Source organism: Anomalospiza imberbis, chromosome 1 (assembly GCF_031753505.1).
Source record: "Anomalospiza imberbis isolate Cuckoo-Finch-1a 21T00152 chromosome 1, ASM3175350v1, whole genome shotgun sequence".
Classification (NCBI taxonomy): domain Eukaryota; kingdom Metazoa; phylum Chordata; class Aves; order Passeriformes; family Viduidae; genus Anomalospiza; species Anomalospiza imberbis.
Genome location: NC_089681.1, coordinates 128,550,314 through 128,694,492, shown reverse-complemented (window position 1 = coordinate 128,694,492; position 144,179 = coordinate 128,550,314). Strand labels below are relative to the sequence as shown.

General features: G+C 37.1%; 2 protein-coding genes across 5 annotated transcripts; one reads left to right on the top strand and one right to left on the bottom strand.

Annotated features, from left to right (window-relative positions):
* Positions 1–38,701: 38,701 nt before the first annotated feature.
* On the bottom strand, positions 38,702–62,909 carry HEPACAM2 (HEPACAM family member 2). 2 transcript variants are annotated; one of them, XM_068210918.1, is made up of 10 exons: positions 62,373–62,908; positions 56,635–56,985; positions 55,260–55,544; positions 48,972–49,268; positions 45,995–46,120; positions 45,889–45,913; positions 45,729–45,766; positions 44,353–44,426; positions 42,095–42,207; positions 38,702–38,909 (listed from the first exon to the last, which is right to left on the bottom strand). In XM_068210918.1, exons 1-10 carry the CDS (start codon positions 62,440–62,442, stop codon positions 38,900–38,902), a joined length of 1,389 nt encoding a protein of 462 aa, XP_068067019.1. In that variant the 5' UTR covers positions 62,443–62,908; the 3' UTR covers positions 38,702–38,899. The 2 variants fall into 2 exon arrangements, with proteins under 2 accessions (XP_068067019.1, XP_068067027.1); XM_068210926.1 differs by lacking the exon at positions 38,702–38,909 and having other exon boundaries at positions 42,091–42,207; positions 62,373–62,909.
* Positions 62,910–64,965: 2,056 nt separating this feature from the next.
* On the top strand, positions 64,966–143,701 carry VPS50 (VPS50 subunit of EARP/GARPII complex). 3 transcript variants are annotated; one of them, XM_068211019.1, is made up of 29 exons: positions 64,966–65,134; positions 67,480–67,548; positions 74,776–74,898; positions 75,483–75,554; positions 78,609–78,662; positions 81,732–81,802; positions 82,211–82,328; positions 82,428–82,463; positions 84,874–84,956; positions 86,410–86,452; positions 89,182–89,280; positions 91,877–92,017; positions 95,113–95,248; positions 99,873–99,970; positions 100,650–100,744; positions 101,379–101,477; positions 104,679–104,769; positions 106,294–106,470; positions 110,213–110,331; positions 111,986–112,092; positions 119,399–119,520; positions 120,480–120,536; positions 122,486–122,566; positions 134,503–134,651; positions 135,736–135,832; positions 135,980–136,138; positions 138,345–138,466; positions 141,356–141,545; positions 142,961–143,701. In XM_068211019.1, exons 1-29 carry the CDS (start codon positions 65,102–65,104, stop codon positions 143,078–143,080), a joined length of 2,961 nt encoding a protein of 986 aa, XP_068067120.1. In that variant the 5' UTR covers positions 64,966–65,101; the 3' UTR covers positions 143,081–143,701. The 3 variants fall into 3 exon arrangements, with proteins under 3 accessions (XP_068067120.1, XP_068067130.1, XP_068067111.1); XM_068211029.1 differs by lacking the exon at positions 120,480–120,536 and having other exon boundaries at positions 64,967–65,134; XM_068211010.1 differs by lacking the exons at positions 64,966–65,134; positions 120,480–120,536 and adding an exon at positions 66,000–66,116.
* Positions 143,702–144,179: the final 478 nt, after the last annotated feature.

Here is a 144,179-nt window from a genome sequence, read left to right as displayed (position 1 = left end):
TTTTAAACCATGGTCACCTTCCTCCACTCTTCTGTAAAACTGCTTTCTCCACCAATCTAAATTGAACTACAGTGTATTTTATGAGTGACAAAGCACATTTCTTCTGGTAGACCTGAAAATGAAAATTAAAATTGTCTGTGACTAATTTTTAATGTGGTTTGCATTTTTCATCTATTTGTGACAAAAATACAGAAGGCTGACTTAACAAATATTAGCAATTTGATTTAATGTCAAAGCAATAGCAACACAAATACATTAAAATGCATTTTTGCAAATAAGCACACTTACACAAAAAAGCACAGGAAGCTTTTCAGTTTCTTTCTCTTAAGATCCTTTCTGTGCTTAGATCAATTTTTCCTGTGATGTATGACTGTGGACTGGAAGACAGCTGTGAAGACTTTCTGGTCCAGCACAGAGTTGTGTGTAGCACAGTGCAACACCAATGGAAAGCTATTACTATCTAGTGAGCATACAGCAGTAAAATGGAATATGTGTTTCAGTCCAAGCGTCCACATCACAAACCCACACATTTGCTGGCAATCCTCTCTGTGTTAAAATCCAAAAACAGGCATGGAATTTTAGCTGGTTTTACTCCTCAGAGATAGCCCAACCTTTCAGGTGTGAGGGATGTTAAAAACATAACACAGAAAAGTTTACTGACTCGTTTAGTCTATGTACATATAGACAGTAGCAGAGCTGAGTAAATACTGCAAGGAGTACTTGTGCAGAGCTCTTTACATTCTGAATACCTCTTTATTCGTGCTGCTACCCAGGCACTTTTGAGGGTTTTGTCTGTTTGTTTCTCTTCTGGATAGGAGGAGTGGGGTTCAAAGGGCTAATTATCACAAAGCAAAACTGCAAAACATGAGGTGAACCTCCTTCTAGTGAGCAGCAGTAATGAATTTCAACTATCATGCAGAAATTGATGGTATTTATCATGCCTAACTTCAGCCATTTCAGAGCTGTACCTGGCTGTAGCAAGGCATCTAGAGTCCTTTTACAGGCACCTGGAGTCCTTCTACAGTCAACACACAACCATGAGTAGCCCCTGAAGGTAGTTTATCCAGCCCACCTTACACCATTACCTTAGGGGGCTTCTTTCTCTCCGCTCACCAGAGAGAAAATGTTAAGGATGAACTTGGACTAGACACAACTCCTAGGTGGCTAATATCAATGTGGTGAACCACAAACACCTGGAAAAATGTATTCCATCAAGAGCATTCCAGTTAATAATCCGATGTTAATAGTTTGATGTAATTCAAACCTAAAGCAGCATTCTGGGGTCAAGGTGATCAGTTTGGTAGTTTGACAAACAGGAGCAGATTTAGACAGGAAATAAGGACAATAGCCCCTGTTCTGTGGGGAGTGACAGCAAGCTTGTCATTTGGCAGTTCCTGACCAAGTGCACATGTAAAACGATGCCTTCATTATCTAAATCAATAATTAGACCAGAAAATCCCACTCTCAGAGAGATTTAAAACATAGCATCATCTATTGTGTTCTTAAAAAAAATTCTTTTTTAGAGCTGATATTCTACTTGTCTCTATCATTTTCTGTAACATTACTGGGCAACATTTTGTGTAACATTACTTGAACCATCAGATCCTATAAGAGGGAGAGATACTGGGAGGATGGAGGGGTACTCCAGGAACCAAAAGTTCCTGCTACAACACTTCTACAAAATGCTTTTACCAATCTTTCCCTCTTTGTTTTTTTTTCTGCACCTATACTAGGAGCATGTTTTGTAGCTTCATTACAAGACAACAACATTATTATTCAGGTATGGAGCATGTAGTGTCCCTCCTACATGAACATAAATTATTTTTAACCCACAGGCTGACTTTTCAGTGCCTAGCTCTAAAAAGTTTCTTTTTTTATCCTGTCACTGAGGTAGTTGTAGAAGTCACTTGGCACAAGCACATGTATCTCCTTGTTCAAATTGCTGAAGAGCAGCTCCAAGTAAAGAATGAATTTTTATTATCTCTCCTCTCTTTTGAGAGAATAAACAAGGGAAAGGACAGGAATCTTTTCAATTGTATACAACATAAACTTATGTCCCATATCTCCTAAGCAGCACTATAGAGCTGTACAATTTGAAGAGTGAATGAATCCTATACAATTTTTAAGAGAGTTCTTTTTCAGCATACTACCACACTATAAAGCCCTGATCTGTACTTCCTCCAGCTTTTTATTCTAAATAAACTACTCTACCATTCTAGTTTTCACTTTGCTTCTTACACTTCACTTCTAAATGCTCTTCCTACCCCTAACTAGATAATATTTAACATTTTGAGATTTTTCTTCATTTCCCCCCCTTATTTCCTCAGTTATTTGGGTTTTCAACACATCTTTTAGAAGTGTTGAAGTGTCTCTTGGAAGTGTTAGGAGGGCCCTAAAAAGAAGGAGGAATTCAAGCTGAAGGTACTCCTTGAAGAAGAGAGAGTAATGTTTGCAGCCATTTCATGAATGAACTACATACATGTGGAGGACATTGAAAAAGTTTGAAGCTAATGAAGGATGTGGATCTAGATCAAAGGGAAGTAGGACATTTTTTGTGTTTTTTGGAAGATACAATGAAGCCAAGTGGTGGGCACAGAAATGAGATTTCTCAGTGTGAATCCTGTGCAAATTATTAGGAAACGAAGTTTATTTTAGTTTATTTTAAGAAGGCAGGTGATGTTGGACAAGCCAGCAGGAGTCTTCTGGGAGACCTGAAACTGAGTCCTGAGATCACAATCCTTACTACTGGGCAAGAGCATGAGAAAACATGGTAGGTGTTGCAAACTCAGATTTTTTGGTGGCCCTGGAAGCAATATTAATGATGTATTGGAGAGACACACCACCTACTCTGACTGAGCAAGCTGGAGATAACTGGGTGAAAAAGAAAAAGCCTCTGGAAGGTCTTGTCTCCAAACAATATATATTTTAAGTAAAAATAAATCAGCATATATTGGATTTTATTTGATTATTTTCAATGGTTTCCCTTAATATTTATTTTACAAGGCATAACCCCCTGCCAGCACTAGAATGGTGTATATTACATGAATTACGTCTGCACCCTCCTAGTTCACCTTTGTGTTGTGCTGGTTTAGTACCCTCACATTTCTGACTAATGTGAATCTGCGAGCCTGTAAAGTACCAGTAAAATGTAACAAAACTCTGGTGAACTGCTTAGAATCTGACATTAGGTGTACAGAGAATTGCTTTCATAGCAGTTTGTTTGCAAGCAGAAGAGAGATTCCATTTGGTCCATGTCACCTTACCAATAAATGCTATCTTGGCATCCTGAATCCTCAGAATAACTAAAGATTTCTCCATTTGTAAAATGTCAGCATAATCATCCCAAGCAGAAAAAAAAAAAAAAAAAAAAAAAAGCAGAACTAATCAAGGTACATAAAGCTGGGGGAAGCAGAGGAAAGATCAGATTTTTAGGAAAAAACCTGAATTCTTTGAAGTCTGCATTTGAGAAGAGGAGGCCATTGACAGACATGTAATTACAGACAGAAAACTGATAGATGTGTGATTACAGACAGATGGTTAGCTCAGCAGGAGTTTCTGACAGCTGGGCTCCAGCACTTCTTCTTGTAAGTCTTTATGACCTGATCTTTCTTCAGCACATAAATATTCATGTACTTACATTTTTATGTATGATTCAGGTGTAAACCAAATAATGGTTCTACAAGGTGCTGAACAGTTTTGCCTTTAAAATTAACCATGAAAACTTATGCCAGGTGATTAAATTTAAGCAGACCTACTGGCTTTATTAGTTTTTGTGAATCTTTCTAATGGATTCACTGCCCTGTGTCTCAGCAGTAAATTTTATTTATTCTAACTTTGGCCAAGTGAGGTGTCTATTTTAAGAGTCTTCAAAGCACTCTTTGACTTCCTAGAGAGGAATGACAACCTTCAGAAGGAAATTCCTTGTGCCCCAGTAAGATGTCTCAAGCATATGGGAACAATCATGTCTGTTAAATAGTTTGGATTAATTTTTAGATCAGTTAATGTTAAAAAAAAAACAACATTTGCCTAAATCACATTCTCTGGGATGTTAAAAAACTAAAAAAGAGAAACTCTTCTTGTTTCCAACAAACTTCTCCAAACCAAAAGCAGTATGATGACTAACTGTAGCTGAGGCTCTTAGAGCACTTCTGTATTCATCAGTTTGGGTGCATCATTGAATTATGCACAAAATCATAGACAGGCACCAGACTTTCATTTCTAGGCAAAGGACCTCAAAACAGGAGGGAAGTAGCAGTTTGCTTTAACCAGGTTTCCAAGCTACATAATCCCTGGTGATCATCTCGGGCCAAGCTAAAACAATCCCATGAGACAGAAGTCTGCTCTTCCCTTTCCTTTTTCTCAGCCTTAGGTCCTTTAAACCTCGCTGTTCATTCTTTCACTCTTCATACCAATTACCTCATCATAGGCAGGGTGATAGATTTCTTTGATTTATTTTATAAGAGTTGCAAAATCTGAGGCATCTTAGACAGTGATATATGAGACAGATACTTCTCTCATCATTACTTAAACTTTTTACAAGTAGATCAAACACTGTCTCATTTTTCATCTCAGTAGTATGAATGCCTTGATAGTTGTAAATGAGTTATTCTGTATACAAAGCTATGAGGTCCATCAGACATCACTTGTCTGATGCTTTAGCTTTAAAAAAACAATTTTAGGCTATTCTTCCTGATTTTTTTCCCCTAAGGTAATTTCATATTTCCTAAAGAAACATAAAGCAGAAACACGAAACAGTTCAAGTCAAATGTCTGTAGATGGCCTTCTAGTTTTGGACCTCTTCTCACATGCATTTAGCAATTAGTCCATTGTGTTCAGCTCCCAGTCAAGTCATGCAGTGTTACATTGTGCTGTGGTTTCTATAGACAGCTCAATAGCAAAACTAACAGTGTGAATTTGGAAGCAGTAGTCACTTTTGCAGAGCTGTCAAAACCACACACTGACAACAAATATTTCCATATCTTTAATTAAAATGTCTCTCTGTCTTCTCTGCATTTGGTACATGCTAGATCTTCTGCACTTGTCTTGCAAGCTCTGCTGAACGTAGTTTTGCCAGAGAGAAGTAAGCCAGGAATAATCTATGCCACTCAATCCTTGCAGTAAGAACATGGTCCTAATTTTAAATGAAGAAGTGAATAGACATGAGTGATAGGTATTGTTTGCTCTCATTTAATTTTGACAAGCTTTGTTGCCACTCATTTATAAGATCTGCCTTAAAACTCAATGTATCATATGATAAGGCCCAGAAAAAATACCTTCAGTCTTCCTAATTGCTAGTTGCATACAGTTCTAGCACACAGATCTAGAACAAAACTCACAAAACAAAAGTATTGGCATTATTTCAACTTTCCCAAACAAGTCAGCAATTGTTCCAACTTCTGAGATACAAAGTTACACACTAATACTTTAGACCTGGGAAACTGTTACTCTACTGGAGACAGTGAAGTCCTCTCCTGCAAGAACCTGTAGTCAACACTGTGTCCTGAAGGCATCCAAAGAGAGTCTGTTGTATTCTCCTTTAGACTCATTGATGATGACCCTCTAAAACTGTGCTCTGTGTTACATGCCATAGAACAGGCTCCAAATGCAGCCCATGGAAATCTTTACTCACCAGCCAGGTAAATGTGTGTTTCTTGGAATAAAGCAAGATTGAAAAATCCATGTTCTAGTCTCCGGTATTGATTTTATGGCTCCCAACCATGCTATTCTTGTATTCCTTATTCCTACATCATAAAGTGCAGATATTCAATTTTCTTTTTTCTTAGAAAAGATGGTTTCTCATCTGTGCATAAAGCAAAAGCAGCAGCACTCTATCCTGCTAGATGTGTTTCAGCAGGAATGAAGCTAAAACACCATGAGAAAGAACAGTGATATTTGAGATCAGCAAGGACTGCAATTTTTAAAAAAAAGCTTATAACTGTATGCAAAAAGTTTACCTGAGAAGGTCAGTTGAAAAGAGGGGGTTCCTCATGGGCAATTCCTATCTTTATACATGAAAATGGTTTTGATTCTGTTTAACCGCACTGATTGTGACAATATAGCAAAGCAAATTCTGACTGAGCCTGGCTGGTAGTTTGTTTGATGCAATGTAATTCTCAATTTCAGGAGTGCTACTTTCTCACAACAATGTAGTGATCTTACATCTCCGTTGCAGTGATAGTGCTTGCTGAAAAAAAATCTACCTTTGTCACTTAATTAGCAGGTATTTCTTTAGTAATCACAACAAAAGGCTACCAGAAAATAACCATGAAGTTCACTTTTTTTGAAAGACAAGTTTGGCTTTGTTTTTCTCTATTCAGTTTCAGTTTCATGCTTCTGGCCTGGTGTATTACAAATACAAGTAGAAGTGCTATCCATTTGCAGTTAGCTGCTTAATTCAAAGGCTCCTCCTGGTGTTCTTCACAGCAGAATCCTCCCTGAGCTTGACTGCCAATTCAAGAGTGGAATTTGTAGTGCAGGACATCCAACTGACACCTGGCTCAATTTTTCCCGAATCATTAGACATTTTAGTAGTAGAAAAGAAATAAATCTGTTAACCCAAAGATAATTTTAGGACTTCTTCTGAATTGTCAGAAGATTTTCTGAAGGCATCACTAATTTCTATTATCTCATAGAAACCCTTCAAGTAAATATGAAAGGCACTGATTGTTCAGTTTCATTCCCTAATAATTTCCAAGTACCAAACTACTGTAAAATTAGCATGTGATCATTTTATAATCACATTATACTGTGGAGTTGCCACATCCAATGTTTCTGGTCAGTTTTTCTCCAGTGTAAGTTTCCTCATGTAATAGTGCACAATTTGTAAAGAGGTATGGAAGGAGATTTGATTTCAGCTTAATTGGGACTATACAAGTTAGCCAGGTGCAGATCTACTGCAAAATGGAACCAGTGCCATAAAATGGAAAGAATTGACCTCTCTAAGAATTATTTACATCATAATACCTTTTGCCTTTGCATATCCTTGTATTTTTTATTTCAATCCTCCAAAAACAGCTTAGTTTAGTAAATATTTAAGATTTTTGAGAAACTGGATATCTTAAACTGCTTCAAACTGACCTGGAACCTGTATATTTAAGTACTGGAGACTGCCAAAATGCCTAATACACTCTAATTAATTTGTAAACATCTGGTTCTCTGGAACCAGGGATTTGTTTTTCTTTCTCAAGTGTTGTTGGCCTATGTTTCTCCTTTACATTACATTCATATAGCAAAGCTGTAAGTATATCAGTATATCCTGTAGTCAATAATTTTATTCACGTGTAAAAGATGGTTCTGTAAAGCAAGATGATGAAGGATGGACATTTTTTGGCATGTTCTGCTATAAGATCTAAAGGGTTCAGTGTTATCCCCTTTGCAGATACCTATGAACATTCTTGTTATATAGGAGCCCAATCCTATAAAATAAGCTCTTGTGAGGAACTAGGCACCAGAAGATGTGTATCCATTTTAAAATGCAGAAAACAAACTTTGGGTTGATTCATTCAAATGCCTCTTCTGGATCAAGGAACAACACTTATAAGTTATACTTTATTTTTTTACATTTGTTTTACAGCATTACAGGACAGCCTGTTACAAATTAATTCTACTTGGTTAAGATGAATAAAGCTACTGAGGAATATTTAAAAACTGTGAAATTATCTGCCAGTAGATTGGGGTACGTATTTATTAATGGGACCAAATATTTTCTTAAGAAACTACTTGTCCTATTTCTTCAATATTTAGAATTATTTCAGGATTTTTCTTATTTTAGGTTCTAAAGGTGCATCATCCAACCCTGATTTGCTTATTTGGCTGAGAACAGTCATTACCATCAATTTGTAACTCCAATAAAAAAATACTGGCATCCTATATAATCTGAGGTGCTCCTGATTTTATTGAATTTAATTTCATTCCTTTTCTGCTATGTCTTCATTCAAAAGGTATTTTTTAATCTCATTTTAAGCATGAACATTCTACTAAATTAAAGTAAATAAACCATAATCTTTTGTCTTTTAGCAATATTCTTCTGTAGGCTCCACAGATAACATATTAAGTGTTCATTTGTTTCCTTAACTTTGATCAACTCAGTCTTACTAGTGGTATATCTATAATCCAGTAAGTCACAGAGTTGGGTTTTTTTTTGACAAAGTCTGAAAATAGTCCAATTCTGCTAACAGAATCCAATTCTGCTAACAGAATTTCAATATTTGGGCTTTGATTGTATGGTTTGTAGACGTAAATGAATTTTATTGAAAGATTTAAAATTTTCAGGTTTTTTTTCTTCCTACTAATTTACACTGTTGGTAGAAAAAGAAGTTATTTTGAGTTTAAATTTCTGGTTGAACCCAGAAATCCTTATGACTTTAGTTTATAAACCAGAAATCCTCACGGCTTTCTTTTATCCTACATGAAAAGTAAAAACAATGTATTATAATGCCCCCTGCAGGAACATTGGCAATTGCCATCTCTTTTAGCCATCATCTTTGCAGGGAAGGGATCGGAGAAATCTCCTGTTTTAGTTCATTCCACTACTGACTGCTGCATTAGTCAATTAGAACAAGATATCCTGTCCAGAACAGAAAACATAAGGAGATAGGATTCAGATACCTAGTTCCCTATTTCAGAAAGAGAGCACACTGTTCTTCTCTTTAGGGCAGGTCAGAAAACATACCCTGTAAGTATCTACAAGCAGACATCAAATGTGTTCATTGCCTGTGCAAACTTGGATCTTTACACTGATTTCAGTCTTCTACTTCTCACAGATGTTACTAAGATTGGTATTTTGAGTTAATGTGCAGTTTAGATAAAACTCGTTCTCTCCAAACATATCTTTTTGTTGGCCCCATGGCTCGTGCTGGACTCATCGATTTCTCACTGTAATGGAATGGGAGAGCTGGGGTAAGTGTAAGGGGGTGTGCTCCTTACACAGAGTAAAACATGTCTCAGGAAGGTTTGAGCTGGTGAAGATGGATTGACCAAATGTTTTACATGTTCTACAAATGGCACAGTTTTAGGAAAATATACAGCCCATTTGGAGTCACAGGAAGATGAAAACAAATTAAGAAATCCAAATCAATCAAACAAACAAACAAACAATACCCAAAATGAAAAACCCACCAACAACTAAAAAACTCACAGCCAAATGGAAAAAACCCCAAAATAAGGGTAAAGACTAACCAGACAATTCACTATTTTTAAAAACAACACTGCAGGAGACAGCAATCAAAAGCAGCCTCACCTCAGCCCAGTGTCTCTTAATTGACCAGGTCACTGATCTTCTCCCCAGGAGCAGTGGAATTTGATCCTATGCATTACTCAACAAGAAGGATGTGATTTTCTTTGGAGGAGTACTTGTGGGTCATAGAATTTCTTTTTCTGCAAGATCTTCGCATGTCATAAATAGAGACTAAAGAAAGACAGAGAGTGTTGAAACTGGAGTTTGTCTTTCTTTTATAGTATCTGCATGTGCAGTCTCTCATTCACTGTGAGGCAGCAGAATGGTGTCTCAGACTGTAGCCTACATCCTCAGCAGTCACCATCTGCTAGTAGAGACAACCACTCTCCTTTCTGTGTCCTTTTTGTGAAATTTGTCATGATTGATAATGATAAGAAGGAGATGGTACTACAAATCAGAGATGTAGAATAGATCCTGATCAGTGCTGATTTAAAGCAGCAGAGGACTTGATGTAGTGCTTCTTACCTTGTGAGACACCAGGACATACTTGCCTCCTTGATGAAAACAAAATATTTAAATTCCCTGAATATTCTACTACTATGTGATTCAGAATGACATAGCTGGATGAGGTAACCAAATTCCTAAAATGGATTTAACCCAACCCAGCTGTCTCATTTAAGGATGATTTAAAGCCAATGAAAAATAAAAATTCCACTTTAAAAAACTTAAAACAAAAGAATAACTCAATGAATATGCACACCAGATTTTTGGAAACTAGTTGAAGTTGCTGATCTAAAAGCATCTGAATGAGCACTGAGTTTGGAGTTTATCTCTGCTGTAACCCTAGTACAACCTCTCAGTCTCTGGAATTACAGTGGCCTCAACAAGGCTGAGGGTGTTTAGACAAACTTATGCCATGTATTTAAGGAGTTTGGGAGACAAACTGGACAAACACCTCACATGTCCCTCTAAAAATAATAGTTAAAATCTATTATATAACACTGATAACTCATTCAAACAGAGAGAAATTAACCCTGGCCATCAAAGGTATTATCAGCTGCTTAAGTATTGTTGCTTTTCCTTTGATCTGTTTTTAGAAAATAATAGATGATTGAATTTTTCAGATATTTCTCAACATATGGGACATTTACTATTTAAATTCTGAAGAGAGTGAGGAAGAGATGGTCAATGTAATCTTGAAGCATTTAAAAATTTAACACTGAAGCACCTGTGTTTTCTGGCTGGACAACAGTGTATCAGCCAAAATAGCTGGTTTAACAATTCTCCCTGTGGTAAGCTAGCTTCCCATAATTCATTTCATAATTGGGAAAAAATGCAGATTTTCTGACATCATCTCAGTGCAGTGTTGGACATATTGTACTGCAGAGAATCCAAAAATAACCACTTATTTTTACTCTCCATGATCTGACAAGAATCAATTGACCCAGACTGAATATGGTGGCAATATGTTTTAATCTGGGCTTTTTGGCTCAAAATCTAGACACAAATAATAAATGTATATTTGAATGTAAATTAAATTGTATCTATGAACTTGTATTCTTTCTTTCTTCTTTCACGCTTTTAAAAACAAATCAAAGAACCAGAGCTAGATGTTTCAGAGGCCAGAATCTGAAAACTAGATGTTGGACTCTGTGGAAAAGGAGAAAGGTGTCAGCTCCCATTTTGTGGTTCGGAGTTATATTTAAATGTTATCGGTGTTTTGGGTTTTTTTTTCCTCTACAGTCTCAATCTCAGTGGTAATGGACTTGTATCCTATTACTTGTTTATTACTAATTTTAAACCACAGGCCCAATCCCTCAACTGGGCTCACAATTCATCTGTGTCATATATGAGTAAAATCTATGAATTTCAACACTCATATCTCCTTCTGCAACTGAGTGGGTTGTTACAGAAAGAACTGCTTTTGGACGGGAAATTATATACCCACAAGAAACTGAAAGCAAATCTAGGACAGTAATTACTGCAAAGAGTGCAGCAAAACTCTGATTCTGACCTTGGCCATCCTGATGCAAATCCTGAATATGATGCTCTCAAATTTCTCTGAATAGATAGGCAGAAGAATATAATTTGACTTTTTTTTCTACAGAGGCCCATTCTGAGAGTGCTCTTGTGTTTTTCATCATGTGAGAGCTTTCTGCTGAGAAACTAGCAGGTGGCACTCAGCCTGACGTTTCTGCCTTATTTTGCTTTACCTGATCTGATTTCAGAGAGATTAGGGAAAGAGATGCAAATGGACCCAGGTCTATGAAGGGAATAGAGAGGATGCAGCAAATGAAAAGGGGGCAGGGATGGTGCCCATTCAATTCCACCTGGCTGCCTGTCTCCAGGGTGACCGTCATTATCAGAGAACACAACAGAGTCCTATTTTTAACTTGAGTGAAAAAAAAAAATTGCACTCAAGTTCATATTGAAAATCAATTTAATAACAAACTCCTGTCTTGGAGACAATGTCTAAGATTCTGCAAGATCAACTTGTTAAGAATGGCCCAAGTATTTTAAAAGTAAATAAAAGCTCAGTTTCTATTGACATGAATCTTTCCAGACTCCTTCACTATCCCTCGTCTAGCATAATTTAGAATAGAGTGGGAAGGAGATATGGAGACAGAAATAAAAAGGAAGGGAAGTGAAAATGGACACAGAAAAGGAGAAGATGAAAGTAAAGAGATGGAGAGAATAACCGCAAAATTCTTCTAAAAGATCTTAAAAATTGCATGTCACTTCCAATTCTTCAAACACAACCCATGACGGAGAAGCAATGTAAACTTTCTCATGATCTAGCCTTCAGTTTCTTCACATATTGCATAATAGGGAACATTCACAAAGGGATTATAAAGACTAACAAGTGAATAATGACTATTATATGCATGCTACAGACCTGAATGATATGTGCTACACCTGGATTTAGGTATAGCAGTAGGAATGTTATACACAGTTAGATTACCATAAACTTCAATCCCTTTATTAGAAGCTTACTTGGTTTTGCAATTCAGCTTCAATGTACAAAAAGCTTCCAAAGTTTTAAAGTTTCATCATCTCTGTAACTAAGTACTTGCAGTTGAAAAGTCATAATTCTGAGGCAATATTTTAATTTTTATTGACACTACATCATGTGGCCTAGCTGATATTTAATGGGAACAGAACTACAGTAAGATTTGTCAGCACTGTAGGCAAAACTAACAACACCACTTACAGCTAAGTTATTCGGATGCTTCATAAGACTGCTACTAGTGGTGCACCATTTTATTAAAATATGACTTCTGGAATGAAACTATCCATATCCTCTGTTTCAGTCTGGTCAGTCCGTGTTGTGGCAGAAACATTTCAGGTGTTTCCAAGAAATAGTTCACCAGCAGTATATTATCTTTGCATTATAAATACCAAAAAGAGACTTCATGAACAGATCCAAGTGTCATATTTTGCACCTGGGATGTGTGAGGAACATAAATTTTAGAGTCTAGAAAAAACATACCAAATTATGCCTATTTGTAAGAACTTGAAAATCTTGGAGTCTGTTTGTTTAAGTTTTGAAATAATCTGTCTCACCTGATCATGCTTGAAATCATGCCCCTGATAATGATCATGGGCATCTTCTACCTGGATGCTAATTAGACCACAGCTGCAGACAATAACCAAATTCAAGCTTTCACTGCTGTAGCTGGGTGCCAAGGCAAGCAGCCTCCCAGGGTTCTGCCTATACTGTTCAGGAGTGACCACAGTGGGAAAAAAATATTCATGGCTTATAGGAGTAGCCTTTGAAGGGAATTATAAGACCAGGACTGGGAATCAGGAAGGTTAGAAGCATAATGAAATACTCAGACCAGCTGAGCAAGTAGAGGCTGACAGCTGGGACTCACACCAGGAATGATGGGGAAAGATGATGGACTGAGGAAGAGAGGAGGGATGGGCTAGTTATTGAGATGAGGAACACTGTGCAGAATCAGGCAGAGTGTAGGCACATGGGGTACTGGTGTGTTCACACTTCCCTATGACATCTGGAGCTGAGCTGAACATCTCTCCCTTGTCTCTAAACACAGTGGAGCTTAGTGGGAAAAGGCATGTATCATCCCATCTTGTGTCTGCTCCATGTTAACTTGTCCATTTTAGCAATTGCTCTGTTGTTTGCCAGGCCCGAAGTCAGTTTTGTGTTTGACAAAGGTTCACTCTTGCCTGAGGTGACCATGAATTGTTTAGACCAGTGTGATTTTCTGTAGGAGAGAAATGGTAGACGTTTATGCAGAATCACAGAGTGGGTAAGGTTGGAAAGGACCACAGTGGTCATGTGGTCCAACCTCCCTGCTCACACAGAGCTGAGCAATATTTGGGTTTTAGATAGCTTGCCATTTCATGCAATTGCACAGCACCAAAAAGACAAAGACACATAGTAGTTCTGTAATAGTGTGAGGAGGTAGCTATTGTCAATGGTGACTGAGAATACAAATTACTCTGAAGATCATCCACTGAAGTAGGATGCTTAATGTCTCAGTGGTTGATCAGTTGTTTAAAATACTCATATGTGCCACCAGGTTCCTATCTTTTTCATCCTCTATAATCATACTGACCTTTGAAGCCAAAAATGTGACAAGAGATTACGTCACAACTGTGGCTCAGCTCACCATTTGACTATGTGCTTCACGTTCAGTTTACTATAATATAGAACAGACTTGCCTAAAAATGGCCTGGAAAAGATGCAAGCCCCTATGAAGCATAGGTAGACTGAAAAACCTGTATCAGGGTACCAAGCTCAAAGTCCTGCTAAACTGAATGGTCTCTAAACATGAGCTGTATATGCACCGAGTATCTGCTCCTAAATGCTGTTCTAGGAGATTTGTGTATTAACAGACATGTTGGCTGAATGCTGGTTCAAAGCCAAATTAAAATACCATATTTTTAAGAAACCAGCTAACGTAGAAAAAACTCATGTAGCTTACTCTCTGTTTGAAACCACATAGCCCTGCCCAGAAAACTCAACTGCAGGTCTTGACAGCTTTGTCAGAAATCTGATTGCATATTTCTGACAGCAAACAGCAACAGGAAAGCTCTTGTGAATGAAAGCTAATAAAAAATAATCCCAACTCAATTCTAATATGTACAACTCCACAGCAGCTACAATAGACATGTATTTGCTTTCAGTTCAATTTTCCCATGAGAATAAAATATGGATCATTTTCACTTATTTGGCTACATCTAGAAGAATGATGTCCACAGAACTGCAGGGATATGGGATTCACTATAGCTAACTAAAGAATGATTCCTTAAATTCAACTACCAACTGTTATGATGTGGGATTTTTAGAGACAGTTTTCTCAATTCTCCTTTGCATTGTCAAATGAAACAACAATTAACAGTGTTAGAGAGACCTGGCTACAGACATATTTTTCAGCTTCTTTCCTAAAGTGTAATGTAAAAGGAAGGCTTTTTTCTTCAGCAGTGCAATTAATTTTTATGTTAAACTAGCATTACAACACACAGACAAAACACTGATTTTATGACAGCAAAAGAAAATTGTTTAAGAGGTATGGAAATATGCACATTTTCAAATATGATCATATACAAAAATAATTAAATTTGCTGTAATAAATATTAACATGTAGCATCAAATTACATTGTGAGTAAACTAGTAATATATGTGTCTCAAAGAAATTTTAATAAAGTAGAGTGTTTAGTATAACTTCCCTCTAATAGAGTAATGATTTTTAAAGTCAAGTCATTTATAGAAATCAACATAATTAACTGGCATAAAGTCAACAAAATCCTTACACTAGGCCTATACTTGGAAGGAAGAAATGCTAATGGTGACATAATTTATTTTTATTTCAGAGAAATAGCTGCCTCTTGATGCTTTTGAACATGTGTAAGACAAATCCAAGACCTTTAACAGAAATTGTTATGGTTTCTAACTTTTGTTCCAGGCAAGCTAGGACTAGAGACACAGAGCCAGCTCTGTATTTGGCCTAACTCCACTCAAAAATTTTGGCCGAACATAAATTTGTCACATTGATTTCATGTAAAGGTGCTCATGTTTCTTTCAGAATAAAATGTAATATGGGAAGTCTGTAAAACCATATTCAGAACTGAAGGCTCTGAATTACTGTTCTTTCTATGACTTCCATATAAATGACTAAGTTTGCATTTTCTAGGGTTGTTACAGTAGTGTATTTATTGATAATAACTATTTATTTATTTTTCATATTTACTAGAACAAACAATTTTTTTTTATGGATACCATACAAACACCAGAGAAGGTATCCTACTTTAAAGACTGCCTGGTTGGATTCAAGAGACAGGAGAAAAAGAACAAACCAGCCATAATAGCAAACAAATACATCTTGACAATGTCAATTTTGACAGTGTGTCCCTCAGGTTTGATACTTTAAACCTTTTAGTTTATTGCAGATATAGAAAAGGTTCTGGAAACAGGTCTTGGCAGACTTACAGTGCAGAAAATAAAAGTTCTGTGACCCAGCTGAGGAACAAAGCCTGTGAAGATTACACGTAGGAAACACCAGGGAGAAAAGCATGGAAAATAGATTGGAGAGCAGCAGATAACTGAAAATAACAGGCTGGCATGTTTGATGAACCATATGGATTGATGTGATAACATAAAAAGAGGCAAAATAACCCTAATACTGCAGACTTGGTAAGCCAGGCCAACAAGTTTGTTTGCAGCAGTTATTTCCAAGATTCATATTGGAAGGATGATAAATATTTGTGAGAAATATTTTGAATTGCCATGGTTAAAGAAAATGAGCAATTTCTTAAAAGATTCACAGTTGGTATGAGCTTTGAACATAAGTATCTCTGATTGACCTATATTTTATACTAAACACTATAAGCTGTCCAGTCATTGGAGTAAGGGAACTGTGATCTCTGTACAAGTTCTCTATTTTTTTCATTACATCTGCTGAGAATTTGATATTTTCCACATATGACTAAGATTTCAGCAATGTACACAGTTATGCAATGTACACAACTGTGAAAAAGCATGTGCAAAAGCCCTTTATTTCTAGTTGCTTAAATACTTCTACAATGGCAAAATGAAAATCTTTTAACTCAGTCCACAGAAGGCATAAGCTGTGGTAACCACACCTGCAGAACTTCAGTTTAAGGTGTTGCATTTTATATTTACAGCTCCGATAATGTCTTGTGTGAGGACCTGAATGTTTAACTAGTTTCTGTAGGAATAAACTGGAAGGTACAGATGAGTTAGAGGTGAGTGGAGGCTTTAGTTGCTTGGCACTGACCATAAGGAATGCAAGTGGAGGTTTTGGCAAATTCCCCTGGCTCGGGATGATTTCTGAATACCCCATCTGAGACAGTAGCTGGTGAGTTAGCCAAGTTGCACAAGGACAGCTTAGGTCTAAATTTCTCTTTACAGGTATGAGGAAAAAAAAAACCACCCACGAGAACCCTTGCAACATGTCTTAACATGGAGCAGAATTGAAGTAGTTTCCATGCTTTGTTCAAGAGCCTTAGTGCCAGACTGCAGCTGGCATAAGCATATTTCAGTGCCTACCCTTACCTTGAGCTAGTCCATCTCTTTGCAGCATGTCAATGCTGCAGCTGTGGGATCCTCACTTCTTAAATGCAAGACTTGTTTCCCTATTCCCCAAATACTGTCACATATTTGGAGCAGCTCTGTGATGAAGGGGGCTTTGACTCCCAGTTTTCCTCCTGCAGTACCTTGTAAGCAGAGGGACACAATAAAATGAACACAATCGTCACATACAAAGGAGATAAGACACATCTGTGTTATGATGTTGCATGGCATCCACATGCTTCCTGAACATTTGCAATAGTAGAGATGAGAGTTGTGTTGAAGTCATAGGCAGAGGCAAAAAAATAAGTATGTTTCTGCAGTTACATGTGAGCTGAAATAGGTGTATGGTTTTCACTTCACTTTGAGCAAGACTTACTCAGTACAGCTGCAGTGAAAGGATGTGTGCAAGCTGTGTAAAATTCCAGTAGGAATGCTGCAAAGAAAATAACTCCCTGTGTTTGTGGAGGATCTCATGTGGCAACAGTCTAAGCCTGCCTTTCTCTCAAATGGAGAGTATCCAAAAGTTAAACCGCCTGCTGGGGCCTATATTCAAGATAAAGCACTCAGCCTACCAGCCAAGAGACATGATTGATTCCTAGTTTTAGGACCCAAAAATGTTAAATGTTCTCTCTCTCTGTCTCTCTTTCTCTCTCTCTCTCTCTCTCTATTTGTTATGCTCTTTGTGAATATTTATCTTTTTAACCTAGATACCTTTAGGACTAATGACATCAACATGGTTTGTTATACTGAAGTGCCTGTTCTACCTGTTGGTATATGAGACTATTTTCCCCATATATGTTCAGAAATAAACTGTAAGGAGAAGAAAAAAGGAAAAATACTAGAAAAAAATACTTGTACAGAAGATGGAACACACAATTCTGAGTTAGCTTCTTTTCACGTGCAAACAAATACTTTTCAGGCAGTGTGACTAACATTTAAACACTTGGGCCATTACATCCCTATTAAAGATTGCCACAGTAAACTTTTTGGTTTTAGGAATATTAAAAATTTCTGCTTCCTAACCAGGCATTTTTTTAATCTTCATTACCCTATGTTTTTGGGGCAGGTGGGGAGATATATTATTCTTTTGTTTTTTGTTGAATAGTCAACATCCTGTTCCAGGAACAATTGAAATAACAAAGACTTTCTGGCTCTCTAGAAGTCCTTAGGTTATTATTATTGCTTTTGGATAATGGTCACCCTCTGTTTAGATTTGCTGAATGCATTTATCCTGGCTGACAGGCCTTGTGATACCTTTAGAGTTGACTGTAGGGCTCTGTGTGTGTGGGAGCACTAATTCTAACAGAACACCTTGTTTGCATGGTCTATTCCTACACCAGGACGTGCTGTTTTCTCTCTTTTGTTTAAGTAAGCATCACAGTGACCCATTAGACCAAACGACCTTACACTGCTGATAACAAACTGCTGAAGGAGTATTGACCACAAATACCAACCCTGGCATTTGTCACTCTCTCTTTGTGGAGCTTTGCAGAGGACATTCCACTTCCTGCTACTCCAGTATCAGATCTGCACTGATGTGACTGAGTGGAGCTGTGACTGACTCACTCACAGGCCAAGGACGACCTTGCCAAAGCCAGTGCTCACCACAGATTTGTGTTTTTCTTGTTGTAAGCAAGAACTGGATGAGAGTGGAGGATTTAGAAGCTGATCACAGCAGAATGATGACTACAATACATGCTTTGACTCCCCTGAGAGGGCTGTCTCTTCGCTAGCTGCTAGGAAGCCCTAGACACTGTCCAGGTACCTAAGAATCTGAAGCTGGAGAATTTAAAACCCAACCTCCACAACACAAGGGAGGTGAAGTATTGGGATCTCCAGCCTAACAGCTGATTTTTGTGGGTGAACTCCTGAAAAACGACTACTGGTTTTTACTGTGTATGATCCTCTTGTGTCATTAAGTTCTATATAAAACAATTTTAAAGGTGTTTTGTGCAGTTGGAGCTACCACTGCTTACCCATTACTAAAAGAACACTACAGTAATAGCAGTATCCCTGTAGGCAGGGTGACTGAAGAAGAAACCACTTAAGGTTGACCCCTGAGTAAGCAAGAGTGGAACATTTTGAATCTTGCATTTTGTTGAAGCACAATGAAGTGTATATGTGTGTGGATGGTTTGGTTTATTTTTTTCTCGAAGGAAGAAATAAAAATAGGTATCCAACATATCTACACAAAGGCTCATTTCATATAATTTCTCTAAGCACAGTATTTGCTAGAGGCTATTTTTTAAAATGGTGTAAATTAACTTTCACCATTTGTTTACTCCTACAACCAAGACTGGTCATAAGGATTGCTTCTAAAGACATTTAATGTGAAACCATCTACAAACAGCTAGTAAAACAATGCATATCCTCTATAGCTCCCAGATTACAGCTCAGTTACATCACAAGGAAAATATATATAGAAGAAGAAGACATGACATCACCTTCTGACTATGAAACCAAAAATAATCAGATGTAAAAGGTTAAATTAGCTGAAAAATTACTTCTTAGAATGAAGAAGAAGAAGAAAAATATGCATTGGTGGTAGCTAAACAGGGAGGAAACTACTAAGGGAAATTGAGAAATCTGCCTGAAGAACAAACAATCCACTATCTTCTTAGAATACCTGGTTTAGCTGAAGACAAGAGAGAGGACAGTGGTGAAGGAGTGAAAAGCAAAGGCCTTTGGCCTCCTTTATATTAGTGATACACTGATTAGACAGTGTTCCAATGACCTCTAGTGATCTTAACCTTGACAAGACAATGAGTTTCTCAGTTTAACTGCAGGAAAGATAAAGCTCTGACATCAAAATGCTCTCAGTATAAGAATGAAGGCATGCTTATTGGCAAATAAAGTTTGGTCAAACAAGCTGCAAACCTGTTATTTAAAGTTTATTACATATTACTTAACAGCATTTTTTTTTCTATAGAGCTGAATTTGTCAGCTTTTTGTGGGTTTGCTTGGTGCTAAAGCTATGCGACAAACTTTTATTATGGGGTAGGGACCATAGAGAATAAGAAAAATAATTTCTGGAACATAAGTGGAAGGCAAATGGTAATAAGGGTCAGATAATTCCCATGTTGGTTTGACTTAACTAAATACTTGATTAGTAACCCCTTGCCTATATTCTAGAAATGTTTGGTAAAGATAAGCAGTCTTTTGTATTGTTGATGCATTAATGTATTACCAAGGCACAGCTTTGTCAATTGTGCCTTGAGAGATACAGCTGTACCTCTTCAGCTTGCTTTAAGGTACAGCAGAGTATGTGTATGTCCATGCAGACCCCCGTACTAGGCTCAAGTCTGCTCCTATTAGTTCTCCAACCTTAAAATTGGTCAGTTCAAATGAGTTGGTTGCCTTACTGGCAGATGAACTTCCCAATGATCAGCTCTTTTTAAGAAACTGCAGCAAGCTGTATTCATATATACAATCCTCAATGAGGTAGTAAGAAATTGAATGGTGTGTAGAAGAAAAGAGCAAAAAAGATTTGCAAAAGTATGTTTGGCTATGTTAAGTTCAACACATATACTTTCAAGGCCCTGTAAAATATGTAACAAATTAGGGACTGCACAGAGAGAGTAGCACTAACATAGAGTAAGCCACTTACCACTATCACTTCCAACAAACATGAACAGAACTCTGGTAGCAGGGAATGAATATTTCAGCACTGAGTACAAAGACCAGAAGAAAACATCTAAATATGATGCATACACTGATATACCCTTAATTCACTTCAGCTCCTGATGCATGCCTAGTCCAGAATTCACAGCATGATTCACCATTTTTGTATATCTTCTAAATTTGCCAATCCCTCTTAAGAGAGGGCCAACACCTATCCACTTCAGAAATGTTAGTTTTAAAAACTTTTATAAAACATCACTAGTTCTCCAGGATCAAGGATACTGTTCCTGAATTTTCAGGAGGACTTGTTATGTGATCTGGTATTTAAATTAATATTCAGTTGGACATATATGTGAGGCAGATAAAATAGTTTGAAAGAGAGGAGGGGAATTAAACTCCATCTTATTAATACAGTGGTGTGAAGAAAAGTAAGTATGAAATTGTTAATACAACATTTTATGAAAGTCCTTGCAGATTTTATTCAAGCTGTGTCCCTGTCCAGCCAGTGAAAATGCTATAACCTCCCATCCAAACATGCTGCTCTAACCCTTACTAATTCCTACATTTTTCCCATTCCTCTGCTGCAGTGTTAGTTTCCTTACTAAAGTGTGGGTACCTAACTTGAGGTCCAGCTGCTACTGTTTGTGAGCCAATGCATAGGACAGTGCATATTTTTAAAACACTGAGGCTGCTGTTTCCCTGTAGAAAGTAAAAGTGTTTCCTGATAATGCACAACCAGCTGGCTGAACAGTTTTTGCATATGTACAGTCAAGGTCTATTCCTCATTTCACATGTTCACCACTGGTTAGTGTCCCAAAAGAAAACTTACCATCACTTATTTGATTAATTCAGAATTCCAAGAAACCCTTCAATTGTTCATGTTCATCAGATCTTAAAAGAAAATAAGAATAAAATATATATTACTATCTGGTTGAAATGGATTTATTAAAGATACTTTATGCAGGACTTAAATAGATGCTTTTAAAGCAACATAAAATTTGAAAATATAACTTTCTATGTTACTACAGATAAACCATGTATAAATATATAAGGAAGAAAAAGTGTGGTGAACTATGGTATAAATATTCTAGCTATTGCTTAAGCTAAGCTTTAATGTCTTAAAAAGACATTTATGTTGTGGTATGTTTCCTGGACTGAATATCTATGTTATATAAATGCCACCGAAGTGCTCCCTTCCCCCTTCCATTTACAATCTTTTCAGTTTAGATCAGTTGTCATCCACCAGACCACGAAAAGTCACTTCTGATATTTTTTCCTCAGTGTTTTCTCTATCTGAAGCAATCAGTAAAAGAAAATTTAAAAAAATATAAAAGAAGAAATCAATGAAACTTTATCAAGCATTAAATGGTGTTTTAACAAAACAGGGGGATTTGCTGAAGTAATGTTTCAGTAAGGAAGGAAATACCATTGACTTTATTACAGCTGCCTAATGTTTTCCACGAACTGCAGAAAATAATTCATTGTATCTTAGTGACCTACAATAACAGCTGACTGCTTGCACTTGATGGAAATGTGATTTGTGCCTACTAAAAATTAACTATTTAACTTCTTCAAATTCTTTTCTCTGCTAGCACATTCGTTTCCTTTGCATTCTCTTTTGAACTGCTTTGTGAGATGTGAACTCCGGTAAACAAAACCACCAATTGCTAGGCAATGTTACTCCATGAAAGAAGAAAAAGAGGGTCAGACTGCATGCTTCTGTGAGCTGTAAAACCCATGCTGGGCTCTAAAATACTGCACTTAGATGAGGCCCCTTAATTTTAACAGGCATTTTATCTCAAAGGTTCAATAATGTAGTAAATATAAAGGAACATTTTTGGCAGTTGCACATGTGTCCACAAATGCTTACACATAGAGAAGATGAAAAACCAGTTAAGTTTCAGGGCAGGAATAGATAAAGTGACAAGGTGAAAAACTAATAATTTGTCTGAGTAGTGTGGAGGAAAATGAGCAGGGATGAGGCAGAAGGAATGGGAACAAAATCTTTGTCTACTGAGACTTGTCAAAAGATTTACTCCCACTGCTGTTGCTGCCTCCAAGAAACAGGAGATGGATCCAAGCTGTCCTGCTGCAACTGATTGTGCTGTAAATCCAACAAATTTCATATTCACCATGTAATACCATCCCTTCATTACACAATTTACAGACTATGTTCTGTCCATGCTACCTAATCCTACCAAGATATTGTACACACATCAATGAAGATAATACTATATGTATACACAGTATCTATCCTTATATTGGGAAACTGTATATGTAGGTACATCACATATACAATATCTATGAATATTTACATCTACATTGCATGTATATGCAACTGCTTATGAATACCTGTGCAGTTTACCGGGGAAGGAGAATTTGTAGAGGGATAACAATAAAATTTTACTGTAATGGAAGGTTACATGGGATCCTTCACATTCATTCAGAAGAAATAAGAATGTTCACCTTCAAATATGAACAGTACGGTATGCCTCAATAATTTTTTATGAAAAATAGAGATGAAAAAGAGATATATCCCCTTTGATTTTTATTATATATAGTTGAAATGCACTGCCTGTTTTTTCTAGTCTTTCTATTGCAATGGAGGAAAACTAGCATGAAACCAGGATTGCTTCCACTGAAGTAAAAATAATGCAAGGAGACCCTGAAGTTTTCATTCTACCATTTAATGCTAGTAGGATTTTTTTTTTTTTTTTATTCTTTCAAATGTGTGAATGGAAAGACTGCTTCGTATTATTGAAAATAAAAAAACACTGTAAGCAAGGAAGTGTCAAGATACTACCATAAGTGAAGATCAGCTCCTTTGAACAGGTTGAAATACTGTATTACTAAATTTCTATCTAGGTCTAGGTTACCATTCTGTATGCTAGTCAGAAAATGTCATAGTGAACATTACAGTGGCTCTCATTAGCAAGAAAACTGTTTTCTAACTCATTCATGGCATGATGTCAAGGTTCTACTCACTGAAACATGAATATCAGTTCCTCACAGGTTTATGTTTAAAATATTAAGTAGGTCTGCTTATGAGTTAAGCTCTCTTATTATCAGAAATCAAGAGAATATATCTGCGATCTAATCTTACCTTTCTCTGTAACATCCATAATATCTCCATAAGTTCTCCATTTCCCTCCTGCTGCTTAAAGTACTCTGGACCATGTGTCTAATGCCTCTGTGCATAAGAAGATGCAACTGGGCTCAAAAAAGAGCTGAAATACCAAAATGAGAGGGAACCTATGACTGTCAAGCCTCAACAAGCTTATATAATGAAAGGTCTGACTCTTCTGTCACTAATGAGTAATTAAAAAATGTTCCCTGACATGATTTACTGCTCAGTTTTAATTTTTTTTTATCCTTCTTGTCAAAGGGAAATGACTGGGCAACCAATTGGCACTAGCTTCAAACAGACTTAATGCCCTCTCAAGTAATTTTATACTGAGCTTATTTTTACCTAGTGAAAAGAAGCTTATGTTCATATAGATCTATATTTTTCTTCTACAGGCATTAAAATCAAGAGAAAGTGTGTAACATGAATCTTGATAAACAGGTTCACAGTATTGGCAATATGCTTAAATATAGTGAAAATCAAATTCTACAGAAGGAGAAAACTGATGACTGAGAGGTGTGTCATAACAGACCTTTCTGACTAATATACCCCATAATTAGCTTCTGTGTTTCTTACAAAGGTGGACATGTCTGAGGGATTTTGTCCTAACTGACCTAATAGAAAACATCTATATGAAGCAAAAAGATGTTTGAACAATTTTACAAAAAATACTGCAAGGCTTTCTGACTCAGCAGGTATTCCAGTAGCATCAACTGTCAACATAATTGTTCTTAAATACAATTCAAAAGTGGAACTAAATGTCCACTTTCTCAAGCTACAGCTATTCTTAAATACAATGTGGGGAGTTGAGATTATCCTTCAATGAATTTACCCTTGTACACACCAAAGCAAGTGCAAATTAGGGCTATAAAATTAATTTCTGTAGTGTTGCAGATAGTTAAAAGTAATTTAGTCAATAGTTGCAATTCAGTATCAGCTTGGTGAGTGTTTCAGTATTTGATAGATCCACATTTGCTTACTGCAGCTTCTTACCAGAAGCTGTGTTTCTCTAGTGCAGTCAGAGGCATGTAATCCAGCTAAGGCAATTTCTTGTATTGTGGGCGTGTAGCAAAACACACCTCCAGTGTTCGGCTTGGCACATCTTTAGAGAGCTGCCAGCTTTCCAGGTAAGTGTAGAAGTCTAGAGGGTAGCAAAGAAACCACAGTGGAATGCTACAATGAAAGCATTAAGATTGGAAATACTACAAAATATAAAACATTAATAACTATTCTACAAAAAGCTACTCAGTAAATAACTTATGGAATTAAGCTGTATTTTTAATTTTTACTACACTAACTGATCTCTCTGGAAATATAATTTTCTCTGTTACTTGTTAAATATACACAAACAACAGGACAGCTTACTTTTGCTTGCAAGGTGGACCTTCCTTCCTTCCTTCCTTCCTTCCTTCCTTCCTTCCTTCCTTCCTTCCTTCCTTCCTTCCTTCCTTCCTTCCTTCCTTCCTTCCTTCCTTCCTTCCTTCCTTCCTTCCTTCCTTCCTTCCTTCCTTCCTTCCTTCCTCCCTTCCTCCCTTCCTCCCTTCCTCCCTTCCTCCCTCCCTCCCTCCCTCCCTCCCTTCCTCCCTTCCTTCCTTCCTTCCTTCCTTCCTTCCTTCCTTCCTTCCTTCCTTCCTTCCTTCCTTCCTTCCTTCCTTCCTTCCTTCCTTCCTTCCTTCCTTCCTTCCTTCCTTCCTTCCTTCCTTCCTTCCTTCCTTCCTTCCTTCCTTCCTTCCTTCCTTCCTTCCTTCCTTCCTTCCTCCCTCCCTCCCTCCCTCCCTCCCTCCCTCCCTCCCTCCCGTAGATCTAAATCCATGCCTAGGTCACCACTAATTGCTGGAGAAAGTGGTACAAGTCATATATGCAAAATATCTGCTGCTGAGCCAATACTGTACTTTTCAGGGGCCTTAGCTAGAAGAAACTTGAAATTGACACTTGATACAGAAATTGTGAGATGTTAAAAAGTAGTTTTTAGTGGCATTTGTCAGGTTTACCAGGGTGCTCTGTCCTTTCAGACCCCTATCAGTCCATACACTTGGTCCTCCACAATAAGTACAGGCAATTGGGACATTTTTCTTTCACATGCTAAAAGGACTCTGTGTATGTATCTTGCTGGGAGATGGTGCAGGCAAGAGGTTCCTGGAACGGTGAGACAGATCTTCTGTAAACTGCTTTTGCTTCAGTTCCACAGCTGCAAGAGCAGCAGGCGCTGGAGTCAGATGAGTCCAGAGAAGAGACTATGCTAAAGGCTGGCCAAGAAACCAAGCCACAGGCAGAGACACTGGTACATAAAATGCATTCCAGCGGTTGGCATCTGGGCCCTGCAGCTGCCAAGCACACCCAGTGTGTGGCCATGGATGTTGGCTTCAGTACTAGAACATTTTGAGGGGGAGGCCAACAACCAGTAACCAGAGAAGACAGTGCCAAGAGAAGACAGTGCCAAATTACTACAGAAATTAAATTCATGTGCCAATTTGCTTGCTATTTCAAAAGACAAAATTTTATCTCATAAGTATTGTTTTGAACATAGCCACAGAACAGTTAACAAAAATATGCTGATATTTGCTAGTGGGGGGAGGGGGTAAAATACTCATGTAAGTGAAATGATGCTCCTTGGGGCGCTGGTTAACAAAACAAAACCATACCCATTATACTATTCCTTAATTAATGCACGAGTTTCCTTAGAGACCACAGCTCTGTTGGGGGACACAAGTCTGGTGTATTTCTTCCCCAGAGACAGTGTAAGGAGAGTTATATAAAACAAAGATAGAAGTGAAATGAAAGCTATACCACAAGGCTGAGCATGTTTCAACTCCAAAGACAGGCTCTGTGCACTAAAAATATGAGTAGAGTAGATCAGAGTGTCATGTAAAACCAAAAAGGTTGTATTAAACCTTTCGAACATAATAGAATTTAACACACGGCTTAGAGTATAGTATATCTGATGGCATGCATGCTGCACAGTCCCAAGCTGTATCAGGCTGTGTATCCAGCTCTTCAGTGGAGACTATGTCACAACAGATGATTACATTTCATAATTTGTTAAGAGTTAAAAGGGGGTCAAATGTATCTTTGCCTCTCTCCTGGGAGAGCTCCTTTTAAAAATAAAAGCCCTTAGGTTCTCAAAATACTTGAGCTGTGGTAGCAAAAACTTCACGTAGGCTAATTTACCAATCAGATCACACGTTAATTAGCAAAAGGGATTACTGTTTTAAACACAGCATTCACGTTGCTTTGAACAAGGCTTGATCACATTGCTAGTGCGTGATTCTTCAGTCCCTGTCTCCCCAAACCCAAAAGCAATGCTGGAGTGCAGTGTGTCTCTGAAGGAGAGCTCTCTAAAACTGTGAGACTAAGATCCCCTCTCAATGACTCACAGACCTCCCACCAAATCTCACTTCGCAGCATCTGCAAATTCAGTTAAGAATCTGAATGTCAATCAATGGTTTTCTCTGGCTCAGTAATCATTCACAATAATGATTTTGTTATTGAAACTCCAGCACCAGTTCTGTTGAAGATTTACAGGCCAGAATGGAATCCAGCTCTCTGGCCTTTAATTATCCTAGCTCTATAGTACTAAAAAACCTAGAAAAAAAAGTATCAAAAGCCACTGAATTAGGCAGATATAAGTTTACAAGCTCTTGGGACACATTAATTTAGAAAGACAACGTGGCAAATTGAAATTAAAAACCACTAAGTTTCAGTCATATATGGGCTTGAATAAATAGAAACAAAACAAGAAATCTCAAATTGCACAATCAGTAATCTACTGTCATAATTTTTTTCTGAGACCTTAGCTTTTAAATGCCTATTTCATTTTGACTATAAATTAGTGGTGAAATCTTCAGAAATTAAAATGGGCAATATGTAATAGTCATCCTAGTTAACATGAATGTTTTCTTAATTCTGTTGAAGTCTGCAAAATGAGAAACAACTACCTTAAATCTTAGTTTAACTTAATAACTATTTTGCCTCTGAATAAAGCTGTTGCATTTTAAGTGTTTGATTTTAATTTCTTAGTTATAACTGAGAATTAACTTACCAAATTACCATGTTCATGTCAATATAAGAAAATATTGTATGTGTATCACAGGAGAGCCTGTGAATTCAAATGGTAATGAGATCTTTTCTTTTCTGTTTCTGTGTTACTGGACTAGATTGTGCCATACTGAGGCTTCTTAACAGTTTGATGTCTGTGGAACAGATGGCTGAGCAGAATGAGTTACTGATGCAGATGCAGAGTTGACACAGAACCATCTCCAGGCTGTGATAATAGGGATGGATGGCTCTGGGAGGGAAAGTTCACACAACGGTGTATCTTACCAGCACACTGTAGATCCTAAGTCTTTGACATTTCAGCTTGATCTCAAAAAAGATTATTTCTCTTTGCTATTATGCTTATTTTATTTCTTTTGCTACTAATCTTTTCGTGGCAACTGCAGACTGAAGAAATTTAACCATAAAGATTAGTTGTTACAATATAAAAACCCTACTTGCAAGACTAGCAATAAACAGCTTCACTAGGCAGGCCTTTAAAACACCCTCCCTTCAAAAAAACTGTTATTCCTGCTATATCTTTGCCTTCTTCTTGGCCTTTTGGGAGAGCAGGTCCATATACTAAGATTTAACTCACAAATGATCATCACCATTATCTTGAAATCTATACACTGATGCCAATAGGAGTTTTATGAAGGATCTGAGCTGTTTTTTCTGTTTCTGTTCTTGGCAGTCTACTGGGCAGTCTATCAAGAGGTGGTAACTCATGTCTGAGGTATGTTTTGTAACTCTTCCTAGTTTTGTTTCATTGGAGCACACACATCCCATTGTATGTGTAAACTGGATGCGTCTTGTCTGCTTGTACTAAACCAGTCAGTTTGTGTTCTTTTCTCATTTCCCTTAGTTACAAGACTTACACACAGGAGTTATCACTGGAGAGTGGAAAGTTAGCACAAAACCAGGTCTCCCTTTTCCCCTCCTTCCTCATTTCTCATTGTTCATTCATAACTGTTACTATATTATTTGCTATTGTAACTTTCTCCTTTAGTCTTCATGTGTTGTGAAGCCAGACCTCTCCCGATGCAACCATAGCTGCACTGAAGCTGGTGCTCAGCAAGAAGTGGTGGAGCCCTGAACTACTCTCAGGGAACACAGCTGCTGAATAGGAAAAAGAATGGTTTTTATTCTCAGCTCTTAAGCAACAGCGAGAAACAAGCAAGGGCCTACAAAGGGGAAGTCAAAAGTAATTTTGTGACAGGTTACATAAAGTGAAGATTTGTGATTCCACTAGGCAAAGGGAAACCAGAAAAGGCTTTCTGCAGCAGACTCCTCAAATAAGCAATATGGATTTGTTACAACCAACACTCCTTTCACGGAAGGGTGGGTTGATGCTTCTAGCTGGAATCAGCCCAGTGAGAAACTGCTTGTGGTGTGCTGGCTCTCCTCATTCTCTTTGGACCAGGTAAGTCCCTCCAGCTGAGCCCAGCCACCCTCATCGCTCAGGATGCATTAACTCTTGCCACACTGACACCTGGATCGAGCCCCGTGTGAGGCCTCCCAACACGGGTGCTTGTGCTTGGACAAAATCCATGGCATTGCAGCTCTGTCGGCCTCTGGCCCTCCTGTTCAGCATTTGCCCAAAGGATGGCAGCCATGGAGAGGGACATCTGCCACGGCCCTGGCACAGGTGACACACAGGCCCTCGCCCAGACCCCTCTCGGTACCCCCGCTAGTTACTCGCACATGGCTTCGCGATGCTGTCGGGCAGGGGAGGGCCCTGTCCCGCCCAGGATGGATTTCGCTCGCGGTTGCCCTTGCGCAGCTTCTGCAGCGATTTCCGCACGGCCGTGGGACTCCCCCGTGGGGATGGCGTTTTCCACGCCTCACGCAGGGCCAGGCGCTCTCTTGCTGCAGCGACCAAAGAGCGCCTTTCCTCTCCAGAGGCCATTGTGATTACAGACTGTGACAGTCTCGCCGTCAGCCCCCTCAGCCACATACTCGAGCATATCCTGGGTAAAGCACGTTACTCTGCGCCGGGGCTCCTTTGTACGGGCCGCGCTGGCCGCGCCGCCTCCGCCCCGCCGTGCGCCGCCTCCGCCCCGCCGTGGCGCGGGGCAGCAGCGCCCCCTGCCGGCCCGCGCCGCCCGGCGGCCCCGCGGCGCTGCTCCTGCGGGAAACGCGGCGCTCGCTTCCCATCCAAGTCCTCCTGCCCTGTTTTCTCCCTCCACGGCTGTATTAGGTTCCTTGAGCCCCTGAATCTTTCGGGTCCGGTACACATTTGTGTGAGGAAAAAGCCCCGAGAACCCATAAATAAGCGGAAGTACATTTGTTCTATAGAAAAACTTGGGCCACACAATTTTGGTTTGAAATGGAAGTGTGAAGTGTGAGTACTAGAAACACTGCTCATTGCACCAGGCAGAGGTGAGGGGAGGACTAGGCAGCAGCAGTGTGTAAAATTTTCACATACAAATACTAAACTATTGTTACAGCTGTAGTATGAATATATATGAATATGTTTCATTTCACAGACGGAAATATTGGCATAAAATTGCTTCCCTTATGTCACACGGAGACTAAATGCCAGACCTGGGATTTCAGTTCAGGCATTACCAGATAACACATGAGGTGCATATTGCTACCCACCTAAAGTTTATGAAAAGAGGGTTGTGTAGATAGTCATTGTAAAGAAATATCCATAAAAATATTAATATGCGTTGCTCAAATCTCATACTCTTGCAGAGATAGGCTCAGATCTTGAAGTGGATAGCTGGAGTTTTACAGGTTCTGGTAACAAGCCTGTCACAGTCTGTAATCAGAACAGCTTCTGAAAAGACATGCTCTTGCCACATACTTGGACATTGAATTAACTAACATTTTCATAGGCACATTCTTTGCACAAATTTCATCTCTGCCTCTAAGAGACTATCCTGTGGTGTTGAACAGCTAGGAGACGTCATTTGTGGATGCTTTCCCTAGGAATATCCAGCCTAACCCAGTCTATCACTTTTACTGATACCTTTTTTTTTATTATTGTGGTATAGTTTGACTCTTTCCTGTGGTGTGTTTTTGGCCTCAGTCCATGGCCACCTTGGCCATGGAGAATATTTTTCTACCTTCCTTTTTATCCATTTCTTTGCAGAAGCCCTTTATCTGTTAGAAGACACTGTATGCTCCTCCATTTTCTATTTTCTTGAAAATCTCTTTCTTCTGTCTTACCTCATGAGTCCTATTGTCCCTGCTGTGGCTGCAGTCTTGAGAATCTTCAGCCCAAGAAGTATTCCCTTCCCTTCCCTTCCCTTCCCTTCCCTTCCCTTCCCTTCCCTTCCCTTCCCTTCCCTTCCCTTCCCTTCCCTTCCCTTCCCTTCCCTTCCCTTCCCTTCCCTTCCCTTCCCTTCCCTTCCCTTCCCTTCCCTTCCCTTCCCTTCCCTTCCCTTCCCTTCCCTTCCCTTCCCTTCCCTTCCCTTCCCTTCCCTTCCCTTCCCTTCCCTTCCCTTCCCTTCCCTTCCCTTCCCTTCCCTTCCCTTCCCTTCCCTTCCCTTTCTTCTTCTTTCCCTTGAGCATCACAGCTCTGCATATCTGCCTCTTGTTTCATCACTTTCTGGTATCTATTTTTCAGCTCATTTTCCTTCTTGCCTAGTCTAGACCCTGCCACAGTTCCTATCATAAATCTTAGCAGCCATGCTCCAATCTGTTTCCCCTAAGTTCTCCTTAGTGAAAATTTCCCTTTCTGTTACTGCTTGTAAAGCCCCTGCATTGTTCTTTACTTCTAACTCTTGTTAGACTGGGAAGATTTCCCAGTACTTTTAACTTCCTTCCCCTCAATGTACTCTTCTAAGAGAGGATTTCTCAGTCCCTGTTCCTACGCAGGAGTTCACAGTCCCTAAATGCTGCTTGGGCAGGATGGGGACCCTGACTGCTCCACCAGCACAGTGGAGGGAGCTGCTGACAGAGCACCAGAGTGGTTTGGGAAAGTCACACAGCTCCTTGGGCCTCCCTGTGTCTGCTCCTTCCTGCAGACCTGCCTTTGGTTCCTGATACCAGGTTGTATCAGGTTGTCTCCTCCAGGTTTCTAGACTCAGGACTGACAGTGCAGGGCTGAGCTCTTGGCACCCATCTGGCCCATCACAACCCAGATCTGCGACTTCTGGGGTTGTCACCTGTGTACAGACCCTGCTGTTAAATCCTGGGGGGTACATGCCCACCTAGCCTTCATAGGAATGGCAGTATTTTCTGGCCTTGCAACCTGACAAAATTTTCCCTTACATATACCCTTTTTCTTCTAGCAGAGTGAAGCCTTATTTGAACATGCTGCAAAAAAAAAAAATCCTGAGCATGCTGGGAAAAGCTGGTAGAGTTGTTTAACATAGGCAATAAAATATATTTTTTTCCTTGGCTTTAATTACCACAAAACACATCTGAGGTAGATGTTTGGTGTGGGACAACTTAGTTTTCAAAAAAAAAAAAAAAAAAAAGATAAAAAAATTCACAAGACATGTAAAAATGTCTTACAAAGTAGTGGAAAATAGGAAATTCTTGTAAAAAGCAATTCTGCCAGTCTTTTTGTGATATATAATTAAATACAGTTCCACACTGTGCAATTGTGATTGTTATTAAACATCTGCATTTACTATTGGACTACTGCTAAAAATACAGTTTTATAACAAGTAAATTACTGTACACAAATAATAAAATCTCTATTTCTGTAAACTAAGATAGGCATAGAGTGCAGTTTTTAGCATGTACTACACTGTGCCAGATCCCAAGGGTTATTGGTAAACACACAAGTATTGCAGGCAAAACAGTCTTGACTTGGAGAGTTTGACTTAGTTTATTGCCAATTGCAACCTTTAACTACTGATTGGGGTATTAAGAAACCAAGAAGACAAATAACTAAACAAATACGGGGAAATGCCTTTCTTTCCACCGTTCCTCCTTCCCATCACAGCTGCTACACTCTCAAACTTGTTGCATTTCCTTGGGCTCCCCTCAATGGCAGAGGCTGGAGGGAGACAGGGTGCTCACCCCAATGCTGAAGCTGCCTGAAAGAGAAAATATTTTTTAGGCCTGTTCTAAACTTTTTTTCCCTCATTTATGCATTTTCAGAAATGAGGAAAAAAAGTTTAAAACAGGCCTAAAAAATATTTTCAGGCTGTATCTTTCAGACATCCTTGAAAAGAGTTTCCAATGGAATCTAGTTTTTTTCAGCTGTTTAGAATAGAGGTCCAGAATATTTGAATGTACTTGGAATTTTCTGTATTTTTACATACAACTTATGGATGGGACTAAGCATGTCAGACTTAAAAAACTTGAGAAATGATTGAAAGCCAAATTTTGAATTTAATATTATTTGATAAGTCAGCATACAAAAAATCAGCTTGCTGTAGTTAAAGAAGAAAGTGTCACCCTAAGGAAAACATATGAAAGATGCCCAACACAATTTTTGTTTTCTCCCAGATAAGCATTAGTTTTGATTTTGCAAAATATCCTTACTCCATTATTTTTAAAATTAAAACAAATTATATAGAAGCTACTTGTTAGCCCTACAATATAAAAGTTGTAGCTTGATGAAGATATCAGTGTTGACATTGGACAGTACTTTCCTGAATAAGAACATATGTTATATTTGGTTGGGGTATGCTATTGTGATGAGCTACTCCAGTTCAGAAGCTCTGCCCTAATAATCGTACATTTAATTGTATCTGAGTCACGACATCCTCTGTGACCAGCAGTTTGTACTTTGCCCTGGAACACAGCACATAGCCTGAGGAGATACATACATATTATCTTTTTAGGTGGAGCAGGATTTCCAACATGCTGGTATTTGCATTTCATGTTTAACTGAACTGTGATGGAGATTTATACTTGAAAGGACTCCTTATATGTCTAAGCCTTTATTTATCTTCTTTGCTCCTGTCTGTTGTATATTTACCACAGATTCTAATCAAGAAACGATCCTCCACTTTTTTTCCTTATTATTTAATGACACAGCACAGCTGCCACTTTCCATTCAAGGCTGCATCAGTTTCATTTCTTACAACGGGATCCTTTTAAATCTGTCTATGAAATGTTTGGAAACTTTTGCCACAGTTCTGTCTCTCTACGAAAACCTTGTGGTGTCCACAGAAAGGCAGTGACAGAGCTGGGCTCCTTTGGAAGAGCTGGGCTCATTTCATACACTTAGGCACCTTTATGAAGAGCTACTTGTTAAGAAAAGCAGTTCTGTACAAACTGACATGGACTTTTATATTGTCAGCCAGTGTTAAGACTGGGTAATGAACAATGAAGTTTTAAAGAGATGCTTAAGAACAGCGTTCTGAAGATTTTTGTGTGTGAGTAGAGAATATACTCAAAAATACATCATGACTGACTGCTCAAGAGCATTAAAAAAGACTTGGCTGGATGCAAAAGTATTTTCGATACAGCCATTTATATACCTAGAAAATAGCTTCTATTAATCAGGAAGCTTCTTGCAGGACACAGCACAGAGGAAACACTCCCCCTTCAAATGGACATGATCAATTTGCACATCTGTCAGAAAGTTAATGTTTACTAGTATTGTCTCACTTCTCTTTCTCCTTCTCAGTGTCGCAAGCACAGTTCCCAGAAACTCCTGCCATGTCCTGTGGAAGCCACTGACTGCCCTCTAGCTCTCAGAAAGATGTATGATATGCATTGATAGGCCCATAGTGGTGACAGATATCCAAAGGAATTGTGCTAACACTGAAGAAAGTCTGTAGAAAATATCTGATTATATTTTATCTGAGTAAGGCAAAAAGTAATAAAAAAGATTAAAGCCACTTTAAAAAGTGTTTTAACCCGAGATCATGAAACAATGGAGTGTCTCCTTTTCAAGGCTCAGCTTTCTACAAGTAAAGCATGGAGGTACATGCACAGTATTGTGCTTGTATTTTGCTATCTTCTCTTCCTTAGCTGGCCATGCTTATTTAAATAGGTGTTTAATGGAAGCATACATTCCCTTTACAATAACAGGACTTCATTGTGTTGTAACTGCTAGTGTCATTTTTGCTGAGATCTACCTACTGATCATCTCCCTCCCTGCTCACAGGGAGCTCACAGAATCACAGCATGTCTGAGGCTGGAAAGCACCTCTAGAGATCATCTGGTCCAACTCCTGCTCAAAGTGGGGTCTTAGGAAATTCTCATTCCCTATGTATCATACCAATTAATCCTCGTAATATAAAATGGTATTAACTTTCTTTAAAATATATGCATAGTTTACATTGGACACTGAACAGTCATGCTTAAGCAAACAAACTAAAGAACCCCAGCAAACTAAAGAACCCCAGCTTATTGTAAGGAGAAGGACAACCTGGTTCACAAGATAAGGACTCTGCTTCTTGGAATTTTAATCACTGTCCATGAAGAATAAAAGATACATCTGGGCAACCAAGATAATGCCAGCATTCTAGCCTCTCTAACATGTGTTTGAAACCCTCCCACTGTCTGTCACTATAGATAAGTAAGTAAGTATAGAAAGACTGACTCTGGGTGTATCTGATCAATAGAGAAGCAGGTGGATGATGACATCATAGAAATGTAGTTGCTTTGCAAAGTTTTTCTATGATTAGTAAATATTAGTGTGTGTTTGTTAGGCAGCAGTAAGTGAAATGTGCACCTGAATGCCTGCCCTGCTTTTATTCATGTGCATGAATAAAAGAACTACACTTGTAATTCTATGCTTTGCATCCTAGTTTGTCTCCTTATATGGCACGGTCCAGTGCAATATTTAGTACAAAGGTCAACTACAGCAGATTGGCCAGGACTGCATCCATCTCCATATGGGGAGATATGATAAACCCCATATGGGTTTATCATATCTCCAAGGATGGAGACTCCACAGCTTCTCTGGGCAGAAGTCTGTGACCACCTTGACAGTGTAAAAGGTTTTTCTTATATTATGAGCATTGGTAACAGCTCCTTGAGGCATTTCTTCTTCAGGTCCCAGCTCTCTCAACTCACCATTGTATGTCAGATGATCCTCATCATCATTGTGGGTCTTTGCTGGATTGCTCTGGTGTGTCCATGTCTTGTGCTGGAGAGCCCAGCACTGATTGGACTCAGCACTCCAAGCTTGGCTTCAGCAGTGCTGAGGGGCAGGGTCATCTCCCTCAGCCTGCTAGCAGTGCTTCTTCTAATGCTGCCAAGGGTACTGCTGTCCTCCTTGATCTTGCTGTAGTCTTAAAAGCACTGTGGAATATAGCCTGATGGTCTGTAAGAAGGGGTTAATATTTCAAAGCCATAATGAAGTGTGAGTTGGAGCATTCCCATACGAGCAGTGGTGAAAGCTGATATCCTTCAGTGTTCTTATGAATTGCTTCTAAGATATGTATTAAGGAAGACTAAGTACTACACACCACCTTGTGATATGTGCCTGATATGACAAGTGCCTGAAGGTTACTGTTGTTACTGCTCCTACAATTCAGACTTCCAGAGTTATGGCTTATCTTCCCTACCTTTGATCTCAGGTCCACAGCCTCACTTCATCACAGAAAGCCATTCTTGACCCTCATCAGCAGGCAAATGAAATGGCAAAAGCCTGTACCAACAGGAATGGAGGAAAAAAACAAGACAGGATTAAAAAAGTTCCTCCCTGTCCCATTTCTGCCTTCTCATTATCCCCATCTCATATTTCAACTGCCCAGTGTATACATCATCTAGTTCGATGGACACACACTCCATTGATTTTGATAAAATTTGGAATAGATTTTACATCAATAATTAAAAGCTTATCCATCTCTTTTGAAATCTGTGGTACCAGTGAGAAAGAGGCAAGAATACAATATGCAAGGTTTTCTTTGTCATCCATTAAGCTTCTGTGACATTTCAGAATTGTTTTTTCCTTGTAGTTTATTGTTTTTATACCTCCACCAAATGGATTTCCCCACCATAAGTAGCTCAATGCACTGTGTAAATTCTGGAACAACTGTTTGAATAGGAATTTATGCCAGTGTATTTTTGGTTAACAGTCAGTAATACACAAGACACAATGAAACAAAAACATGAGATGAGAACAATATAGTATAAGCAGAAGGTGACTTGCATGTGTTTGCCCTCTGTCTGTTTCAATAACATATTCCTATTTGCAGAGCTGGTTCTGCTGCCATAACTAAAAGAATTATTTATGCCACTTTTTTTTTTTTATAGTAAAATAAATTTCCCTTCCAGCTGAATTTTTCTCTGTAAATTTTTGTTTTTAGTGGAGAGTAGGAATGTGGCCACGATTTGCATACAGGGCCTCTAGGGGACATTCTACTTGCAACAGGCAGGTTTTTCTTTCTTAATTACAAACTTAATGATGGGTGTCCTTTCCAGTGAAAATGCATGGACCCACAGAGCTTTTAGGCATTATGTGATGCATAAACAAAATTGTTTTATTGAATTTACAGTTATTTTTACAGGCACTTTTCAGAAGTTCAAAAGACTGTTAAGGTGGACTTTTGTATTGGACTACTGAAGTCATCTCACATTATTGACAAATGGTTTAATCCAAAACAGTTTTCCCCTCTGTTATTGAGACATGAGCACAGATTCTGAAACAAAATGTTTTGGGACCTTTAAAATGCACTTAGGCATGGGCTTAAGTGAGTTTAAAAGAATGTAGAATGGAACCCATGTTGACCTGACTTTTTCTTTTTTTCTCACAAAAGCTCAAAAATGTAAACAACTAGCAGTTTTGAATACAGAGGTGGAGAAACGACTTTCTCTTAATTTATCTGCATTTCCTGCCCTGTGGCCTGCAGTGATATCCAATGTGGTAAGATGGAATGGTCCTAAGCACTTCACTAATCAGCACACTCCCTTCAGAGCAATTAAAATCATTGCGCCAGCAAGAAGAGGAGGACAAAAGAGGGTGAAAATCAGACTTTTTAAATTCCAAAGAGCTGTCCTGATTTGAAACACACATGAAGTCAGTTTTGACTGAACAATGGAGGAATTTATGGGGAACTCTTTAAGCTTCTCAGTCTTTCAGAGTTCTGCCCAAATGTTTCCACTTAGAGCCTCTGCCTGATGCCTTCATGTCAGACAGCTATTTCTTAGGGAGCAAATCTGGTGACTACATTATTTTTGAGAACATGTCACTACTACTTGCATATTTGAGCTTCACGTGCTGCCTCAGTGAGATGCCAGATCCTGTTTTCCTCACATGCAATGTTGCAGTTATTTTTTCTCTTTTTTTTCAGCCTCACAAGATCAGAATGCTGAACTGAAAACCACGCTATTTCTTCCTTGTCTTTGAAAGATGGAGATAGGAAGAATGTTTAGTAAATATGGATTAAGGTACTTTAATTAAGTGCAAATTATTTTTCATAATACAGAGTGCTTTAAACAATATCATACAGCCTGTCTTAAATGGTAGGCACACTGTCTGCTTTCTCATTACTCGCAGTAATAATTTTCTGCACAATTAACTGTTCCTGAAGTAACATTTTTCTCCATGTAAATTAATTCAATTCATATTTCCTCTTGTCCCTGACTGTGGCTAACTGATACCAACTAATACCTGACCCTGTGGAAATAATAGCGAATTTTCGTGCAGGATTCAGAAGCCAGCTAACAGAAGCTTCTGGATCAGTATTCTTCTATTTGCAAAGGGACCTGTAGCACATTGTTTAAACAGAGTAAGATTGGTTTCATTTGCACTGGAGAATTATTTTAATGTACAAATAGCCTGAACTTCCTGCAGCTTTTGGAAATAGCTTGAATATTACTTACTCTCCTAGTCAATGAGAAACAGGCTCTTCAGCAACAAATAGAAAACCAGTTCAAATGCAAAGGAAACAATTTAATGAGAACACATAATTCTGAATAATATACATATATACATTTTTGTAACTGCTTGACAAATCTGTTTCTACACATGAAAATTATGTCACATTAAATGAATTAAAAGAATGACTTTATTCTAAACCCCAAATGTATTTTGCAATCTGACAATACTGCATTTATTACTTTTTCTGCCAGTGTGGAGGTCTTCTCCTGTGAAAGTCAACCCAAATAAAAAAACCTTCTCTTTGCTATTTTTTGCTATTTTTTTAATAAAACAAGCATGGATGGCATCTTGGGCCTGGTTCCTTCTTGTGCTTCTGCTGATTGTTTTTCAAAAAAAGGTGTAGGTTTTGTAGTGCATTTTTGTCTTTTGTATTCACTGATTTAAAAAAAAAAGAATAAAAAATAACCCTATTTTCCAAGGAATTATTGCTTAAAAAAAGAAAAAAAATAATTTAAAAACGGGCAATTTGGAACACCCCAAGAAAAGGGATTTTCAATCTGAAGAAAAATTGCTATTTCAAGACAAGGTGGCATAAGCCTTTGCTACTCTTGAAGTTGTTGGCATTTCCTTCAGTATATTATAAAGAAGAAGTATCTTTGGTATTTTCAGGTGCTTTGATTTCCTCTTCCTGTATCTTCATATACATCTAGGAAAGAACATATACATAGATATATCTAACACTTGTCCATAACGCTGTTTTTCTTTTCTTTAAAAGAACTGTTGCAAATATGTAAGCAAACCAGCAGCTCTAAACACAGTTCTTCAGCCCGAATAAGATTTGTGGGGACAGATTTGCAACACACTAATTTTTGAATGAATTTTTAGTATGCATAGTATGTCTAGTTTTTAAAAGACAGCACAGGTTTGAGCCATAATAACGTAATGGCTAATATGGCATCCTGCATTGCTGCTCTTTCTGTACAGATATTTCAAGCTGCTCATATTGTCCAACAATAATGTACCTGCTAAAGGGTGGTGGTAACCATGGACTGAGCCAGAGCAGTCCACAGTACAACCCTGTGCTGAAATGCCTGGCAAGGCTTTGTATCCTTACTGCTCTTTAACAGCTGGCAGAGCAGAAATCTGCGATATGGTTAATGATTGAGATGAGAGAAACAGTATGGATCAGAAGATGATGTAAAATTCTCTTCATTTGGAGTGAAAATGAAACCTAAGTTACAAACAGTTTTTAGTGGAACAGTTATGAGCTGTCAGTGCTTATCTATAAAAGCTGGCTAAACCTCCTGCTCATTAGCTTTGGCAGACATCTTTGGATTTTTTCCATATGTCGAAGAACCTGTTCAGTTTGTCAAAGAATTTATATTTAGTTTAAAAAAATGTCCAAGGGTGGGAAAAGAATCAAACCAAAATGGCTTAAAAGAATCTGTTTAATGATATACTGGAGTATGTGACAATCCTGTAACTCCCTGTGACTGTGGATCCTAGAGATGGAGCAGAACAGTACCCTCAAAATCTGATTTTCTGTTTTCCCTTTGATTCTTTGGAGGTGCAGAAGAGGTGAGTCTGCAAAAGACTGTTGTGAAAAGTAACTAATGGAAGCACATGCATGTAAAAGTGCAAAGCCAGCTATCATCTTACCTTATGTTTTGACAACAATTAAGTTATAAGTCTGTCAGTCCAAACCCTAGAGATTCAAAGAATTTAATTCTTTAACAGTAGTATTTCTACCTTTTAAGAACTAGGGCACATGTAAAATTTTGTAATTATTTAGACTGTCGAAGGCATATGTGCATGTGTGGATGAAAGGCTAAAAAGGCTGAGAAAAGCAGGATGAAAAGTGGAAAAGGCTATTCCCATGTGTTAGGCATTGGCTAGTCTGCAAATTTGCTGGTATTGTCACTGGAATTTCTAAGAGCAAGAGAGAGAACACCAGCTAATTCTGGTGAAGTTACATTCAAAGACGGGATTTGAAAGATTCTCAAACTGTAAATCTGAGAATTAAACATTGCTTTTGACTGATTTTGCTTTACATATTTATTTTAATAAATTTATGAAATCACAGCAATTCCATTTAGAAGCACTGGGAATAAGAATAAAGTGATCACTTAACTAACAAATCTGTTTGGCTCCTGTAATATCTGTTCTTTTGCTTTGTACAGAGAGAGATTCCTGCCATAAAGAGTGCAGGCAAGTTTTGTATCATTTTTCCTGTGAATATTGCTGATTATTGTACAGATGACTGCATACTGAGTCTGTGGGTTTCAACCATAAGTAATCATTACTTTGCACTACAGGAGTTTGCAATTACTTTCCCAGCTTCATTCTCTGTTCTGTAGTGTTTTGTTTCTCCCTTATACTGAAATGGAAGCATCCTGCTGTAAGCAGCAGTATTGACTTAGTCATCCTTATTTATTTATCACTCAGAGTGCTCCTTCTCAGCAGGTCAGGAATTGGAAAATTCATGAATGTGGTGCTTCTCATATGAGGAGGTTGCCCAGTATCATGCTTAGCAGATTTTGTGCTATTAGTGAAAACTTCTTCCTGTTTCCTTTTCAAAATATGAAATATGAAAAAAGCAGCAAAATTGGTTCATGCAAATGAGTCCTTTACAACTACAGAATATGTTTTGCAAAGTTTAAGTTGAAATCTGAACTGTCACAAAGTTCAAGTTACCTTTTTGTTGCATTTATTCCTTTTTTTCAGAGGGGTCATGTATCAGTGAGAAACTTGAGAAGGAAGACATGTAAGAGGAAGAGTAAGAAAATACGTATTTTATGAATGGTATTTTTGACATCTGGCTTTAAAATCTTAGGGTTCAAAGTGAAAAATTCTGAGCAGAAAAAAAACATAATTAGCAATTCAGTGTTGCTTTCTCACTGACCAGCTCGTTTTGACAAGCATGGCTGCATGTTTACATACATAACTTGGACACACAGTTGAAGACATAAACTAAGATATAATGACATTTTTTGTAGGGTAAGTACTGCATGCTAATGCAGTCACATAAACATTGTGATTACTCAGCCAACTGATTAGCATATTGTTAAAAGTGTGTATTTTCCTTTTCAACTATAAAGGAAACAGAACACATTAAAAATTATAGAAAATGAGATAGAATAGGCTTGTTACCAAAAAAAGTCTGGTATGCTGTTCTTAATTTGTAAGAATGACTATATTCGCAATAGATTTATGGCAGGTATACTACGATTACAAAAACTTTAGTGTATTCACCCTTCTTATGCTAGGAAGATATACACTAGGTGATTTGAACAAAACCAGGTCTACAAGACATAAGCACAATGTGCTGTGGCCTTCCTGGTATTTAACTCAGCAAAAGTGTTTCTGTGGAGTTCCCAGCCAGGGTACCACACAACAAGAGAGACACTTTTGCTATAGAGACACTGCTTACTTGAGTATAAGTCTTTTAGTATTTCAGGCACTATTTTAACAACCTCTGATATTATTCAACTGACCAGTTTCAACATTGCAAAAACCCCCACTCTAACTCTACTTGGCACATGGCTGAGAGGTCTGAAGACCATGCTACCAATTAAACTGCTTTGATTGAATATTTAACCTATGCAGTAGGAAGTGCTGATGTTTCAGTGTCCAATTAAATTAAGTGGGAATTTCAATTTGAAGCTGTGTTTGAAGATCTCACCTTTTGTTTTTTACACTTTAACAAAACTGGTGTAATGAAACAACAGACTGGAGCCTTGAGGAAAAGTGGGGGATTGGCTAGGAAATGGTGGAGGAATTAAGGTAGTTTATATCTTTCCTTCCATAATCCTCTCAGCTACTAAAATGTAAATTGTTCTGGATGCAAAAGTATTTGAGTTACCACGTGAGTGAGCACAGTCTGTAACTTACTCTTGGTGGTCTTGTTCTGGCTGCTCAGGAATGTGCTGAATAACTTCATAAATCGTACTTAGCATATCCTGCCCTGAGACAAAGTCAGGGCCAGGAACAGATTGACTTGAAACCTAAAACCAACAAAGCATATTCCTACTGTAAGTACAAATATGAAAAGATTCAACAGAAATTAAACTGTTAAAGTAACTTGTAATTTTTTAAACTTTTTACAAAGTTTTGATTATGGATTGAACAGGTAATCTCTTCTAGTTTACATTTCATTTTGAGTAAGTTCTTGTCACATTAATAGTAAGACAAGTATTAGTTTTAAATTCATTTAGCCCCTTAAAAGATTTAGGATGCAGCTTTTGCATTTAATAAAGCAAATACTTTATATTAAAGTACCACAAGTCAAGAAAGAAACATTTATTAAAGGGAAAAGCAGGAGAACAGATGGTAAAAAAGCAGTAAATATTCCAGGCTTGGGTTCAGCATAAAATTCCCACCAGCCTGTCAAAGAGAGAGAAATGCATGGAATTTCCGTAAATCAAGTAATATTGATTATTCAGCATGTTAAGTATATTAATGTCCTCTCATGTCATGACAACAGATTTACTTAGACTCTACATCCATAAGGAATTACCAGTCTTTCTGCCAATACCTAACCTCCAGTTCTTCATTATCTCCACCTTCTTATTTTCCCCTTTCTCTGCTGACTAAAATGAATCAGTGGATCAAATGCTGACTTTACCTGCAATGTTATACATTTGAATAGCTGAACATAATCGAGTGGAGTTTCTCCTGTTCCTTGAAATTTTACTGGAAATTATAGTAGATTTCATTGCTTGTACATCTGTCCTGTTGTTCTTGCCACTGCTCTCTCCCTCCTGACCTACTAAGGCCCTGATCCTGCAAGAATGTGATATTGTGATATGATCAGCTTAAGGGATATAGAAGGTTTGGGTTGGAAGTCCCTAAAGATTATCCAGTTCCAACCCCTCTGCCATTGTCAGGGACATCTTTCACTAGACCATGTTGCTCACAGTCCAATCTGACTCTGAACACTTCCAGGGATGGGGCATCTGCAACTGAGGCAACATTCAGTTGCCTCACCATCCTTACAAGTAAATAATTTATTTAATCTAAATATAACCTCTTTAGTATAACATCACAGTATGCTTAAGGCTGTAATGATCTAGGGCCTGATCTCTAAACTTAATAAGCCTCTTACTGGCATAAACTGTAAAAGAAGCAGTTCAGCTGCTTTGTTTTCTAAAAGTCTTTTATCTCTGCTGCTGTAAAAGCCTGTCCTCTCCACTAAAATTTGCAGTAGCACTTTAGCCCTATAAATGTATATTTCAAACATCTAACTCCATCAGAGATGATAAATTAATCTATGACTGTTTTTTGCTATCATGTATTATGAGTACTAATCATAAAAACAAATTAGGTGTGGCAATGTGACACTGAGACCATGCTTTAAGAGCTCTCCCTTACCTGACCAGATTGATGCTCTCCAAAGTTACAAGATTACATTGCTGGCAATTTTCCCTAGCTAAGGCAAAATCTTTATTCTCTTTCCTCTCAGTTTTACCACTGTCCCTAAATTTTGTGGCCCTGTTTGTGATCTTTTTTTTGTCCATTTACACGATATCAGAATGGTCTCAAACTGCTATGCAGTAATGTCAAAAAAGACACAATGCAAGAAAGCAGCAAATGTTGCAGGATTTCTTTTCTGCTAGCAAAATTCCTATGCTTAACTCCCACCCTACAATACATGAAACCAACCAAATAATTTTTGTGAAATACAGCTGAGACTTATCTTATATTTACACTTTAAATAACCCCCTGACACTTTTCTGCACTGCCAGGGCTGAATGTTGCATGAGCAGAAATATTAGGGTCAAGGGAGAAAATGGCATCACAACAATACACACTTGCTTGTATGACACAAGTGGTTCAGTGCTACTCAACTACCCAACATTACTAATATTATTTTAATATTCTTTTAATATAGGGTAGTTGAATGGAGATTGCTGTCTTTAGAGCTTAGTTATTCCTTACTTCACTATGTTGACTACGAAGTACTGAACTAATAACACAGGAAAGAAAGAGCAAGTACTGGTGACCAACAGCCATGAATATGGTGTCATACAGACATCTGTAAAAAGCAACAGAAGCAAACCTACAGAAGGATTCTGGTACACATATTTAGTATACCTAGAAAAAGTATACCTAGAAGAGAAACTGTCTGTTTATGATGCAAGATCACATACCCTAGAGCCACTGGTAAGATCTGGAAAAGTGATGAACTCATATATCCCAAAATCATCCAAAGCACTTTCATGTCCTAAAGTTAGAACAAAGATTTAAAAAAAGACATGTTAATATGAACCTGGAAAATAATGACTGGCAAGATATTTTGCCCTAATTTTTAAAACACCCAAATACTCGTTATGTGATCTGCTTTGTACCACTTCCCTGCTGAGCTCCTAAACTGGTGTGGAGTGAAGCAGGACAGCTGCAGAGCTGGTGTGCATGGTACTTGGTGATCTCCCACACCTTGTACCAAGTGTGGAGCCTCTAGCTAACATCAGCAACAATTTTGGTAGAGACATTCATACTCTCTATTCTGGAAGGTTAAAATGACCAATTCACTTTCATTTCCCATAGAAAAGAGGCTGAATAAATAAACTCAGCACATCCACAGTGTAGTGAAGCAGTACCACCTGAATGCTTTGCAATTCTGAGAATAATAAAAGGGAACATGGTACCTATAGATGCCACATTATTATTATTATTTGGGACTTCAGATACAGCTTGTATTTAGGTGCATTTAGGTGTATTTAGTCTACCCTCCCACTGTCCAGGAGATGTGAGGCTCTCGGTTGTCTTTTGGGCAGCATTCCACATCAAAGGTTGCAGCACTAAAAACAATTATGAATTTCTATCCTTTGCTATGACTTTGATGTACCCTCTGTGCTCAAGTGAATGTTCTACCTTCCTAAGCTTCATATACTTCCCTCTACTTGTGCATGTAGCAGTTTATGGTCTGCTCTGATGCTTTGGTAGAAAGGAATGGGAATAAAAGTGATCTCCTTCCAAAGGATAGCTGGTCTCTAGCATCTCCTGCCTAGGATCAGGTGAGAAGCATTGTGGAGGGAAAAGAGGCAGTGGAAAAAAAACCACTCTGGGTCCTGCTAACACAGAGAAAGGTAGTACAGAATATGATAGAAAGTTATGTACGTATACTGCAATGTCATTAACTCATTATTTTGATAACAACTGATGCCATGAACATTTTCACTTGCAATCCTCCCATGGTGTATCACCTCTTACTGCTATCCCACAATAACACTGATTTAAGTCATATTGGTGACAACACTGAAATACAGGTATTCCAGTCCCAGAATACTGGGATTAATAGGTAGAATTTAAGACAAAAGTACATACTGCTATGAGCTGCAGGCATGAGCTAAATCCATACTGACTACTCATTTAGGTCTTATCTTAATTAAGCTATCAGAGGTGTGCAACTCAACATAAAAATACTCTTTTCTTAGTTTTATTTTTTTCTGTATTTTGTGATGCTATTTTTCTTTTTCAGAAATGGACTTTGACCTTATGCTCACACTTATTTCATTAGCATTACCTGAAAATGCCTGTGCCTTTCTGTAATCAGCTTCTGCCCTAGAAAACATAAACATAGTTTTCAGTTTGACGTCATAAGCCAAAGAAAGAAAATTAATATGATAAAATGCAATTCTCTGGATGGAAAGTACTTTTAGAAGTAAGATGAATTGTTTTTCTACCTGCTCTGTAGCTTCTGTTGTATCACTGAAAATAAGAAAAAAAAAATTATTCTTTTTGCTCCAATGGTCCAAAAGAAGAGTCGAACTTTGCTTAGCTTTTACATACCTTTATGTGGTTGATATCTTTTCCATAAGAATAAAAAGGTCATAGCTAGGATCAAAAATAATGAAATTCCTGTTATTACTGCAAGAGAAGACAAAGATTTTCCTTTCTGGGCCAGCTTTTCCATCCCTGTGACAAAGAAAATGAGTACTGGATTTAGTTCCTTGTTCTTTACAATGCGCTACAATGACACTGAAAAATGCGTATTTTAAAATCATTCTGAACCTAGTAAACCTGCATAGACATATAAAACATGCAAAAATTGGGTCTTGTGAATGGGTAATATTTATTTTTCCCCACAGATCTCCTAAACTGAAAAAGCAATGATTTGCATATCAGAAAAGACTTCCAAGCAGATAAGTGCCTAGAGCTAAATGAAGTCAGTAAATATAAGCCACAAATTACAGCATCAAAAAATGAAAATGCATATTATAACTCGAGGTATAGAGACACTGAACTACCAAAAAAGAGGGTGAGAGAGCAACTTGTGCTAGATTGAAGGGAAATAATCCTAGTAGCTGGGAGCTATAAAGTAGGAGAAGACAAAAGATCCATTAGGCTTTTTGTAAAGATTTTTAGATCACTGACAGTCTGGGTATTTATCAAACCACATCTGAAACCAATAAATTATCACAGAATCACAGAGTCAGTTAGGCTGGAAAAGACCTCTAAGATCATTAAGTCTAACCTATGACCAAAGATCAACATGGCATTAAGTTCTGTGTCCAGTCTTTCCTTAAACACCTCCAAGGATAGGGACTCTATCATGTTGTTTGTATTCATATCTAAATATATTAAACATATTTTTTTCCTTTGCTCAAGTTTTTTGCTGGGCTATGCCTTAGCAGGACTTTTCCAGTAGGATTCTCTGATACAACACATACACAAATGCATATAATTACATACCTAGAAGCACATAGAAAACATTTGTAATGAATTTGCAAAGACAAGAATGCGAAAGTTAGGAAATGCCAGACATATTTGCTTGTGCACTCTTAATTTCCTCCTTTTGCTCTGAATTGTGCAGAATTCATGTAATTAAAGGACAAGTCACAATCCATACAGGTAAATTAATGTTGCATATTTGCTAGTGCCAGATTTATTAGTACAATTAAAATGTATATTATTCAGCTGGATGTGTTTCCAGTAGTTGATGAACTCCTGTGCAGAGGGCTGCTTACATCTACTTACACCTCTCTGTAATTCAGTGGCATTGTGCTGGCTATATATGCAGTGGTTTTCATGAAGATTAAATATCAGGATTTCTAGACAGATGTGTCCTAAAGATATGGGAAACTAAATCACTGCAATTTCACCAAATTTTTAGTAGTCCTTCGGTGTACTGCTTTCTTTAGGAAGAAAAAGCCCAAATGCTAGAGAATCAGACGAGTCCTTAAAATTGTTCCTTAAAGTGAGTAATTTCAAATGTTAACTCAATAAATCACATTTCCATAGATATATCAGTGCAGAAAACAAAGACATGCTCTTTGCATGCATTTAACACACTCAAGCTGACTAACCTTGAAAACTGAGCAATGACTGGTGTACATGAGATACCTCATCTCATTTTAGAATCTTGGCTGAAAATGGGTAACAACTTAGTGCAACTATTGATATAATTGTAACTTATTAAAATAATTGTTTTCTAGATAATTTTTAGGATTAATTAGGCAGCTGTCTATAGCACCATATAGGTGAGTTTCTGTCCCACGGGGAAGTTGTGTAAGGCCTTCTGAAACATCAGAGTTCCTGCTGCTACTGCAAATGGGGTTTCTGGTATTTTGAATGCCATAGTCCAGGCTCTGTATCTAGGATTATGAGGGTAAGGAAAAGGAATATGGACAATTCTCATAGGCTTTGGTTAGTGTTTATTCACTTGCAATGAGAATTTAGCCTGAGCAGCATTGCTGAGAATGAATTGTGTGTGATTTCATACCTCTTAGAATCAGTCAGTGCTGCTCTGCAAGGTATAGCCTTGACATTTCTATTTAGTGATATTTGAAAAAACACTCATGAAAAAGAAAATGGCTCCCGAGGAGGAAAAAGATCTTTTTCTATTTTTAAATACACAGGATAAAATGTTTTAATAAGATGTAAGTAAAATATTTGTAATTAGGAAATCTATAATTTTAAGTGCAACCAACCATGAAGCCATGGAGCCTTCTCTTCTTTCTGGCCTTTGAAAGGAAATCTCAGCTGAATATCATATCTTACATGAACTTCCTGGAGAAATGTCATGTTTATTTCTATAAATACGTAGCTCTGGTTGCATTTTCTTTTACTACTAACCACAATATTTAGTTTTTCAGTGCAGTATTCTTACTAGGAAATTGAAACCCATCTTCCTCCCAGCATACTGAAAGCCCTGGATTCATGATGAATCAGTAAGTAGCCCGAATCATAGGCATATCTTGTTTACCAGACGAAGAAATTTGTCAGCTCTTTGCTCAGCCCACGTGAAATTGCTTTGTTAAATTTTCTAACAGGCAATCTAGTCATTCTTGTTTAACATTACTAGCATATGTTCCTTATCTGGAAATACTTGTATCCATCTGTATTGAGAAGAGACATCAGACTTCCTTGATATCTTGTTCTTTCCTCTGTGCTTCTGGAGATTTTCTCAAAAACTGCTTTGTTGCTATTGAACACAATGATACAGGAGCTGAGGTTATACTGTATGAGCAATGAAGGTATGTGTTCTTCAGAACCCAACAATCAATCCAGAGATTCATAAACATAACAAGGAAATAATTTACATGAACATTGTAATAAAATCCCGCAAAACTTCAGTGTCTTAGTGGGTTGTGTTCCAAGCTGTGTCATACAGCAAGTAAAACCTGTATCCCACAAAATGTCCAAAAGCCCCTTTACTATATTCTTAGCAAGACCTAAATTTCAATACATATTCTAAGAATGACTTCCTTTTTCTGGGGCATCCACTCAGATGTTACACTTTACAGCAATAAAGTTACATTCTTACCTACAGACGTAATGACAACAGTGAAGTGAGTTTCATCTCGTTTTCCAGTCACGTTGTTGAAAGCACAGCACATGTAATCCATTGTCTTCTGGGCCACTTTATCAGATACAACTTCCAGATGGGGTCCATATTTGATTACTTGAGTGGTATTGTCATCCCTTTGAATCCATGAATAAGTATTTGGTGGATTTGAATCTGCTGAGCAGTCAAACAGTACAACTTCCCCCACGTCAACTGTAAACACTGCCCCTATATTCAGACCTTTGTCTGATTTGACTCTTAGTCCATAGGGTCCATCTGCATTGGGGAAAAAAAGAGAAATACATTGAGAAAATGAAAATCAAAGTATATAATTAAAAACTAATCAGAAATGTATCTCTAAAGTTAGAATATTTACGTTAGACTAGCCTTTAGAATGGCTGGCATTCAGTCATTTCAATGAAAAGGCTTTCAGTTCAATAACTGGATCTGTGCTAGGCTTAGCTCAGGCTACACCCACTTAATACTGGTCTAATTGCTGTTTAAGGAAAAAGCATGTGTGTATGTATTTCTCAGCATGATAAAAAGAATGAAAACTGAAATCAGTTGGAGTTCTATGAAGTAAAGGAGCATGTCTTCTTCAGGAGCATATTCGATTTCTACTTCAATGCCAAACTTACTGGCATAAGTAATTTCCCTACAAATTTAAAGTAAACAAATTGGCCTTGTAATGTTACCTTCACTGCAATAATTTACAGTATATAAATTATTTAGGGAACTAAATTACAGGCATAATATTGAGTGGGGTGTGTCTTACATGAGTGCAGAAAAATTTTTCCATAAATGACTGCTAGAATAAACTTTAACTTTCCCCCTATTTTAGTAGGTTTGTACTACTAAATAATACCTTAAATAATTTAATAATTTAAAATACTTAAATAATTACTACTATAATTATGTTTTTTTCAAGAGCAAGTTCTGGTGCTGAAATTTGTTTTTCTGAATATAATTAGAAGATGCATATGTTGTTCTACAGTCTTAAGTTCATTACTCAAAAAATTGAGCAGATGAGTATTTTTAGTGCAACCTGCATAGGAAAATGAGAAGGGAAACAATATACTTAAATATAAGAGTATTTGTAATGCTATTTCACTAGAACACTTCAGATTATTGGAGCTTTTATATCTTTACAGGTTAAAATTATTTTTACAGTTATTGAAGTACACAAATTTATGTAAAGTATATAATTATTGAAGTGTGCCTTATTTAATAACTTTTTCTAGTTTAAAAAAACAAAACCAAAAACCCCTAATCATTTTAATGTTATTAATTCCCTGAGGACTTGCATGAATAATCAAAAATGCACAGACCTAATATGACAGAGCAAAAGAAGAAAATATGCAGAGTATCCTTTTGGTAGGATCCCTGAAGATCAGTAAAGCTTCCTCATACAGAATGGTGTAGCACAAAACAGGCACAGTACTGTGCCCATTGCAGACAGTGGAATCTAGTAACATTTCCACCTTCCTGTGGTTGTCGGGAAGAATTAAGATAATGTAGCTGGGTTTGAATGGGAAAATCCCTTTTACATGAAGCTGCACACTTGTATATTTCAGAATTTATTTCCCACCAGGAAATTCAGGACCATGTTAGAACGTTCTCTAATACTTCTCTAATACTTCTATTTAGTGTTTGCCTTTTCTTATGAGACTCATTTATTCTTCAAGAACACCTAAGCCACTAGCACACAACACAAATCAGGCTATTTTGTGTGTGCCTCTGTGTTTTTTTCTGTTTGTTCAGGCTTAGACAAGAGACTATAGAACACCACATATGACCTCAGTTTAGTCCACTTTTAAGTAAATATCCATATTTCACAACATAGACTTGTCAATCTTTTAATTTTCTCTTCTTATTTCCTAGTGGTAAGCTTTTTGCAGTCTCATTTTAAGGAATGGCCAACATCACGCATGATATTTTCTTGGGTAATGCAACACAAATTCACTTCAGGATGAATTAGTGCTGCTTCCACCTATATTGCAGTGGCCACTCTGAAGAATCATGGCTTTTCTTTAAGTTATAGATGCTGGGCTGCTTCCTCACAGGCTCTGCAGTTCCTGAGTCACTTGCTTTATCGTCTCCAAGAGCCAGCTGACCCTGTAATGACCATTTCTGCGAAGTACAGACCTATACCCCACTGTTTTGGCTTGGCTGGCCTCACTCAGGCAGCATGTTTCTGTGTAAGGGGAGCTTTTCACAAGGGGCTCACCTCTTATAGGTGTTTACTTCCCCTTTTTTTCAGATCTGAAAGGAGAAGGGATGTACTGGCCCTTGACATTTTTCATAAATGAGTTAAAGCCCCTCACAAGTTATGTATAGGCAGGAACATACTTTTTTTACTTTTCAGAGCAATTTAGTTGTTCTTCCAATCCAATTCTCCCTTCTTAGGAGAATTAGCTTTTACTTTCATGGATAATATGACTTTGATATGTGTTAACAGAGATTATTGGTAAGAATAGTTGACTGGTTTCCATGCTCTCCTCACTGCAGTTGGTGGTTAGCCACAGTCTGCAAAAGAATCGGAACTGAGTTCTGCTTTTCTATCAGTATCATAACTGCGCAGCATAAAGAGATAACACCGAGAACTATATTTTAAAGGAAGCTGCAAGTTGAAAGAAATCATTATATAAACACTGACACACACTGGCTGGGGAAGTAAGTTGGAAAAAAACAGAGGGGTTATCTTAAGAAATAGCCAAATCCTGGCAAAATCTGAAAAGTGGCATTCCTTGCTGAAGCCAACACAAGGACTGGGTAACCCTTCTGCTTTGCCTGGAGCAATATTTTGCCTCTCCTGGACATCACGTACATCAAGGTCCCTAAACAATGGGTAACTGACAGTTATACACAGCTTCAAGGATGATTCTCAAAAGTAGGCAATTAACCATTCTCTCACTAGTAGTAAGTATATTCTATCTTTTGGAAGACTTGAGGAAGAAAATCCCACTTAAATCTGCTGAGTTCAACTCCATCAACACAGTACAACAGTGTCTGTTGCAGCCTACAGACAGTAGCTTCTTCCAGTCTTGAAATAATTTGTTTCTAAGTCACATGACTGCAATAGCCATGTTCCAGGATGCATTATGATCATAACTAATGGAGAAGCAGGATAATATTAATAAGACATTAATTAAATACCACTTTTCATACTCGGCAACAACCCACAATGATAGCCTTCATGGATCCCTCAGCTCTATTTTCCCTTTCAAGTATTGTTCTCTACGGAAATCTGCCTCTTGTCTCAGTAAAACTAGTTAACTAAATGATGTGTAAAATAATAAATCAATCTTTCTGAGTAACAATTTACTGCTCCATGGGAATATTTCCAATTGCTCCCATCACTACAAGACTGTTACAGTTTCCAAGCAGATGGCAGGTATTTACCATGAGTGACCTTTTCTTTATCACCTCCAGCAACTCCCCCACAGCAATGACATATGGCAGAGAGAGATCCCGGGGCCTGTTCTGGATTGTTTTTGACAAATGGGAGCTGGGAGACAAAGTACTTCTGCAGGCAGAGGTTGAACCAAATTAGGCGACTTCATATAGCTCAGGAAGTAAGACCCCAGCTCCCATCACTGACTTGGATGTAGAGAATACCACAGGTATTTGAAGTCTTTCAGCATCACATTGTTTGTCCTTAATACCTTTTTTCAAATTTGATATTATGGACAAAACAAATCCTCAGTTCTGATGAAGGACATTCAGAAAATGCATATACAATTATATTTACATGCATGGAGAAAAAGTGAATCTCAAGCTGTATATCACAACCATTTAAACAGCAAAAGATTCAAGAAATGTGGACACTTTAACTTTGAGATTTTAAAATTCTAGTAAACAGTAGGTCAAAACCAGGTTTCTAGTTTAGAACTTAGAAAGATTTTTCAAATTTGCTGAAAAATGCATGTAATTGATGAGGAAGAAGGGGGGAGGCAGTTCCAGAGCTGGGACTGAAGGACACAAGTTGTCAGAGCAGGTGCTCCAGACACCTGTGAGTTCCATCAGTGCTTTGGAGACAATCCCATGTATAACAGGTCAGAAATTCAAATCTCACATGGGCTCTGCAACAGAGCTGCCTGAAAAGGCAGCAAGGGTGGCAGATGTTTTTCTAGCCTGACCTGACTTCACTGCATGGGAAGGGGCTCTCAGGCTGGATACAGTGTCCCAAGTTCTATGTAGGTACTCTTTGAAGACAGACCTCTATAAGGCAAATTCACAGCTCATTAAAGTGAGAAATGCAGTAGAGGAGCTGCGTTCATACACCTTCAGCTCTCATTCTTAGCACTTTAAGCAAATAAGTGAGCTGAGATTGTGACTTTACAAAAACAGGCATATAAAAATGTGCTACTTTGAGGAAAGAATGTGATTGATTTTTTTTAAATTACAGTAATGATAAGTTAAAGCTCTATCAATGCTAATATTTCCTTATTTATCATGATTCCTCGGTCTAATGAGATGGAAGCTCAATTAATATTTGCCTTGTTTAGGACTCTTTGCAACTGCTTCTTGATCTTCAATTCTGCACTGCTGTCAATTTTATAAGCTACACATAAGCTTATATTAGCTCATATCTAACAACGTCCTTGTTAATCTTTGCTAATTTAGGCAGCCTTTTTCTCTTCTCCTGCTGCAGTGTAGAGACACCTCCTCCCCCCCCATACTTTAGATGCAAGTCATCCCCTTATCCAATTAATTCTTCCGAGTTATAACAAGAAACCCCAAACAACCAGCAGAATAGACAATCAGAGATGAAAGGAGGTGAAAGGAGGAGGAGGAAAATATAAGAGGTAGAGATGTAAGAGATGTAGGTTCTGAATATGTTGGTGGTGCAATCATAACAAGTTGCGCATGGGCTGCCTACCAGCTGCCAGAGCCTGGAGAAAGCAGGAATGAGCACCAGCCCTTGGCTGGACAGGAATTCAGTTCCAGTCCTTGCAGTGTCCCTTCCAGACTGGGCCACTGGATAAACTGGCTGAATAGGACTGGTGGCAAGGTAGGTCCTTCAGTTCTCCTTTGAGAAGGATAATTCAATCCCTGAGGACATGAGGATTAGAGCATTGCAGGTGACATATGTGTAGCATGTGCTACTTAAAAACTGAGGAGGCACTGGGAATTCCTGACATGGACCAAAATGAGAAAGCTCTAAGATTTATTGTATAATTGTTGAATGGTGATTAAATCAATCTTTTGTTTCCTCCAACTCAATTAGTTTCTCAGGTGCCTTAATTTTCAGCCAAAATACCTGGCTACCTTATGGTTTATTCTTCTGTCAAAAATGGACTTTATGCAACTCTTCTTGCTCCCTCACGTTTCCCATTTGATATGGAATGCAATAATTTCTTTCAGTTCTAATTTTGCTAAACCTGACTGAGGTCTCCGTGTCTCTTCTCCATTCCTGTCTTTCTTTCCAGTTCAAGATCAGCATTCTGTGGTCTGCAGGGGCTGCAGGAATGATTGCACATGTGGTGGTGTTATCTTTTGTGTGCCATTAGCATTCCCCTTGTTTCCTTGTTGGAAATACATTTCTCACTCCCCCAGAATTAAATATGTCTTTCTCATGCCTGAATCACACTGCCGGTTCATAGATATCTTGTGATAGCTCAATCACCTAGGCTCACTGCCTTGATTATTTTCTAATCAATCTCAATCTTATCAGAAGAAGTTCATGTTTTTTTTTTTTTCTCTGAAAGGCCATGCCTATATGTTTCATTGCTAGCAAATCTCATCCCAGCTCCATTACTCTGTCAAAGTCATTCAGTTCTCCTGTTTAATGTCATGAATGAACGTCATTGAGATACTCCCTATATTCTTTCTGTTGCTATTAATGGAAGTATTGAAAAAGACAGGACTTGAAATGATCTTGAAGAAACCCACTAATACCAGTCCTTCAGCCTGGTACTTCCTGTGCTTAGCTTTTTGATACTATTTGGTATCTTCATTTATAACAACATTTTCATGTATAATGATCTCATTATTTTTCTCCTTTGAGTCACATCTCAAGACATCTGTGGAAATTTTGAAGTTTCTATTTGAATTCTGCAGTTGAGACTGATCTTCACAAGTACCCAACACTGAATAATTTTATTATCCTGTCTAAAGTTAGAGCTATTGCAAACAAGCTCATTTTGAATGCAAGCTCACATACAATGTTGACTCCACTGTTTTCTGCCTGTTTTCACATTTAGAGGCACTCCTTCCAGCAAAATCATTCATACAAAGATAATAATGAATATTTTATATACTCACAATATATGGTTGGTGCAATTATCTCACTTTCCATTGCACTGACAGGGTTAGATACCAGACAGCTGTAATTCCCAATGTCTTCTTTTACTACAGGAACAATTAGAAGTGTAGCATTGTTTGATGAAAAGGTATAATTAGGGCCAGCATGAAGATGCTTCCCATTTTTCATCCACTGGTAAGCTACCCTTGTACCTCTATCCACAGTACATTTTAGGGTAATATTCCCTACATACTCCACTACTCCTGAAGATGGTTCAGTATGTACAGCTGGCTTTGTGACTGGAACTGTAAAATAAAGAGATATGAAGAGTTGTTAAAGTGACAAGCTATTATATTACAGTCTTCATGGTCAAGATGATTCAAATAGCAATCATCATTCTCCCTGGAAATTACTAATATTTCAAAATTTATCTCTTAAATGTAGTTAAAGGTTAAAAAAAGAAGGCCATATTCTCAGCTGGTGACTGTAAGAATTGTTATGGGACATAAATAAAAACAGACTGTTGATATTACTGGTAATAATTATAAAGGCTGCAGTCATGTGTAGCATGGCCTCTTGCCTCATGTACAAATCATTGAGTCCACAGAAAGGAAAAGAGCACAAAGCATGACACTGCCCACTATGTGTGACCTCTCAGCATGACTGCCTACAGCCTTGCCCACACCGGGCATCACTGAAATTTGGGCCATCTGTCATGAGGATGTCTGCAGATTGGGATGGGTTTGGGAGTTGAATGGCAGCTACAATTTTGCCACCTCAAGATGTCGTTCATCTCATTCCTTCCAACCCTGAGCCCTTCAGTTACAGGGTTCCCTCTGTATAGTCCATGAATTATAGAAGCCTCTTTTCATCGTTTTAGATAATTTTTTCCCCATTTCATTTTTTTTTTCCAGTCCCCAATAGAAAGAGCAGAGTCTAAAGAGGGAAATTCAGTAAATTTCTGAATTCAGATCTGGGCTTCTTTTACAGACTACAGTCACTAGCAAAAGTCAATGGCTCCTCTTTGTTACAGGAGGTAAAGTTATTCAGGGGAAAAGACTATTTGAAATTCAATGCATCATCATGATAGCACAGCAGAAACTTATGAAATCTTATTTTTTAAGTCTGTCTAATATAATCTTAAATGCTTCTATACCTCTTCAGTTTTTTACTTATGATATAGAAGCATCAATCAATATATTAATTTTGTTTAAAGATGACATATTTTAGTATTCCCTCCAGCAGCAGTAGAAAAAAACATAACTTAATTGTTTGCATTTATTCTTGCTGGTTGCATTAAATGAGACACCATTGTAACTGGATACTAAGAACCAGGACTTCAAAACTATTGTAATTTTATTTTCAAAATGAAGATACTGTCCTTTACTAACTTACCATCAACAGCTACTTGAATCTTTTGACTTGCAGCTATGGTCCCATTTCCACGGACATTGACTTTTACGATGTAATTGCCCTCATCACTGAGATGCAATGGATTAATCCTCAAAGATGCATTTGGTGGTATAAGGGTAAACTTGTGCTGGTATTCCAAGTCTGGAACAACTCTTTGATTTACAGAGCCAAGCAAGTATTTTGGATTACTTTGAGACCTCTCAAAAAGCCAAATTATCTGGATTTCAGAAGCTGTAGCATTGAAATTGTAGTCAACAGAAAGATGAAGTGGTTGCCCCTCAATACCATGGATGGTATGAGATGGTACTGTCAATTTTAAGGCAGAACAAATCCCTGCATAAAAATGAAAGAACAAATAAACAAACCAAAAACACAAATGAAAACCCCAGGAAACTCAAATGAGAAATTCTTACAGTGAAAAAACTTTCAAGGCTAAAACTCACTTTTTTTTAGTTATAAGTCAGATTTTAAGTACGAAAGGGGCAAGAGCTCATTGACCTTGGTGAAGCTGCATCTAACTACAGAACTCTAGCCTCGTATTAAGCAAAAAGCCAAAGGAAGGATCTTTTACTGTTAAAAGTTTGACCAAAATATGTATATATAATGTACATTTACCTTCATGTATAAAGTATCTTCCCTTTAAAATATTTTCTATTTCTAGGTCTTACACTGCCTAACAGTCTTGGATTGTAAACTCAGTTTTTAGGATTTTTTCTGGGTTGGACTTCTTAGGTACTCTGCCAGTTATACTGAGAAACTGACTGAAAATCTGACAAGCAGCACTTTCATGAATTCTGACTAAAACTATACATAATTATTATTGCTGACTGCTCTGTACCTGTAAGACTAAATTCAAGAAACATTACAAATCTTGCAAAATTCAAGTATTCCAGTCTTAGGAGATTGCCAGAATTAAGCCTTGCTGTCAATATGCACAAAAGTGAAAATTTCAGCCACATGATTAATTCTGTTTTCCAAGAATTCTGTCTCTGTTATGGTGAAAAAAGGCCACTCCTTGGTTAATCATTGTCTTTCCCATACCTTTTAAAAATAATTTTTCCTTGTGCTGGCCTAAGACATATTTATAAAACACTATTAAAGCTTTAGTCTAGGAACTAAGTGATTGATTTTCACATTAACTTTGCCATGGCACTTATGAGAACAGCAATGAACATTGGCATTAATGAGCTTATCTCACAACACCATTTTAACTGATAGGACATTAGAGATGAATAATTTAAGCCCAGAGAATATTAACAGCAAAAATACAGACTCATTTTGGATGACCAATTCAAAATATAAAGGGTATGATTTTTCAATATATATAAGAAAGTTTTAGTATGTTCAAGATGCAACTCCAATTGACTCTAGTTGCAGGTTTGATTACTCAGATTTGTGTTCAATTCTGCTAAAAAAGCACAATGCAAATGGCAAAAAAACTCTAGGAAAAAAGCAACCTCTTATAAATAAGAAACGTAAGTGCACCATCTATTATTTTCCTGCTAATGATAATTTTTGGTTGGACTTGATGATCCTTGAGGTCCCTCAGACCTGAGCTTCTGTGATTCTTGACATGTTTCCAAATACCTACAATGAAAAAGTAACTTCCCAGATGATGTACATGGAATGTGTCTCTATCTGGAAAGAGCTGGATGGGTAGGCAAGAGCAGAAGGAGCAATGCATGAAAAATATGTGACTGTGCTCATTAATATAATGCAGAGTTAACTTTATTTCTTACATTCCCTACTTTCATATCATTAGTCTTTATGACAGAAATTGTTAAAGGTTCATTTCTGTCTAATTTCCTAGGTTATGTGACAGAAAATAATTAAAAAAAATCAATTCAGTAGCATAATGTGGTATCTGTACATGTCTTTTGGGTTAGAAGCATCAAATTTCTGTGCACAGTTGCTTGCCACGAGGTAATGGCAAAGCAAACTTGTTGAGGATGAGGGTGGGGACACAAAAAGGAGTGGTGGTTATGGATGCAGCAGTAATGCCAGTAATTAATGTCAGAGGTACTCTGGAGTGTGAGTGGACTAGCTCCTGGGTAGCCAGCAGTGCTGTACAAAATCTACCCCAAAAATTAATTTTGTGGCTTTTCATAAAGCTGAGCAATATTACACTCAGCTAAAGATAGCTTACAGCATTTCTGAGGGCATGGCAGGGAAGGCAAAGGAAAACACTGTAGAATACTAACGGGGAAATATACAAAAAGACAGTGAAATCCTTTGACAGAAAGTCTGGCAAGCCCCCATTAATGGGGCTAAGGAGGAAGCAGGCAGAGGGCTTCAGGCTGCATGGACTTTAATTTGCAGAGGACTGGCTGGGGTTCAGCTGAGATAGGAGGAGAACAGGGTAAAAAAAAAAGAGGAACAGTGTAGAAAAAATGTGGAATGGCTTAAGTGGAGGATACATAGGACAGAGCTGTTTACATGCTTAACTTCCTAGATGAAAAACCTAAAACAGATGATGCACATGAAACCGAAGCCTGCTCTCCTACCCCTTTTTAACAGTACTTGTAGCCTGTTATTCTTGCAATTTTCTAACACTGCACAACTCTTCAAGGCTTGCTAGACTCTGGTTAACAGGACATTAAGCATTTTGTTGGTTATTTTAACACTTCTCAGATGTTAATATGCTCCCTGACAACATTACAGTACAAATCAGATTTAAACTGCTGTTGTCCACTTGAAAAAGAGAGAAAGAGTGTAACTCAGTAGAATCCTTCATGAAATATTTAATGCTAGAGATCTATTTCATATAACCTGCCAATTTTATAACCACCCATTTAAATTTTTAGATCAACTGGAATAAAGTCAAACACATCTCTTAAACACAGAGAGAGATCTGTAATTAAAAGACCTGTCCATATACTTACTCATTCTTTATGTACAAAGCTGTTCAGTTTTTGGGTTTATTTAGCTGCCAATAAGGGATTGTACTGTTGGACAACATGCCAATAAATGAAGCAGTGCAATCATAAAATATGGAAAACAAATAATATTTCTCACAGATCTGTTTGTGCAAAAACTTAGTATAACCTAATCTTGTGAGCACCAGGATAACTGGGATGACCAGGATGGAATGTAACAGCATAATAGAGGGATGAAAAGAGAATCAGGGCTGGAAAATGTACTTTCTTAGCAACTAAAAGCTGTTGGAATAGAAACTGCAAATTATCTTTGTTCTACTTGATTTACAGGGAAAATTGGCTCCGTGTAATGTCTTGGAAAGACATTTTGATCTGCAATTAAGGAAAGTCTTTTAGCTGGCACCAGAGGTGGTGAGGGCAGAAACCCCATTTTCGCCTCAGCCCCTTCAGGAGTGCCTTTGGATAACTCCAGCTCTTGTTGGTCTCTCTGGCTTTGCTGGGGGGATTTTGTGGAGTGCCAACATCCCACAGGAACTTCCCCATGGTTGGTAGGGCAAGGGAGAAGGTAGGCTGAGACTGGGGCAAGTTATTAGATAATGGTGCTCTGTCAAAGGCAAAGGTTTTATGGGAGGAGTGATGGAAATATTCTGGTTTTAGCAGAGATCATGTCTTCTGCACTTTGGAATATTCTTTATTGAGAAGATGAAGATCCTCTTCATCAAAAGTGTTGTCAGGCTTTAGAATAGGACACGCAGGGAAGTGGTAGAGTCATCCTCCCTGGGGATACTTCAAAGATGTGTAGATGTGTCACTCAGAAACATGCTTTATTGGAGGAATTGGCAGTGTTAGGTTTATGGCTGGACTTGATAGTCTTTAGGGTATTCCCCAACCTAAAGTGTTCTATGATTCACTTACACTAGACTAATTTTGATTTTTAATTTAAACTGGAGACTATTATGACTAATCCTTGAATTAAAGTTAATAGCAAAATCAAGCCAATGTGTCAAACTAAATTCATATTTTTCAGGCCCAAATACCATAAAATTCAAGCCTATCCCTACTGCTTTACAAATATAATACACTTTTTCCCCAAGATGAGGAAATTCCAACACCTAACTTTTGTATAATGATTGTAAGGGCTGTACCACAATGACCTCCATTTGGAGCTCAGTGATGTGTTCTTTGCTTCCATTTCACATTGCTATCATCAGTATTAGCAAGCAAAACAGAACTGTTGTTGACATAAAACAAGGGCTGCAGTTTTAGTTTAAATAAAAAAACTATGACATAACTTTTGAGTTTATGGCATAAACTGAAACCTGCTTAGCAAGATTTTAGCATTCTCTGAATTTAACATGCACATCTCCTTGTCAAAGTGAGTTTGGATTCTCAACTGCTTTTCACCAGAGTGTTCATTTAGCCCTTCAGCTCTCCTGAACTTGGTGCAAAATGTCACTAGATCAGTGAAATATTTTTTTCCCCCTTTTTACAAGTATGTTCATTTATGGAACAAAAAACTCCAAACAACCCAGATGTAATGGTCCAGGAAAGCTGCAATTTCTATACCTCCATTTATATAATAGAAAATTTGGGAATGTTCTTCCCTGGATTGGGATTTTTGCCCAAGAAAAAGTTCCACTGAGCTTTGTTACAGGATTTAATTTTATTTGCTGAGGTCAATGCCTTCAGTGGCCTTTGTGTCATGTCTCCAATGCACCTGATTCTCATCATGATATGAAGTATGAGCAGCACATTTCCTGGGTAAGGATGTAAGGCTTCCTGGTGAATAAACCTGTACTCAAAGCACTCTGCTTGAATGACAACAATTCTTGTAGGATTTTAATGAAAAATATCCAATAAAGTGGTAAAGTAGATAAAGCACAAAATCACTGTTTTTTATCAACCAAATATTTTTTCATTTTTAAAGAAGAGATCCAATAATCATCATATAAAACATCAATCATTATGAAGCCAAAAGTCTTGAAAAAGTATTGAGCCCAAAATCAAGGAAACTAGGTGACTCTATAATAAGCTAGAACTGTGAGGTTCAAAAAGAAGATAAAAAAAAGTTGTTCTTATACATGAAAGATTAGAGTATGCACTTGATTTGTAATATTACATATTTCCTCTGTTGACTTTTACAAAAACAATTAAATATAGAAAAAGGTAATTACAGTAGTTTGTAGAAATAAGCTTATCTATAACATTTGATCAGAGGATATTTCTGTCAAAGTACACACAACATCTATTTTTTATCCATTGCATGGATAACAAATGCACATGTACAAAACCTGCACCCAGACACCAAACAATAGCATTATTAATGGGGAGATACTCTTCAGTTGACTAAAAGCTTAATTTAGTATCAATATCAATTACATTTAGATATTACATATAAATTAATAATAAAGAAGTGAAAAATAATGCATCAGTGCTGTCTCAATAAATTTTTAAACAAGTGAGTAACAGCTTCTGTATAATTGGTTAAGAATCTGTCCAGCCTTACTGGTTAAAAAGAATGCACAATGTATGTGTTACTCAATAAAATGCAATAGTATATATTTGATCATTACCCATGTTTTACATGTGGACTATGAATATTTAATCAATGCCAAGTTTTACACAGAGATTATGTATAGCACTCATTTTTGTTCAGCTGCCAAAACTTTAGCTTCACTCATAAAACAAGGTGCCACTATCTGATGAAAAGCTTTTAGGCGACCTTCCTGAAATCAAACATCTGACAATACAACAGAAATATCTTTAAATTTATAAAGATAAATCTTATAGAATCAATTCACATTTCCAAAATGACAATCAAATATAATTCATACTGTACCTTACCTACAAGCAGAAAATATATTTTGCACTGTAAGTCCCAAAAGAAGTTGGCTAAAGGGCTCCATGAAAGCATCCTGTCCCACACAAATGCCACCTTCTCAGCACTAAGCCAGGGCTTGGACCTGCAGCTGCTGGTTTATTTGCTAGGGAAATCAGCAATGAGTTAACAGGTCCTATCCTGTCCCCTGCCTTGTGTGATTTGAATATGTGTATACAAAGAACAAAGGGAGTGGAGCACCTGTTAGATGAGGACCCATCTTCATTGCCTCTGACTTTATCATAACCCTTCCCCAGCAGTCACAGCAAATATGACACAGAATGTAATAAATGGGGCACACAATACAAAGTACATTTAATTAATAGAAGTAAGTAAACGCACCAAGTGAACAGGTTATACAGTTATTAACTTCCTTTAGTTACAGTTTCATAAAAAAATACTGTGATGCTACATGCTTATTTCAAACTAAAATTAGTATTCAGAATATTTTTTCAGAACTTTTCTAATCACAGCCTCTCATTTTCTGTTACAAAAAACACCATTAAACAGCTGATAAAGAGCCTTACTATTTTTTTTCTTAGCACTTTCAAGCCTGTAACTTTTCTGTATTTTTTTCCTTAAAATAAGTATAACTCAGCAAAGAATTAATTCCCTTTCTCTAAACAACATGTGATGTCAAGTGCCTATGAGACATCTTTGAAATGAAGATCCTATGGCTAGAGTGGACAGCTTACTACAGTTATTAACTGCTGATTATTGTTTCTTCTCCATTAACTTACATCAGTTTAAATTAATATTAATGTAGGGTTTGGATTTTGTCCAAAGCTGTCACCCACCATACAAATCAGCAGCAAACTGGACAAACCCTCCCAGAGCTGAACAGTAACAGTTTGCAACAGCAAATATTAGCAGTGACAGAGATGGTTTATCCATACAAAACCACACAATCTTTTTCATTAAACAGCACTTAGGCAGACTATTATGGAGTAACAAACATTAGGCTAGACTGTATTCCGCTTTGTGCAGGAGCAACTGGTAGGAAGGAATTGCCTCCCCCTCACTGTGTGCTAGGAGCAAGGTGCAGCAAGATGCTAAACCCCCATCAGAAGGGATGAGCGCCCCATTTTTACCTTAGAGAGAGAGGTGAAAACACACTGATGCTTCCAGGGCCAATATAAGAAACATAAGGGTTATTCCAGGTTAATAAAGCAGAATTACACTGATCCCACCAGAAATAATATCACCACCTGACATATGTCAGGAGATGAAGAGGGTATTTCACATATTCCCAAAAGCTTTCTGGCTCCATTGTCCTGTCCACCTGAATGTTGTTGTTTAGAAGCTGCTTAATCCACCTAACTGTAGGCTTGATATATCAAATTGCAACCTTTCATAAAGCCTAGATTAGAAATTATTATCTACTTGATTTCACCATGTAACAAAATATGGGTCATAGAGTCTAACTAAGTTCTAACTGAAATAATGGGACATTCAGCATTGGAATAAAACTTGTATTGACACTTTAAATGCCCCATAAGGGCAAAGAAAATAATAATAAAAAAGGAACAGATAAGCACAGTTATGTTTTTCAATTGTGCCTGTAATTTCCAGCCTTTCAATATATTCTTGATGTTATCAATACACTGCAAGTTTTAAATGAACCCACAAAAATGTCGTGCATGTGAAAAATGGATTTTATTTTCAGTAGATTTGTAGCTTGTGCTAGTTGTTAAATGGCATTTAGACTTAATACAAATCGAACCTCCCTCTTTGTGAGTAGAAGCAACTACATTAAAGCAACACTATTTGCAGCACCAACATTCTGCAAATTTTCGTTACTTTATTAATGAGAAGTAATTTTGTTATGTGCTAAACTTGTTAGAGGTTTTCCACAAAACAATTACACGGTATTCCCAATGGTAGCCAGAAGTAATGAGCTCCTGCCAAAAGAAGCAGGGAGGGACCGTGGCTGCAGACCCTCCCTTTGTCGGTGTGTCGTTTCAAAGACACCTGCTCCTACCTGCCCTGCTCTGCATCAACACAGCAGCAGCTGGGGCGCTGAGTAACAGCAGGACCGGGAAACACGCGGAGCTGACCTACGTGCCCTCGAGATGGAAAACCCCTTTTCTACAGGCACAGCCGTGCCACGCTGGATGTGCCGGTAGTGTCACCGTCGAATGCTGTCTCCACTTAAGCGAAGACTGTAGGATAAATTATTTCTTTTCTTGTGCTGAGATAAACTAGATTTAAAAAGCTATCTGGTGAGTTTTGGTGTGTGTGTGTTTTTTTTAAGTTGCTATCAATACAACTACATAAGAGTGACACAAGCCTGTTTTGCCGACGCAAAACTACATCCATCACCGCGAACAGGCCAGACGCGCTCTGCGCGTAACGCCCGAAAGAACCCGAGACTACCAGGAAACTCTCCTCGTCCACGTGCACGCTCCAGCCTGTTTCCACAAACACAGTCTCGTTTTATCTTCTGACCTAACCGCTTCCAAGTCTACACAGGCGACCCTCAATACTCCAACACCCCACCCGCTCCAGCAGCCGCAGCTCCAGGACCCGCGCTGCCGGGACTTGTAGTCGGGCTGGCCGGCCGGGAACTACCGCTCCCAGGGAGCCGCGGGCGGGCGCGGTCAGGTGGCGCCCAACATGGCTCCCAACATGGCTCCGCCGTGCCCCGGCGCCTTGCGCGGCCGCTGAGCGCAGTCGGGGCGGCGGCGGGGCCATCATGCAGAAGATCAAGTCGCTGATGACCCGCCAGGTGAGCGGCTCTTCTCGGGGGGCGGCGAGGTACCGCGACAGCTGAGCCGGGCTCTCCTCGGGAACGCCGTGCCCGAGCACTCCGGAGAGCGGCCGGTGCGCGGGCATCGCCCGCTGTCCTGCCGGGGAGGGAAGGCTTGCGGCGTGCGAGCTCCCGCTGCACACGCATCCGCCTTGTTTCTCTCTTCCGAGAAATGGAAGCGTGCGCAGGTGCCAACGCGTAGCTCGGGTCACAACAGAGAAATGGTTGTTGAAGATGACAGGGCGGGCCCGTGTCAATTTGCTTTTTTGACATATAATTTCAAAATTATCAGGGCTATGGTTCTGTAAAATAGCTTTGTCTGGCAGCAAATGCTTTTGGTCCAAAGGGAGGCGAGGCTGAGAAGGTGCCAGGGACATACTTGGGTGGGCACATAGTGAGTGTGTGCCAGAGCACTCGGTGTGTGTCTGTCAGCTCACTGCTGTCTGCTACTTGTACCGCTTGTCTCCAGGATTATGTAGATCTAAGCCTACGTTTGGACCAATATTTCTAAGACTGAGAGTCATTTTAAGGAAGTGTGTCAGCAGAACATTCCAGTTATTCACATATATAAGATACCCCTGAAAAGAAGCCTGTTTATTTGTGTCTAATTGGAGAACTTAAAAAAATCGCCTATGTTGCCCACATCAGATATTCTTGATAGTTATAGAAAATCACGGGGAAGTTAGAAGCTTTTATTTCCCCCTAAAACTATGCCCTCAGAGTAGTGATCCTTATGCAGGGCTTAAAAATGAACACTTGTGTGAAAGTGGAACCAAATCTGTTCCGCTTCAGTAGAGGGTTACATGATTTGTTTTGAGCTTGACTAGGAGGAGTGCTGGGAAGCCTGCCCAGTGTGGAGATGATGTTTTCTGCAAATAACAACTTAGGGAATTTTCAGTCATTTGGAAAGATTAGGTTCCATTTACCATTTAATAAGTGGAACCTTTTATTTCTTCTGGAGGTAAGTCACTAGAACTGCATATTTTTGAGAGGACTTGGGACGATTTTGTGTGAAGCATGAGAAACTGCAGCAGTTGCTTTGCTTGTTTCTTACTGTGAATTTCTGATGCGTAGAGGTGAGTCATCTTTGATGGTGGCAGCTGCGGAGGGAGGATGTTTTGAAGTGATGTGCAACAAAATCTGAGAATCAAAATCAAAATGGAGAGGTTTTGCATCTTGAGAGGATGAAACAATTGTAAAATGTAATTGTTAGCACTGAAATTATGTACAACACTTCATCAGTTTCAAAGAATAAATACAAACTTTCTCACCATAAACTAACATAGTACTTGCACAGGTACTTTTAGAAATATAGGTACCAAGGACCAGAAAGGGGCTTGGAAAAAATACTGTTAACATTGATCACAAAAGCAGGAGGAAAGTCTGCCTGAAACTTGTGACTCACAGGAACACATTGAAGTCTCAGGGGAAGCTGGAGTTAGAACCATATCTGAAACCTGAATGTGTAGATTAATTTCTGCCTAGGGAGCTGGCAGAAAAGACACTAAGCAGCCTGTTCAGTGGTATTGCTGCTTGAAATGGTGAGATGCTGTTTCAGGTTGTCAGGAGAAGTTGTGGATGCCCCATCCCTGGAAGTGCTCAAGGCCAGGTTGGATGGGGCCCTGAGCAACCAGATCTAGTGGAAGGTGTCCCTGCCCATGGCAGGGCTTGGAGCTGCATGATCTTTAGATTCCTTCTAACCCAAACCTTTCTATGAAAATTGTGAATATGTTTGATATTCAGCAAACATACATGCTCTTCATGTTGCTATATGTGTTATAAGGAGTAATAATTACATAAAGCAGCTAGTGTGGATTATGCAACCTTTTCAGTTCAGTTGCACATAGGGAAAGCCAGTCCTAGTAGTGGAATATCGTAAGTAGAAAATATGCCATCAAGCAGAAATAATCTTGGAATAGAGTAGCTGGCACCTAATTGAATTCAGTTATTTGATTCCATTAAATCGTTAAGTTAGTGGAACAAAGTATGCTATGTTTTTAGGACACATTCTCATTCTAAAATTTAAGGTAACATCTGGACATTGACAGGAGAATGTGAGTGAGTTTTATAAAGAAAATGTTAGTGAACTGTACTGAAAAGGTACATATTGCAGCATAAAACTGGAAATGCTTAGATGTTTGTAGAGCATAATTTAAATACCAGTGGTCTTTCTAAAATGTGTCTAGAATAAGGTCTTAGCCTTCCAGCTACATGTCAGAGTATTCATTAAGGGACCTGTAGATACCTGTTCAACATCAGGTAAGACTTGATCGTAAGATACATAAAGGAATCAAACTTAACTGATTATTAAAATTCTTTTAAAGGGTCTAAGAAGTCCTCAGGAGAGTGTTAATGACCTCAGTCCTATTGAAAACTTTCGGATTCCTACTAAGGTATGATACAACATCCCTCCTCTCCCACTCCCTTTGTTTTTAGTTTTTCATTTTATAGTTAAATGACACTTAGTTGTGTCTTCTTTTCTTCCTTAACTCCAGGTTTGCTGTTGTTCCTTTTTCAGTTTTATTTCTTGCTGAAAGTCTTTTAGAGTATTTTAATGAATTAAGAGCTGTGAGACAAATCAGTTCACCAACTCCAAATGAATTTGCATGAAAATTTTTTCTTGAAACTTTTCAGTTGTCACTGGATGCTGATCTTAATATTATTTAGCTTTCTTGCTGGAGTGAATTAAAAAAATAAGAAGAAAAAAGAAAAATGCCTTACTTTGGAAAGTAGATGCTGTGTGGATGGCCTGTATAGTTCTAGTTTTAACACTTAGTTTCTTCATGGTTTTGGGGCTGTAAGTATATTTTGTAATTTCATAGTTTTAATCTTCAGCATATATAAATAACTTCATGTTCTACTTTAAAAGTTAGATCTTTATAATAGCAATAGTCTTTGGTATTTTTTTGGATCTCACTATTTAAATGAAGCCAGCTCACTGTCATCTCACAAGTCATGCTGTGTAATCTGTGTGTGAGGAAACAATTGTCACACACAATTGGCTGTTCTTTGTTCCCTGTTGATCTGAGGGGAGGATTCACAAGACTTCTGTGGTTGTTGTCTGTTATTTTCTATGACTTTGGTCTTTGCCTTTAACCAATAAGATACTTAAATTACTGACTTGAATTTAGATGACCTATTTTACAATAGTTAAAAAAATCAAACTGAAAGACCCCTTGTGTTTCTTTGTCTCTCCCTTACTGTGTAATATGTTGCTTGTGCTGAGGCAGATCAGAAAATTAGCATTGCTGTGTATTTCAAAAATCAAGTAAGAGTCTCTGAATTGGTACATTTACTTTATACTTTATTAAACAGTGGCCAATATATTGATATCAAAGATCAAAAGTATTCAGTTGCAGCAATGGTGAAAAATTTGTCACATCTCCATTGCTTAAATTTCACAATTGCAGATTATTCCTGCCCCTCCCTGAGCAACCAGTTTTTTGCCAAGTTGGCTCTCCAGGTAAAAATGGATGTAGGGTATCTTGGCTGGATTTCCATTCTGTAATGGTTTGATATTATATGTCTGATAAGTCTACACTGTGTAGCAATAGCTGTTTTTATTTAACTCTTGAATCATTAAAGTCTCAAGCTCTTTTGATGACAGAATGGTTATGATGCTGCACTTCCATTGTCACACTTCCACATTCAAATTGGTATCTCCAGACTGATTTAGGGCAAATGTTACTGAAAACTTCAAAAGCTGCATTAAAGCTATACAGAACTATACAGAATGAAAGGCTGCAGGGTCAGCATTAATTAGGGCCAGTATGAATTACTGGTAAAAGGACAAGCCATTGGTTCGACAACCCTAGGTACAAACCCATGTTTTTTGAGATGCCGGACTACCACACTAGTTTGGAGTTCAAATGGGAAATAATGGAGGACAGGAAGAAGCATATGCTGACATTCCATCCCCTGAGGGCAAACCCAGCAAAATTCTTTTGGGTCTTGATATCTGAAAGTTGTTGATTTGCTGACTGTTTGCTGACTGTGGCCAGCATGATGAAGTGATGACTGTATTCTTCAATTTTTTATTTTCAGGCAATGAAATTGTTAGGCATTTGGATATTTTAGTAAGTACCTGAGTGATTCACTCAGGTTAACTGGTACTCCAATAAGTTCTGCAACTAGTTTGAAAAGGTTCCATTTCTTATCATATGAAGGCGAATCACCAGCAAACTTGCTTAACTTCTTAATACAGACTCATGCAGCCAACTCAGTTGCGTAGGGAAATCTCAGTAGGAAGGAAGTGTATAGCAGGTTGAGTCTGATAAAGTCTCATAAAGTAGAGAAGCCAAATCTGAACTGCGAGGCTGGATATAACAGATTGCCCAGAGAAGTTGTGGATGCCCCATCCCTGGCAGTGTTGAAGGCCAGCTTGGATGGAGCTCTGAGCAAACTGGTCTAATGAAAGGTGTCCATGACAGGAGAGTTGGAACTAGATGATCTTCAAGATACCTTCCATCATTCTCTGATGATTCTTTGATGATTCTATGATATCTAGAAGAGAAAGAAGGACATAATATCTATTTTGACTGAGATACCTTACTTCATTGGCATACCCTGATTACCCAGGGAAATTAATTCTTTTTGTTATTGTTGTTTCCCAAGCTGATAACAGTTTTGTTAGCAGATTCTGTCACAAAAGGCTGAGGTAGATATTTTGCATGCTTGAATTCAAGTGTGTGGGATTAATGGTGGATTGACTTTGAATTTTAGGTTATGTTTATTTTAGTGATAATCAGCTCATATGCAATATACAAATAGTATTTGACTTTGTAGCTTATCATGGTAAATAGCACTGAGATTTTTTAAAAAATATTTTTCCTATAGATAGGGGAATGTGGGTTTCTATTTCCCAAGCAGTAGCTGAGTGCTTTTCAGGAGTGCATTAAGTAGTAGTGTGGCTAACATATGTTCTGTGGATAGGCTTTGTTGTTCTCTCCATCAGGAGAGTTGTTTTCAAAGTATAATGTTTGTTTTGGTAGAGTAAGAGCTTTTTAGTAGGTACTCTCTACACATATTAAACAAGGGAAGAGCAAAAGGAGGTTCTGAGCATTTTCTGTGAAAGACAGGGAATACCACAAACTTCTCTGTTGCACTACCTTCCCTAGCTGGGGAAGGGGGAGGGAGGGGCAGGGAGAAAAAGCAAAGTAAGTTTATAGATATGGTTATACATTGTATTTTATTATATTATAGACATTAATTGTTATATAAAACACACAGAGAAATATTAGATTGTTATATATATAGTTATATATGTGTATTGTTACATTAAATATATACTGTTATGGTATAATATAATATAATATATATACATTAGATCAGATATTAGATAAAGATTCTTCACCCAAGGGTGGTTGAGCACTGGAACAGCTCTCCAGAGAAGTGGTCACAGCACCAAGCCTGACAGAGTTCAAGAAGCATTTGGACAATGTTCTCAGGCACACAGTGTGATTTTTGGGGATGGTCCTGTGCAGGGCCAGGAGTTGGACTTGATGATCCTTGTGGGTCCCTTCAAACTCAGTGTATTCTGTGATTATAAGACAAATATAATCTCTAAACATATCTTTGTATATAGATAGAATTCAAAGATTGTGTTTGCATGTATGTATACAGATACATATATAAATGCATTCATACTTTTATTTCACAGTGGTGCAGTGTTGCAGTACAGCTGCTGATTGAATCTGTTAAGCACGGCCCTTATCCTGGTATTTAGGATTGGATTTTAGCACAGGTGTTATCCATGTTCAGAGTGGAGGGATATAAATCAGCACAGCAGCATATTCATTGGTGTGTTTTTGGCTCATGACAGAAAGGAAGGCTGTGTCCAAATCAGTATAGTGCAGACTTGGCCCCTGGTAATCTCCAGATAAAAGTGCATAGGCTGTTGCTGAACTTCAGCTTTTAACTAGATTAGAAACAGTTTAGAATTTTTTTTCTCTGAGTGGTATCAGTTAACTTTTTTCAATGTCTTCACTTCCCAGTCTTTTAGGTCATGGTGACTGGAGTGCAGAAAGTGTTTGCTTCTGCTCCTTACAAGTAATGCTTCATTCAACAGAGCAATATTGGTTTTGCTGCTACAGGCAACATAGCATACAAGGAGAGTGGGAGTGTGATGCACTGGGAAATAGCTGGGTGGACGTCTAAAACTTGCTGAACTGCATTTCAGATGAGTCTGCAATGAGATGACTCTTCTGAAATACATTTCAAGGAATTGCCACAGGCTTCTAGACTATAAACTCCTATTTCCATAGAACAGAAAGACAAAATGATGTGAGATGTGTGTGGATGCAAGCACTTTTGTTTAGCAATGGCTTTTTCGAGCACGCAGAGCTGTCAGACGTTTTTCCTTCTTTCTTTTCCTTCCCAGACGCTGTCTTTCACTGATCTATTCAGGTGACATAATGAGAGAGGCCTGCTGCTGAAGGTTGCACTAGTGGTTACCTGACAGGATAAATTGTTTTTCCATGAAAGTAGGATCCTGAAGTCTGGGGAAAAAAAAAGGTGCAATTGGCACCGCAAGTGACATGAGCTTTAGGTAGGAGGTGAGGCCTCTTGTGAATAAGACTTTGGGAAAATGAGTAGCCTGTGAAACAGTATCTTATACCAGGCTGTGTTGGCCCATTATTGATTGGAGAGTTCCTACTGCTGAATGCATGTGTTAACCTGGACAGGTGAATTGAAGTGAAGATTGTGGGGTCCACCTTGCCAATATGCTGCTCTTCCTGACCTCTTGTGTATCTAATTAATTCTGTTTAGCAATGGCAAAGTTCTCTGCAAGGGTATTATAATAAGATTCCCTCTGTTGCAATTTTTGACAGGTTTTTCTGTTCAGAATAGCACTTGGAATTGCTGAATTAACATAAGATGTAAAATTATAAATGTGTTTTAATGCTGACTTTTTTTTCTTTTTAAGGAAGATACTTATATGGCAATAGATAGACGAGTTTTGGGGTGGGAAAATACCCTGAGGGATTTAATAGAGCTTCTGTCTTTCCTTTTACTGAGTGTGTGAGTAGTAAGTCCACAGAGCTAAACCGGCCCTTTGCCAAGACCCCTGAAACTACGGGCTTATTTCTACATAGTAAAATTGTTTTTGTGTATCTGATTGAAAGGATGAGGAAAATGGAATATCAGCAAATAAACTTTGGTCGGGACTTTGCCTCCTTTAGTGATGAGTGAATAAATTTGCCTTCACTCTGTTGGTTATTTCAAACTACTGGAGCGTGATGTCCTGAAAGCTGCAGGTTATCATGGCAGAAGGTCTGCTGTCAGATAATGTAATTTATGGGGGAGCTAAAGTTTATCCTGGAGAGTTATAACTAGACTGCTTTTCTAGAAAAAAATAAACAAGGTAAAGAAAAACCTTGTCATTTAATAAATATTTCCCTGAGTAGTGTTTTGGCAAGAAACAGTCTGACGAGTGATCTTTCTGAGACAGAATAAAATGGTTTCTTAGCAATTTTCCTAGGCACTCCAACATCAAATCCAGATTATGTGTCCATAATGGCTTTCTTAATGCATCTTTAGCACATGTAAATCACCACTGACCTATGGTATTGAGATATTTTTTCACCAACATGACAAGGTATCAGTAGTCCAGAATTTCAAATGATCCTAAGCATTTCTTCTTTGGTTAGTTTTTAATCTTTTTTTTCTTTTAGGAAACAGCCATGCAGGAACTTGTAGGCAAATAATGGATGGTAAATTCAATTACTCCATTTGCAGTGGTTCAGTGGACCCCGTTGCCTGTCTTGGATAATTTTCAATTTCAGTTTCATATTGCTAAAACTCAGTGTACTGTAAGACATGAAACTGATTTACAGTGGGGTGTACATTATAAAGCTACCATTGCAATACAGAGCGATATAATTGTATTATTTCCTTGTTTCTCTCGGTCTGTCGGTGCCGTCCATGTCCTGTCTCTGGTTGGGCGGGGATTGCTGAGTTCACCTGCGCTGGTGGCAGTGACTGCATCAGGCGTTTCAGGGGGAGATCGGGGACGCCTGGGGCCTGACGGGCGGGAGCTGCTCGAGGGCTTTTCTGCGGTTCCGCGCTGCCTCCTCGATGGTTTTTCTCCCGTTCCCCGCTGCCCCGTCCCGGCTCGGAGCCTCCCGGCTGCGGCCTGGCCCGCGGCCCAGCGGGGGCGCCCGAGCACCGCCGGCGGCCGCGCCTGGGGCCTTCCCTCGGCCTCGCGTGTGGCCGCTCGGGGACGCCAGATACGCTTGAAACCCGTTTTTCTCTGTATCGGAGTCGTTGCTTTTTATTTCCCCACCGCCCCACCTTTTTCTTCTTTTCCTCCCCCCCTCCCCCATATTTTTTTTCTTGTGAGAAGTATTTCAGAATTTCAGAGGAGCAGCGGCTCTTCCGATGCTTTTCCAAACCGCCCACTTGTGACGCCTTGGCTGCCTCTTACTGCGCAGAGAGACAGCGCCTTGCTGTGTATTGCAAGGGTCACTTTGCCTCGGAACGTCTGCACATTGACCTTACCTCGGGTGATGTGCAAAATAAGCAATTTAGTGGTTGTTCAGTCATTTAGTAGAAATTCGGATACCACTAGCTGGTAAAATAAACCTTTGAGCTCCTTGTGATGAACATAGCAGCACCTTGCCCCAGTGGAGTAACTCAGAGCTGCTGGGAGGCTCAGGGTCATTATGGGACTCTTCAGTCTGCTGGATTGCTTTACCAGAGTTTAATTTCATTATCGAGCAATTTGATCCATCTTATCTTTACTTTTGATGAAAGAATATTCTAGCACTTCTCCCTTTGGAGTCCCCGATAAAGGATTTTTCATTGTTTTTGAGTGAATGGCATCCAGTTGAGGGCCAGTATTAGTTGCAATGTCCAATGCAGCAGAGGAAGAGGAGGTTCAGGCTCAGTCCTTGGTTTGCTTCAACCACTGGAAGCATCTGGGTTGTCGGGGAGACCTTCCAGAGGAGATCATCACAGCAGGGAGGGGGATGCTTGTCTCTGGAATATTAGCTTTCACAAAGCTGGCAGCACATCTCTGCTTAGACCACCGTGCTCGAATCTGAGAGCTGTTAATCTTGTGCAAAGAAGGGCCAATCTGTTCAAGTTTTATCTGTAGAAATCAAGTGTTTCATGGCATGACTTTTATTTCACTGGATGTGAGGGCTGAACTGAAAAGTTATGCATTTATAATGACACTATCTACCTGTCATTTACAAAGAGGGTTCTTCTGTTTTAAAAAATGCAGGTTTTATTTGGTTTTTTTATGCAATTTTTTTTCTCCTGGAGAAATAGTCTGCCAGTTTATTTTTAGTTTATTATTAGTCTGCCAGTTTATTTAGAATTTCTAGAGGTAAGGAGGAAGAAACTGGACTCAACATGCAATTGGTGCCATAAATTGATGAAGAAGTTTTAAAGTGGTCTGCAACATTTATGTCTACAGTATGTTTTTTGAAAAATTTTAAATGTCTTGCTCTCCGTAGTGGGAAGTGCAAGCCACAGTGTACTGTACTTTCTGTATTTTGCCATTACTTCGTGTGCTAATGTTGGAAGTGGCTTTTGAAAGATGTTAGTTTTGTTAAAACGTCATTCTTCCTAGGGTGTGTTATTACATTATGGAAATTCTTTTTTGTTTTGTGCAGGAGGAGCTCAGAGAACTACATGAAGAACCAACTGATCCTCAGGCACAACAGGAAATAATTAACAGCATTGAAGAAGTTTATTTTTCCAATGACTCCTTTGATATTGTGAAGTATGAGTTAGAGGTAAGCTGTCATCTTAAAAGAAAAAATGGTAACCTAACAAAAAATGAAGACCAAAACTATGCTTGTTTCTGTGAGCTATTTTTTGTTTCTTAGATCTTGTATTAATACAACGCCGTATTCCCCTATGCCCCCTGCGGTTGTGTGCAGCTTCTAGCATAGAATATTGGTGCATATATATAGTATATAGTCTCTTCTTCTAATGTGGTGGAATGTGCTAACAGGCATTTTGTAATTTAAACTATATTGAAAAAGTCAAGATAGCTGAGGAACCAAATCTGTTCTATATTTTGTGTATTTTTTTAGCAAACTGACAGAGACAATTTCTGTGATAGGGTGGTTATGTGTATACATATATTACTTTAAGGTAATTATAATATTACATGAGGCAATTATGATCATATGTTGTATATCTTAACACTTATTGATTTCAGTATCCATCATTTGAAAAAATGGATTAATTCAGCAAATTAGATTACAGAAGCCATAAGAATGTTTCTTTAATGAAACTGATTGCCTAGCTAGTACTATGCATGACTTAACAACCTATAATTTCTCACTGATTTTAATTTATTATTTAAATGCAGAGGCTTCCTCCAGTACTTAGTCTTCAAGAACTAGAAGAGTACAGAGACAAACTAAAACAACAACAAGCTGCTGTAAGTAATGTTTTTTCCTCTGTACCCTTACACAATTTGTTGTCTTGTCTATAAGTCTAGCAAGAAGTGTAACTGAAAAATACTTGATTTCTTAACACATTAGATACTAAATATTTTTTAATGTCATGTTGTGTGCCTTTATAGTGGAAAATCATCACTAAATCATATAATCATATGAAATCAGGGAAGTAAATCTTAGTGTTAAGTATTGTAACAAAGACCAAATGTGCTAACTATTTCTTTAGAAACTTAACTTTTTGAATGTTTATCTTGTAATGTTCAACACAGTGCTGACTTGTGGAGTAGTATCTTTTTGAGGGATTTCTGGCAATGTAAGACTTAAAATGTTTTAGAGACTCTCTTTGAAGATGCTATTTTCACTTACTTTTCATTAGCCAGTGTATTAATTGTTCACAAGGGTTTTTAGTGAACACTAATACAGAGTTATTATGTAACAAACCAAATGACTATTCTCATTAGTTTTCCATTCCACTGGAAGGATCCCAACTTGCTCAAACATTTTTTAATGTATGTACATAACAACTTTAATTTGTAATCGTCTTGATACAGACAATTTGGATTAGAAAGGCTTTTTAGTTGTATGTGTGCTAGACTTAATTTCAATTAGTAGTCTAATATCCTTAGCTATGTTGTTTTTTCTTCAGGAGATGAAATATTTTTTACTGATGTGATTAAGAAAGAGAAAATTGTTTGTCCCTTCAGCAAATGTTGTTGGCAGGCATTGATAACCACAGTCACATTCAGTGCTAGCAGCTGCAGTTCAGGATTCCAAGACTTAGCACTGCGCAATTGTATGAAAGATGCCAAAAGGGGTGTGACCGTTTGGAAATAAATGAAGTAACTCAGGATTATATTGCTCATCTGAAAAAGTATCTGAGAGGATAGCTTGGAACCTCAGAAAGAAAAGTAGTATCACTAAGTACTGGGAAAGGAAAAAAAGTGTCTGTGGCAGGTGCTTCTCAATGTTGAGGTCCTTACAAGGGTAACTGAGGACTTGGAAAACAAAAAGAGTGTAAAAACTGAAAAGAAATGTATCTTTTATTCATGTGTACTGGTTGAATGTTGCTTAACAGTACTAGAGCATTGAATTACTAGCAGGTATATCCATGTCCTAAAGTTTTTTACAGGTACAGGGCTAGAATGAAGAATATGTTGAAAAAACAAGGTGAAAATTTCACAGTGCATAGACTGTGGAGTGAACAAAATTTCTTAAGAGCCCCAGGGTCATGTAGGCTTGTGTAGCATTGGGCTTCATAATATCCTATCTGACCCCACCTCACTCTGGAGTGGTGCTTCTGCTGTCCTACAGAGGAAAGATTTATTAGTTATGGAGCAACTACAAGGTTAAGAACAACTGAACAGTTTTAAAATTGCTCTGTGGTTCTGGCCTGCTTTTGATATGGAAGGAGGAAAGCATAGCTGGGTATATGCCCCTTGTCCACATTGCCCCCTGATGACATTGGAATGCTTCAAAGACCATTTATGTGCAAGTGCTCTTCCAGAGGATGGGAACTGAGCTGGTGGAGCCAATATAAGATTGTTACAGGAGTGTTGATTGAAGAGCTCAAATTTGTGCTATGTTTGCCTAAGCAGTCAAGTTTACAAAAACCTCTTTGTTTCTCTTTGCCAGTAGTGCATTGTGGGCTGGCTGTCATAGCCAGTTTTATTTTATTTCCATTTCTGGGAGTATTGTTCCCCCAAAAGAATATAGAGCAATACCAATCACGTCTTTATTATGTTTGAAACCATTTCTTAAATATTTTTAGTCCCTGATGAAAACCAAAACTAAATACACTATAAGTGCTCAAGCTGGCATTTATAAGACTGTTCCTGTTGGATTTCTTTTTAAGCTTCTGTGTTTGTGGACGAGAGATTGATTAAGGTAGCAATGCTCAGTTTTTAAATTCAATACAGAGAGCAGCTCTCAGGAGCATTCTATTTAGAATTATACTCAGAGCAGTGGAGAAAAATATAAAATATACATATTCTGTGTTCTAAAGAAAGGGTATAATATGTAGAGGATGCATATTCATTTAGACATAGTTTTACTTTAATGCAGTATCAGTCTCAAAGGTAGGTGTCATTATGTTAAATGTGTTGTGGTTCAACTCTAGATGGCAATGAAGTATCACAGAGCCTCTCATTCACTTCTCCACCAGTGGGGTGGGGGGGAGAATGGGAGGAGTAAAAGTGAAAAAGCTCATGGCTTGAGATAAAGGCAGATAATGCAGAACAAATAGCTAAAAAGTAGGTAAAGCGAAAGCAAGTGACGCAAAACAGGGAATGAATTCACTGCTTTTCGTGGGCAGGCAGCTGTTCAGCCTTCTCCAGGAGAGCAGGGCTCTATCATGTGTACCATTTATTTGTGAAGACAAATGCCATCACTCTGAGCATCCTTCCCTTCCTTCTTTTCCCCAACCTGTATATGCGGATCATGACACTGTACAGTTAGGATATCCTATGGGTCAGTTGGGGTCAGCTGTCTCAGCTATGTCCCCTCTCAAAGGTTTGTGCACCCCCAGCCCACTTGCTGGTGAGGTGGTTCGAGGAGTGGAAATGGCCTTGATTCTCTGCAGGCACTGCTCAACTGAAACACCTCTGTGTTATCAAAACTGGTTTCAGCCCAAGTACTTTGGAGAAAATTGAATACCCCAGCCCAAGCCAGCACACCATGCTATATCATTGACTTAAATTTGTACTCTAGCAATAGCATGAGTAAAATGTAAACAATTGCAGTGCTCCAAATTATTTCTATTTGCTTTTCTAGCATGTTCCTTAACAGAGAGTTAAGTGAGTAGTCTAAAAATGCCCACTAATTGCTAGATGGACTTGTGAACGTTTCTCTTATCTTGATTCTAAGGAAAGCTGATCATAACATTTATAGTTTTTTATGTTGTTGTGGAATATTTATTAATAAATTTGAAAAATGAAGAACTTAATGGTAGAGAATCATAAGCTTGTAGAACATTATTATGGGCATGGCCTACTTAATTGAGATTGCTGTGTATCACATGGAGTGTTCTTCTTTTTAAGGTATCTAAGAAAGTTGCAGATTTAATCCTTGAAAAACAGCCTGCATATGTTGAGGTAAGACAACTAACACTTTTCAAGAATAAACTGCTCAATTTTATGCTGTTATAATGCTGGATTTGTGTCGTTATAGTGATTTGTAGTAGGGGTACTAGTGCCTGGTTGGAACCAGCTATTTTTGTGTGCTAAAGCTCTGTCTCTATAGTGAAAACCAACAGTGTATTGAGTTGAAAGTCATTAAGATGATAAAGGTTTTGGCATACAGTTGTTTTACAAGGCTTTCTGAAGAATTCAGAATTAATGAATTCACAGGCTTGGCTAATACCTGTAATGGATTTAGAACAGGAGCTGCTTTAGTGCCCCTGTTTAGGAGTGGTGTGACATCTTATTCCATAAGAGAAAGCAGTCTTTCTTAAAATCACTTAACTGCCACTAATCTCAGGCAGTTGTGAGAATCACAGTCACAGAATATATCGTTTTGGAAGCAGCCCACTAGGATCATCAAGTCTAACTCCTGCACAGAACCATCCCCAAAAGTCATACCATGTGCTTGGGAGTAATGTCCAAACAATTCTGCAAAGTGAAAATGGTGATTGTTATTAAGTTAGTCAGAGAATGATCCTTTGGTGAATACTTCAGTTTGTGTACAGTGCCTTACATAACCATTGTTGAACTGGTGATTATGGCAATTCTTTGGGCAAGAAGCTGGAGAGAGTGTGGAAGAACTAAGATGGCTTCCTGGCTATTAACCTGTGGTAGATGTCATGGAGCTGCAATCATTTTCCTCTTACCCAGAGGACACAACATCCTTTTTGTTCTCTTGTTCTTGTGGCCAGTGCATCCAGCTGTAGTGAGGTTGCCATCTGTGTTTTGGCATCATTGCCTGGTGAAAGGAGTGCTGATGTTTAAAGAACAGTGGAGGATGGAGAAGTGACCATTGCTTGTGTCATCTCCTGCAACAGCAAGTGAAAGAAAAAGGCTGTAACAGTAAAGTTGTTTCAGTTTTAGTTAAAGGGGTGATGAGGTGGGAGGCTATTGCAGAAGGAGGCTGGTAAGTGCTAATGTACAGTAAGTGCTACTGGTTGAGTCTTTACAAGATAGTGTAGAAGGGGGAGAAAGGGTAATTGTGTGGTATAAAAATATTCTGGTAGTATTTCACTGTTATGAGGGTTTGAAATTGATAGTTTTGAGTGAGTGCTGCTTTTCCTGAATCCAGCAGCTTCACTTTGAAAACCTCTCACTGCATAATGGAACTGCAGCAAATGTTCTTGCATTTTGCTGTGTAATGCTGATGTTCTTATTGCAGACATCTTAGTGAGGTGAACTTGTTTCATACCTAGAAATGCTTTCAGATATTCCAAAAGGACAGTTAAAAATCCATTTTGCCAGTAAAAATCTTTTAAAAACGTTTCTTAAATGCTTTTGTGCCTGATTAAGTTAATAATCCTTCAGTGTTATTTATGGGCACAGGCCTGCACAGAGTTATTCTTGTCAGTAGACTTCTTGGAGATTTCCGGTGGGCATTATAGGTCTCACTTTCCCACCGATTCATGAAATAAACCTCCTGCTATGTGAACTTGTAATGGCAGCTCCAGTTCAGTGTTAAACTACAGTAACAAATCATTACAAGAACCAAAAATGCAATTGAACATGTCCTGGATACATTTTCAAAGTGTAGTTTAGGGATATCATGGTTTGAAGCCTATGCCTAGTGTGAAGTACTGGTCTAACAGGCACTCCTGTGGCCACAAGGGGCACGGTACAGACACAGGGTAAGGGATTTATAGTTTTCTGTTCTTGGAAGAAAGACATGCTTTAGAAGGAACCAGTGGGTGAAAGACTGTTTTTGAGAAGAGAAAAACTGTATTCAGCCCTAAATGGTGGGCAGAAGTCTCCCTCTTTGGGTATATTTAGGCTGCACTCTTTCCCCATTCCTCTCCATCCAGTTGTGTCCAAAGGAGAGATTTTACAGAGTCTTTGCAAGAAGCAGGACTTGGAGTTGCTCCTTATTGTATGTGTTTCCTCATGAACAAGGGAACAATGGCTTTTTGAATAGCTCTGGTATTTGCAAAGTATGTTTTTAGAGAGAAGTAGGTATTGAGGAAAGTAATCTTTGAGTTTGGTTTCTTAAGATATTTTGCATATCAGCAACTAGGCTGTCATTTATAAAAAAGCAACACTGGTAAGGTAAAGGAGCAGGTTGTGGTGGAAGATGCAGCTCAGTGGTTTGTAGACTGAGCAGGAGCTGATCTAAAACTGAACTGAACTTTGAACTCATTTTTGCTTGTCATATTGTTAGAGTTAGATGAGTTTTCAAAGTGAAAATCTCCCTTCTCATGGAAAGCACTTGATACATTTTGAAATTATGAGCAGAATTAAAAAATGAAACGAACCTCCCCCACCAAAAAAAAACAACCCCAAAAAAGCAAAATAACCCGCTAACAAACAAAACTCATTTTCTGTAGCCTGGGGAAAGAATGCACTTTTCTGCAGAGCTGTTCTAATGAAAGAAATCCTAATAGTTGTATTAAAACATTTATTTTTTTCAAGGAGTTGAGATTATGCTAGGCACTTCAGTAAGTCAAAATCAGGCTAAATTCAGGTCACCTCTGCTGAAGAGTTTTCAGCTGAAAGTCAACAGGATACAATTAACATTCGTTGTGATGTGACATCTATTAAATTGGTAGAACACAAGTGCTTCTAAACAAGAAAATGCTGTGTGAAACATAATTTGTGTTTTTTGTTTTGCTGCTTACTGGCATATTAATGTAAATTAAACCCTGTGCTTCTGTCCCTGAAGCTTTGATCATTCTGTTGTAATGCATTAATGATATAGAAATTCTTAGGCTAAATGTGCAATATATAAATGTAGAGGGTCCCACTGCAGTGAAAACAGATTTCAACTATTTTATCTTCAAAAGAGAATTGTATTTCAAAATACAGTTTATGTTAATGTTACATTGCAGTACTTAGTGTATATAAAATGATGAAACAAATAATACATGAAGTAACTCCACAAAGTCATTATAACATCTCAAGAGAAATGTTCTTATCAGTAGTCATCATTAGTGTGTAACTTGTATATTTGTTTAACTTGTGTATTTGGTTAACCTGTTGTCTCTGTAGGAACTTGAACGTGTTACATCGTTGCAGACTGGCCTTCAGCTAGCAGCAGTTATTTGCACAAATGGAAGAAGGTATCTTGCTTAAGGAACTACAGAGATTGAAAGTGGGGAAGTATTAACAGGCAATCTGTAAACCCAGGAAGTTTGCTTGCTGATGATATTTCCTGTTCATGTGCTGAATGCTATTAACAGTTGCAGTTAGAGATACTGAAACAGTTGCAAACTCTTGCAGCTCTCACTTTTGCAATTAGTAGTTCTCTTTGAAATAGAAAGCTTTGGAGATATACCACTGATCCACAGACAAGTGCCGAAGGGAGGATGTACCTTCTGGGTTGTTGGTACAGTCTTGTTTTCTGAGTTACCCTAACAATGCTGACAATTTTATCTTCTACCATTTATTTTGTTGGACTTTTTAGAATTTATTAGAAGTAAGTTTTATTTTATGGATTGTTGAAGATTATGTTAATTTTTACCTTGCAGACACCTGAATATAGCAAAGGAAGGGTTCACACAAACTAGTTTGGGGCTCCTTGCAAATCAGAGGAAACGACAGTTGCTTATTGGACTGCTAAAATCTCTGAGAACAATAAAAACACTGGTATGTACAGTTGTTTTTTTTTCAGTGAAAACTATTTTTCTTAGTTTCTGCATAGTAATGACTGGATTTTTTTTTCTTTTTTTGTTTTTTTTTTTTTAGCAAAGAACTGATGTGCGTTTGAGTGAGATGTTGGAGGTAAGTCCTTACCAGACTGGTATAATTTGAAGCTATTCTGAGTCTACATTTGTTAGTCATCTTAACTTCTGTCTTGCAAACAGGGTGTGTGCATGGGATGAAATTATATTTTTATTCTTCTTTTAAACTGAGAAAAGCTTCATATCAAATTAGATAGCCCTGCTGCCAGGGGAGAGTATTTTCTATCAAAAACTCATTCCTGCCTTTATATCTGGGCACTGAAGCTTGAGTTAGTTCAGTAAAAATGTTGTGGGCTTTTCACTTATCCCTGCTCTCAACTTTTACTTTTTTTCTTTAGCTTGATATTTGGGGAAAAAAAAAAAAAAGATGAGATTTAGCTGATTGTTGATAAGCTGGGCCTGGATAAAGAATTTTTATTGATATATTACTATACAAATTTACAGATGGGCTCCCTGCTTATTATTTTATTTGAAAATGTAGTAGCCTTCCATCTGTATTCATTGTGTTGGCTTTTTAATTCAATTGTAGAATAGATTGCAACATGCAGGCCATGACACTAAAAATTCTGATACTGTTATGTATGCTGCCTAAAAATGCAGTAGATGCACAGAGCGAAATAAGATCTTGTCTTGAGGTGACGAATTGTATGAAAGAAAGCCTCAGGATTTTATTGACAGCTATAGTAATTGTAGCATAACGATTTTGACTTGCAAGTTTGCCAAATATTTGCAGCTAATACTGGATGGAATGTCATGATGACAATCCCCAGTTATTAAATTTGGAAATTGAATCTTAATAGTTTTAACTTTCGAGATTCTGTGAATTTAATTCCATCTTAAGTAAATCACCTTGTGTCAGCAAACTTTCTTACTCTTTACCAAGCAAAACTGCTCGCATTTTCATGTGGCATAAATGCTTTCTGCTCAGTAAGCCCTGTACAATGATTAGCTTTTAATTTCTGTGCTGTGTTTTGCTACCCAGGAAATTAACTCTTCACTTTCTTCTGGCAGGAATTGTCCTGAGGAGGTGTAGTTGTTGCATTCACACACAGACCCTAATGTCTAATTACCATAATTGGTCAGAGATTTTTGAGGGCTGGAACTGCTGTTTTGGCAGAGTGCAGTTTTAGAGCTGTGTCTGCTCAGTGTCTGCCCCCAATAAATTATCCCAGTTACTGGCTCATTTTTTTCTGTACTCCTAGAAGTTAGTGAGAGCTAGAATATGCATGAGAGCTATTAGTAGCCACTCAGAGAAGAGCATTTTGAAAGGGTTCCCAATTAAAAAAAGACCTAGAATGAAGCTACAGTAGCTTACAGGGCTGAGCTGTATTTGGAATATATTAGTAACATATCTTATACAAGCAGGCTTTCTGCTTTGAGCCCTGTTAGACTTAATGGAGCAAGTACCAGGTTTCCAGTGGAGAGAGATGTAAGGAGCTAAAAATGCAGCAGTCCTTTTAGACCAGAGTACTGTTCTGTTTTCATCTAATGGATAATGTATTTGGGGTTTTTTTGTGTTTTTTAGTTAAATTCGATCTGCATTAGAACATTGCTGTTCAAACCAATTTCATTTCACAAAGTACTCTATGATAATAGCTGAATATAAATTACCCTTGCGTTTTGGCTCTTCAATCAATGACTGAAATTCCAGTAACAGCTTTGCATTTCAGCTGTCTAAAGCATGTAATATAGCAGATGTAATTATGACAAAAAACAGAAGCTCTTAGCTATTAAAGAGGGCTTCTCTTCTTCCAAGATTCATTCTGGTCTCATGTCTAATAGAATACTGAAACAATAGGTATAGCTGAGGCAATGCCTATGTCTTGTTGGTAGGATCTTGGGTTTTACATTTCTGTGTGTATGTTTTTGTTTTGTCCTGACATCCTCATAATACTTCCTGACTGAGCTGTCTACTTACTGGATATTCTTCTTATATATTAGGACAATGCATCCATAGTGTGTTCTTTGTTTCCTGAGGCCTTCTGTGAGTCAGTTATGTTTAAGCTAATTTTTAATGAGCTGGATGTATCAATTTAAATAGTGTTTATTTGGGCATAATGTTGGAAGTGTCTTCCTTGTCTCCTTTTATGTTTTATAAACAATGGGAATTGCTTGTCAGTGCCTGAATTAACCTCTTTCCAAGAATAGATTACTGGGAAGATGTTAGTTGTTCTGTAATAAAAACTTTGTGATGCATTTTTTATGTATGGATAAGGAAACAATACAGTAAGTTGTTTGCATAAAGTAATGTAATACCTAGTGTTTTCAGCTGTTGATAAATCTAAATTACCTGCACATTAAGTGCTGCAGTAGACCCTCACTCTTTAACTTTACTGTATAGAGAGGAGAGGCAAAATATTTTATTCTTAATGTTTATACATAAGCATGCAAGCAAAAATGGGTATTGCACTGTTGCTTCAGATGAGCTTTCAATTGTATTTTATCCTAAGGAGGAGGATTATCCAGGAGCTATTCAACTGTGCTTGGAATGCCAGAAAGCTGCCAGCACTTTCAAACACTACAGTTGTATAAGGTAGGGTGATGTTGTGCAGATGTCAGCTTTTATGATTTTATTTGTGGCCATTGATTCTCATTCTCTAAAGAAAGTTTAATTGAAACGTCATTTTCAGCTTAGAAAAGTAAAATTGAGGCAGTTATAAAAGCGTACGTATCCTCTGTAGTTTCCCACCTCCCTCTACCGACTAACCAGTCTTCAGTCATAACAGCACATGATCAATGTTTAGACTATATAATTGTTTTGTAACTCTTCTAATATGTTGGCAGGTAAAGTTTCAACTTAAAGTGAATTATAGCTGTGCTACAACCTCCTGCCTAGAGATACCGTGAGCCAAGTTTTTAATGAGAAGTTTTTATTCTGGAATTAATTTGCCTATAGCAAGATGGCTTCTGCAGGATAACTTACCCTGATTCCTGTCAATGACATTAGCAAGTGCAGAGTTTCATGCTGACATCAAGAAGTTGCTTTCAGAACCGAAACTAATAGAAATATCTGCAGTTTCTAATGTAGAAAGACTTAATGTTTCCATTGCTTTAAAAATAAAAAACGAAATAGCAGGAAATGCTCATAAACTCCAGCAGGAGATGCAGTAACATCAGATTATAATGGAGGTCCTTCTGTTTGAAGGTTCATTGCATGTAGAGAAACAATAAAGAAATACTGGCTGCTCTCTTTAGTGTTTAATGGCAGTTCTTTCTGATGACTTTTTCTATTTAAACTTTTCTTTGCAGGGTGTTGTACCCAATTTACCTAATGGAAACAAAAAAGGAGGTGTTGGGTGCATCTTTTAAGCATAGAGAAATAAGCAGAGATGCTAGAATCTGTCTTTTGGTAATATCCTGCCTATTTCTTTGTTGTTTTGACCCTTCCAAACAAAAACATAGTAGTTTTTTTTTCTTTTTTCTGCTGTTCTGAAATTTTTAAAGCTGGTTGTTGCAAAGGTGCAGTGGTGCCTTTCTTTTTCCTAAATAGTTTTTCTTATAGTAGCTGTTTTTGTTATTTTTTTATACCAACTTTAAAATTTTTTCTGAGAAAGCTTAAATTATCTTTTTCTGATAGCATTTCTGTAAGGGTTTCCTGAGCAGCAAATAAAAATTACTGTAGTTTGCAAAGACTTGACAGCCCTGACCCTTCTGGGTGTGTTCTGCTGTAGACCACAGTGCCAAACCAAAACATTTAAAGCAAGTTTCTTGGGGGTTGGGAATGTCTTTGAATTCTTGGTTAAATCCTAGCAGGATGGAGTCTTGTCTAGACCCTCTTAACACTGTTGCATTATAAACCTAGAATAAGGTGCCTTTCAACATAGTGGTGGTGTGGTGGTGCTAGTCTGACACAGTAATAGCAGCTTAATGGTTTATGATGTATTACTATATTGTGGCTCAGTAGTAGGGTTTTTGGAAATAAGAAGTGGTCTGAAATGTTTATATAATTAGTAATTTTATTCTATACATTTTTCGTTCATCAATAGTGAGTTAAATTCAAAACTGCAAGACACCTTGGAACAAATAGAGGTAAGAATTAATATACTGATGTTTAGTATATGTTAATATTTAACCTCTAAGTATGTGCTAGTATTTAATCTCTAAGTACTAGAGCTTTCCAGTAAAATGTTGTTAGCAATTATAGAATGTGTACATTTCTTTCAGATACTCTCTTTGGATGCTATAGCCATTGCTGTTCATGTAGACTTTAGTGCTATAATCAACCTAAATGCTCTGTAATATGTTATATTATGACCCAGTTCACTAGTTGTGCTCACTTTAGGTGGTAGAGCAGTCACATGTAAAAGTCACATAACATTTGAAGTATTGAACTTCTAAAGAGTTGTGAAAAGTAAATAAATAGCAAGCCAGTAGGTTTGGATAAGCTGTACAAGAGATCACAGTTTCACAGGAAATTTTAGAGGTCAGCAAACTGGAAACTCCTGGATAGGTCCAGTGCTAAGCTGTAGGAAATAAGACTTGAATAGCTGTGAAGGGTGAGACTAAGGTTGGTTTATGTTGGTAGATAGTATCACAAAAGCAAAGGAATATAAAATGTTAAGTGTCTTCCTGGAAACTGGTGGGAAAAAAAGGGAATGCTTTGAACTCCACTACTGGGTAATTTTGAGCTGGAACTTGGCAAGCTTTCTGTGGGAAGTCTAGCAATGTAGGTATGTATAATGTATATGTGATGCATGTAATGCATACACACGTAATGTTTAGCAGGAAGCTGAATTAGCTATTTGAGCAGCTGTCTACACCTGTTGTCACATGCTCTTCAGAAAGTCAGACTAGCACGTTTTATAATACCTTGTTATTTAATTCCCTGTAAAATTAAAATGTTGTCAGTTTCCTTCAGTTATGTCTTTGTACTTCAGCATTTATGTCAAGCTTTTTTTTTTTTTTGTTCCTTTAGTCTTTCTTTAATAGTGCTTTATTCAGAGCATGTCTAGTTCAAAAGAGCTGGTGGAATGACTGCTTTCTTCCCACTCTAACAAAGGCCATGTGAGAGTGAGCACTCAGGTTTTTTCTTGTGAGCAAATACTGATGTTGCTTAAAAGGAGACATGAATTTTTACTTCCTTCCAATAACAGCTTTGAAGAGCAAATTCTGGTCTTATCAAAATATGATAAAATATGCCATATTGGTTGGTGAAAGCAATTCACAGCTAGCTAAATGATCATGTTCAAGATTCTTGTTTATTACTTGTGAATTTATAAAAATATCTTACTTTCTTCCTGTGAAAGAATCTTATTTTCTACTGGAGTTATGCCTGTGCATATGGAAGAAACATAAGTCATCCTGGGGTCCATGGAGTATTGCTGAGAAATACATGGTCTAATTAAGACAGAGTAATATTCTGCTACTTAGGATTTGAAAAATGAGCCTTTTCAATAATTGAGTGCCTCTACTTAAGTCTGTTACTTTTTCTTGTCTTTGTTAAATTTAGGTTTTAATATAGATCTTACTTTTATATTAAGTTACAAATAAAATGCAAGATGGAATTAGTGGAAGGAACTATTGAAAAATGTAACAGAAAAGATTAATGTTCTCTGTTTAAGAGCTCTGTTCATGGGCAGTTTGATATCCTGGTTTTTTTCTTTGTACAGGTGTTCTGCAAGAAACGAGAAGGAATTTTTTTTAAAATCAGTATATGTCTGAAATTCAAATTGCTGAGTAATGTTTTAGAGAAGTTCTGAATCTTTAGGTTACTTATCCTTTTATCATTTGGCTTGGGGAAGAAAGTACAATGAACAATCCCCACCAAATCTCTAGGATTAATACCAAAAATATTTTGTGACTAATGTTGTAATTCATGAAAATTTTCCAGTGGACTAAGTAATAGTACATAAACACCCATCTACTATGGTTTCTGTTTTTAAGAGCAAGACTGTATTGCAAGATCATTAAATAATAAGAATTGAAATTATTTTAGTATCTAGCAATGAAAGAAAATATTTGTTAACTCTGTATGTTATTATATGATATGGATTCATTTTTTTTTATTTTTTGCATTGTTGGTTGGAAAAAAATAGGTTGTGTACTGAATATATTACAGTATGTGCATGAGAATTATGTTATTAACCTACATAGTCAAATTCTTGAAAGCTTTATTAGTCATTAAATACACAGGGTCATGATCCTATTGAAGTTTATTTTTCACTTAGTTTACATAGTAGGCAAACTTCACTTTTTGCGGAGCTGTTCAGTATGCTCAGACACAGCTCTGCTGGCAGAACCTGTATTTGTGTGTCTACTTTCTTTTTCGACTATCTCAGGTACTGATTGTTGTGTTGGCGTAGTATTCTATAAATGGCTGTTTTGCCAATGAACTTTTAATTCAGGCAGTGTTAGTTCAATTTAAGAGATGCAGTCAGAGGGTTTAGAAGTCTGTAATTTAATTAACCCCCAGATCTGGGTTTTTCTTAGGGGTTGAAATGTACCAGCTCAGAAATCCCAGCTCTCCCAAACTGAGATTCTTGGCTTTCTCAAAGTAAACATCACTTTGAATTTGAAGTATTCTTGCTTGTTTTTGGGAGTGGTGGAACTCTTTGGCTGACACTGAAGTACTTACACTGTGAGAAGTAACACTTCAGCACCTCAGAACAGTCTAGTCACACACAGTCTTGGTTACTTTACAACCATAATTATCACACTGTTTAAATAAACATCTTCCTCACTTGCTGCTGTTTAAGTAATGTATTACTTGGCCTGTTTTTTTTTTTAGTGTTTAACACATTTTTCTTCCATTTTTATAGGAACAATTGGACGTAGCACTTTCCAAAATATGCAAGAATTTTGATATCAATCATTATACAAAGGTTCAGCAGGCTTACAGGCTGCTTGGAAAAACACAGGTTAGTACTTATATTCTGAGGAAGTCACCAAGAATAGTCATGTCACAGCATGAAGCTTTGAGTACTGTGATGGAAATTTATTTTCATAATTGTGTGGTTTAATCCCAGGTGGCACCTAAGCCCCACACAGCTGCTCGTTTCCTCCTCCTTGGTGTGATGGCAAAATCAGAGAGTGGGCAGGTGTTCAGTCATCCCCAGGACAGCAGGGCTCCATCATGTGTAACAGCCACTTGTGAAGACAAACTTCATCACTCAGAACATCTCCCTGTTCTTCCTTCTTGCCCCAGCTTTTATTACTAAGCATGACACCAGATGTTATGGAACATCCCTTTGGGGTTGGGGTCAGCTGTCCTGGCTGTGTCTCCTCCCAACTCCTTGTGCACCCTCAGCCTCCTCTGGAGGGTTGGGGTGAGAAGCACAAAAGACCGTGACCCTGTGTATGCCGTGCTCAGCAATAGCTAAAACATCCCTGAATTATCAACACCGTTTCCAGCAGAAATCAAAAACGCAGCCCCATGCCCCATTCCAGCTACCATGAAGAATATTAACTCTGTGCCAAAACCAGCACACTAATGCTGAGTGATCCAAAACCAGCACACTAATGCTGATGGGTCTTGCCAAATATATGTATACAGAGGTTTTTATAATGCTCATGTAATTTAACATTTAATCGCTAAAGGTAAGCTCTGTGTTACTGTAATATGTAGTTTTTTGGACAGATCATAACAGTAACAGTTACATATTTCAGCTCTGTTTATACTGCTGTTTGCACTATTCATTCTACTTGGTTATGTGAATACTATTTTTTATAGCTAGGTCTGTTTTTCTGGGTTGTGCACTACCTCTGCCTTGAGTATTTCCATTTTATATTGTACTGTTACCATGATGGCAATGGCACATGTAAGGGGATAGATTTTTGCAGTTAAGTGCATCCCATGGCATGTCAAACACATACTGTGGACGTGTCCGGCAAGTTACATCTGCGTGTGTCTAGAGCGTTTTCTGTGTATAGAAGAGTAGACCTAGGTTCTCCCATAGGATGGGGTTTTTTTCTCTTTGTTGCACTGTCTTGAGGCTTCATATTGGTTTGTTTCTCTGAGAAGGCAATTAACCAGTTTCCTGATTAGAACCTTAATTAATAATTAGAACCTTTCTAGCAAAGTTGGGTTCTTTTTTTCCTGGCTTGACTGTAAAACCAGTGCAGCTCTGCAATAGCATAGAAGTGGATTTATCTTCCCATACTTCGTTAATGTGCAGAAGTATTGGAATGCCTAAAGACTGAAACTTAAAATCAGGGGAGAAGATGAATTAGACTCTTCAATTTTTTAGTGCACTGTATTTAGTTTCTTATTTACTGAATAAAATTAGGTACAATGCATTCACTGCATGTCACGTACATGACATGTTGAGAAAAGCAGATATTTGTTGGAGAGGAATGAAGTTTCTGACAAGTGCTATTTGTTACTGCATGGTTTTGCTTGCTTTGTTCCATTATAGAGTGAGTTGGTTTTGGCATTCTTTTTATTGCTAGTAAAGTACATATTTTGAACTTGTCCTGAAAATAATTTAATTGCATTTTTATTCAAATCTCTCCCATATTGACCTCTTCTCAGTAAACAAAATAGCAAGGTCCTTCAGTACTTTTCATTATTTCATTTGTCATTCTGTTTTCTTTAGCTAATTCAAGTTAGGACTAGCTATAGAAGATGGGCTTTTTTAATTTAAGCAGAATTGCTTCTTGATTTCTTGTGGAGTGATTGAGTCCTCAGCTCTTGTTGGTAACTAAAAAAGTCAAATAGGAAGTAGTGCAACTAAACACTTTCAAATATGCTGATTGCATGTATGTGAAAACAGTGAGAAAATTCAGTTTCTGAAATGGAATAATGTTACATACAATTTTTGAAGAACAGAGACACTTGGGAAACATCCTGACCTGAAACTCAGACATAATTATGGCAAAACTAATATGTTACATAGTCATTAGTCCTTAGTACATGTTATTTTTTTCCTGGAAAATATAGTCTTTATTTTTAAACAAACGTCTTTTTTTTTTCCTACCAAAAATAGGAGTTTTATAGGAAATTTATTTATATGATGTGCATACCTTTCTGTAATGCTTAGTTGTACTTTGGGTTCTTCACTCTGGCAAGTGGATGAAGACTTTGTAATTGTGCTTTTTATTTTAATGATTGCAAAGGAAATATTTTTGATTTAGTTGGCAGTGTTTCCAGTGGGAAAAAGAGCATGAATCCCAACTAATTTATTTTTGGCATGTTATCAATGATTGGGAGAAGGGTAAATGAGTAAGCAAATTCTGTAATTATCTATGTTATATTAATGTATGTACTAGTGACAGTGTACAAAAAAAAGGTAAATAGGGAAGATGGCAGAGGAAACTGATTTTACTTGCAATACCTGAACTGTTTTATGTGACCATATTATAATACTGCCAAGATCTGTGTTAGGTATTTTTGGGACAAAGATTGGAGGACATGGTTACAAGTGTTCAGTACTGAGGAGGACTTATGTTAAAAGATGCTGGCATATGACAAATTGAATTTTACTGTTTGCTTTTATGTTACTCTATTTCTTTCAGACAGCAATGGACCAGTTACATATGCACTTCACCCAAGCCATTCACAACACTGTGTTTCAAGTAGTCCTTGGATATGTGGAACTGTGTGCAGGAAACACAGACACCAAGTTTCAGAAGTTACAGTACAAAGACCTCTGTACAGTATGTAATTCTTGCATATATGCATATTTTTTTATCTGAATTTTTTCATTGTAGTAGGTGTACCTGTTGTCAGTAGGGATTCAGTTGTTAACCCTGTAGCTACTCTAGTTTCTTAATACAGCTTATGACTACTGCAGATATTTGTTACTCATAACTTAATGTTGATTTTGATTGCACCAAATCTTAGCACCTTGGAGTTATTGTGCACTCCATGTAACAAAGACCAACATTTCAAAATATGTGTGTCTTCAGGATGATATGCTAGTTATTGGAATAACTATTATCTTTGAACTTTATTCCAGTGCATTTAGGTAGTATTCACAATTTCTCTGATACTGCATTTCAGTAAGAATTCTTGTAAAGATTCTAATTTAACTGGTGTCTTCCCATTATTCCTGACTTTGTGTCATTCACTTTTCATTCTCACATTTAATTTTGCACTTTTGATACCAGGATAAGGGACAGCTATAATATTGAGATGTGAAAGCCTGATGACAGGCAGATCATGGGCTGGGAATATATTTTCCTCTGCTACAAATTTTAAGTGCAGTTTCTTGCATATTTTGTAATGTTTTTAGAATGAATGTAGCATTTTTATAATTCACTATTTTAATTTTTTCACTTGGGATTTTACTGTTACACCCTGAGAAATTTTCTGAAACTTCAGTGATGGGGAAGAAGAATGTGAGATATTTTAGGAGGCTAATGTTGAATTACAATTTGAAATTATGTTTCTATCATGAATGTTCTTTAGGATGTTTATTCCAGTCACAGATGGAGCCCTCATCTTGCTTCATCAACTTGAGGATCCACCCCATCAGTTGCAATTTATAAAATTGAAATACAGTCACAAGGAGATTAAAGTTCATATTCTGATCCATTTTCTGTTCTTTCTCTTATCTCATCTCCTGGGATCAAGTAGCTGCCACTAGTAGACAACACATCTGCATTGTAACCATTTCATTGTAAAGAGGTGCCTCTTTGACTTAAAAAGTTTACATTATCTAAGAGCCTTAATATAAATAAAATGTGATAAAAGCAAAATAAATTTATTGGGAATAATTGACTTAAGTGTTCATGAATATAAAGAGTAAGTTTCTGGATAGTTGGTATTTCCACTTCACTGAGATGAATTCTAGTAGCAGAAAACCAGCAAACCCTGATCTTTGTTCTCCACACTGCAGTCCTTTCATCTTTCTGCTATAAGCCTTCAGAGTGTGGTTTTATTTTTGTTTCTTAGCTTCTAATGAACTTTTCTTCCAGGTTTTTCTTTCTTTTTCTTGCTTTATACTTCTTTATGTCCTTCAGTTTATTTCTCATTCCTTTCTAATACTAATGATACTAAGTCCACTTACACTTGCAAACTACTACTGAGCTGCTTCTGACCAGCTCTAAAATCCAGATTGTGTGTTGCTGTTTATCCTTTTACTTGAGTGTGTGAAGGCATCTTTCAGGTAGTTGGAAATACCACAATTTGTAATACACAGAAAGAGGGTGGCTTTAACTGCATGGTTACAAAATTATTTCCTCATTATTTCTATTAGTCTTTACTTATCCAAAGTATTAAAGACATGATGCTTAAGTTAATGTGACCCTGCAATAGCTGGCATTCTGTATGAAGGAAGGTACTCAGATTTTGGGACTTTATTCTACTATGAATATTGCTGCAATTGCATTGAAATTTACTTTTTAAATTTTTCATTACTGTCTTGGTAACCATTAGATATTTAGGGACAGGCTGCAGATGGGAAATTTTGGTCTCTTACCATGCTGTTGAGTGTTGGTTGTTACCTGTTGTAATGCATTTGTGAAATCAGGGTGCTGAATAAGATGAGCTAGCATAGCAATTCAATTTCTAACTTCCTGTAGAAAAAACAGCAGGTTTTCATCTCATGCATTCAGTTGTTGAGGAATACATTGTTCAAAACTGAAATATGAGCCCTCTTTCTCTTGGTTTAGTTAAGTGAGAACCCTCTTCAGGCTGCCTATGTTGTTAAGCCTGCATGCCCTTAACATGTAAAGGGTTATGGACTACGTTACTCTAATTAAACAAGGGAGGTCACATAAAATTGAGGTATTCCTTTTGAGGCAGGTATGCTGCTGTGTGTTTCTAAAAATCTGTCAATATCTGTCATCTAGCTTATTTCCATTGTACATAGGTAGTGGGGGACTATAGTGGCTTTTTTCTTTGTTTTGTTTGCATCTTTTTGGAAGTCAGATACTGGATATTATAATAATGTAAATATTTTAAAAAAGAGTAATGTTTAAAATTCGTAAGCATTTATGAAAGTTAGTGCCTGTTCCGTCAGAGTCACTGTTTCATTGTTGAGTCTTTCTTTTCTTAGCAATATGCCATGCTTTTACATGTTTTATCTTTTTGAATATTTCTGGAGCAGGGCAAAGCTTTGCTGCTTCAGTCTCAAGTTTTGATTTTCTTTGTTCTAGAATAGACTCAAAGAAATTCAGTTGTTTCCTTAGTTTAAATTGAATTACCTTGGTATTTAGTAAGTAATCCTTTCTTCCTGTCCACCTGAAAGTCAGTATGTCTTCAAATATAGTGATTTGCACAAGAAAACTTTAGATTTTAGATACCAAGAGCCCTGAAATACAGTAAGAATAACATAAGTTAATAGAGAAAATTGCTGAATCAGCAAGTTTGTGGGTTTTTTTTAACTACTCCTTTAAGGCTCATTCAACCCAATGGATTAATTGCCAGGAAGGCTTCTCTGTAGTACTGCAGTACAGAAGTCTGTGTCCTTGAACTGACACACAGGGGTGGCTGCATCCCTCTGATAGTGAGATAGCCTTACTTCTGCATCTGTGTCACTGTAAAATAAATGTAAGAGGTAGTTAACATACAGGCCAATTGTGAGAATTAAAAAATAGATGCTAACAAAAACACTTTGTACTTTTGGACAGCATTTGATTAGTTGACCAAAATCAGGAATTTGTCATGTCTTAAAATGCATTTGAACCTGAAACTGATCTATATCAGCTCAGCTGTATGAATTTGAAGAGTTTCTTACAGTTTGTGTTGTTGCAGCAAAAACTGAACACGATTTTGAAGTTTCTCAATGCTGTTTGTTGCTCTGTAGCACATTACCTCAGACAGCTACATTCCATGCCTTGCTGATCTCTGCAAAGCCCTCTGGGAAGTCATGCTCAGTTACTACCGAACGATGCAGTGGCATGAGAACCATGACCAAGATGAGGCAGCAGTTGTGTCTTCTGGTAAGAAACTTCTGGAAACAAAACTTCTGATATTTGGAAATGACTTTTCTTGTGCTCATGTTATTAATTTGTGCTGATATCTTTGTGGTCTTGACTCAGTGCCTTCAGCATTTTTGCTGATAGTGTACAGTAAGGACTAAAGCACTCACTGGATTTTTTTTTGCTCTTTGGTGTAAGGTTAATTTTTTAATGAATATTTGTATGTGCCAGTCTTGCAGATATAAATGATTTTATTTTAAACAGTGCTTAGGGAAAATGTCCTTCCCCTGTTGTGTGGAATCTTAAAAAAAATAGCAAAAAATTGTTTTTTTAGTAAAAAAAAATATTTTGGATTGTTGGAGCTGTTTTTGGAGTTGAAGCCATTGCTTGAGTTGTAAGTTTTTATAGCTGTATCAGATGTAAAACTCAGAGTCTAAATATTTGCTTTTGCAGTGTGGTGTGAAAAATTCTAGTTTTGATTGAACTGCCCATTCTCAATAATATTTACATTTACAGTTTAGATAAGATAGTTACATTTTCTTCTCTTGTGTCCATTTTGCTGTGGTTTTTGCAGATGTAAAATCAAGCAGGTATCATAAAGAACTAAGTTCATGGACAAATGATTGCAGTAGACTCCTAATTCAGCCACATATGCACTTAAAAAACTAGTTCCCCATAGAGTCGTTACTTGTGACATCCTGAGGAGTGAAAACTATCTGCACTCTGAAGCCTTTTACAGAAGCCATTAAGCCTAATAAAGTCATCTATACAGTCAGATGCATGATTTTAGATGCACTGCTTTTAAATGCAACCCAGAGTGTTTAGGTATGTTTACTACTTAACCTAACCTTCTGTCACTCAGTTTTTAATTTTCTGTACATATGGCTTAGCTATAATGTACAACTGAAATGTAGTGATCTACTGAATCACTTTTTCAAATACCTCAGCAATGCTAAAGTACACAGAAGGGAATTTTAGAAGTACGGTTTAATTTCAGAGGGATTGTAAATATCTACTGGTTGTTTTTTTTTTTTTTTTTCTAAAACTCATTGCTTATTCTACAGTAATTATTGAAACTGTATGGGGAATTCTCATTTTATACTTACTGACTATGGTATATGGTAAAGTCAAAGAGTAAAATTCCTGTAGAATGGGCATGTATGGCAGAGGGAACCAGGGACACAGTTCAGGAGATCATGCTGAAGTTGTTCTTCAAATAAGCCTCACAGACTGGAGCAGAGTAGATGTACCACTATGTCTGGCTTTTACAATTTTGGGAACTCATGACTGTCCCAGTATTGTCCCAGTTAATCTCAGCACTCTTAAAAAGTACCTTAAATGTGTCAAGGGACTCTTGAACTTAGGGCACAAGTACAACTGTAGATGTGAGAAGCTGGACTTGAAAGACATTATTTATAGAGCTCTTTGTATTTCAGTAGTGAAACTTATCCAAAAGAAGTCCTTGGAAAGACAGAATTAAGTATATGTAGAACTTGTTTAATCAAACTGAAGATAAAGTGAACTAAAATTATCAACATAACATGAAGTTAATTCTATGTCATATTTAATGAGATGCTACTTAGTCTATGGTTTTGTTGTTTGTATGGTAAACAGCAAATTCTGTAATATGAAGTTTCATCCCTCAAAATAAACTACTTACTGGAAAATTTTCCATTACACTACTTGTTGTGGTCAGAGCATTGTTTATGTTTTTAGTAAATAATCGAATAGAAAATGAGTTTTAAAGGGACCTATGCAGATAATTTTTGTCTTCCCTGCTCAAAGTAAAGTGATCTTCAAAGTCACACTGTTTTGTGTGAGGGCTTGCCTGGTTCAGCTGGATTTTCACATAGCATGAAATTTACTATGGTGTTGATGTAATTTACATGTATTAATGAGACAGTGATTTAACAGAAGACCTGAAAATGAGTGGTAAAATGATCACTATAGCATTTAAACTCCTGATTTCACATGTGTAATCCTAGGGGCAAATTTTGCTAAAAGCTGTAGTATCTGTGAAAGATTCAAAGAAAAGCAAGAAGAAAATGGTGTAGGGTGTAAATTCAATTTCAACCATTTTAATTTTCAAAATGTTTCCTTTATAGTACAGTGTAAATTCTGTGCAAGACCTGCTTAGTATTCAAAGAGTGAAGCTAGAAGACAGAGATTTGATTGAGTCCTTTTTTTTGCTTTCCTCTATCATGCAAGGATTAAACAAAAACCTTTTGTTATGACTGAAAGCTGCCTTTTTGAATTTTGAGAAATACTGGAAAACATGAAGAATTACTGTATTTAAATCAGGCATCTAGAATAATAAGTCCTGGATGGTTTTGATCCTTATTTTTATGTGTAGTTATGAATATATGTGTTCTCTGCCTGTTCAAATTCTTCAGTGCAAAATGTGTAAATGCTTGTGCAGTCCTTGATTTTCAAGCAAGTTGTCCTAAATTAATGTATTTGCATGTGTGAAACTAGCTGCAGTGCTGTTTATTAAAAGACTGGGAACAAGACCTCTTAGCATGACTGGCCATAAACCAAGACCACTGGGAGACTGACAAGAGAGAGAATATTCTATTGATATTTTTAGTGAACAATAACATCTATATTGCAGTGTCTGTCCAACAATTCCTTCATGAATGGCATGGAGTACAGAGACTATGGTCTTAATCTAGAGAACAGGTCAAGGCACTGACTTATTTAGCATTGGCTTCAGTTTGCAGAAGTTTAAAAGAGAGGAGGTTGCAGAAGCACACAGTGTACTGTGTCTAAGATTGTTGATTTTGTTTCCTTGATAGTCCGGGAAAGGTTAAATCCACTTAGAGGTTTTCTGGTTATAGAAATTAGATTCTTAGATTCTTTCTGTTTGTGTTTCATTTAATCTTCCATGGAAGATCTGGAAAATTAATTTGTCAGAATTATTACTTTCAGAAGATGAGCATATTTAGGTACAGTTAGTAAATTATGATTTATGTAGGCAGTGGTTAATATTTGTTTTATGATTTTTCTTTCATAAGGGACATTTTTTTGCATGCCTTGCAAAAGTAGATATAGTATGGAATTAAGTTTAGGTCTTGTTTGCACATAAACAGCCTTTTATCATCTCATTTTGAGTTATTAGGGTAGATTCTCAGTTAACCTGCAAAAGCAGTCTCAATGTTTTAACACAGGAAAAAGTTGAACACAGATTTGCCGCCTTGAAAAATGAATATCCCTAATATAAACCCGAATTCCAGATGGTATTTTATTATGTTTTTTAATTTTGATGAGGAGTTATTCATTTCACAGTACTGGAACTTTTACATTCTGGCTGGTTATTGTGCTGGTTCTGTGTGCTTGAGTTCCAGCCTTGTGGGCACACTAACTCAACTGGCTTGCCAGTAGTTCTTGGTAGTGTTTGTATGTTCACTGCTGTAATCCCTAGCTTACAGATAAAACTTTCTCAGTGTTAGATAAAGTTCATAATTTAATAACGTGTCCAGCCATGCCTTATGGTTCCATCTGAAAGAAATCAAGCAAGGTCAGCATCCTTCTCAGTATTCATATTCCCCACATCTGTTTTTGAATTTAAGTGGAGGTACAGATGTAGAAGATACAATATTTTTGTTGCTCCTGCTAAGCTTATATAAACATTCTAGTAATAGGCAATAGTTCTTGTGCTGAAAAACATACTCTAGAAAGGTTCAAATCAGAAACCAGATGGTTGATGAGGAGAAGGATGATGTATATGACACTTCTACTTACAAAGAGTCTGGCCTAGGGCTGGGAGAATGAGGCACTGCTAAGTGCTATTTATAATTGGTGATCGTTAGAGGGAAACTGCTCACTTGACAGTGAGCACTGGATGATCTGAAGAAGATACAATCAAAACATGGTCAGACTGCTGTGCTCTGTTGTTATTTTGTTTTAATTGAATTGTCAGTGTTTGATACAAGTCATAACAATTCCTATTAGTGGATGTTTTTACTTTCGTTCTCTTAAATATGTGGTAGTCCAGACAATGCTGCAGGGTCTGTTCTGCATACATCTGAAAAGGCTGATAAAAATCTTGTATCCAGAGTCCCATTCCTTACTGACCACTTGAGTAAGGTGCTCACAATATTTACATGATATTCATCTAGACTGCAAGGTCTGGATTCAGGGCAAGGCGTGACAAGGAAAGAGCACTTACTTTGTTGATAAAAATTTCATGGTGCTGACAAAGGGAGGACATACGTATGTTGTTTATGTTTCTGGACTCTTCTTCAGTAGAGACCAAAATTAGACATGAAAAATTGCTCTTTTCTCTAAGGAAGGTGAAGCTAAGCCAGGAGTTTGTCTGGAAAAAACTGTGAAGCCTAGTAATGAAGAACTGCAAGGGTCAGTCAGGATTAGCTCTCACTGTGATCCTTGCAGTACATTACTACCTAAGGAACACTACTGGGATAGGTATTTGGTATGTAGGAGACAAAACTCTCCTGGTCTTCATTTGCATATAATGCATATATGCTTATATGTGCGTTACTCATTTTCTGTTCAAAAGTTTAGAGAAAAGTAGCTCTTCTGGAGTTTGCATAATCAATAATATGTCAATAGCTAAGGAAATGTAATTCCGTGTAGGATAACTTTCCAAGCTTTTGGAAATATTTACAATGCCTTTAACCTGAAGTTTCAGATGGCAGCAATGTGATTGGAACTGAAGAGAACAGTTTTGACCGCAACTATGTAAAAAAGAAATTGGAGCATGGGCTTTCACGAATATGGCAGGTATGGGTTTTGAATTTTGTTTCCTCCTAGGTATTTCTTCCTCCCCCTTCCACCTCTCCAATATTAACTATAGTTATATTTATACTAATGTTCTTAAAGAAACGTCTCCAGATTTTTTTAAGTGATTTTTTTAAAGTGACCACAGAAATATAATTTCTATGACTCAGTGGTTGCAATGCTTCCAAACTCAGTCAAGATACCGAAACATAGTAATGGGACTTTTAGTCTTTATTTCTTTCAACCTGTGTGCTGCCACACAGTCTATTTTCTTCTCATGTGCTTTTCTCTGTATATTGCTTTATATTTCTGGTATAGCCATATCTGTGGAGAACCTGGAGCCTTGTGAACCTTGCTGGTTTCATGGTATTCCTGGTGTGATTGCTGGATCTGTTTGGTGTGCAGTGTCACCCAAAATGAATGATAAAAAAGCTGAGTTCTGTTTTTGCATTGACAATAAAGCATCTAGGATTGGCTCTGTGTTATAGAATGCTAAAGAAGCTAATTATAAAATTGTTTTTGAGAAATTACCCATGTTACAGAAAATGGAATTCTATTCTAAATCTCAAAAGAAGAATTTATAAGTGCAATCAACCAACAAGCGTAAATGAACCAGGCATCCAAACCTTCACTTTTTGTCTTCAGTGTATTAACTATACAAAAACTTGTTTGTGTTTTGTAGGATGTTCAATTGAAAGTGAAAACGTATCTTCTGGGAACAGATCTGTCTAACTTCAAATACGATGACTTCATATTTGTACTTGATGTTATCAGCAGGTATGCTGGTGTGGTTGTAAGACCTTTAAGTACATGTCCACAAATGAGCTCTGGTCAGATAGCACTGTTGATTAAGGCTGATATTTGCATTTTGATCCCAATTTCACTCAAATGTGCTGATAGCTTGAAGAGCAATTCTTCTCCATGTGAGAGTTTATGAGGATGTACTTAGGAGAGGTAGCGTGAACCGCTTTACTGCTTAAGTGTGATATGATATCGGTATTGTCTGCTTTTAAGATATGATATGTGCAGGTCTAGCAAATTTTTTTCTAAGAGCTTTTAAAAGGGGGTCTGAGTCAAGCAGAAAAATACTGTGGTACTGCCAACCTGTACAATATTATATCCTTCTGTTTTGGTAATAAAATAACAGGTTGAGACTGAATTGACAGCTTGCCCTGTGTAGCGGGCTCTCAAAAATACATTTATTTTGCCTATGGCTCTTTGTCTCTTATGTGTATGGCACACAATGATAGGATTTGAAGAAAAATGAGACATGGACTTTTGTGGAATGCAACCGTTACATTGCAATGTAACATTGGTACTCTGCGTTTATGAAAATACATCTACACTCACAGTTGGAACAGCAGCATTAAGAAATCAATAAATATGTCTAAATTTTGTTTTATTACTTTAGGCTGATGCAGGTTGGAGAAGAATTTTGTGGTAGTAAGTCCGAAGTTTTGCAAGAATCTATCAGAAAACAAAGCGTTAACTATTTCAAAACATACCACAGGTGAGACTATTCTATGTGCAGTAGATGATTCTAATGACATTTATTGTTGTTGGGTAAACGCTTTCCAAAGGAATTCCACTGCATAATGTTCCTGTGTTGAGGTTGCCTGTAGAGTATGTTTCCTGATGAGGATAAGGCTCTGAGCCCTGAAGAAGGGGAGAGGATAGAGAAGCCTTCACTTCCAGTGTGTTTGTGAAAAACTGTAGTTCTGCAGCAGGACAGTCAGATAAAGATGAACAACTTTTTAATGTAGAATTTCAGTATTTTTTTAGATTGTCTCTTGTTTCCTGTCATCCTGAGGAGGAATGCCTTTGAAGTCCACACTTTGTAGCAAAATTGTGTCTTCTTTTTCTATGCTATTGCTTAAGAAGACTTGTCATGTATGACTCTGAAGTGTTTTTTCAATATGCATTTCTGTCTTGAATCAAGTAAGATATTTAGAACTGATTCCATCGTTTTGAGTCATGTCTTCATGGCCTGTTTGTTGGCAGGATGTAACTACGTTTCGATCAGCACTTATGTCATGTCTGAGGCCAGTCATGTGTTGTCATGTACAGGCATTCTCTGGACCCAGATATGATATATGGCTATAACAGCATCAAGACTTATCTTTCTGTTTGTTTGTTTTAATTGCCTTGATTTTGGTTTGGGTGATTGGCAACTTTTTAGTTATAGTTGTTTAACATTACATTCTTTCTGGGTGTAAAAACTAGGAAGATACGAGAAGAAAAACAGCCTTCCATGCTCGAGGAAATGCTTACTTTCCTAGTCTTGATCTGTTGTCCTCTTGTTTGGGAGCTGTCATACAACTCATACATACAGAGCCATTTGAAAAGTCCGAGACTTTCTGCCTAAAGTCCATGAAGTCCATGAAAATTAGGGCAGGAGAACATGAAACAGTGCTGAAATCAGAAGATGAGAATGTGATTTGGAATTTCTTCCAGCTTTGGTAGTTTGTTGCTAGGAGTTCTTTCTCATGATTTGAGGAAGACCTCAGTTCCAGTTGTCTGAAAAACTTGAGCCTTAATCAGATCCACATTACGTCTTGTCAGGAGATGCCACCTATTTTTATTTCTTGAAAATTTTCTGAATCCTAAACAGAATTTCATGAACTGATTTTGGTCTACCTAACCACCTTTTACTACACTGACTTATCACAGAATGCCTTGTTGGGTTAAGTAAATATAATTTTGACTGTTGCAGTTCTGTGTATGATTAACAGCTTAAGTAATCATAGGCTAATTTTCTGAATTGTCTTTGAGTAAAATAAAAGTTAAGGAACATTGATGGAATACGTATAGAAATAGTAATTTTTTGAAATAACTTGTGTTTTTAAGATAATGTAATTCTTGTGAAAATAGAATGACATATTTATTGACATTAATTAAATTATATGAAACGTTTCAATATTTTCTACATGTTTTATGCTGCATGGGTATTGTGAAGATTGTCTGCTGTTTTCATTCTCAGAAGGAAAAATATAAAAACCCCTGTCTCAGAGCTATATCCCCTAGGTTGTTTTATATAAAGCTTTAAGCATCTTGCCTTTTCAAATCAAGCTAATGTGGCTTTCACTTCTCTTGGATATTTAATTGGAGGAAAAAAAAAGCAGAAGTGCTTTTAAGTATTCATTAATACATGAAAGCTACACAGAGCTGAAATGCTTAGAGTCCAGGAGTAATGAGTTATTTGTGTAATTTGACATACATGCCCTCCTGGGCAGTGTGGTGTTATGGAGAACTGCCGACACAAAGAAAATATTGAAAGTAGTTGGCTGTGTGATTCAAAATACATAGAAGAGAACATAGTACTAGAGTATACAGGAAGCCCGTTTTTTGGGTGCAAATTGATTGTTCTGATAAATCAGAATGGGCTTTTGGCAAAGAGCATCAATAAAATGATTTTTGAAATGCAATTTACTTTTTGTACTGATACACTTGTAAAGAGGTGTGTCCGATCACTTAAGCTTTTCAGAGAACGAATGCATCAGGTCTTCATGCATTCCCATATCTACACGTATATGCTGGTGAAAATTAAGAGCATTTGTTCAAGTTCTCTGACAGAGCCTTGTTTTCATATTTAAAATGCTACAAAACCTGTTGTGTGGTTTTTAAATTGTTGCTTTTCTATGACTCTTTCACCTCAATCTCCTTCACAAAGACTTCTAATCTCTAATGCTGGTTTTCACAGCATCTCTGTCTGTTGTTTCTGTTGGCTTTACTGTGAGAAGATCTGCAAGCTATGGGTGCTCAAAGCCTTGAAAATAGCACTTCAAGTCTATTTGTATTTAACTTGGGAATTTAAATAAACACAGCAAACTGTAGTCACAGTTCAACACATTGCTTATCTCATTGTGGCAAGCAAATTTTAATTGTAGTGGTGGTTCTGGTTCATTATTGAAGTTGTGGTATTCCTAGAATATTTTATTGCCTAATTAGAAACCAGTGCATAATTTACCAACTGTTACTTGTTAAACAAAACAATATGCTCTGTATTAAGAGGAAAAGATAGAGCAATGTGATCCCAAAAAGTATTAATTGCTGTCTTTCCTATATATTCCATTTATGTGGCAAATGTTTTCTTTATCAAAGATGCTTCTGCTTACGACAGGGTCCAGGCTTTTCTGGTGATTAAAAACAACAGAAGATATGCAGAGATGTAATAGCTTGATTACTTTTCCTTATTACTGTATTACTGATACCAAAGTAAAATTAGGCAATGAAGAAAATTAAAGACTATTAGCCATTTATGTTTTTTTCTTCAAAAGGTTGAAATATCTGTAGAATATTATTTCTTTCCTTTGCTCTCTGTTGGCTTCAGTGTGTTTGAAAGAAGCATCTGTCTTATGTGGGCTCTCAGAAGCTTTTGTGCTGTTAGTGGAGTGTTTATACATATTATATTGCTTTCTACAGTTTACAGAGGGAAAAGATCCAGTATTTCTGCATAATTGTAGGTGTCCCTCTATAATTTGTAATGGTTTTGACTAAAAAAATTAGTTTACAAATTCTGGAGATAGTCTCAAAGGATATCTTTCTCCAGAGGTGTCATAAAAAATACACTGTTTTGGTAACCACAGCTTTTGGTGGTTTGTTGCTTAAATACTTGTTTGAAAGTGTAGCTTTTTGTACTGCAGAAGTGACCTAATTGCCAATGTTGTGATTTACTCTTTCTGCCAATTAAGAGTATTCATTTGTGTTTCAGAACCCGTCTTGAAGAACTAAGAATGTTTTTGGAGAATGAGACCTGGGAACTTTGTCCTGTTAAATCAAGCTTTAGTATTTTGCAGCTTCATGTACGTTCTATGGATAAAATATACAAATGTATTAATACTTTAATAAGCAAGAGTCATGATGGTCTAAGAAGTAGTAAGACTTATGAACTACTGTACAAATGTTTTTAATAGCTTCTAAAAGCTCCTCAGTTTTACTTCATGAATTATTAGAAACTTACGAGTCAAATGGTTTTGAAACAGTAGTGTGTCTGTTTCAGACAGGCAGAGGTTTTTATGGAAGATGCTGGAGTTGTAAGCATAATGTTAGCCTTTATTTTTCCTGTTTCAATGTACTGTTAATATGTCTGTTTTTAATTTCTAAATTATTTATCTGACAGTAAGATGCTAAAACATGAGTGCCTGAAAATAGTTGCATGAGCGCTCACTAGCTTGTACCAACTTGGCATCTGTTTCTGGAAACATAGGTCATACTGCCTCATTTGGACAGGAAAAAAAATATTCTTCTGTGGTGAAGTCCAACTGAAATCATATAATTACTGTACTCACCTTCTAATCATCTGAAGTGATTTTGTTATTTTTAGCATGTGGTGGATGAAATTAACTTGTTTTGCCAAATAAAACATGGTGCCTGTGATTAAAGCTATAACTGAAGTGCAGGAATGTTTTAGCACAGCAATGTTAAGCAAGATCATTTTGCAACCCCTGTGGAGTTAATTGTAGAAGTAAGCAATAGGCTACTGTGTCACTAAAAGTATGGAGGGGAAGGAAGGGAGGACCCTCAACAGCATCCAGCAGCAAATCAATAATGGTTTTAGTAAAGAAATGGAATTATAAATCCGTACATACTGCTCAAGGGACTGGAGCAGCAGAAAACGGCAGAAAGTTATGGACTTGTTCAAGCAAACAGAAATCTAACATCGTAGTCCATTTAGCTGCATATGTTTTAATCTTTAAACCTTTAGTTAAAAGAAAATGTACATTTTTCCATTATGAATATCAATAGCTAGAATTTAATAGATAAAAATGGTATGTCATCTGATATAAGTTGTGTTTTTTAGGAAAAAAAAAAGGAAAAAATCATGCCTTTTCAGTCCTACTTGGTCTGTACACTTGCAAATGTTTGTGCACTCACCCAGCAATCAGAAACTTTGCAGTGGGTTTGAGAAGTAAAAAATCTTGACAACTTTTTAAAAATAAAATATCAACAAGAAATTTTCAACTTCAGTAAATTATTTAGTAACTTGTGTAAAGAAAACTACATTTTTAGATAGAACTTAAGTATTTTTTATCTCCTTATTTCTGTGAAATAAAAAACACAATTAGTTTTAGACAGTAAATACTTTCAGAATGCAGATGCATTGCGTGTTGTACCAGAAAACTTCTGAAAGTACAAAGACAAGCAGCATAAGGTTGTCACTTTCAAGGTTAACTTGAGCCAGCGTGAAAAGCATGTTTAAATAAGCAGCAAACTTTGGCTAAAAGTTAATTGTCCACAAGTTTGTTGTTATTCTTTGTTTTTATGGAACTGGAGTCTTAATAATGTTGAAAATGCCTGATGAAAAGGTGATTTATTTCTGTTGATAGGAATTCAAGTTCATGGAGCAGTCGCGTTCCCCATCCGTGTCACCGAGCAAGCAGCCTGCCTCAGCAGTTTCATCGACGGTGACGCTGTTTGAGCAGTACTGCGCCGCAGGAAACCCCTTTGAGATTCAGGCCGACAGCAAAGATGATGAGACAGAAGACGTGTTAGCTTCCAATGGGGTATGGAGTGTTTCAGGAAAAAAGAAAACAAACAAACAAAAAAAAAAGGCAAATAGTGTTTTCAGTAAATGATGATTTATTTTGTGAGGCAATGGTGGTAAAGTGTCTGAGTACAAGAATCTGTTGCCTGCAGTACTGTGCTGCTTTGCTTTTAAAAGTGCCAGAAACCCAGGCATACTGTTTAAAGTTCAGTTTCTTTTGCACTGAATCAGTACTTTTTTCCCACTCAGGTCAAGCATTCCTGAAGGGTAGCAAGATATATTCCACCTAAATTAGTATTTTTCTGGGGGTTTAAATTAGCTTTCTTTGTGGAGGTAATTTTATGATTTTAGGACTTGCTTTCCAGATTCATAGGAAAGAATCATTGTGGGTTGCTCCTTTTTTTTTTATCTGTTCACACCTATGTGATTTGCCATGGATTTTCTGATGTTTGTTACATCATTTTTAGTTGTAATTGAAAGTACAACTCTCTTTATTGTGGGTTCTTCTATAAAACTGAACAATAACTGTGTTTTTTTCAGATGTCTATCAAAATCTATCAGTGAACAAATGTGTTTCAATGTAAAACTTTGTACTGTTCTCTTAAATGCTAAATTAACATGTTTTTGTTTAAGCTTTTGTTATTGTTTATCCATTTGGTGAATGATGTTTTATTGGGCTTAACTTGTGCTACTGAGGCTGGATAACATCTCAAGAACAAAAATGAATAATTGCTGCTTAGTGATTTCAAACTCCTCTGATACCTTGTGGGTTACTGCTACTGAATAAGAGCCTACATTGTTCCCATATCTTTTGTTTAGTGACTTGTAATCAGCATACTTGCACTTGTAGAAGGCTAGAATTGTCTTCATTTCTTGGCTGTGGATTGGTTAAGGTGTTTTTATTTCTCTCTGCACATTTGCATGAAAACTCTGCATACAAGTTAGGACAGCCCTTCTTTGGTCTTCCCATTTCTAACATTTTACCCTTCAGAATCTGTTTCTCCTAGCTTGAAGAAAAATTTACAAGACATTGTCTTACTCTGTGCTAAGCTTTTGCAAGCATTAAATCATTTGATGAAAAACTAGGTAGCAAATGCTGATGAACATGTTGGAAGCACTGGTTTGTTGGCTTTTGCCAGTATGAAGTGTCACACTGCTGCCTTCTGTCAGTAAGACAGAAGCACTGAATTGTTAGTATTCGAAGGGACTTCTGGCAATGAGACTGCAGGCTCATGAGAGAAGCAGTGGTCCAGCAGGTCTTACTGGCACTCTTTGAAACCTGCATGAGTTACAAAACATAACTGTAAAACAGACAGAAATTTGTCTCTCTGAATGGAGGCACAGGTCAGGTTGATTAACTTGTCAGTAGGTGTACAGGACATCTCCCAGGGCTGGTATTGGAACCAAGGTATTTTATGACTGAGGTGACTTCTCCACAGATGACCGTCCTACTTTCCCTTTTGACATTTTTAGTCTCCTCTCTGCATTACTGTCCCAGAGGCAGGATAAGTGAGGGTCTTGTTAACAGATCCTTTGGGATGGATTAGAGTGAAACAACACTGAATGATTGGTGTTTATACATACATATAAATGACAGGTTTATTTTAGAACAATTGGGTTTCAGTGGAAATGAGATATGTAGCTGTTTTATCTAGCATGTTGTTATCTATAGTAATATAACAATATAAAACTATAAAGATATAACTTAATGAAATATTCAAAGAAAAAAAAAGGAGGAAAGGGTAAGAGTAGATAGTGAAAAGATAACACAACTCATGGATCCGACTGGGACTTGGTTTTTACAATTTCAATGCCCATTGGTCAAAGTGATGGCCACAGTCTTGATCTGCTGGGGCTGAGGGAAACCACCAAACATGAAAGTTCACTGGGTTAATAGACATTCATGTTCAGGGGGAGCAGACAGGTACCTCCACTCAAGTGGTGTTTTTAGCTGCTGCAACATGGATCATGTGCAGTCCTCTGGTGGAAGGCTGCAGAAATGAGTCTGGGGGCATTTTGGGGGTCTTTGGTGGTTTGTGGCCCCTTCTAAATAACTTGACTGCTTTTTAACCTGACTTAGTTGAGCCAATTATGCATTGTCAGAAGAGGTGAATACCTTAAGGCTTATGTGATACCTCTTCATGGGAAGGACATTGGCATGATAAAAAGCATCTTCCTGTCTCACAGGAGCTGTTTATTACTGACCTTTTTCCCTATCTGGATCAAAAAATGGCTTGTTGCTAAACAAAGGCTGTTTTTTCATGGTCATCCTCTGGTGGTGGCACCTTCTCTGTCTTAGGGAGATCAAAGGTTTTGCCAGCACACAGTTGACATGTGCAAACCTGGCCTCAGCAGAGCACCTGCTGCTCTTGCAAATAGCTGATTGCTTGAGCCATTAACCTTTAGTGTTTCCGTCTCACATGTGTCTGTTCTGAAGTGCTAACACAGAAAGAACTCCTCTTTAAAAAGTAGAAGGTACACCTATTTTGTTATTCTTTACATAGAAAGATAAATAACCTGCTCAGACAATGCAGAATAAAATTTTACAGAGGTTTTCTGTGTCAGTGTCTTGACTGACCAGTTAAGGTAGAGGCACATTTTAGCACTGAAAATTGGCATTATTTCAGGTAGAGGTTGCAAAATTTTGTTTCCAGAGAATACAGGCATGTTGCCAAACTGAGAAAGAAGTAGCACGATAAGGACATAAACGAGTACTTTACTTGTCGGTTTATCTGTAGTGTGGGAGGAACTGTCAGGATTTCTTTTGAGAATTTTAAAGTCTTTTTAAGTGCTTTGTTGTTGCAAAATGGGGCCCCTGGACCCAATTACCTTAGCTCTGTATCTTGAGCTTCAGTGAGATGCTTTATGTCCCTTTTCTGTAGCTTCTTAAAATATCTTTGTTATGATACAGTTAACTTCCAGTATTGTAACACTTTTCAACTTTGAAGAACCTTGCCACTGCCTGTGGGTTGGTTTGAGTGGATTGCCTAAACACTTGGAACAGATTTTTGCTGCAGGATACCTGAATTCATTTTTACTTTAAAATTTTACTACAGGCTGTGCAAATTTAAAATAGTTTTCAAAGGTCTCTTCAGATTAAGGTCACTGTTTAATAGTTGTGAGTTAATGCATACTTTAAAATACAAATGCATTTATCTTATAAATAGCTGTTTCAGATCATTAATAGCATTAGATGGAGGAGACTTAATTAAAGTATTTTTCCATGTTAAAAACAAATCTCAAAATCTCTCTTATTCTATGATGTTAAGGCATTTAATTAATGCCACCTGACAGATTCTTACATCAATGTGAATTGTAGTTAACAATTTGTGGTCAATTTATCTTTTTACTGTCACTAAATTTTAATTGAATCAGCACATTATTTATTATATATTAATGCATAATAAGTAGTGGTAATTCTCTGTGCTTTTTTTTACTGCTTCTGTATGGATGAATTTTGAGGATTACTGTTTTGTTCTGAATATAAGCAAATAATAAAAGCTCAACTATGTGGGTACTTCATAAATCAACTAGAAAGCAGCACAAATTATCTGTAGCTGAAATAGAATGATGCAAATATTTACTCAATCTACATAATGTAATTTGCCTGCTGCATTTTTAAAGAACATTGTCAGCAGCCTTTCAACCAGCAAAGTTATTTGTATCCCAATCAAGGTAAAAGCCAAAAAGTGACCAAAGTGCAACATTAAATGAGTGATAATATTATAAGAAAAATAATGGTAGTAATTTTTTTTAAACAGTATGAATCAGATGAACAAGAAAAAAGTGCATATCAAGAGTATGATAGTGACAGTGATGTTCCTGAAGAATTGAAAAGAGATTATGTGGATGAGCAGACAGGAGATGCCCCAATAAAAAGGTAAGTAGCATGTGTGTGTCCTTGGTCTAATTCACATGCTTTTCATCTCAGTATTCTAATTACTTCAGCTTCTATAATCTGCAGCAGTGGAATAATAATCAAATGAATATTATGCTGCCTGTACAGTTAGAAGGCACAGCACATAGATCTCCAGAATGGGGAGGAACATTAAGCTGCTCATCATTATTGCAGAGAAAACCTGAAGAAAGGAACACTTTGAAGGCAGATAAAGGCTCTCTGAAGCAGGTGGTGGAAAACTGGTTAGTTAGGACTAGATGTGAACTGAAGGTCCTTCTATAGCAGCTCTTGTGTATATGTGTAATTTCTGTTGTGTCAAAAGCAGTTGTTTGCAGACAAATGTTTTGAGTTTTGAGCTTCTGCTTCTGCAGAACAGTAAACTGGTACAGGTTAAGGAAAAAAAATAAGGTTCTTCCATAGCTTGAAGACAGTACTTCTGAATTTTAAGTTCTCTTTTTCTTTAATACACACATAGATATATATAAATTAATATATATATTCTATATATCTCTTTATAGATACATATAAATGAATATATAAATGAATATATATATTCTATATCTATATATAAATGAATATATATAATATATATATATTCTATGCATATTCTATGAATATATATATTCTATATATCTATATATAAATGAATATATATAATATATATATATTCTATGTATATTCTATGAATATATATATTCTATATTCTATATTAAAAAGTATTATATATTTATGTTAAAAAAAGCCAACTTTGTATCCTCTAAAAGGATCTGAAAACAAGTTTCTGTCTAGGACACTGTACAACTTAGATGTACATTCAGACTTTCTGAAGTAGGCTAGCATTTTTTTTATGTAGGGTTTGCAGGACAGCTAGAATGCCATCACTTGGATCAAAGCAGAGTAGCAGAGTAGTTACAAGATGACTCTTTGGGATAAAATATTGTTAGCATGATTCTTTCTATAAGGTATACCATGTAAACTGCCTCCTTTCAAAGAAGTGGTGGAGATATAGTTAAAAATTATTTAATTGGAACAAACAAGAGTTGCTGTCCATAGATTTGTGCTGTGAAATTGCAATTTTTGGAAGAATATAATTTTGAGGTATGGCAGCTGGCAGAGGGTTTCTCTTACACAAAATTAAAATGTGTCTAGTTGGATAAATATCATTGAGTCCAACTTCCTGCCTCTTTCAGAACTAAAATTTATGAAAAAGTTAATGACACTTTTAGTTTCACCTTCCTCAAAATTAATTCTATTTCTAGGTAGTAACTTTCAGCTGTAGCTGACAAATCTGCCTCTGTTTTGTTGTGACTTGGGTTGTTTTTATTCTCTTAATGAATTATGAATTTGATTCACAGTGATTAAAATGACTGTTGGGGCAAGACAGAGGCCTGCAGAACTCCAGCATTAGAATAAAAGTCAAAAATTCCTTCTCTAACACAATTCTATGTAAATTAGGTTAGGCTTCTTTCTTAAATGTTAGAAAACTAACCCTGTTGTGCTTTGGCATAAATAAAATTCTGTGCTGGAAGGCATACTGTCATGTGAAAGAAGGGGGGAGGAGTAATATATTTTCCACTAAATTTCATTTGTATGTCTTTGAATGTTTTCACATTTGCTGTATTTTGTTTTTTTCAAGTGTTTCTCGAGAAACTCTGAGGAGCAGAAAGAGATCAGATTATAACCTCAATAAAGTGAATGCACCTATTCTAACCAACACTACACTGAATGTAATAAGGCTTGTTGGTAGGTAGAATAATTGTTTTTTAGAAGTGTTTTTGATTTTTGTGCAAACGGATTATAGCAAATATGTTAAATGATATATAAGGCCCTGAAAAATATACGTAGTTGGGCTCTATTTCTCCTATTTGAAAATGTTAATAAAATAGAAATAAAGCACTAAATAAATTCTTTAATTAAATAAACAGATTTGCTTATATCTTGGGAGTTATTTTTACCTGGAAAATTAATCTTCATGCATATGTTGGTTTTAACCTATAATGGTAGTTTATTTGTCTGAAATACTGAATCTGTTAGAAGAGTGGAGATAGCAAGCAAAAAGATTAATGCTCTGTGTTGCTGATGTGTTTTGTGAAACTATTTATTTTAAAGCAGAATAGTTGCAAAAGTAAGAACTTTAAGACTAGGGTTTTTTTCCATTTCATTATTCAAATTCTCGCACTCAGAATAACTGTTTTCACTACATAGTCATCATCTAGAAGATCTCTCTCATACATCCTAGTAATCCCTAGGGAGTTTAGGGAATCTCTACCCCTTTGGGTCATCAAGATGTGACTGGACAGGCTGCTGAGCAGCCTTGTGTCTTTAGACCTTCTCTAAGCCAGAGGTTGCACTAGGCCACTTCTTGAGGTCTTTTCTTGCCCAGCTTTTCAATGAAAACACTGGCCTCCAATTCTAGATGTGATGGGATTGATTTTTCATCATCATGCCTTCTGTGTGATGATAATTGAACCATAGCAATTTTCTGCTACTGACTTCTGTTTTATTTATAGAGAAGGGGGAAGTAACTGCCTAAATATATCTGAGTAGGCAGGAGAGAGAAGAATTCTGTATGTGTTGCATTAATGAGGTTTGCCTTCAAAGCTTGAAAATGATTGTTGCAATTCAGAGTAAGCCCTTTTAGAAAAGGTTACTCCAATACCTGGTTATAGCAACTTTTGCTGTCTTTGAGGGCAGCATGAAAGTCAGGAATTAATTTTCTAAATCTTCTTTGCAGGCTTGCTAAAGCCTTTTTTTACCTTGAGCATTTACCATATAGACCTGAAATGAGAGTTCATTCTGTTCTGACTTTTCTGTAATTGATCTGTGGCTTAGGTTGGAGAGATTTGTTTGCTGCTTTCTGCTATAAGGTTTTGCTGTAAGAAAATTGAGGATTGAATGTAGAAACCACTCATGGCACTTTCATGCAAACTCCAGCCTCTGCCCCTCCCATAAAACACTGTGCTAGTAGGTGAAGCAGTAGTTCTGGTTTTCCAATTTTACATAAGGAGTCCTATTTGAGGATAATGTTGATAACCCCAAAATTAAACATTATTTTTAAAGCTCATATATATACTTTATTCTCCTTCTGGAATTATTATTAATTTTCAAATTTGCTGCTGCTTGGGATGTTTTATATTGTTTTGGTAATGAGTGATAGTAGTGTTATTTAAAACATGGAATTGGAAAGGGACCTCCTGCGGGAGGAAGATGTCATTTAGTACTGCCTGTAAATATGCTTATTTTGAGCTCCAGCTCAAAAAGACTTCTATTCCCAGCACTCATGCTGGTAAGAATTCTATTTCAGAAGCCTTGTCATTCTAAAGAATAAAACCAAAAAATTATCCTCCTATTTTCTGCTGACCCGATCTTATGACAAAAGAAATTTTGGGGTTTAATGGATCGTTTTGTTTTTTGATGCACACTGTTCTGCTGTTTTTACAGGAAGTGATCCTATTTCTTTTCAGTCTTTGATTTGTTAAACCGTGTGGCAAGATTTCTAGTGTCCTCTCTATTTATCCACCAGGAACTTAAATTTTCTGCTCTTGTTGTAATCTTACTGAAATAATGTGCAATACTTTGGATGAGATCTTCCTGCATTGTCCAATTCTTACATAATTGCATCATGATCCTAAGTTCCTTCCATTTTGCACCACTTTTGATTTCTTACAGCTTTTTTATACTGGCAGTGTGTAATGACCTCCTACAGTCAGTAGATTCTTCACTTTCCCAGTTTTTTCCAAGAGTTAAGCTGCTAGCTTATAGTAGAAAGACACATTTTTTTTAATAATTGTCCCCTAAATGCATGGATTTACAATTTGTGCTACTGAATTTCATCCAATTCTTATTAAAATGATCATCAAGTACTCCTGTACATTTTGTCAGTCCTTTCTGTTTTGATGGTGCCTCTTTATTTTGTTCTATTATCACTCTTATTTTTGTGCCAGAGTAATTTGTGAAAATGTTAAAGAGATGGCCAGTTGCTGGGAACTCCAACAGTAGCTTTTTTAGTTACTTTCCTTTCCAACACACTCTAGCTTCATTTATTTACTGAGTAATGTTATATTAATACTTTCACCAAATCCCAGACAGATGAAATGTACTGTGTCCTTTGTGTAGAAAATCATGTACCTTAGTCTGGTACAGTCCAATTCTGTTAGATCCATGATTTGTCTTAATTTTGCCTCCATATTTCTGTTCCTGTCATTTCCATAGCTTCTTCAAAACAATCTGAAATTCTGCATCCTAAAAATTATAACAGTGGATCAGTAGTTATTTGGATTACTATTTTCCCTCCTTAATATGTTTTCCTTTGCTGTTTTTCAGTCATAGTGATGAAGATGCAGATTTAAGTTGCTCAATCAAGTAACAGAAATAATTGCCCTACTTTTTAGGAAAGTAGTAGTGGCCACTACTTTTAGGAAAGTAGTAGTGCCCATTGTGTCATACTGAATGAGTATGACAGTGTTTGTTAGGCATTTTTAGCTATTTCTTTGTGCTCTATGCTTTGTATGGAGGCTAAATGAATTTAAAAAAAGTAGTGTAATATTTATAAACTACATCAGTGAATTGCTAATGTATAATTGAAGTGGGAGCAGTTACAATTGTGTTTGAATTTCAAGTGAACAGTTCAATTTGTCAGATTTCTCTTACATTAATGAAGGTAATTAGTTCTCTTTCTAGTATAAAGTAGCCATCACACTAATTTATAAGGTTAATTTTTCCTGTCAAGCCATTGCATGTTGACTTAAAATGTAATGGAAGAATAAACCTGTGTTAAATTTATATGGAATAGTTTGACTAAGCACTGTATATCAACAAGAATAATTAATGACTATGTCATTGTATATATTGATTCAGTGATCTCTTAATTAATATCATTCTGATCTAAGAAATAGTTTAGTTATTTCTTATATTTATGGGGTTTAATGCTTTTTTGGCCTTATTTTTGCTTGTGTTAAGAATGTGTTTTGAGGACAAATTCTTAGATTTTGCTTGCTTTAAACCCCATTATCTTGCAAGAAAAAAAATGATAGTGGTGACAAACCTCACAGCAGAAGTTGTTAGCTGAAGTGAGTGATTGGTAACATAACATAGAACCTCATGTGACTTTAAAAACCTTAAGTCACACAGTCTTTAAACAGACTTTGCACTTTTTCCTTCAAAGCAACGTTTTAGCTCTTAATGTGCGTCTTCTTTCCACCATTCCTTTTTCCCAGCCACCTGGATCAGGGATTCCCAAGGTCTTGTCAATGAGGACTGATACACAGAAGGCATTTGGTATATCAGTCTTTTCTGTGTCCCCTCACCAGGGTTTCTCCTCCATTTAGTAGCAGGCCTTTTGTTATTGATTTATTTGAAGAAGCCCTTGTTGTCCTTGACATTCTTGACCAGATTTAATTCCAGGTGGGCCTTAGCTTTTCTTGTCTTAATGTCTACTCACTCCAACATATCTATATTTGTTCCAAGTGGCCTGTCCCTGCTTCTACCTCCTGTATATGTCCTTCTTTAGTGAGTTGTGACAGATGTTCCTTGTTCATCCATGCTGGTCTCTTGCCCCCTTTGCCCAGTTTCTTGCACCATTCTTGAGCCTGGAGGAAGTGGTGCTTGAGTATTGACCATCTCTCTTGGGCCCTTTTTTCCTGCAGAGCCTGTCCCCATGGGATTATTCCAAAAAGATCCCCAAAGAAACTAAAGTTAGCTCTCGAGAAGCCCAGGGTTGCAATCTGGCTTGCTGCCCTGCTTCCTTCATGCAGGATTCTGAATTCCCCAATGTCATGGTCACTGTAGCCAAGGCTGTTCCCAACCTTCACACCTCTAGCAAGGCCTTCTTTGTTCATTAGTAAAGATTGAACAACACACCATTCCTCATTGCTATCTTCCACTGTCTCTGTCAGAGGTTGTTGTCAATACTTTACTATTTGTGCTTTGCTGTTTTGTTCTTCTAGCAGATGTCAGGATGACTGAAGTCCCCTGGTGAGAAACAGGGCCTGTGACCATGAGGCTGCTTCTACTTGTCTGTTAAAAAACTTCATCCACTTCCTCTCCTCATCAGGTGGCCTGTAGCAAACACCCCTGACAGTGTCACCCTTACTAGTCTGCCCTGTTATCCTAACACTTCAGCTCTGGACTGACTCATCATCCACCCCAAGACAGAGCTTGATACATCCCAGGTGTTGCCTCACCTGCAGCACAACTCCACCACTGTGCTTTCCAGGTCTGTCTTTCCTAAACATGTAGCATGTAGTCCTTCTTTACAATATTGCAGTCACACAAGCTATCCCAGCATACCTCCATAACTGCAATGAGATCAAAGCCCTGTGACTGCATACACATCTCTAATTCCTCCTGATTGTTCCTATTGTGTGCATTGGTGTACAGGTACTTCATAGAGGTATTTGAGTGTGTCACTATCTCAGTGGGAGTGCAAGGGGATGTCCCATAGTCCTGTCTTATGTCTTTGGCTACTTGTACCTGCTGGAGGTATCCCACTTAAACCTTATTTTTCTGCATGCATGGTCACTGTAATTTTCCCCTTACCCCATCTTTCCTAGTTTAAAGCTCACTTTACCAGGTTGGCCTGGTAAAGATTTATTGGCAAAGATTTGCGTGTGCTAATTTGTGAGGTGCATCAGTTTTGTATAGATTAGTCTGATAAAGAATGCTCTCTACTTGCTATCCTTAAGGGCAGAAGGAGTTCTGCAAGCAGTACTTCAAAAGAAATCTGCCAAATGTTCAGCAGTTTAAGCTATCTAGAGCCTCTGGAAATTCAAGCTACTTTCAGCTGCTGAAACTTTAAGTGTTGTTTTCAAGTATTTCTGGAAATTTTTATTTTGATATGGCTTTGGACTGTGTGCTGTTTGGAAATGTTCTTATATATCCCTTTTTAACCCAAAACAGTAACTTCAGCACAAGTATAGGTAACAATGTGTAGACATTAAAAATTGGTGTCCTGTTAGAGCAACAAGGAGGAAATGTTCTTGGAACACTTGTTGTGTCAAGTTGCTGAGTGATGTAGTAATAGGGAAATGTTCTTGGCACTGGAAGATTTTAATAAGTACAGTACTTGGGCAGTGTGTAGTGCATAGTCCTTTGGAAAAGTATAAGACACTGCCCAAGAGATTACCTTCAATATTGATGCCAGCTGCATAGATACTTGGGAGTCTTAACTGTCCAGAATGTGACTCATCACTCATACTGTGTTTGGGTTGCAGACAAGTTTAAAGATACATCTATCACAGTGTAAGTGGAAAAAGTCAGCCTGTCCAATACAGAATATTCAGATAGTATGGATGAAGGTGACACTTGCTTTTAATTAGGGCAACAGTACCATCCTTTCACAAACATCCAAAAATTTCCACATTGGACTGTGCATTTGATTTTCCCTTTTAGAAGACAAATAGAATTTTTTAAGTCCGCTTTTCAGTTTGTTCATAATGCTGTGGGTCAAAGCATTAATAATTAAGTAGTATAGAGTTAACAAAAGGGCTAATGTGACAAATATCAATTATTACAACCTGTGTCAAATCTCTAAAAAAACCCGAAACGTATGCTTCCGTGTCTTAGCAAACAGGGGCGTAGTCATGTAGTATTCAATAAGGAGTCTAAATTAGATAGAAACCTGGAAGGTAGCAATGTCAGGCTATTGCTTGGTTCTTGCTCTAGTGCTCTACCATTTTATCAGGTATGTAGCTGTATCAGTTATTTGCTTGAAAAATTCAAATAACTCCTCTATTATTAAAAGCTAGCTTTTTTCTTTGCTACCCAATTTCTCTGATTAAACCAATATTTTCTCTGTCTATTAGTAGATTACTTCTCTGGGCATAGTTTTAACTTGAAGATGGGTGTTGTTGACTACAGGAAAAATAAATTGTTTTAGCACCTTCCTGTAATTTTTCCAAGCTGTCATATCTAAACATGTCTGGAATATGACAGTTTGTGAAATGACCTGCTGTATCCTACATGCTAGGGTAGACTGCATTTGTATTTTGGTTTGAAAATTGCTGTTTGTCTCTTACTGTAATAACCAAACAGTCTGTTGGTAACAAAATAACATTTGTTATATGTAATGTTTTTAGAACAATAAAAGGGCAAGCAGGATGTCATTTTTGCGGTTGCCAGCAGGAAATGTGGGGTCTCTGCAATATCAGAGATTTCATTAAGTGTGTTTCTTTCATGACCCAATGAAGAGCCATGTCCTGTGCTGGAAACAAAAATAAGTGAAAACTACAGGCCCTGTGAACTAGGCCTGTAGGGAAAAATCCCTTTTGGACTCCAAATCCTATGATCAGTTTGATTCAGATAACATATAGATGAAGATCCTGAGGCTGGGGTTTTTTATTATTTAAAAAAAAATCCAAAGTCCAATATGTTACAACAGAGAATAGTAAGGAAGAGAAAGAATTGTTCTTCTCCCTGCATGTGCTAGGGAACTGACATCCTCCTTTACTCATAGTCTCTCCCCCTGGAAACATTTCAAACTTAAAACTATTTGAGATTCTTACCACAGGATAGAAAGGAAGGAGAGCAGAAAATGCTGTATCACTGATGTGAAGAACATAACTCCTACAGTTGTTGGGTAAAATCCAATCTTAGACATATCATTTTTATACTGTGATTTTCTATTGCTTGAAAAATATCCATATGTGCATATATAAACACACTAAAGCACAAAATCTACAGTGGCTCTATATAGCATTTGCCAGACACTGCTTTAGCAGATTATTATTTTTTTACCTAAATGAAGCTGAAACTTGTAGAGGATCCAGACACTTGTGTGTTGCATTTGTTACCAGAAGGCTGAGAATGGTTGAAGACATTTTGATATGGGTTAACATCTATATTTTGAGAAGTCTTGAAACAATTGTGGTGTCTTAAGCCATCATTTTACCTTTGTTTTTAAACCTTTCCAATCTGTAAACTATTATTAAGTTGTTGTTAATAAACTGTGAGGGCTACATAATACACTTGGTAATGTTGCCTTTGAGTTTGTCTAACTGTCTTTGTAGCACTTGTGCTGAGGAAACTGATCTTCTGTATTTTAATTTTTAAGGGAAATACATGCAGATGATGAATATTCTGAAACCTATCGCATTTGATGTGATCCACTTCATGTCCCAGCTCTTTGATTACTATCTGTATGCAGTCTATACATTTTTTGGCCGAAATGACATGGTAGGTAGAAGCATTTTTCATTTTCAAGTATCACTGTACACAGAGAATGAAAATACAGAGGAGATCTCTTTGCTTAAAATACTACCTAATATGTAATTCTCAGAAAAAATTAGTGCCAATAAAATGGATTTGAATGTAGGAGTATGAAAAGGCTGATAGCTCAGCAATAAGGGAAGGAAGTAGTGGGAGCATTATTGTCAGTGAGACATTAATCATATCATATTTTGAATAGATAGATTCTCTATTCTTTTTTCCAGCACTATTGAAAAGGAGGAAAGGCAATGTGAAATACCTAGGAGTAGTGGTAAAAAGTGGGTAGCAAAGGAGATTGTAGAAGGAGGGTGGTTTGAGCCTAGACAGTATAAGGTGATTGAATTTTTCTGTATGTATTTCTCTAGTTTACATAAGAATAGCAAATGTAGGAAAAGGGGGCCATGAAAGTTAAGTAGCAACCCAAGTTTAAGAAATTTGAAAGACAGTTTTTCATGTCTAGTATTCTTCTGCCAAACTACTTGCATTAATGAAAACAATGTTTTTTTGAGTGATCTTGTAGTTGAAAAAAAAAAGCTTGTCTTATTAGCTGCATGTAAAAACAATTTTCTCCTATCTTGGCCCCTAAATTACTCCACAAGTAACAGTGTCGAGGGATTCCAAATCCATCATCATTTGTTGCAAATTGTAATGAATTTTCAGTCTCAACATCTGGTTCTAAAAGGTTTTGAACTGTTTGGCAGGACAAATATATTTGCACTTTGTGTTTGCAAGATGTGTGGAGGTTTTTTCCTTTTGTTGAGTTTTTTGTGGTTTTTTTTTTTTTTTTTTTTTTTTGGGATTTGGTTTGGGGCTTTTTTGTTTGTTTTGTTAAAATAATTGATTTCCATTGGCTTAGTTGCTCTGCTATTCACATTGTGTTGCATTTATTGTTTTTTTTTTGCACCTCCTGATTTGTGTTTCTAAAGCCCATTCCAGCTTCCTCACTCTGTGCTTCTAACAGAGAACAGCACAATGCTAGGCAGGTAAATGTTCTAGCAGATGGGTGGTAAAATTGTGATGTTTTTGTACAGTGCCTACTATTTGTTTTGACAGATTGTTTTCCATGGGAAACACAATGCTTACAAGGATTTATGATTGTAATAAACCCTCTTGTAATGCTGCTTAAATGTCCTCACTCCCCATCATGTTTCTAAACCTTTAGAAATTAGAGATGGGTGATGGTATGTGATTTAGACCACTCAGAGAGTTCCTGTTTTATTTTTCTTCAGAAAATAATGTCAAATGGGATTCTTAGAGTATGCTGGTATAACTTCTTTAAATGTTTAAAATTATTTGTGAATATTATGGTTAATTTATATATGTGACTTAGTACATACATAAGGAGAGTGGTTATACAGAGTTCATTGCCAGCTCAGTGAAAACCAGGGATTTAAAATACACGTGTTGAGTTCTGTGTCTGTTCATGATGCTGTCGTTGCCTTCAGACCTTGTTCAAATCATTATCCTATGTAATCAGTATTGGTTTTCTTCACTGCCAAAAATTAAACACTGTTGTAACCAGAATTGCTTTCAAAACTTTTTTTTTATTTGTGGGCTGCAAATTAAGCCTGCCTTATCTCAAAAAATAGTTTAATGATTAGAGGTAAAATTGGTGATGAACAGAATTATTCTGCAAATTGTTTAATGCTCTGCTTACTAGCCTTACTACGTCACCAATTTATGAAATTTAAAAATCTATAGTTCTGCAAATAAAAATAGCAAACACATGTATGAAGTGAGTCAACTGTACTGATGAGTGAAATGTTCATGGTGGAGCCATGAAGTTCTGTTCTTGTGAACATGTCTCCTAGATCAGGTTGTAGATTTCATCAGGGTGTACTTCCAGTGAGAATTCAACTAAAATGTAAATTGTCATTTAATTTATAGAAGGATTGGGGCAGATGAGATTTTAAATTAGAAACTTTGGATGCAGTAAATGGGGACCCAAATGATACCTGTTTGTATTCAAACAGAGGGGAGGAGGTCACATAAACTCAAATACTTGCTTTCCTGATTCAGCCCACTGAAAGGAAATCTAATAATGCAGTGTACAACAGTGCCCTAAATATTGCTCAGCAAATTGCCTTTTGGTGTGAATCACATACCAGAACTGTATTCAAATCCTTCCAGGTTGTTGACTTAAATTTGTGTTTCTTATACATCCTATTCCACTTCCTATATTGTGTTAGTTTGTTGGAGGTTTTTGTTAACAGTAGAAGATCAGAAGTTACAATAATTATGCATGTCAAATCAGCCCCTCAGTTGGTATAATCCATTGCACTTAGCAGGAAATTAATGTAGCTATATATATGTATGTGTATGTATACATAAATAAAATGCATATATATAGCACAGGTATATATATAACTATATATCCCAGCTGAGCATCAGCCCCATACACTCCTGAGCTGTGAACATGAAGATGGCACATTTCTGAGGTAGTTCTTTGTAGCCATTAAGTAATAATGACTTAATAAAGATCAGTGGTTATAATTTTTACATATGCAAGATATATCTTTGATGATTACTAGCTAGAAAGAGGAGTGAAAACCATTTGATTTGGGTGTGGTGTGAGTGCGAGGCTTGGAGGTGGTGATGTGGGGCACCATTCCGGGCTCATCACCCAAACGAGAAAATCTAGAGTCCTGCAGTTAAATATAGAACTATAACAATAAAAGATACTGGATGTTTTATTGGTATGAATGATACACTGTCATCTTCATGGAAGATACTTAGGTCATTCTTCACACCAGTGCAGTGTTGAGTGCTGTGACCTCTGTTGTTTTTCTTTTCATTTTGTATGGTTGTGATTCTGTGCTAAAATTTTAATGTAAGTAAGTTGTGGATAGTCTTTGCAAGCTCAAGTTTTGCTGTATAACTTTAAACCAAAGAGATTTCCTTTCCCAACTTAAGTAGAATGTATTTCTTCCAGTTTGAATCAACAGGACTGGGCCTCAGTAGCAGCAGATTACGCACCACACTGAACAGAATCCAGGAGAGTCTGATTGATCTGGTAAGTACCTGGATGTTGTAAATGCTCAGTGGTATAGAGGTCTGTGTACGACATTCAGGAATTATATTTCATCATGGCTTTTTGATTTTTTTTCTCATTTCACATTCATTGTGAATGTGTCTGATAACAAAGTTATCTAATCGCAAAGGCTTAGTTTCATGATGTAAAGGTCACTATTGTATGAAATCACTTGTTTCTAATGTACAGCAAAATGAATTAAATAGATTTTGCTAGATATAACAGTGAAATTCGATATTTAAATCTTCTATTATGATTCATGTAATAAAGAGAGAGACAATTCAGTATTATTCTTACTAAGACACATTTTATAAAAAGGAATAGATGACTCATTTTTCTTCAGTAAAAGAATGGCAAAACAGTAAGCTCTCCTGAAGATTGTTCACCTTTCAGGATAATAGAGGTTGTATACTTAGACCTCCCTTAATTTTGGGGAACTGTCCCTGATGTATTTTTTTGATTATATACCATTGGTCATTTCGTGATTTACTTTCAAAATGTGAAAAGCAAATACAGTGCTCATGTCACACTGGCAGTAGATTACTGACCTGCGCAGGAGGATGGTAAAGGAGACTAGGTAGTTTCTGTGGATTCAGCTGAACAGCAGAGTTTATAAAGAAATATTGCTAAAAACTACACCAGAAATGGAAGTTTGAAGTTCTCATATTCCACCTAAATATAAAACCCTTGAAACATTGTGAAGAAGTTTCCTCAGGGTATCATAAATGACCCATGTAGTACTTATTACCATGGATGCTACAGGAAGGTTTTATTTTCTGAGGCTTCTATCTTAGAAAGAGGAAAAAGATGTTCTACTCTGACTTGCACAAGGATTTGAGACTCCACAGAAATGTACTTTATGCTTTTTTAATTCCTTGAAGCATTACATCAAATCCTAAACTGTTGCCTCAGAGAAGCATCTTGGAAAGCTTGGAGGCCATTTCTTATACAGTCAGTAGAGGGAGCATAAGATAACTAATAACCCTAGGCCTCTGTAAAGGAGAAAAAGGCTTCTTGATAGTCTTCTCAAAGGCAGTGTATGCAGAAAGAAAAATTATTTACAGGAAGTACTTGCAAATGAATCAGTTAAAGATTATGGAAAATTGGCAAGTTATGGAAATAATTTTTAAAATTTCTCTGTAGTGATGGTTCCTTCATTTTTTTAGCACTTAAAATAATTGAAAAAAAATTCTAGGAGTGAAATGGAAAAATAACAACAGTTTTTCTTCCTCAGTCATTAATAGTACTGTAATAAATAATGTTATTGCCAGTTGAAATTAACAGCTATGTTCAATGTAAGATTTGAAAGTAGAAAGAAATCTTATCTAACTGCTCTTAGCTTAAAGACTTTCCATGTGGTTTATTAGTATCTTATGAACTTATGCCAATCTTCTAGTATAAATGGAAATTTTTCACTTTTTGATTTATGAGGAAGTAAAAGTATTCTGGATGGTTTTGTTTATTGTTTGCTTATTTTTAAGAATTTGTGAAAGTCAAGGTTCATTTTCATTGTGTCATTAAAAGTACCCTTTTCTTGAGACTGCATGGACAGTTCTGAACTGCTCAAGGATTCTCCGATCTTATTTTAAATTTTTGTAAATTGCTTTCTGAACGTATTCATGTTTGTGTGGTGGCATTCAGTCTCATGGCCTGGTTGGGAATTTAGGTTTGTTGCCTTGTCTTCTACCCACGGTAACTTTATTAAGGGCTTAATTTCTGTCACACTTCAGTTCCTCATGGTAGCATCAATATTTTATTTCCATAAAGATAGTCTGAATCTGACAGTTCTGAGTCTGTGACCAAAACTTGGCCAGACTTGCATATAGATCAGAATAATTTCACAAATCTGTCAGTGTCTGTGAAGGTTGGGCTACGTGGTCTATATCAAGACTCTACAGTAATTTAGATTGGATAATTTCTATAATTTCTAGCTTTCGTCTTGGACTTTCTCAATTCCTTTTTTTTAGATATGAGTGAATGAAGGCCTCTTTACTCAAATTTATTATCAGGAGTTTGAGGAATAATTGGAGGATTGAGTGGCCACTCCCTCCAGCTTTGTGTGGAATTCTGGTAGTTTCTGTTTGGGATTGAATTAATGCTATCTAGTTTATACCAGATACCTTTTTTTTTTTTTTTAAATAATACTACTTGTATTGTTATTCAGCTGAATTTTAAATTTCCTTTGTGAAGGAAAATGTGATGCGGAATGGGAGTTCCGCTCCTGGCAAGTTAAAGCACTAAGTGTTCTTTCTTACATTTTTGTAGCATGTTCAGTATGAAAAATATGGAGGTTGATTGGAGGCATTCCCTGTAACTCCTTATGGAACTGCTCTATTTTCCCATTATTACAGTGCAAGAAGTTTCTGTCCTTTAATATATGCTCTACTTACAGTATACCTACCACAGTTGGAAAAGAAGTACTTTCCTGGTTTTTATTTGGACCACTGAGCGACTAAGATTTCCGACTTGTCGCCAGTGTGCAAAAGGCTGCAGCAATTTGAAGCACTTCCTCAACTCTTCCCTCCATCCCTTCTCATGCATCATGTGCCTCCTGCTTCTGCTGGGGGTCCTTGTCCCCTCTGAGCAGGATTCAGCTATAGCTGAATTACTTCTCCACTGTTTTTTGCAGTCTAATACCTCATAGTGAAACCTACTGTAGTTTATAAACTGCAGCAAGTCCTCCTGCAGTTTAAATTCATGTTTTACACAGTGAGCAGGAAATAGCTCAAATGCAAACATGTGTTTAATCCTGTTAATTTCTTTGCAAGGCAATGATGTGACCTCAGCTGTGATACACTTTATTAAATGTCAGTATGTCTCTCCTACACTGATAAATGATAAACCACATTATAGTAAACAAAATCCCAAACAATAACCAAACCGCTTCGGTTGGTAGTAATGTGCTCCTGCTGGTTGTAATTGGGATACAAAAACATTTTTAATTTGAACTTTTCTTAAAATTTGGATGTTCTATATGATGTAATGAAAATGACAGTGATGAAGAACTTCAAAAGGACTTAACTCTTTACAATTGAGCAAACAGGTTCTTAAAACACTAGTGCTTTAGATATGCCTTCAATCTCAAACAGTTACAAATTTAATAATAATGAAATCCAATTATGGCTCTTTTAAAACACTATACTGCTAATACAAATACTGATTTAAGTATAATCTGAAATTTCTTTTGGTAAATAAATAGAATTAGTTAAAAAGAAATAAAAGGAGCCTACCAATTTGCAAACCTTTATTTACTTTCTTATAGTAAATTTTGTGAAAGTGTGCTGACAGCTTACAGTGATTGAGTAAGCTGTTTTCTGTATGCAACCTCCTTGTCTTTGCCTTAAAGAAATACCATTAGGCTAAAAATATAAGAAACAAAATCACTGTGAGCATTTGTTTTAAAGTAGTTTAGGTCCAGTTACATTTCTGAGAGTTAAGAGAACAGTATGACTTTCAAAGATTTATTTGGCCTCACTGTACTGAACTTCATATGTGTATCTGAACTACATAGTCAGGTCTTTGCACATCTAGCACAGAATAGTTTTCATACAGTTTTCTGCTATGCAGCAGCTTCAGAGTTAGTAATTTAATAATTACTTCTGGATCCTCCAGAAGTAGTCCTCTACAAACACTCTACTCATTCATATAAGCAGATTGTACTAAAAAGAAAACACAGAAAGAGAAGACTGAAAAGGGGATGAAGAAGTGCTGTTCTTTCAGCCTCACTCAGATGTGGCTTAGATTAGGCTAAATACATCAAGACAAGCCCCTTTTTTGAGTTGCTTGTATCTCCTCACTGGCAGTTTCCAAGTCAGTATGTAGACAAATACATCCTTGTGTTTGTAATTTCTAACAGAAATGTGTTTTTACACAGTAATGATATCTGTATTAGTTCACTGAGAGCTTTAAGCCCCTAAGTACAAGGCATCAATCAGTTTCTTGTGTGCTTTGGTGGGAATAATTAGTGCTTTGGAAGGAAAATACTTCTGATTCCTTGCTCTTTCTGTTTTTAAGCAGCTTCTTTCTCTTCAAAAAATGTAATGTAATTGTGATTTTGCCATTGCCTAGATCTTGTTTGTGGATGTCCTGTGTATGTAAATAGCTGCTTTGAGTGATATTGCTGCAAAAAGAAATTTGGAGACTAAATAACCATGGAATACTCATAAATAATTCATTGCAAACAGGTTTGCTCAAGCAAAACTGAAATTTAGAATGAAGGTTCTTTAAGTTACTGTGTCTTACAGCAGTAGAAAATCACTGTAGTAAAGTATCTAAGCATTGCAATGCAATGGATAGTAGAGTAGAATTACTGATATAAATGAGTATGGGTCATTGTATTTAAGAATCTGTCTTTACTTTGGCTTTTGGACTCCTTCCCCAGAAAGTATATGTCTTTTGGCAGAGTGAGGTTAGAGATTGATGGTGCAGAGATGGAAAATGTAGATTATTCAGAAGTACAAATAAGATAAAGATTGGTAGGAATAAATTTTTTTTCTTCATGTCTGTCTTCCCATCCCATTTTGGCTTTGACTCTTTTGTCCTGTGGAATGGTGCAATTCAGTTACATTAGTCCCAGAGTTGGAAACAAATAGTTTGGTTTTACTTAAAATGTCACATCACAGGTCTACATTACATAGTGTGGATTGGTGCCCTGTTATATATGGTTTGGCAAAATACTAGTGTTAAACTCTGGAGAGTCTTGACTGTGGAATTGTTTACCTGACATGGCTGTGCCTAGCACAGGATGCAGCTCCTAAAGGGCATAGCTAAGGTCCTCAGTGAAATGGTAGCTGTGACTCTTGGTGAAGTTTTATTTGGCTGAAGATATCTTGTGCAACATTTCTAATCCATGCTTGGTCTCCTGCTGCTTAAAAGGAAAAAAAAACACTGAAAAAAAAAAAGAAGAAAACACAATTTGTGGGTTTTCTCTTTCCCCTCTTTAAAAGAGATTTCTAAGTGTACATAATAACAATTTTAAGGTATTGTATGAATTGCTTGTGAAGGGAAGAGAACTCTGTGTATACAAAGTTCTGACATGACAAGCACTTTGCAATTATGCTGGGACTTCAGCAGGTGATTTCCTTCCTCATGCTATTCATTTAGAGTTCTTCATACAGCTTTTTTTTTCCTTACTTGACTGTATCACCAAGTGGACTGGAATAATTTACTGAAGTTTTTGAGCTTATTTAATTTGATACATTTTCTGGGTTTTGGCAATTGCTTGGCCTCTCTTTAAGCAGTCTCTGGGTCATTTTATTTTTGTCACTTCAGACTCTTGCTGGGCACTAAAACTGGGCTGTTTCCTGAGGGTTCAAGTGCCTGCAGACTGAGCTCGCAGACTGAGCTCACAGACTGAGCTGCCTCTCAGCTGAGCACTTGGGAACCAGCAGCAGCTCTTCCTGAGAAAATTTCTTTGTACAAGAAAGGGGTGCAGTAAAAATGTGTATGAGCAGACCAGACCAGCTTACGTGGGTTTTTTTTTGCAATGTAGTGGTTCAGGTTCTTATGCTGCCTGTGCATGTGGTTTTCTGTGGAGTCTCATTTGACATTTATTATTTTAGGGCATAGTTCATGACTCATTTTCTCAGTTATCTGTCAGCACACTGTGATTCCTCATAGAGACATTATTGCATTGGTAGAGACAACCAGTAGTAAATAAACCTTCCAAATTCTTGTATTTTTTTTTATGCAAAAAGTCTGCCATTTACCTTTGAACAAAAAAAAAATCAATGTCAAAGATCCCAGAAATTTCGGTGCAAACTTAATTGAACTGTTTTACTGAAGTCAGTGGGACTGACCCAACTGAGGTTTGGGTCATGCTTGTTTTGTGACAAAGAGCATGGAGGATCCCCACTCTTGAAACCAGAAACTCATGCCTGCTCTGAGGCAATGCTGATCAATTCAACCCTGAGGACAATGTGAAACATGTGCACTGTAAATGTTGGGAAGTTTGTGGATCCCTTTAGTGGCTCTTCAATAATGCTATAAAGATACCATTTGCATGAAAAGGATTGTAAAGAATAGGAAATTAATAGCATGGTTTCTCAAGATGGTTTGTAGTTTGGTTTTTAAAGATCAGCTTTCTTGAAGCCTGTAGAGTGGAGATCACGTTGTTTATGTTTGATTTACTTTCTTGCGAGTTGAGGCAAGATTATCTGCTTGGTAAGTTTTGTGCCCCTCAGCAAGAAAATACTAATTTTGCAACTTAAAACCTACTAGGAGTATTGTAAAATATAATTTTAAAACCTTAACACATTTACAACATATTCAAGAAGTACTTTTACCTTGAAAGCAATGTGCTCTTGCAATTGGCCCTATGTATAATTTTCAGCATTCAGTTTCAAGAGCAGTTAGGGATGTGTAAGGGGAGAAAAAAAATAAAAGCCTGATTGGTTGCTTTCAGTACATTTCTTGTGATAAAAAATTCTTTTATATTAAGCATCTGCTTGGAGTTAGTTGAACTATTTTCTGTCAGCTTTTGAATACAATAAGAAATTATGCTTTCTTTGGTCAGTTTGTTTTCTTGTAACCAATGCTCATGATATTACAGAAACTATTAATTACAGTTTTTTAAACAGAGATGATGGAGTTGTCCTGTTTTATGTAAACATTTGGGGTTAGTCTGCTTTTCCTTGTCCATCAGCACACATCAAGTTCTTGGCAGAAGTGTTGGTATGTCACAGCTGCTGTAGGCTGTTCTACTGCCAGAACCTTTCTGGATAGTACAGTTTTGTCCATACTTTTTGAACACTACTTACTTCTTTAAGACTGGGATTTCTTCAGTAGCATTTTGAGTTATTGCAAAATCAAACCTAAAATTTTTGCTATTGTGTATGTATATTAAATCAAAACGATTCTGAAACTGAAATCTTATGAAAAAACTATTAGGCCAGAAGAAGAGAAGTTTTAAAAGATTATTGGTTATGAGTGTGATCTGCAGAACTTTGTGTGCTGGGGACAGGTTGTGTAGTTTACTGGTTTTTGTTTAAAGTTAGTGGAGGTGGATGACTGTAATTAACTGTCAACTATTTCACCATTAGCAGATAATCAGTTGCTTCAGTCATAAGTTCTTTTGGATGACTGAAATAAGTGTTTCAGTTTTTATGAGATCAGCCCTGTAAAAATGTCTGTCTTGCAAATTGAAGGTCAAATTTTTAACTTAGATAAGTAGCTTATTAATTTATACTTCTGATTTAGGTAATTAGTTTATAGTCTCCTCTTCCCATTGAGATGGAAGGCTTAACAGAGGCTTGCCACTAGGTTCAGCCAAATTTGAAATGAAAACGTTCTCTTGTTACAGATGACATTTTAAAAGAGATTGAAGGAGAGGCTTGTTCCTTACACTGATTTTATTTTTCTACCTGTTCATTAAAAATTTTCTTCTTGGGTGTAAACAATTAAATGATAAAGTGAAGTACCCAACAGTTCAACAATATCACACTCGCATTCATCTGATACCTGTTATTTGCTAATACATACCTTTTTGTTGTAAAAACATGTTCCAGATGAATTTCAATTCAACTGTAGGTGTCTTGCAAAGATCCTTCCCAAAGCATACACTGTAGTTCATACTACTGTTATTAGCAACCCTTAAATAGGCAAAACAGCCATAAGCCTGCTTTAACACTTCATCCTGATATTTTCAGGTCTTTATAGGAAAGCAGCCTGTAAAAATAATTGCTAGTTGGGTATGCCTATCATGTACAGCATTAGAACACACCGTTCTTTTCCTGTGGCAGTATGAGGAAATTAAAGTAAGACTAGAGAAAATTTAATAGGTAAGACCTGCTGTAAGGCAATACTGGTTAACCTGTCCTGCTGTGCCTACTGCAGTTCATTTGGTTATTGTTCAGATGAGTCTGGTGCATTTAATTTATTTTTTAATTTTTTTTAACACTTTGAGTTTTTTCTTTTTTGGCAAGGAAGGAGAAGAGCATCTTGTAGTTTGCATCAGTTCCATGTATATCTTGAAATTATTTTATCAAATCTATTTTGTGCAGTTTTCTTACATGGATGTTGTGTGGGCTGTGATATGTCTTTGACATATCCCAGTTCTGCTGGATCAGCAGGACCTGCTACTCTGATGCAGGGAGGAGCTAAGCAAGTTTATTCTGCTTTAGTATTGCTCTCTGCATGCTTAATGCTGGGTGCTACAGTATGTTCTCAGTGTAACTTGACATTTCTTGAAGCTAAAGTTCGACTGGATTCTATTTAATTTTCTGGCTTCTACTCCCCTACTTTCCTCTTCCTCTTGAGGCTAGCAGTTTTACAGGACTCTGCTTGTATGGTACACAGAGGGAATCTCTGGCAACAGACATTTTCTTGCACATTTTCTTCATTACTGGAAGGGTTAACTTTACCAAGTCCAGTACACTGAAAAACACCAGATTTCTTTAAATAGTCTGTAGCCTTTTTTCCTGTTCCAGCCTGTGTATTTTCCCCATTTATTTGTTGCTTTCAGTCATTTGATCATTTCTGTAAATGAAGGCAGGAGGAAAAAACACATGCATCACTGAGACCCTTTCAGAGTGATCCTGTACTTCTTTGGGGTATTGGCACACTGGCTGTTTGCTTTTTGCTGTCAACATGCTTTTGCAGTGCCTGCTTTTTAGAACAAATTTGGAGAATGAAATGCTCATGCTGTTTGGCCACGATATTTGAACCAGAGTTTGACTCCCTGGCTGAGGGTAGCATTATCTTTGACTTAGCCAGTTCTCATGTACCTTTTGTATTCTTCAGCTGCAACACCTTTTTGGCATTTAAAATATGTTACCTTCATGAGAAGCAAAAAGGAAGAAAAAAAATGTTTAAAATGTGTTTGAAGTGGCAGGCAACTTTGAAGTGAGATAAATACACAATGAAATCTTCATAATATTTGGTTTTTACTTAATTTGTAATTAGTCTTTGAAAGAAAGAAAGCTTCTTAAATGTTTGCTACTGATACTATTCCCCCAGCTCTGTCACTCATTGTCTCTCCTAAGAATACGGCATTGCTTGTTGAGCTGTGAGTTTGGCTACTTTTGTCCTGTGTAAACACTTCAAAACTGGGTTTTTTTAAAATTTTTTTGTTGGTTGTTTGGGGTTTTATTGTTGTTTTTTTTTTTTTAATCTGGGTTTTTGAGAATGGAATTAAGTGAAAAATATAAAAGAGCAGGCAGATAAAGAGGGAATTGTAATAATTAATCAATATTGTCTTTGCCTTAGTTAATGCTTGTTAATCAACAATCAATTGATCGTTGATTAGATGTCATTGCCTATCTGCAGTAAACATGTGGATGTGCTCAGGAAGTACACTTCCATAGAGCTCACTGAAAGAGGTTACATGACCTTCAGCAAATATCCAGGCCTTTTGGCTTGCTTATCCATTCTGATAAACTCAGCAGAATGCAAACTTCATAGTATTGTGAAGCATCTAGTCAGTTTAATTCCAGATATATCTGGCTGAGTGTGAACACAGATCAGAGCAAAGAAAATTAATTTTTCAGATAACATAACATTGTAGCTAGCCTTTATAATTGTTCCTATGCTCAGTGCAACTGTATCTGATGACATTTGCCATAAGCTTCTTTTAGATGCTTTATCTTCTGCTCATTGATGTATTTCTGTGAGATCTTTTAGTGCTACAAATGATGTGTTGATGGAATTTCTCAGTCAGCAGTCCTTGTTTTTAATGTCAGAATTTCTGTGGGGAACCATCAAGGTTCCCTGCTTTATTGGCTTTTTATGCCTGTAACCTTATTACAGTGTTTTTTTATAAGTCTGAAGGTACTTCCTCACCCTTGTTAGTGAGAACTCTGCTTTCCCAGACTGTGCATTGTTCCATCTGCTGTAGCCCATTTTTATATTTGTGTTTGATGTCTCTGGAGATGCAGAACTGAAAGAGCCTTTCTGATTTAGCAAATCCACCTCCTATTGCCTTGGGCTGTCACACCACAGGAGGAAACTGCCAAATAAAATCTGAGAGAGTTAAAGTGGAACTTGTGAATTTTTGTTCCTCCACACCTCAAACCACTTTTAACAGCTTGGCCGCTATTATCTTCTCAGTTGTCTTATATTCTTAATGTCACTTCTGGTTTGGCATTCATCCCGGCAGTAAGCACATTCTGGTGCTGCTTTGTCTATAGCAGAAAAGTTTTGATCTTTGTGCTCATCCTGTATCACTTCAATTCTCGCCAGGTCCTTACACATTTTGACATAATCAATTTTCACCTGCCCTACCTTTAAATGCTGCAGCACTACCACAATGGGTGTGCCAGATATTTTGCTATCAGAATAACTGCCCTGTTGATTTTCCAGTTTTCAACTGATCGTATGTGCAATACTTCTCTTGGTGTTTTGAGGTCTGCAGTGAAATATTCCTCTTTGTCTCAATCCTGACATATAGAATGAGTGACACCACTACTAATTTCCACCAGTGTTTCAGGTGCTCACTACTCTCCTCCTTAAGCAAAAGTGTCTGAACAAAACCTGTTTGAATAGCAAGTACTCTATTTCAGGTCACTTCTCACAGTTGTTCTCTGCTGTGGAGCCCAGAAGAAATTAATGGCTACTGTTGTGGTTAGCTTGAGTCTGTTTTTCTCCCTCTTTTCATAGTTACTTCACTGCAATTTCTTCAGTTTTTATTTCTATCTCTAGTTGAAACAAACAAGCAATTCACAAACTTGAAAGCTGTTTTTTTTCATTATGTTGTTTTTGTCTTTATCTTTTTCCCTTTTTTAACCACAATTTCAGAATTACACTAATTTGTTTTTTTTGAGTCCAAACATAAATGTTATGTTTAAGCATTATTATTGTCATATTGATTGGTTGTTCCTATGCTGTTTACAGCAGCCATGTTGAGCCACTGATTTTACTTTTGTAAAAGTTATTTTTTCCACTACTTTGTCACTGTTACTGTTACTTGTTTTCATTCCATGCTTACAGGCTGATATGTTGTAGCATCCATAGACTGTAGACTCTGGCCAGGGTTTCTATCTCCAGGGGTTTTACTAAAATAAGTGCCATATCCTGCCTGTCTTCTTACCTATTCTGGGTGCTGTGCCTTTCCTTTGTAGCATTTCTCATCTTCTTGTGGCCTGTGTATAAGCATGGTATGAATAACTAACTCAAGCCAACCGGAACTACCTTTGTTTTTTCATGTTTTCATGTCCTGAAACCGTCTGAGGACTGGGAAATAGACAGGCTTCAGAGGGTGTCCCTTTGTACACCTGCTCTGGGAATTTCTTCTTTCTGTGATTCCTCTTCTAGCTGTGCCCTGTACTTAGATTCCTTAAATCTGGGGGTAGAAGTTTTCTCTATTTTTTTCCTTTAATTTTGGAACAAGGTACTGGTATAACCTGTTTCTCACTACAGATTCTACTCCTTTGCTGTGAATATTTCCTTGCTTTCTAGCATTGAGATGTGTTCAGGATAGAAGTTTTCGTGGAATGGATTAGTTGAGGTGTTAGGGCATGGGTTGGATACGATGATCTTAAAGGTCTCTTCCAACCTAATAATTCTGTGATGGAGAACATCAGTTGTTTTTTACCTAAGTTAGCCACTGCTCATAGAAGCAGTAAAGCCCATGCAGAAGTAACATTCCTTCCTTTATTTGGTTGCTGTCAAATTGAATATAGTGTCTCCAAGGATGAGAAGTCAGTCTCCCAAAAGGCAATTGGGCTGAAGCCTGTTTGGGTGTTAAGGTGTAGTGAGAAGATTGTTCTCTGCCTTTTTCTTTTAACTTACTTTTAAATTGGCTGCTGGTTTACATGATCTGATTTTTTCACCCATTTCACTATACTGTTTAAATAGAAATAGGCTTGATTTAAATTACACCCTAGAATTTGAAACACTCCATCTTATCTGGCATCTGAAACTGATCAGCTGGAGCCATCCTTTTTGGTTTTGTGGAGTTCAATTTGTTTAATTCTTTGTTTCAGGAGGTGTCTGCTGATCCTTCAGGAACTCTCACAGCTGCTGAAGAGAGAAAAGAGAAGGTGCCAAGCCCACATCTCAGTCATCTTGTAGTTTTGACATCTGGCAATTCGCTGTATGGCTTGGCAGAGAGAGTGGTGGCCACGGAATCCTTGTAGGTTGTTTACTGTACACACTGTATTTGTGATCACTGAAAGCTATTGATTGTTTAAGAAATTGTGGTTACAATCCAAATCCTTCTTGACAGGTCAAAAATTCCTATCTCTCAATGTGATTTTATATATGAGCGATAAAGGTGATTTCTGTATTGAAGGTACTGGAGTCTAATTCTTTGGTCTAGCAACATGCAAACACAAGAAATGAAATTTTACTGTAGATGATCCAGTAATTTCTGACAATACATGGCCAAATCTATCAGGAAAAAAGTTCAGTTTCAAAGAGGCTAGTGGGAATATTTAATCTGTATGGTTCGTTTTCACCTTATATTAAATACTTGATTCAGAACTGCTTAGTTCATATCAGTTTGGCTTGAATCACTGTGATCTTTGCAATGGTTAGAAGTGTACCTATGTCACACCACAGGAGAAGAAGACATTATAACAAATTAATGCAAATGTAACAAAATTATTTTTATTTGATAAGAATAATAGTAAGAGCTAGGAATGATTTTTCCCTCACATGAGATGACACTTAAAGATTAGGAGTTAATTTTAAAAAACATTTTTTTTTCATTTATGCTGAGTTAGAAATATATTTTCTTATTATGTTGTTATTAACAAATTCTACCCCTGGGAAGGAATATGAAATCAAGTTCTGTTTTATAGATTCACTAGCATAAAATTAATTGGGAATGTTATTTTGAAATTCTAAGATGGATTTATTAATATCGATGTTGACTGTCCTGCAGTGGAAATTGTGTGACTCTTGGTCAATGACTTTACTAGACCTCATCTCAGACTTTTGCAGTGTATTCTCAGTAAAACAGCAATACAAATTTTTTATATTCAAGCCTTAGTCTTTTTCTTCAAATATTTTCTTGTTTGCAAATACATTTTAAAATTGTCAGAATTGAGACTGCTAGTTGATATGCTGGCACGCAACTGATACGGCTCTTCTCATGACTAAATTTTCCAAGGTTACATATTGTTATTGCCAGATATGTTGGCTGTAGAGTAAAAATTGTAAAGAGATGCCAAACATTGCACTTAATTCACAGTAAATTTTCTTTGCTTTCAAAGGGTATTTCTGGCTGAGCAGTTTGAATTTCTTCAGCCTCATCTTGATGCAGTGATGCCAGCTGCCAAGAAGCCTTTTCTTCAGCAGTTCTATTCTCAGGTCAGAATTATGTAATTCACAGCTGATTTCCATACAGAAGATCTGAAACTTGTACATTATGGGGAAAGTACTTCTACATCATAGTTATATATTGCTCCTACTGGCCAGATATTTACTGAAGTGAATTTTATTTATTTTCTATTTCAGACAGTGTCAACTGCCAGTGAACTGCGTAAACCAGTTTATTGGATTGTTGCTGCTAAAGCCATTGATTATGAACAAATGCTTCTTCTCATGGCTAATGTGAAATGGGATGTGAAGGAAATCATGTCACAGCACAACGTATATGTAGATGCTCTTTTAAAGGTGAATAGTTTATGGGAAGTGGTGTGCTAGAGTTTATATAAACACTAAATTGCTCTAATACTTCACAAAAACTGTTAAAGTGGCATGGCTAGGACAATACATCATCCTGACAAATGGGAAGTTACTACGAGATCTATCCAGAAGTGTCATTATTCTTGCTTCTAAAGCACTGTTTTCAGTGATGATTTTTTGACTGCATGGTGTGTGAAAGTGATCAAAAAAGTTTAATGAGTCTCACACTGAAGTCTTGAATGGTAGAGAAGTGTGTAGTAAGCAGAGTAACACTGAGGGAAATTCAGTGGCCAGAGATAGCATTTAAAAAAAAAAGCCCAAAACACCCTATTTGCTGTTCTGAATAATTTTGCTGATTGTCTTTGACATGTATCATAGGAGCTGTAGGTCAAATCAGCACCAATAATGATCATGCAGTATCTAATTGAAGTTGCTGTATTAGAAGTTAACATTTGAAAAGGAAGCTAAAGGGAAGTTACTCACCGAACTTGTCGATTGCATTCAGTAGATGTTATTATACATTGCCATGTCTTACGGTATACAGGACTATGTGTAGCAAAAGCTACACATCTGTGTGGAATAACAGTTCGGATAACACCTTCATACTTTGTAGCTCTTCTCTGCTAAAAAAAAAATCAAGGCAAAGAAGGAAGAATTTGACAGAGGATATATCATTGCACTGAATTTGATGGAATCTTTGTGATAGTCCTTATTTATGCTGCTGTAACTTTTTGGTGTCAGTTTGTGCTTAAAATAGTTGATCTCTGGGGCAAAAGTTTTTTCTTCTGTGAATATGCAACTGCTGATGAATTTGCTTCAGGACAATCAGAGCTAATACAATTCATAACCAGTTTTGGTCTCTCTATTCTATAGCTAGTACTAGTTGCTACAAAAGCTTTTAAGTAAGTGCTAAACAATGAGTGATTTTCTGTGTACACTGATACTCCAGGAACATCAGATGTGAGCACAGTGATTAAAGTAATAATCAATTACTTTCAGCCATGTGCTCACATACACAAAGTTCTGTATTCAGTCATAGTAGGTTGGAAGCAGATAAAGTGGGGAAAGAAGATTGTTGAAGAAATAGGTTGTGGAGTGTTAGGCATCTTCATCTTCAGAAGAATGAGTTGTATGCCAGTTGAAGCATGACATTGTGGTGCCCTGCATCTTGCTGCCAAATTCATCTTTCAGAAAATTTGTGTTGAATGCCAGTTGGTTACTGCAGTTCTCTTCTGACTTTCTTCACTTACTGAATTTTTGAGAGGGTCTGTAAGAAAAAAAGGAAAAGAAAAAAACCCTAGATTAACAGCCTTGGAAATAAAATCTCTGTTGGGCAAGGATGGTCTTAAAAGACTGCCCTGCAAATTACTTTTGCTGGTTATACAGAGGATTCATTACCATTCTGCTTGATATTTAAGTAATTTGATACTTTTTTTATGATAAAGGCTTTAATCATTGGCAGAGGGCTTTGTTTCACTTTACATCACAAAAATCATTGTAGCAGTAATTGCATTCAGTTGTGACTAGTTTCTCACTCAAGGTATCAGCTGAAATCCATCGAGGCCATTGATGATTCGTGTGGAAACAAGTGCCTACCTTTAACCTGAATTGTTACCTAGCGCTGCAGTGTGGTCCTAAACTGTTAAGATTTAGTTTATTTCAGTGGATTCTCTCAGCTCCTTCTAAAGCACTGAGGAATTACCTAATGTGAAAAGTTGAAGAATGAAAAGTGGTTACAATGTTTCTGAGCTTCTCTTTGAAAGCCGGTGGGGTGGGTATTTAGAGGGATAAAGAGATCATAGCTGGATTTTCTTCAGTGTCTGTATTTTGACTTAAAGAGTTAAATATGAGTTTAGGAGTGAGGCAATGACAATGGCACCTGAAGGATAAGCTACTTGGTTCATTTTCAGAGGTGTCAGTTTCACAGAGAACCACAGCTCTGGGGAACAGAGCAGCAGTTCCTTTAAAAAAAAATCACGGAGGTAATGTTGTGAGCGATATACTAGAAAGTGATATGTTTTCTGCTTTACACATCGAGTTGTCTACAGTTTGTGCCTATTAAGCCTCTCTTCTTTGCTTCTATTTTTCAGTATTCTCTTTCATGTGCATTTCTAATTAATTGTTGCTGTTGTTGGATGTATAGAGTATAATCCATTTTTACATTAAAGAGTAAACATATTTTATGTTTTATTAGGAATTTGAAGAATTTAACAGGAGGTTGAATGATGTGTCTAAGAGAGTCCGTATTCCATTGCCAGTCTCCAACATCCTTTGGGAGCACTGCATACGCTTGGCCAATAGAACTCTTGTGGAAGGGTAAGTATTTATGAAAGCCTTGCTTTTGGGTAAGTATGTCTATAATGATAATGTTTATTTTATAGAGTTAAAAGTTCTAATTTTATAGTGTCCTTGTGAGTTCATGTGCTTTTGGGGACCCTAAAAATTAGCAGTGCTTAACACACTCCTTAGCAATTGTCTCACACAGTCTGGTGCAGCATTAAGCCTAAAGAGGGTGGTCTTGATCCTAGATACTGCTGAAGAATGACACTGAATGTTTTATTGAAGCATTTGAAAATATAGTACTCTTTCAAAGAAACTTCTATATGAAAATTATCACTTCCCAGCAGAGTAAAGAAGGAAGCTTCAATATAATAGTCAGTACTTCCATGGTGATGCCATTTAACTTTGCCAGGAAGAAAGATGGAGTTATTAGCACTATCAGTTTTCTTAAAGTACCCATGGAACATGAATTTTCCAAATTCATCAAGAACAGAGAGGTGTCTCAGATGGCTTGCTCGGGCACCTTAGTCAGGAACCTACACCTTGCTCATCCCTTGTTCTTGTAATCACTGTCCCAGATTCAGTTTTGTAGCCTGAGTATTGTAGATTTTTCATTCCCTGCATTTATTTTTACGGTTTTGTTCCTCTGCTGCATATGATTGGGCTCTTACTAGAGCTTCTTCTGCATCATAGAATATGTGCTGTCTTCCACTCCTTCTACATGTTTCCATACTTCTTTCCTGGTTATCTTTAGCCTAATCACTCCCTCCTACCTATTTTACTTCTTTCCATCCCACTCTCCTGCTGTCTGCTCTAAATTAGGACCTCAACAAAACACCCTTCTTCTCCAAGTGTTAGCTGCCTATTGAGAATCATCAGCTTCCACTGCTTCCATAAAGCCATCATTTTTTTGTCTCCTACCCATTTTTTTCATGCCATCATCCTTTTGCAGTCTCTAGAGATCAGTTTCATGTTCAGGGTAACTAATACCCTCCATGACCTGTCTCTGGCTTCTCAATTCCTTCGTATAACATATGGCCTATACAACTAGCTTCTTTTTGAAATTTTATTTTCTATTTATCATGCCTCAAATAAAAGGAAGTGAAACAAAGGCCCATCTGTTCTCCTCTCGGCTCCCCTTACCTTTAAGTTGATAACACTGTCAGTCACTATCAACCTCCTCTACCTCAGCCGTTGTGTTTGTTTTCTACTTGTTTCTTTTTCTTACATCACATTCATCTTTTGTGGCTTCCGTGTTCATGAACCATTTAATCCTTATCTGTGAAGATCATCACTCATATGTCTTGCTCCATGCTGCAGCTCAGGTTCATGTTTGCACCTTACCATGAAACTTTGACCTTTACTTTCACCTAAGCAGGTTGGACTAGGAATACTTTCCTGATACAATTTGTCCTGCACCATTTCTGAGAAAGCAAAAAGTACTTATTATCATCTTCTCCCAAATAGTTGCCTGTAATTTATTATTCTTGGCCAGTTTTGTTGTTTTTACATACCTTGTAGGTTCTGTGGAAAGGGAAGGAAGTTGTTCTGAATAGGTGACTCTCTGAATGTGTAACTTCTTTTAGCTCTGTATTCAGTGAATGTATGGAGTTAAAAGCCACGAAGGAGATGTTTTTCATCCAGTCAACTGAAATTGCTTTCATCAGGCTCTTCACTGAATGAAGAATTACCTCCACGGCAGTCAGTTATCTTTCTTTAACTTTTGTCCTTCCCTATCTCCTAGTTCTGTCTTCTCTCCTGTTTCCCAGCTGGCTTCTTGAGCTTACTGAAAATCATCTGCTAGTCTTCTATGAAGCTCCACAGGACTTTTGCCTTGGCCCTCTCTCTTTTTGTCTCTTACTTTTGCATTCTGCAAATTCTTTCTGTGTACCACCTCTTAAGTGTGAAATTTCTTCATATTCTTAACCTGACTTTTCTGTGTATCCATCTTTCATCTGCATGTTTCTGCTGCCTCTTTTGCATCAAACCTAATAATCTAGGGAGTGTATAATAATTAGGATCAACTTTGTGAACCAGTGAAAAACTGAGCTTATTTTAGATTCGGTAGAGGGGAAGAGTGAGACAGGGTTGTCACTTATGGGAGCTGCTGGTGGATGAGCTGGATTAAGTCTCTGAAGTCACTGTGCCCCAGACCCTGTACACAGTTGAAATTGGCATTCTTAAGGGCATTGCAGTGTCATTTCCTTTGATCTTGACAAATGCTGTTCCTTATCCATTTGAAGAACTGCAGAGATAGTTTTCCTCATTTGTTGCCTATCACTCCACTATGATCCTTGCTAGTATTACCCTGCCCTTAAAGTCCTCTACTATCTCCTCTAACCTGTCACTAGTTTGCTGTCAACTTGTTCTCATTAAATCATCAACTTCTCACAGAGATGAGCCAGTGCTGCCACCCTTCATCCTCTGGTTGCTGTAGCTGTTTTTGAATAAGTAGCTTTGTGTCTTTGCTGCTCCCACTTGGTTCAGCAAGCTCCTGGTGACCATGCCTAAAGCTGCAATGGGTACCTTTCAGACTCCGGTGGTCGTGATCTCTTGAAACTGCTGTCCAGTGTGCTAATTAGCATTGGTTTAATTTCCTCTAACTTACTTATAGTAAGTTGTTCAATGTAGGATTTTTTTTGTGGCTTTTGGGAGAGGAGGGTGTGATTTTTCTAAGTATCACTGGGTACAGTGAGGTTCTGTTTGATGACTGGGCTAAAATGTGTTGTACTAATGCAAATAAAGCTCTGCAGCAGACATCCTAAGAGAAATTCTTGTCTGCTCCTAAGAGAAGTTCTTGCCTGCTTTTGACTTAAAACCATAATTTTGCTCCTCCTCAAGGTTCAAAAAACTAAGTTAACTTTGAGAAGCAGAATTAATTTTTATTTCCTTCTAAGTCCTGCTTTGCACTGTTTCTCTTTTTAGTTATGCCAATGTAAAGAAATGCAGCAATGAAGGACGTGCCTTGATGCAACTGGATTTTCAACAGTTCTTGATGAAACTAGAAAAGTTAACAGACATTAGGCCTATTCCAGATAAAGAATTTGTGGAGACCTACATTAAAGCATACTACCTGACAGAAAATGACATGGAATCCTGGATAAAAGAACATAGGGTAAGAGTTAAATTTGCATTCTTTTCCTCTCTATTGAGAAAATTCACCCTGATGATAAAAACATGCTAACATCTATAAATAATCAATAGTTTTATGTATTAAAAATGAATATAGGCATATATATGTATATTTTCATTTATGTTAATGAAACTTATATAGGAAGCAGTGTAAATATAAGTGTATATGTGCATATGAGTGTTCATTTTTTCATATGAATTTAGTATGTGTTTGAACTGGTTCAACATCTGATGACTGGGGAGGATGACTAAGCCTTACATCTGCCTATTGTATTAAAAATGTAGAGAACTAGAGCAAAGGGAAATTGAAAACCTTTGTGAGCTCTTCAGAATATCCCAAAGTGCATAGCTTGATCATCAAGAATTACGTTTTGGGATCACATATCATGGCCTCTAGGATTAGATTGCTTAAACTAAGTTGTAAGGCACAATGGAGAAGTCATTGCTTTTTCTTTCTTCATTTGATACTGCTTAATCAGCATTTCTTGCTGAGGTAAGTCTATATTTGTGTTTTGAAAACATTCAGATGCTTTCACTCTAGCATGAACTAACAATTATAACAGATCTGTGTGAGTAATAGTCACATGCTATTGGGGATACCCATCTTTGAAGTAAAAAGTCTTTTAAAGTGACGCACTTGAAATCTGTATTTTGGGATTAAATCCCACTAGAAAGGGAGGGAAGAAATATGTCTTTGACTGAGTTTTCCTTGTATTGCCTGGAGCCCTAAGAGAGATTGTGAGCTATGGGGTTTGATGACCTACAGGGAAAAGCTCTTTTTTAAAACACATTGGTGGAAGCTGTGTTTTGGATAGTGTTAAGACATAAAGGTAATACTGGCAAATATGGTGTTTCCACAGGTGTTAAGAATTGTTTTCTTCAGATTTTTGATATTTTTTCCTCCTTTATCATATACTGAAATCAAAATCGTTTGGAGACTCTGCAGACAGAAGCATTTAGAAGCTTATTGGAAATGGGAAGTCAAAATAAAAAAGATCACCAACATTTATCGTAGTTTGTAGAAAAAAAAAGTTTTTGTGTTAAAAGCTTAATCATTTGCATGTGTTTTCCCACCAGGCCTCCCAAAGAATGGTAAATACATTAAAAATTGATTTATATACATGTTCACAGAGTTACTTTGTGTGAACTCTTTCCAGTACTTTTAAAGTCATAAGCATTTTTCATTATAAGCCACCATGTAGCAAAATACAGTTTTGTCCTCTGCCTCAACTATGAAAACTATCCAGACTTGACTGAACTACAGCTTTAAATCTCCCCTGTGTACTGATGCTCCTATCAATTGTGAAATCCACACTGAGTATGTCTGCGTATTTTAAAACTTTCTGTGTTTGTCTGGGGTTTTATTCTGCCCTAACATGATCTGTTTTTGTTTGCCAGGAATATTCCACTAAGCAGTTGACCAATCTGGTGAATATTTGTCTGGGCACCTACATCAACAAAAAGGCAAGACAGAAGCTGTTAGCTGCCATTGATGACACAGACAGGCCTAAGAGATAACTGGAGAAAGCTGCTTTCTTTCTGACTTGTACCTTTTTCTGTTCGTGTGAAGCACGCAGACATTTCTCTCATGGACTAATGACAACATTAGAAATGTTGTGCATGACCTTTCTTAGCAACATTGGAGGCACTCTGAAGTGGCAATGGTCTAAAATATGACTTTTCTAATCTGTAGAATTCTTTTCTGTTGTATTTTTTTTTTTTCGGTTACTTGCCCTTAGTAAAGGGCCACTGTGTATCACTGATGAGCTATATGTTTTACAAAAGTGTATACTGTAAGTAAAATCAAAATCAGAGAGAAACACAATGGCTTAATATATCATTGATGCTCTTTTTAAATAAAAGGGCTACTTGAACTTATGATTTCTTTCCTCCCTGCTTTCACCTCCAGAAATTGTGCTGTATTATAGTCCAGTGTAAAGTGAAAGGAGATGTATAATAATTTGATCTATGTATCCTGCATGTGGATTAAGAGTGCAGATCAACTAAGTACTCTCATGTTAGAGCCCATCATCTTCATATGTATTTAAAAATGTTTCTTTATTTCAGAATTAATTTAGTCATATCAAAATTATTGACTTCAGATTAATAGAAGATAATAAACATTGTATGCTAATATGATTTGTTTGTGAGACTTTGTTTTTCCAATTCAACAGTGCAAAATGTCAGCAATAATGCCAGGGAATTGGAGTAATGTTTTTGTGACCAAAGTTTTGGATTGATACCAAGATAATCTTCCTGTTTCCTGCTTTGCTGTAGGCATCCTGAGTGATCTTGAGCAAAGTAAAATGGCTTGACTGCATATGTGCCCTAGAAATCAATTTATTAGAGCATCACTGACTTCACAGGTTTACCTTTGGTTTTCAGTATGTAAAGTTTCAGGAATTTTATTTTATATTACACACTCAACTTTCTGGAGTGCTCTCAGACCATTTTAAAGGAAACTTTGAGCTAACAGGTAAAATAAATTGCATAGGTTGCGATCCACTGTTGTGTACAGCATGCTAAATTCTCAGTTTAGGATTCATACTTGCCATTGTACATTAATTCAGACATAAGGGAACCAGAAGTTAGTGAATATCAGCAGTAATGCAGTGAC

Excerpts from the sequence above, each read along its gene's own strand:
- HEPACAM2 (XM_068210918.1), bottom strand. The coding sequence starts at position 62,442 with ATGCTTTCATGGAGCCCTTTAGCCAACTTCTTTTGGGACTTACAGTGC. Across the intron at positions 49,269-55,259 it reads AATTGCACCAACCATATATT|ATGGACCCTATGGACTAAGA; the intron begins GTGAGTATATAA and ends TCCCCAATGCAG. Across the intron at positions 44,427-45,728 it reads AAAGGCACAGGCATTTTCAG|GACATGAAAGTGCTTTGGAT; the intron begins GTAATGCTAATG and ends TTCTAACTTTAG.
- VPS50 (XM_068211010.1), top strand. The coding sequence starts at position 66,015 with ATGATGTTTTCTGCAAATAACAACTTAGGGAATTTTCAGTCATTTGGA. Across the intron at positions 112,093-119,398 it reads GAATGTAATAAGGCTTGTTG|GGAAATACATGCAGATGATG; the intron begins GTAGGTAGAATA and ends TTAATTTTTAAG. Across the intron at positions 138,467-141,355 it reads AATAGAACTCTTGTGGAAGG|TTATGCCAATGTAAAGAAAT; the intron begins GTAAGTATTTAT and ends TTCTCTTTTTAG.